This window comes from Ischnura elegans, chromosome 11, assembly GCF_921293095.1.
Source record: "Ischnura elegans chromosome 11, ioIscEleg1.1, whole genome shotgun sequence".
Taxonomy (NCBI): Eukaryota; Metazoa; Arthropoda; class Insecta; order Odonata; family Coenagrionidae; genus Ischnura; species Ischnura elegans.
This window is the reverse complement of record NC_060256.1, coordinates 43177336-43321514: the sequence shown is the minus strand read 5'-3', so window position 1 is coordinate 43321514 and position 144179 is coordinate 43177336.

Here is a 144179-nt window from a genome sequence, read left to right as displayed (position 1 = left end):
TTGAGGTTTCGATGATTGTTTCTGCTTTTAGCAATTTTGTAGCCTCATTGAGTGCCTTTGTACCAGATTTACTCTGTGATTGAAATTTTATGCCACCAAAACTGTTTAATTTGTACGGTTTCCATGGAGAAAATAGTATCTGACAGAAAAGTATTTTAAATTCAGTACATAATGTCATAATATCCTCATTGACTACCAATTTATGAAATAAAGATTGATGACCATGGGGATAACATCTAAAATATAATGGATATTAATACACTTTGGGAAGACGCGACGGTGCTCTAATAATATCGTTCAGAAATCATTTTTATAAGAAGTACCACTACATACAGGGCGTCCTTAAAATTAGAATACACGTATTTACATCCCTTGTTCTATGCAATTTTAGATATTGAAATCCTGAACGAAGCATTCATCATTGAAATAAGTGAATATCAATACATTTGCTCATAGGAACAGTATTATGGCGTAGGTATCTTTTCATTTGGAGTCTAAAAAAATATTCTTTCACGAATGCTAGAAAATTTGACATCACGAACTTTAACTTCTACATGGAGTTGTATAAAGTAAGAAAAGGGAAAAGAGATGTGAATTGGGAATGAAAAGATGGCAGAAACTCAAACATTTGGTCTCCTCTTGGTCTTTTCTGATTGGTTTGTCACAGACTCGGTGCTTCCCTTTCACGAATGAGTTGAGAACTCATCACGTGAAGCGGTGTTGGCTCACAGAGATAAACGCGACCTCGAAACAGGCATTCAAACTTAATTACATACATGCTTGTACGTATAAATATTCGTGAATGTTAGCGTACCTTTTTTGACGAGGGCAAACAAGTTCCAGTGCACAAGGAATATTCATTCGACGTTCATCAAGGTACAATCTCGTCGCACGGGTAAACGTATATATTCGTCTGTACACGTCTCTCTTCTTCACATTTTTATTTACAATTTTTTTCCGTCAAAGCCACTCTGGAAAGAGTTTCTGTATTTTGCATTACGAATGTGGAGACTGAGGGAGTTATTTTAAGGTCTGTCCATTTATTCGACCTCGAGGGCAAGGTATGCCCTTTTCCCGTCGAATCACGAATATCGTATTCACTGTTCACACATGGGCATGTGAATGGCACGCCTCACAAATACGCGAACTAACAGATAACATTAATGTAGATGTTATTTATAAATGTGAATACTTTACTCGCTTACAGCAGTTGCAAATGTACATTTTTTTCCGAGCTTCCTCCGATTTTTCTGTTTCACGAAGCGTCCCTGATTCCACGGCTTGGAGATAACTCCGCGAGCTCCCGAACCTTTATGCTTTTTTTGAGGCCAGTTTCGGTCGATTCATGAAAGCATCTCATTTGCGTCATATCTTATCAATGTGTGTAAGCACGATACGTAACGATATTCATCATTTAAAAAAATTCCATGCATATGTATGTTATATACTTAGGATGTGAGACTAACTTGCCTAACAAAAAACCATACATAACGAACCATCACCAAAGGAGAGAGCCAAACCTATCCTGTAAATGCTATAGCCACAATATACAAATTGGTATTGCGGGAGGTGCATATATAGGGGTGAAATGCTTTTGTGTGGAGCCTTTTAAAAACGCAGAAATGCTCCATAAATTAAAGATTCACATTTAAAACGACACAAAGAAACTATCAAAAAACAATAGATTCTCATTGTTAAATTAAAGAGGCTAATTTCCCAGTAGTAGGATGCTATTTGAATTACCTATTTCAGCAATAATGAACAGAATATACTTTCTCATACTTCTCAAGTCTTAACCTTGGAATATCCACAATCTGTATGAAATTAATATCAAATTTGAGGATTTCATTAATTGCAGCAATTGAAAATATTCTCGTGGAGCAACATAGGAAATTCTTATCCTTGGTTCAAATGGTATTCGGAATATCTTGAGGGAATGTTTCATTTTCCGTCGAGTTATAAATGTAAATGACTACACTTACGAATATATCCATTAGTCACTAATACACAAAAAATTTTATAATCATTAAATGGTCAATATGAATCCTTAATTATCCTGTTCCGGTAAGTTATCTCCAAGCTCGAATACATCAAAAACTGTTTTAGCTGCAGGATACGTTATTATGCATAAAAAAATAACTAGCGATGTAAAATCAGGGCGTTATAAATCAGGGTTTTGTTGAATAATAATTTTTATCCTGAAGAAGAGCCAATGAGAATAAAGGTATGCGGTTCAAGTTGACTTCGCGATGCTCAGAATTAAAATCGCAAATAGGGATAAACATTTCGCTAAATCTTTAAATTTGACACACCCGATAAATATTCGATAAAACTGGGGAACAACTTTTAACACTTTTACCGTTGACTTCAATTTATTAGGTGAATTATGCTAAATTAGGCTTGCTGATTTTAAAACTATAATTAGTTTTCTTCTATTACGTAAAATTTTTTCACTGCACTTTATAAGACTCTAACCACTCTCATCTAGAATGAGCGTCGATCAAAGGAAACATCATTGCTCTCCAATCGGCTTACAATAGGGTAGTTTCCTTCATCAAAGAAAACGAAAGGCATTGTTTGCGATTCGTTACCCACCATTAGTGTATTCATAATATACAAATTATTTGATTTAGAAGTACCGGTTTAGACGAATGGCAATGGTCAATTATTTCCTCATTTGAAAAAGGCTTGATTGGCGCCCATGCAATTCCACTCCACGTGACGTCACAGGGACCTAGTTTCTACACGAGAAGATAGGAGTTTTACATCGTCTGAGATTACCAATGCATGCATGAGGCACAGAGCTCAGGGAAACATATCTTAATAATCCCTCATTAAAACTGCCTAAAGTCGGAAAGTTTCCTTCGTCACCCATATAGCGCCGGGTGGCTGACGACGTAGACCAGCCAACAGTGGATCCAGGATTGTTTTCTGGGGAGGGGGGCCTGGCAGGCAAACGATCTACTCCTACTTGAGATTAAAAACAATTACTCCATGAAATATTCTCTTTATGTTAATATGAAAGTTATGAATATGAAATTAAATGATTGGTGCTCCGTAATATACAAAACAAAACGAACGTAATGATAACCGTATACAAAATATTGTTTAATTTTTAAGAAAGAGTCTGGGGGTGCACGGGGAAACGTGCCCTAAATTCGCCTATTACACTAGTGACAGGTGCATACCTGTCTGATTATGCATGAGACACTGTAGTGAGACACGTAGCCCTACTTTTGCTCCTGGGAGGGAGCTATATTGTCGTGCGGGTTGCATAGATGGATATTTTTATTCAACTCACCCCCATCGGTAAACCATACCTTTAATATATAATATGGTATTTCCTGGAGTATAGGTCATTTATACAAAATTTAGCAGCCAACGTTTCGATTTATTTACAAAAAAATCAATGGTAAAAAGACATCAAAATTACATCAACATTACATCAAAATTAATGGTAACCTAGGTTGTGGCAATACCTTAGAAACAAAACATCAATAAATATGTTCAAAGTTTAGAGGTATGTCAAAATTTTTTGTATATTCCATTCTGTTCTTATATATATGTTTATATATACGTATTTCTTTAAATTATATTGTATTAAAAAAAAACCAATTGTTCCTTTTTTATGTATAAATATTGTGTATCGTCTTATTCTCTGTATTTTATATTGTTTCACACTTTTTCTAACATAGCCCTGAAGATGATTTAAGAAAATAAATCGAAACGTTGGCTGCTAACTTTTGTATAAATGACCTATACTCCAGGAAATACCATATTATGTATTAAATAAGGTCAAGAAAAGAAAAAAAAATAATAATTATAATCATACCTTTAATTAGATTACCAACGAATTTTCAGTGTATTATATAACGTGAGATTATGTAACGAGAGTATATAACGTAAGATTTCCCTTTATATTCCGACACTTCCACTGCACGCTCAACAATCGTCCTTCGAATGAAATCCGCTCATCTAGTACTACTAGGTACAACATTATTCTCCAACTTTCCAATTCCTCCATTACCAGCTAAGATTTTTGCTTGGGGGTGTGCAAAAGCGAATGCATTTTAATGTTTTTAATTTTCGACAAGTTGAGAAAGCAAGGTAGAGGCCTTCGAATATGGTGCTACAGAGGAATGATGAGGATCAAATGGCTGGAACTAGTTAGTAATGAGGAAGTCCTAAGAAGAGTAGGAGAGAAGAAAAACCTAATGAATAGCTTGATAAGAAGACCTACCAAACTTATAGACCACATTTGAGACATGATGGCCCGATAAAGATAACAGTTGAGGAACAAGTAGATGGAAAGAACGGAAAAGGAAGGCCTTGAACAAAATATATGGGACAGGTCAAGAAGGGTGTAAAAGAGAAGAAATACTTAGGATTGAAAAGATTAGTTAATAGGAAAATTGTGTGCAGAGCTTCGTCAAACCAATATTAGGATTACTGAGCAGTGATAATGATGCAAAACCTCATTTAAGGATAGTTTTCATCATTCAAAATAATGTAACTGCTTTGAGAATCGATGTGTTACCGAGCTCAAACATTTATGAAACGCTAACTGCGGAGAGGTATCATGTCCAAGTTTGACGATTTTTTTTGTATAAGTTGTTGCTTGGTGCAAGGCTAAACGTTTCCTACTAAAAGGAAACATGTCGTGCTGAAAACACCGAGCAAATGTTTCTATAATATGTTTCCTTTTGTTAGGAAACGTTGAATCTTGAACCAAGCAAAGAAAAATCGCCCAACTTGCACATGATGCCTTTCTGCAGTTAGTGATTCATTTATACTTTGTTGTATATTCTTAGTTGACGAAGACGTCCAAGAGAAATAAATTTTAATATTATTCTATTGTAATATTCTAAAAGCTACATTATTCTCCAAATTTATATCCTCCATTAACTGCTTAGATTTTTACTTGGGGGTGTGCAAAAACAAATTGATTTTAATGTTTTTAATTCTCGGCAAATACAAGCGTTTTTAAAATATGCGATTCTACATCGTGATTTGGTTTATTAAAATCGCTAATACAGTGATTAATTCACGATACTCAGCCGCTTAAGTCTCCTACTCTGCATTCACCATCTCCTGCACAGGTTTTTACTGAGTGGTCCGCAAATGAAAATGGATTTTGATGCCCCGAATCCTCGAAAAATGTGTAGGAATTAAAAAAGGCATTTCTACGGCGTGGTTGAATTAAGAAAAATCGTCAGTACAGCAAAAAATTATGGATATTCAACCCTTTAACTTTTGATTTAATCTGTGTGGCCTTAGTCATCGACGACCCTCAGTTTTATTTTTCGACATCAATTATAGGTTTGCGAAATAGACAGAGCTTTTAAAATGTAAATCTAAAACTAAAAAACCCGTGATAGCCTCTTAGAAATGCACATTTAAAATTCTGCTGAGCATATGCGATGGCTTTTTATCAAAGTATCAAAATGAGGTCATATTTGGTATTGTCTTCTAGTTCTCAAATTTACAGGATGATAAAATAATCGTACACCACTCACTGAAGTTGAGAGTAATAAATAGCATAATTTAGCAGTAGAATTGGCGAAAGGATATCAATGGATGAAGAGTCGTAAATTTATATGAGAAGGCAGTCTCTCTATGAAATCCACTCTGATGAAAAATCATCACACTGCCATGGACAGTGTGTTCAAATATTATGGCTTCAATTTTCATGACACGAAGAGTACTGAATCTCACTGAATACCAAGAAATATCCACAATTATACCTCGTTTAAGCAAAATTTCATTCATTCTACTTGCACATCGAGGTAATGCGTGTTGAAAAGGAAGGTTTCAAATTACGAGTGACACATTTTTAAAAACCCCTCTCTTGCTCAATAGACTCATATTTTACTTGAGTTAAAAGCTGTATTTCATTTATCTTTCGAAGCCCTAACCTCTTCCCGTAAACATGTATCATAATATGATTCTCTGAATGTGATAGTCTTAAAATCGCAGCCATTGATGGTTTCAAAGCCATAAAAAAGTTAGTGAATCCCGCACTCGTCTACAAATAAAATCGGCGTTATTCCTTGAAAAAAAAACATTTTCTAGCGCAAATCACTTTGCATGCGTCGAAAAATGAATTACGCCACCATTTAGGCAGCGAATGGTACTGATATCTCAAAAGGATGGCCTCTACTGAAGGGAAACACGAGGAACGAGTCTCATCACATTCATAGATTCCGTAATTCGAATGATAATTCCATTCAGAGTTATTCCTGGCACTGAAGGCAGGGTTTGTTGAATATTTTCGCGTGTAAACAGCACGATACAAGGTTTTTGTTCGAGAATCTTTATGCGACCTACGCTGGTGTTAATTCCTGCAATCGCCTGGACGGGAGAATTTTCAGTTTCAACGTGAACACAAAGAAGGCTGCTCATATGAAGGCATGCATCGCACTTTATGACGATGAGATTATTGCGGTCAAATTCCGATCTCGAAGAGAGAGAGAAAACCATGTCCATTATAAATGACTCTCGCTGAAAACATTATCTCCGTTTTCAGCGCGTCGTGGAGAAAAGTCGTGAAAAGCCTAATATTAAGGGAATAGGCCGTAAATACGTTCTTTTCGAGCGAGAGAGGATGGCAAGTGGCATTCACTCTCATAATATTCTCACCGATCTCGACGCGAAAATATGTCGAAATTAAGGCCATTTTTATTAAAGCCCTCCTCCTTCAAAACATACATTCATACACATGAAGCTCCGCCACGTTTTTAAACAGCTTTATTTATGGTCATTATGAGGACGAATAATTTTGCGTTTGTTCGCTGAAAATCCAAGAAACAGAGAGATGAGGAAATTTATGTATATATAAATAAGGATGAGGGTTTCATTCCCCTTGAGCTCCATGCTATGTATAAAATATACAAGCTCAACCCTTTTCAACGCTTTATCATCTCGCCTCAAAAATGTCAAAACGACATACTTAACGGCAATAAAATAAAACGAAACGTCCCGTTTTTTTTGTGTCCTCCTCGAGGAAAAAATCAAGTGAAAACGTCGACGAGAAAGGAAATAATGTGATCTTATATTTTTAAATGCGCGCGTTTAAATGAATAAAAAAATACGAGGTGGATGGCAAAGAGGTCCCATTTGAACATATATATCCCATGAGGCGTCACCCTTCTCTCTCGCCACTTCAGCAGAACTACATTTTATTCCTCTCAATCCCTCAGTCTCTCCGTGAATGGCGTTAAAAAGTGCTCACAGCGGACACCGTTCGCATCCGAAGGGCTTCATTAAGATAAAAAAAAGTAATTTGGAGAATGCAATTGAGGCGAGCGAAATGAGACAAGTTGGGAGGGAACAGGAGTTATAAATTTTTTTTTCTCATATTTTAAGAGTGCCACGCCTGAATGTCGCCGGAGAGGGGTGGAGATGGAAAAGGGTTGTCCAAGATGGTTGCTGAGAGGGGTTAGGTGTGGTGGAGAATATGTAAAGTATGAACCCTCTTCCTTCAGAAACTTTACCGTAGCATTTAGCTTCATCTATGCCATTCCGTTCCTTCTTTGTCCCATACAAGACATTTTTTTCGTCTATTATTGTTATTTAGCCTCCTGTCTATTAAGGACTTTTTACACGATGAATTCACCCGTTAGAATAAATGTCTAAATGCTTTAACGATTTTTGCAGACCAGAACGGAACACTTACAAATGCATGAATCATATTAGACATTGTACTATTTTCAGTTCATACAATCGCACATGTTGGGTGGTTCTATTACCATTTAGCTACCTGTTTATTAAAGCCTGTTTACACGGTGAATTCACCCGTACGAATAAATGTGTAAATGTATGAACGATTTTGGCGGACCGGAACGGAATGCCTACGAATGGACGAACCATATTAGAAATTGTTCTATTTTCTGTTGATTCATCCGCACAAGTTGGGTAGCTCTATTATTATTTAGTTAACTGTCTATTAAGGCCTATTTACAAGATGCATTCACTTGTACGATTAAATGTCTAAATAATTAAACGATTTTGCAGACCGGAACAGAACACATACGAATGCATGAGCCACATTAGAAATTGTTCTATTTTCTGTTCCTGCATTCGCACAAGTTGGGTGGCTCTATTAACATTTAGCTACCTGTCTATTAAGGTCTGTTTACACGATGAATTCACCCATTCGAGTAAATGTCTAAATGCTTTGACGATTTTGCAGACCGTAACAGAACACTTATGAATGCATGAATCATATTAGAAATTACGGGTGAAGTGGCCTTTTTCAGGGATTTTTACTTTGTGTACAATTGATGTATAATAGTCAAACAAAGCATGCAAAGCATTGGAATTTGGCTTCATCTTTGTCATTTCGTTACTCCTTTGTCCTATGCACGACAATTTTCTCGCCTATTACTATTTAGATACCTGTCTATTGTGGCGTGTTTACACGATGAAATCACCCGTACCAGTAAATGTCTAAATGATTCAAAGATGTTTGCAGAATGGAACAGAACACAGACGAATACATCAACAAAATTAGAATTGATTCCATTTTCCGTTCATACATTCGCACAAGTTGGGTGGCTACACATTTAATTTTTGCGCTCATATGCCGGGTCTACACTAGTAACTTAAGTGACTACTTAAGTTGGCTCTCTATTTAAGGTGGTAGTGTAGGTTTTACCTGCTTCATTTAAGTACACCTCCACTTAAGTCATCTTAGAACCCAACTTAAATTGCGTAGGCAACTGTTTCCGCACGGTTGAAGTTCTTCAAGTGTTGTAAATGGTGCATAATACCCATATGATTATGTTCTAAGTTGTGCTGTATTCTATGATGTGGTTATTCTGAGCGTTCTATTTCGTTAATTAATATCTAGTGTTGGGGTTATTAAATCGACGAATTTATTTTGTGGAGTTTCTCATCTTATTGTTGGTTTTATTTCCGTGAAAACTAATTGCTATGCCTGTTGCTCACGGTGAAACTCAATTTACAAAACTTAGAAACGTTTTAAGGAATTTTAAGACTGACAATGAGACGACGGCAGAGGATCCGGTGAAACAGTTAATTTTCCATGGCGTCATAATCGAAAATAACGTAAACGAATGCACTCAGTAACATCCCACACACTGTTATTAAAAACATTGCATAGGGCTTCAATTTTAGTCCTAGGGATGCCGAGGGGGATAAAATATGGCGATTTCATTGGACGTGGGAGGAATTAAAGGTTGAAATTTAACATCAAAGGTTTTAATAAAGCAGTGGAATTTGACCAGCAATAAGTGTTTTCGTTTACGTTATGTCATTCCACGAAGTCACGCTTGGTAATTCTAAATTCCTCAGGCTCCATCACCTCTTGCCATATAGCGTTACCTCAGGAACTGAAATCGGTCTTTCCTTTTAACCTTCTAAATGCAAAATGGTTAATTCACGGAGTTTGGAAGTTTATTTCAAGTAACAGTCGCTTTGGATCAAAGAATCACTAATTGCTCTCCTAGACCTTCATCTGTCAACATAACTGTTTCACGATATAGAAAATCACGGTGCTGAAGTCGACTTAAAGCTCAAGTGTAGCTGCCGCATCACATTTAAGATAATACTTAAGTGAAGTCACTTAAGTTAAGTCCGTAGTGTAGACAAGGCAATACCCGCGATCATACATTTAGGCATTAACTCGTACGGTTAGACTGGCCTCTACACGACAAATCTCTCGTCTACTATCATTATTATTTAGCTGCCTGCCTATTGAGGCCTTTTTATACGATGAATTCACTCGTACGAGTAAATGCCTAAGTCATTTAACGATTTTGATTGACCGGAACGGAATATACACGAATGCATGAACCAAATTAGAACCGGTAATTTTTTCCGTTCATGCATCCACGCAAGTTGGGTGGCTACAAGGTTAATTTTTGCGTTCATATGTTTAGGCATTAACTCGTACGCGTTGGCAGACCTTTGTCCAAGGATTTTTAATTTGTGTACAATTCGTGTAAAATAGTCAAACAACGCATGCCTAACGAGGAGAGCCGCATTCTAGAACCTTCCTCAATCTCAAGTCCAAGTACGAACTTTAACTTAAACTCAAACTTAGTTTAAAGGCCTGGTTACAAGGTATATTAACATGTACATTAGCACGTCTGTTTGCGTGAATGATGTTTGTGGACCGGATCGGAACATGTGCGAATGCATGAAGGAAATTATAACAGGTTTCATTTTCCGTTCATGATTTCGCACAAGTTGTGTGGATACACGGTTCCTTTTTTGGGGTTTATTCATTGAGATATTAAATTGTTCGTGTTAATGTATCGTGTGACCAGGACTTATGTCAAGAATTCGTATTTTAAGGCCTGGTTACACGATACATTAACACGTTCGGGTTAATGTATAAATGAATGAACGCCAAAATGCACCGTGTAACCACCCAACTTGTGCGAATGCATGCACAGAAAATAGAACCTGTTCTAATTTGGTTCATGCATTCGTACATGTTCCGTTTCGGTCCACCAAAATCATTCACGCAAACGTATATTAACTTATACGTGTTAATGTACTATGTAACCAGGCCTTAGGAAATAAATTCAACTCAGCTTACTTGATTTAGACTAACTGCGGTAAAATTTACAAAATAATGCATTTAGGCAACTGAACTATTTTCCCTAATGGTCTCCTACTCATCTCACGAAACTAGTATTAATGTAGGGCAATAACCCAGGTGGAAGTATTTTTAAGAGGGATATTACGTTTTAACAACGTGAGGCGATGGCGGCCGACATCTTGGAATTTGGCGGCTCAATTTGAGTTAGGACTCGAGTGAGGTAATTTTATTTTAGTTATTTTAATAAAATAACACACATAAAGCAAGAATACCAATTCAGAGTGCACCTATAACAACTAAAAATAAATAAATAAATAAATAATTTATTACAGTTTTAAATCAACCAAAAAGATGAAACAAAGTAACAGATTACCGTTGCACAATTCTCAGTATTTAACACAGTTACAGTATATAAGATCAATTATGCGTTAAATACGATGATGTTAATTGGGTAACATTTTTAATTGACAAATAAAACGGTTCAAATATTAGACGGGAGAGAATTTATCATAAAAGAAAGTGTGAAATAGAGAGTGTTAAATTACTGTTAGCCTGGGTACATGCATGTGTATAAAGGAGGTAGAACGGGTGTGGCGCATTGGCGTAGCAAGAGACGGGGTCCGGGGGGCCCGGAAATCCCCCCAAAATATAAAAACAGAATAAATTTGCTTCGTATAAGAAAACAATATATTAAAAAATAATGAATTCACAAAATATTTTTTTTGATGAATGAATTTTTTTCGATTATGAAAAGTGATAAATAGTTTAAACCCTCAACCTAGTACCCTGTTTTTCAAAAAAATTCACCCCTGTTCTTGGGGCCTACCCCGAAGTTCCTGCCCAACCTACCGGTGTGTTGGGAAGGTACTCTGATGTTGAAGAAGGAAGGAAAAAATATCAGGAATGTCAGCGTGGCAACCTAATCGAATCGAAGTCTTGTTCAAGACTAGTGTAACGTTCAGGAATATAGCCCAGAGCACTATATTCTGGAGAATTAGTAAAAATCCATAAGCTATAACTCTCTCTATTAAATAAAATAACTTTATTAATTTCACATATTCAACTTCACACGATCAGTTTAGTCGCGGAGTAGCCTCATCTGGTTCGACAGAAACCGAACGTGTAAAATTAACAAAGTTATTTCATTTAATATTAAGCAATTTTACCAAAAATCACCAGTAACTATTGATTATTGTATATCTCTCGCTGCCATTGATTGATAGATTTGGGAAAAAGAGTTAAGAATTCAGTGAAGAGATATTTCGCGAACCCCAGCTTGGGGATCGGTGGCTCAACTTAAAAAGAAACAATCACAAGATAATTTCTGTATGGATGCTGCGAATAAAATATATGTAACACATGGTCATTACCCCAAAAAGGTGATATGGAAAATATATTTAATAGCATACATTCAAATATACAACTCAAACATATTTTTTGTATGTACATACAAGTAGTGAAGTGGGCAAAGTAACATGAGCCACAGTGGGGTTACTTTGCCCCACGTCTGATATTTCATGGTTATGATGCTTGTTTTTACTGATAGGTCAATGTTACCTCCAGGAGGAAGTTTGCTCATTTCATTACTTTTCCTTGCCTTAGAACCTTGAAAACTGTAGGGTGACTGTAGGAATCTCTTGTTAGTCCTGCCATCTAATGGTAACAGTATTCACAATTACAATATGTTGACTGAAAAACAGTTTGAAAATATTAATCCTTTCTAACCCAGAGCTTATTCTGAGAGGATTAAATTTCAAGACACATTATTTTTAAAAAGTGAACATTTTCTACTGAAATTGTGCCAATCACCTATTTCGCCATTGAACTTTACATCATAAAAGAACAAGTAGTTTATATAGTTCCTGAATAGAGCTGAAAACGTATACATTTTTGAGGTAGCTTAGAAGCAAAATTGGGTTATAATGGATTAAATCTCTCTTTGGAGTGTGGGACAAAATTACCCTGATGGGCCAAAGTAACCCCAGCTAACGGTGCATACTTCGAATTTTCGGGCGTTATAGCTTACATCCGCCATCAAAGCACAGCATTTATTTAGAAATAATATGTATTTTTAGTTCCACGGTGGATCGTATTTATGAAGTTTTCTCGGGATTCACATAAAATAATTGACCTCATTGATTTAAACCTTACTGTGGCTAAGTCTGCCACCACATTCAGGGCACAAACAGCATTTTTTAACTCGTGAGTTAGTTGCTAACAAAAGATTGGGCTGACATAGCCCCTATTTTTCCAGGCTTTCAGGCAAGTGGCGTTTCCAGCTATTTTTGTGTGCACGGCCGTTCATAAGCATTTTGAGAGTTCCGCAGCCCTACCTTCAAGATTGCCTGCTGATCTATGATCGAGCTACATGATGTTTTGCGAGATCTAAACCCAAAAACCAACCCAAATCTACCACCAAGAGACTCTTGGTAATAGATTTGGGTTTTTGACACTCTAAATTATCATTTTTACTTAAAAAAACGTTTTATGACTGGGTCGAAAGCATCAATATTAAAAATAACTGCATTTAGGTCTTCAGGGTCCTTTAAGCGCCTCAGGTACGGTTATCCGTCGCCGTAGTAACTTTGCTTTTTTAAAATAATTTTTTCTCTTCAATTTGCGCATTTTGAGACCACGAACTCTCAAACCAGATTATTTTTGAAATACAAGCGCCGGGCTAATCAAGGGCCAACTCCTTTCATTGCACTTATAGTGACTACGATTGACCCTGGCGATGTAACCTGGGGAAGATTTCTGCCGAGAAGATATCCTCAGGCGAGAAATGGTCCACAGATTCAAAATTTTGAGGTTCTCACTAAAAAGGGGAACTATGAACCAAAAAAATTCTTCATTTCCTCAACTCTCAGCCCCTTGAGCTCACTGCTTGAACTTGAAATACTTTAGAAGAAATTTGAAATTCTGTAATGGCAGTTCTGAGGGAACAAAATTCACTAACTCTTGATTTGCTTCGTGGTATTCTATTATAAGTTTTCCCAGATATCAAACAATTACTTATACCACTTATTTTTTTATCAGAGTGCGACCCGGGTTTCAATGAATTATCATCATCTTCAGGCGCAAATTATGATTTGTTTATCTTGTTATTGTTACTTAGTTACTTGACGAATTTTAAACCGGACGCCAGAATAGGGGAAAAGGATGGGTAGAGATATTCATTTATAAGAGTACTGTCCTGACTTTCAATAATTTTTAAAATTTCTAACTGCTCCCTACAGTTCAGTTCACGGCGGTCATTGCAAAATTTTAAAATTTCAAAATTTAAAAATTTCATTTTGAAATCGCTCCTATGGCAGTTGCATATTAAGTGTTTAGCAAAATTACTTTTTTCATCTTTGTTATATTTGTAAGCATATAAATGTTCTGTCTTCCTGATTTCAAAACTTCTTCCTGTCTATCCTACGTATACACCATTGTAATCGCTGTATTTCAATGAATATACTCCACATCTATCCAATGAGTCTATCTGAGCCTTACATTTAACGATCAGTCTCCTTAGAGTGGCATAAGGCTTAAAAGCCATGCGGAATTTGTCCTTGGGTAAATGATGAGCCATTTTCAGAAAAGGTCGCGCTCTGATAAAAAATAAGTGGTATAAGTAATTGTTTGCTATCCAGGAAAACTTGTTCTGAAGGAGCTTTGAAAAATTTCTGTCGTTTTTTTCAAAGCTCCTTCAATCTCTTGAGCCGACCCGATCGTAGACGTCGGCGCAAGACCTTGCCAATCGCAACGGTAGGGGTTGGCGTTTCAAGCAATTTTGACGTGCGCGGCGATGAGATGTCTCGAGAGGATATGGACCGGAGTGGTGGGGTGGTCGGGTCAGCTGGGCTGTGTCAATTGAATCCATTGTCCGTCGCTAACTGGGCGGAATGCATTGTTGTCCCGTCTGTGCAACGGCCGATGCACTCTCGACCTCATCCACGGTGCAGGGAGCGGAAGTTGAGAGGGTGAGGGGACCGATCAACGATCGACTGCAGGTCTCCCAACAGGCTTATCTATCGGTTTAAGATGGAACCTCCACTTAGATTTGCTTGGAAAGTAAGATACAAATGTGTGGGTGGATCATTGTGTAATGCCAAACAATTTATTTATAATGGGAATTTTAAGTCAGGATATGTATGTCTTCTTCTTCCTTCCAGGATTAGGCTACTAAGCCTGTTCCGGCTCCACATTACCATCTTTTCCTTGGTCTTCCTATACTTCTCTTGCCAAATGGTTGATATTCCATTGCTTGATTTGGAATTCTTTCATTTGGCATTCAAAGTAAATGTTCTTTCCATCTATGCTTGTAGTCTTGTAGTTTGTCAGTGACTGCCTGGACACCCAGTTCATCTCTTGTTTGGGTGTTTCTTATTTTATCCAATCTTGTGCAGCATTTTACTGATCTTAAAAATTTCATTTGTTATGTATGTATAAACTATATGCTTAGGATGAGAGACTGGAAAAAATCCGGAATGTATTTTCGTATCGTGCTTACACATACAGGTAAGTTATATCGCAAATGAGATATGTTCATGAGTCGACCGAAATTGGCCCAATAAATATGAAGGATCGGGAGCCCAAATGAGTTACATACGACATGTCATTAAGGATGTAAAAGATAAGAAAAAATAACCACAGGGAAAAAGATATCAGATTGGAAAGCGGAATGGAGTGGTGCGTTAAACCAATCGTAAGGCCTGTTTACACGGTAAATAAATGCGTACGGGTTAATGTCTAAATGTATGAGTTCGAGAATGAACACGAAAATGAACTGTGCAACCACCCAACTTGTGCGAATGTGTGAACGAAAAATAGAACCTGTTCTAATTTGTTCCATGCATTCGTATATATATTCCGTTCCGGTCCTCAAAAATACTAACAGACATTAACTCCTACGTGTTAATGTACCGTGTAAACAGACCCATACGAGTGTTCACATATGATGACGATAAACTGATAGGAAAATGGTAGAATTAGGAAGATATTTTTACAGGATGTACGGCGAAGGGTTTTTGAAAAGAGGTGAGAGGAGGAGAAATCCCCTAGGAATTTCTCTCATCATTCCAGTTCAACCGTCGAATTCTATTTTTCAATTGCAGTATTTGGTATGAAAAAACAACCCCATTCATATATATCTAAGAGGTACCGTGCAAGCCATCGCCAGGGTATGCGGAACAGGGTGATTCGACATCAAGTATGCAGCACTCATCCTATAATTAATAGAAATAATAAGAAACGCGCTCGCTTGCCAGACACAGGCCAATCACACATGACTGCGAGATGCGGTCAGACCAGAAACTAGGAGAGTGTTAAGAACAAGAACATACTACCATGCTAATAAAACTATTACTTAGTTGTAGAAAACGAAAAGTTAGCGTAGAAAGTGATTCATGCACGAGTTATAATATGATAAGAAATGCATACAGATAGCTATTATTCGAGACACGCCACCGATGGAGGCGCTGAAAGCGCTGAATTGAATTTCCATCGACGCTTCGACTCGACGTATCGAAGATAGTGTTGTGAAGTTAACATTGGTATAATAGGAGGAATCGTTGAGTAACTGCGAAATATAAAGTAGAAAATGTCAAGGAAGTTTTTTCTGGGTTTTTAGCATATACTTCGATACCTATAAGCAACAAAAATAACGATTAAGATTCAGGGAGTAATAAATTAGAGCCGAAATATCCGCTACTAGCTCACGGCGATTACGCAGATGGCTTCTAACGATAATAATAAATGAGTGACCACAACAAACTATATTCTTTGCAGGTAGAAAAGATAAAGTGCAATGCGTTGATTACCTTAAACGCCTTCAAAATACAAACCACCGTCCCAGTAAATGATGAATTGCAGCAATGAATGGCAACTGAAAGGCATTTTACATCAATTATTATTAAAGTATTCTACCGATTAAGGCATGTTTCCATGGAGTATCAATGAAGAGTTCTGGTAGCCTCCCTTTCCATCAATCACTGCCCTCTTCACTTCACAATAAATCCTACTATCTTTCATTCTCTCTCAAAATCCTATTCTTTTCCTTACACATCTCTTCCTCGTTTACCTAACATCCTACCCTCTTACACTGTTTTCAACATCCCCTCCCCGCTAAGTACTCGCTCGATCCATACCTTCTGTCTCCTCCGTATCTCACCCAAAAGGTGTCTCTCCTCACCCACCATATCCAGCACATCGTCGTTTTTCTTCCTCTCCGTTCATTTCACCTTCTCCATTCTTCTCCATACCCACATCTCGAACGTCTTCTCTCGTCCTCCTTCCTTAATGTTCACTTTTCCGCACCGTAAAGCGCTACACTCCAGACCAGACCGTTCACTAACCTTTTCTCTAAACTCTTACATAATGATCCTCTAACAAGCTCCTTCCTGTTATTGAACGCCTCTTTCGCTAGTGCAATTCTCTTCCTGACGTCCTCACTACTGTAACCGTTTTCCTCTAATGTGTTGCCTAAATAGTTGAACTGCTCTACCTGCCTAAGTTTTTCCCCACTCACCTTTATCTTTAGTCTCACATTCCTCGCTCGCGATGGTTTACAAAACCGCATAACCTTGGTCTTCTTGTGATTGATGCTCATCTCATACTTCTCGCAAAGCTCGTTTAATGCATCCGCTAGAGCCTGAAGTCCCCTGACTGGCTAACAAACGCCTGATTTTCCGCGAATCTCACTGATTTGAACATCATTCCTCCCACTTTTTCTCCAGCTTCCAACTCATTACACGCTTCTCTGTCCATCCCCTCAGCGTATACGTCAAAAAGCAGCGGCGATAGACGACTACCTTGCCTCACACCTCGGCCAATACTTGCCCATCTTTATTCTCCGTCCGCTACCCTCACTTGCGCAGTGTGGGCAATATACAGATTACGAATCAGTCGCCTATCCCTCCAATCTACACCTATTTTCTTGAGAATCTAAAGATAATTGCATAACGCATATTGCTAACGACGTTATGATAGCTAGCAGCTAAGTAACAAGATAAATCAGGAAATACCCAACAATACCATTAATTTGTCAACATGGTTTCCAAAGGTAATTGCTAGGTAACCTAGGAGCTCTACTTCCGAATTAGGCAGATAGTTGGCGTTTCACTAATCCGGATTCTAGGATTGGCAACTACAGTAAGTTATTAATTATAGATGAAGAGCCTATTTTACCCAGTCCGAGTCAGGCTCTCACAGTCCCGTAATCTCAGGATTGAATGATTCCTCCATGACTACAATCTCATCTCCCCCATATCTCTTGATCGTTCATTTCCCATTTTCCTCCCCATTCCAAACACAACCCCTCCTTGCGGTTGTGGGTGAGTTTGGAATCAAACATGATGGCCGCGTCACATGCAGGCGGAGCGAACGACGGGAGAAGACGGTCTTTGTTATGTAAAAATCGATTTAGATAAAAATCGAAAATCGAATTTTTATAGTAAAGGATCGAGGTAATCGATGTCCATGATCTTTCTGTTTCGATCTAAATTCGATTTTTCAACTTCGATTTTGATCATTTCGTTTATCTCAGCAGCTAAAAGGTTATGGCAATGTCATTCATCCCATGTGAAAGTCTTTTCTCAAAGGCCAGTAAAATTGGAAAGGAATGCCCTCAATTATCACAGTGGCGTAACCACGTGGGTTTCCGGGTTACAACCCTTCCTTGAGTCTTTGAAAGAGGCGTCAGAAACGAGTAAGATGGCCTTAATAAATAAATTTCAATAAAAACTTGTTTTAATACAAAATTACTGTTTTCGAGTGCTAAAATCACGTTTTCAACATTAAAAATCCCAAAAATCACCCGACCCTTTTGCCCTGAGGTGTTTTCCATACGACGTAAGGGCCCCGAAATCTTCGGTAAACCACCCCCATTTCAAAATCTTGGCTTTTATGTGTAAATATGGAAAAAACATTTTTTTCTATATTTATTTCGGATGAAATTATATGTTTACTTTGAGAAAATTGTTTTGTTGCTGTGACAATAAACATATATTTAACTTTTCGAATTTAAGCCGACATGTACTTGTGGAAGTTCATAAATCACTCTCTAATACCACAATATAACATAATATAAACATTAATTTTTGGGTTTTAGATCCTAAAATTTTTATAATTAGAATAATTCACACATTCACACCTAAATTTAAAACAAGAAAAAGCAAAAATGGCCGCCCACTTTTTGTGAGTAAGTGACGTAGTCGGAGTTTGGGTATATTGAATCAACGGAAAAGAACCTTTCATTGAGGGATAGATGCTCGCAAGAGTGTAAAAAAAACCACGAAACACTAGTGTACATCGACACTAAGGAAGGGCACTAATCTATATTAAGGGGGCTGCATAGAGGAGGCCCAATTGCATTTCATAGTAGGCTGGTTTCTGTTGCCACGAACGGCTTACTTCGCTACTTAACCTTTCTTTACCTAATCATCAGTTGGTCTCATGCGTAGCCATCACCACATAGTTGTACTGATGGTATTGAAATTCTACCCTTTAAAGCCGTTTGATGGAAAGAGTGGGACAACGTTTAATTCTAACGAAATTGTTGCTTAAATAAGACGCCTTACGGACTATTAGCCGAAAATTTTGTGATATACACGGCGATATCACTTATTATGGATATAAAGTAATCCTGTTTATAATAAAATCGAACCATGATATCCTGAAATCCGCTATAAGCGAGTTTTACTGTATATCACCGTCATAATGTATTTTATTATGTCCCATGTAATTTACAACTTTAAAAATGGGAAGTTGAAGGGTCTGATAAAAGGAGTAGCTTAGGGTTCTTTTCATCTAAATGCGGCCCTTATAATGGTGTATCCTTATATTGTCCCATCAGTACATCCTTACTCCGTGACCAATACTTAAGGTAACGAATATTTTGCTTAAAGAAAGACAATTTACGGAATATTAGTCAACAATCCTGTGATGAATTGGGCGAAATCATTTATCATGGATATATCGAAATCCCGTTTATAACAAAATAGAACTATTATCTCCTGAAACCCGTTATAAGCGAGTTTTACTGTATATCACCGTCATCATGTATTTTATTATGCCCCATGTAATTTGCAGCCTTAAAAATGGGAGGTTAAAGGGCCAAGTGGAGATCTTAGGATCCTTTTCATTGAAATGGATGAGAAGCCAACAGTTACAAGTGATTTTTTTTCCTATAGAGAGTTCGGTAAAGAAACATGGGCGTACCCAGCAGGGGGTAGGCAGGGGGAAGATGCCCCCCCTAGAAGCAAAAGTAAATTTAGTTTGAAACGAAAGTTTTGAACAAATTTTCTTTAAATCCAAGAAAAGTGATATTAGTATAAAACATGTAATTAAAATTAAAAATATTTTATTTTCGAGCAAATAATTTTAAAAACTAATAAAGAGATGTTTTAATTTTCTTGAAATTTAGTTTTCATAACCTTTTATGTGCTACAACTTGAACAACCACTGCTTGCCTCCCTCTAGTTTTGATCCTGGGTACGGCCTTGTACAGAAATTAGGAATAGAAAAAAAACGAGATCAGTTAGATATTTGGTAGTGCATTGGATTTTTCACTCAATGTCAACACAGAGAAGAAACTCACTCGTATCCTTTGGCAACCAAGTTTTTGTGTATTTCCTCTAACAATTAACTTAACCTAAATCTGTTGAGAAAAAAAATCACTTTTACCCCTTGGCTTCTCACTTCCTCATTTAAATCCGGCTCCAATAATGGTGTCTCCTCATGGTGTCCCATCAGTATATCTCTACTCCGTGACCAATGCTTATGGCAACGAATCTTGCTTATACTGTTCATTGCAGTGCCACCTCACAGCACATAAGACAGAGCACATCCGCAACTCCTCTTCGACGGCGTATTAAGACACTATCCTTCTTTCTTCACTTCACCCACGACCCTCCATACGCTATGAAACCGCTACGAACACGCGAGCACGAAATCTTCTTTTCGCTCATTCAAGACTCCCATATCCGCGGGGGCGGCACGCAGACGCTCACATTGTTCGGTATCGGACGAACGGACTTAATGAGAGGAGCGGCGGAGTGACGGATGGATGCGATGGAAAGGGTTGGCTTGCGATGACAGACGGAGAAGTCAACCTAACCATACCGCGGGGGAGTTGTCGTGTGTTCGAAGGAGAGGACTTGGGAGGGGAGTTATCATTATCATTATTATTATTTTATTTTTTTGTTTCGAAAAAGAGCAATGCACAGTGAGAGAGAGAGAGACGATGGAAAGAAAAGAGTCACGGTGGAAAAGAAAGGGAAAGACCCCCGCGAAGGGAGGGAGCAAGAGATACAGAATAAGAGAGGTGGGGAGAGTATAGTCCTTTCATATTCTTTGTAAGCTCAGCTCGCTCTCATCTTTATTTTTTTTATTATTTCTTCCCTTCTGAAAACCCTCAATGGGATCGGGAATCGAAGCGGGGGTTGTTTGGAGCGAACCCCCTGAGGAGACACTGCGACCAAGAAAAGAATCCCGTTGTCAAGTCTCACGGGGCACATTGGAGATATATACGCGGTGGCTGGGGAGTTGGGAGGAGGAAGGTATTCCAAAGAAGGAGAAGTGGGGGTTTGGTAAAATGGCGTGTGGTCGGGGACTGTGTATATATATGTGTGTGTGCGTATGAGTCTGCGCTAAGGGGAGTCGCAGGGGGATGATGGGTAGGATGGTTCCAAGGAGGGAAGCTGGAATGGGAGGAAAATGCAGAAGGGAATCACAATGGATGCGGTATGGAAAAATACGTGGGAGGTGTGGTGGCTTGTTTTGGTTCGGGTTTCGGTCGGGAAATCGGTAAAAACGTTGGTTTGCAAGGAATTGCACGGGAAAATGGGGGTGGTTGAGGTTCATTCCAAAACCCTCCTGCTTCATTTTGTCCTTTGAAGAAGAGTAAGCTGATGAAATTCAAAAGGGGACGAAGAGAGAGGAAGGATAGAAGGATAAGGAAACAAGGGTCTGAAGGAATCAATGAGGTGCAGTATTTCTTAGGCTAGATCGGGCAAGCTTGAGCATGCTGGCCTCGGTGGCGGCGGGGTGAAGTTCTCGCCTGCCAAACAGGAGGTCGCGGGTTCGAGACCCACCTGGGAAAGGGAAAATAATTATAGTATCTTTTACATTTCAAGCGAATATAGGACTTTTCAGTAATTTCTTAAAATGCACTTGTTTCATTAATTACATACATCCATACCTTACCCACCCCAGGCGGGATTCGAACCCGCTACCTCTACATTGACAGTCAGGGGCGTTACCCCGTCGCCACCGAGACCTGCATTGATGCATAAGAGGGAGGAAGAAATGTATATGTGTAATTAGGGAATTATTAAAAGTGTTCTCGAGAGATTTACCTCTAAATTATTATCTCTATTTATTAGATCTCTAAATTTTTAGAGTGAACACTGCCATTCATAATTTTACCACTTAATATGGTATCTATCTATTCCCTGAGAAAAAACTCGTTTTCCAAAGAGTGCTCAACGTTTTTTTTGAGACTTTGGACGTGTGTCCACTCCCCCTCGTATAGATCCTTCTTTTTCTTCATAAAGAGTCGAAACAAAGCACGCGTGTGGATTTAAAAAAATGGCGCGTCTCATCAGTCCCAATGGTATGATGTGCGAATCGCGAGTCTGTGAGCATATGGGGCAATGATAATGAAAGGGGGTATTATTTTGGGAGCATACACGGAGGTACGGTTCTTAGTGCTAGTAAAATATGATAGGAACGTGTCCCTGCATTTTTTTTCAGCGCGAAGAGTACTTGTGGGAAGTGAACAAAACGTGGTGGGGTGGTGAAGTAAAAAGCATGGAAAGGATCGAAATGGGTTGAGTTGATATGAATGATGGGTATAAAAGGCATTTAAAGATTATGCGAGTGGGGGTGTATTACGGGAAATAAAGTATTAGAGAAGGCAATGATATTGAGCGTAAGTATATCAGGTTCAGTACACAATTTTCGAATCCAAAGTCCTTGACTTCATCCTGAATTTTTCTTGACAAGACGTTGGGATGGAAAATTATAAGTATATTTTTTCACGGTGGAACTAGATTTCGGAATCTAACTAGGTGATCACAATGAAAGGAAATCGACATTCAGTGCCGCTGAATTTCGTGATGGCAGCATTAGTCCATTTGTTTCACCGCGACTAATAAACCATACCTCGTGGGTAAACTGCATGAGTGTAGGAATAGGAAGGGAGAAACAGGGCCTTGTTAACCCAGGGGAAGAGGATATTGCGCGAGTGTAATCGTGTGTCATGAATTCTGGAGTCCCTGGTGAAAGAGAGGAAGGCATTCAGCATAAAAGATCGACTGTGATACATTACTCCTCTAATAATATATTTATTATTATTATTAAAGATAAGTGTACGTAAGAAGCATTCTAGCAGACTCCCTTCCCTTCATGTACTTCCTTCTTCAATTCACCATAGGACCCACTTGCCTTCATTCTATCAAAAATTCCAATTCTCTTCCTTCCTCTCCCTCGTTTACCCAACATTCTACCCTATAACACTGTTTTCAACATCCCTTCCCCTAAATACTCACTTTATCCATACCTTCCGTCTCATCCGGTATCAAGAGGATGCCTCTCATCACCCACCATGTCCTGCAGTTCGTAGTTCCACCTCCTCTTCGTCTAATGCACCATCTCCATTCTCCTCCAGACCCACATCTCGAACGCCTCCAGTCCTCTCTTGTCCTCCTTCCCAAGTGTCCATGTTTCCGCACTGTAGAGCGCTACACTCCACTCACCTAATAAAATACAGATTACCTAGAAGAAAGGCGGCATTTTTCAGGATTATAATTTCACTTCCACCCCAAAGTTTTCCCATGAAAGCAAATATTTTGAATCCCCCTTCGTCCTTCCTCATTTTTCTTACAGGCCCGCAAATCCATCCCAACAGAAACACGGAATTATCAAGGCCTGTTAGGCAAGCTAGCGTACCCCTTGCTTAAAGATGACGCATGACTCGCTTATAAAATATTCTAGCATCCTGAAATTTTACAGGACATATTTCAAACTCCCTGATCATTATTTTTATATACTTACCTCAAATTTGAATTTTTTTCTTGGAATCGTTAGGCAGTAGTCTTTACCCTATAACCTATCTTCGGTAAAGCTGTAATTCTGTCATTAAACTCACTTATATAACAACGTCATTCCGACAGATGGTTCATAATCCTTCCGGAGACATTTAACATTTTTCAGAATATACGTTTCCCCATGCTAATCCATAATGAGGAATATACTTTCTTTTTTACCAATTGGAATTTTAACCCTCTCTAAGGACTATATAAAAAAGGTGATCTTATGATGATCATTGTTTACCAGCGTATTTGATATTTAGTGATGATAAAATATGCTTTGTTTTTATAGCTTACATGCAAACGTAAATAACGGTGTGTCATTTTCTGGGATGAAATTCTGCGAATTAGAGAACTGTACAGCTACTTTCCCTGATTAAAGAATTCCTATTTGCCTTATTTTAGTAAAATATTTTCCGAAACAATAATGAATATTATCATAAGGTGCTTCTAATCAGAAAATATTAAAAAATATAGCAGCTGTTCCATATTGCAACACAAATATCAATATGTGAAAATAAAAGTGACTTGGAAGTGTAACTCGGTTCTGGAAAGAGGGAGAAAATAAATGCTCACTAGTTGTCAATCACCAATTCAAACAGCCATAACGGGAGAAGTGCCATTTTTTTGAAAACGAATCCAAAAAACAAATATTTTATTTAACTTCGCGCTGACTGCGATGAGAATGAATCTATTGTGACGGTTTGAATCCATTGTTGACGGTTTCGAAAGCCATCGACGAATGAACGAACGAATTCTCACATATTCTGTCATTTTCATGAGTGCCGTGACGCTTTGAGCGTTTGTTTGCTCTCGTGTCACACGCGTTACTTGGCCCCTCATTCACAGAGAATGTCTCTCTCACACACGCGATCTGCCTTCCGCATAATTGCGCTTTTTCCCGCTTCATTAACTGCAATTTTGATATGCTTCCCGCGAAATCGGTCCCGTGAGGAGGCATTCTCCCGCCATTTCTGCACCGTACATAATGTTCTCGCGCCATTTTTGTCCCATACATAACGCTTTCGCGCCATTTTTGTTCCGAATACATAACGCTCATCATCGCGTTGCAATTTTGGAAGCGTTCGCACGCCCGCTATTCAAAAAAAGGTTTTCCCTCCAATAACACCCTCAATAACACTCTTTCATCCTTCAACTCTCGTTGTTATCACTATTTTTCTTTCGTTATGTTTTTATTGGAGTATGCCAAAGTCAACAGCTCATCGGTGCGGAACATTTGCTTCCTCTCTCTTCCTCGTGCATATTAGCAGTCAGTAATTACGGGTGCGGGAAAGGAGAAGTTGGACAAAGGAATATGACGTTGTGGGTGTGTGAAGCGTTTTCAATTGAGCCACAGAGCGTCGATCAACCGTGTGTGAATGGACGACTCGCCTCCACTTGGAACAGAGGAATGCAGCTATACGGTTGCACTTGGCTAAAATCCTCTACACCTACACATAACCCTCGGTAATAAAAGTTCTCATTTCTCTCGCGCTATTATCAAAAATACTCCCGCTGTAGCCGCAAGGGACAATTTACTGTCGCGATGAAACAAACGGACTGACAGGTGCGTCGCGAAATTAAGCAGAGAATTATTATTGTGGAGGGAAAATCAATTTGCTTTTTTTAGGATCGCGGTGTCCATTCCGAATTCGAGGTACATCTCTTTTCTCATATCTGAGTGCAGTACGAACATTGCGATTTGTCGCACAAATTAATGGTTTACTTACGTTGGTTTCCGTGGAAATACCTCGGGGTGGCAGTTATAAAATATCATCCCGGAAAATGCTCCAATATAACTCTATAATAATTTAATTTGGCGATTTGCCCATCTGCATGCTTGATCCGGGGAGCAAAATGCATTCACCGATTTATTTTGAATAGTAGTCTCACCCATTCCCGGGACGTGAGAATGGAACTCACAGAGCACTCCACCAGGTTGAAACACTCATAATAGGAACGGATTCTAAAGTAACGTAACGAAACTTCACAACGAAGTGTAAAAGAAAAATACTTTGTATTTTCAGCACAATAAAATTAATCTATGCACCGAGTTTCGCGTACTCCGTAGAAATTTTAAAGATACCAATACTTTGTTAGGGAAGGTGAGGTAGAGGTAATTTCAAAGCGAAATTCGAAAAGGAGGACAGTGAAATTACTTCGTAGAAATTATTAAAGAACATTTTCAAAGTATTTGATTGAATTTGAGATACAGAAAAAGAAGAACCAGAATCTAATCAATGCACCCTGAGAATTTCAATGTACTAGCTTAAATTTGAAACGATTACTACGTTAACAAAAATGATCGTTCGAACGTGAGAGAACCGGTTTTGCGATATAATTTATGCAACACCCTTATTACTTTTTATGCTCTAAACAAAATCCAAAGAAAACTATTACACCGCTTCCTAGAAATATATGAATTGAGCGAACTTAGTTGATGAGCAAATACTCTTCTTCTTCTTCTTCTAGGTAAAATATAAACGGACAAATTTAGTGTTTGGTATTCACAAATTGACGAGATTTTGGTGGGGAATCCTCATATATTCCTCCAAGTATTTGATCAAAGATTCATAAATGTTTTGATGACAAAACTTCTTAAATTAACCGTGAATGAATCAGTGATGTCATGGAAAAATTAGCAATGCCGAAGTGCACTTCCTTAACTTTTTTTAGAAGTGAAATATTTTTCTGAATGTTTTTTACTACCAGTTATTACTAACATTTTATTACAAAAATTTTTGTTTTGGCAATGAATGCTTGTATTAGAAACTTTGAGGCAACAAAATTGATGAAAGTGTTATTTGATGTCTTTTTGTTAACCAGTGCCGGAACGGCGTTCCGGCGCGTTCCGGCACCACGACGCCACTAGTATCAATTCAAAAGTTCCACATCTATTTACTTCCCATATCAGCTCTGTTGTCTCTACTTGGCATACATATTATAAGTTCTTACTTCACTTCAAAGAAATGAATTATTTACTGTCACTCAAGTAGTTGCTTAGTAATTTTATCTTCAGAAGAGTGTGTCTGATTACGTATATACCCATTGATAATTCAGGTATGAATAATATAATTGGCATTATTTCTGTGTTCTATCATATTTGAACATTAGAAGCTGACCTTAAGTTTCATTTTGCGATAGCTTTTCCTTTCCTTTTATATTACCTTCCTAAGTTATTTTAAATCAGAATTTGTCGTTCCCTTCTCAATGTTGAGGCATTAACCATCTTGTCAAAGAATACTCAGGGATTTATACTTCAGGAAACTCTAATATTTTAAAATTTAATCTACTTAACTAAAGCTACATGAATAGATAAATAGGAAGACATATGACCTTACCCTATGGACTCTCGGTACATTTGTTATACTTCGATTGAAGTCCTTATTATTTTCTTCTACACGTCTAATGATTTAACATCTGTTTAAAAATAAATTCGAGGATAATATTTTAAGCTAATAGGGTGGTCACCTATTATTTTTTTATTGCCTAAATCGAAAGATTATTACTCCTGGAGTACGCATTTCACGCTTTTAGATTTTTAAATGACGATATCTATTTTTCGCGATTAAACGAAAAGTGCAAATTTTCAAGCCCGCGAAAACGCGACGGCTAAGTAGGCATGATGGGAAAAAGTCCGTGTGACGCATTTTTGGTTCCCGCTGCCGCCAAGTGAGGTGACCTTGGGGCGAGGCTTTGAGCGCTGATACGATGCAGGCTGCTAGCAGGTAGCAGAGTACCCTGCTTGCGGGTAGCGCTTGGCTTAAATAAGGATTATTAATACCCTATCAAACGAAGAAAACTTTCCCAACTTAGGTATTTTTAATGTGTGATTATTGAGAGATGTTTCCCTGAGCTCTGTGCCTCAAGCATGCATTAGTAATCTCAGAATATGTAAAACACCTATCTACTCGTAGAGAAACTATGTCCCTGTGACGTCACGTGGAGTGGCATCGCATGGGCGCCAATCTTGTCTTTTTCAAATGCGGTTAAAATTGACCATTGCAATTCGTATAAACTGGGATTTTTAAAACCAAATAATTTTTTATATTATGAATACACTAATGGTGGGTAACGAATCACTATCAATGCCTTTCGTTTTCTTTGATGAGGGAAACTACCCTAACATAACTACTGTCTACTCAAACTCTGGGGATCGGGTTGGAGTGGTGGCTATAGTGTTGGCTTCCCACCCGGCGGGCTCGGGTTCAAATCCCGGGAGTGGCAGAGAATTTTCAGAGACTGAACGATCCCTGCTTGAATGTTGTGTGGAGGACATTTCAAGTGCAGCACTCCGTCCGTCGGATGGGACGATAAGCCGTGATCCCCTTGGCGCCTTTCGTTAAGAGCAGGCTAATGCCGACGCCGGGTTTCTCTCCACCCTTCCTCACCTACCCTTCCCTCATGGCGCAAATGGCCTCAGCTGTCGGTCGCCTCCTCCAAATACCATACCACCATACCATACCTCAAACTCCCAAACATATGCACGAATTTCATACCATCTATTTGTGGCCAAAGTACAATTAGGTAGCACCTAAATATACATATTCTTGCATCGTCATTGGAAATGAAGATAGTTATTGTCAAATGAAATTTGAATAAGGAGCAAAAATGTATTTTTAGATTTAACTGTTTAAAAATATTCTTTCAGGAAGTTTTTTATTTATTTATACACCATAATCGCCGGAAGAAAACAAAGTACAATAAAATTCACACATCTTCACAAAATTCTGCATCTTGGATTCTTCATCTGTATTTTTTAGTCACGAAGTGATGGATTTATTGAAATCGTATAGAATTAAATTATTTGGCTAACCTGGTTTATTTAACTAACTAACGTCTGAGGTGTTATTTCACATTACATCACCATTATTGTATTTCATATTACAGTTAGGCTGGAAATACAGTGAATGAAACCCGAAATCACTAAATTGTGGCAATTCAAATTCGAGATTTTGTGTTTCTCATGGGATGGGAAAAGGAGAATTAATCGTAGCGTACCTCCCATATGTACAATGCTTGATACCCATGGAAGATTCGTAATTAATAATTTTCCCCATAGGGGGAAGCATTATTACCTCATCGCTTAAACATTCGTGGGAAGCATTTAGCGACAAAGAATAGCCCCCACAAAAAAAACACACACACGTATAGGCATCTACGTGAAAAGTGAAATCAAAGCGTATTGTAATACCACCAGGTCCCAGGAGTGATTTTACTCATACTCGCGTGTAATGATCATCGAAGGCACTTATTTTTGCGATAATCAGTGGGTAAAAATTCCGAATGATAAAAAGCAAATCCATTCCTCATTCTGATTAAGCCATTTAATCAGGGAATTCCCGCATTTAAGATCTTACCATCATTTTCATTAATGTATCAAAATAATTTCAATCAACTTTCTCACTCTTCACTGAGGCGTAATTATCAAAACTTATCATTGTAATCCAAAACTGTATGGAAATATTTTTATACCTTGGGGAAAAAACTTTATGTAAATCTTAGAATGAGGCTCATTACTCAATATAATGCTACTGATTTTGATCTCGATTAAAAATGCCTGCATATCATCTGGTTGGTTCTTTATTTCTTTTCAAATCTATACCCAAGGGAATCTAAAAGCGATTCTGGGCCGTAATGAGCCCAAGGACTGATTTACTGTCATTGCTCCGAGGGCATCTGCTTTACTTTTTGTACAATAAATTGAGCCACATACAGCTTTCAACCAACCACAGGGGGAAATGCGGAAATTCAAATTAGGGAATGGAACGTTTTCTTTTATAAGTTGTCCTTATGATTCAAGTCATGTTTTCATTTTAAAATGAATAGCTGGACTTTTATATGCCACATTGATGACGAGTTTGCATAAATATTAAGGTGAAGTATCAACGCAGAGATTAAACAATACATGCATGGCGTTGAGTGTGCTGAAATGATCACTAGTTCTCAAATTGCAATACATACATTTGAAGGACAATACCTTTCCGCCGTGTTTGTGCTCGCTTTTTTCGTGCACCCCAATGACTCCTACTTAAAAAGGTCCATAAATCTATCATTTGTAAGCTCATGCATAGAATATCTATTTCTTTGGATACTTTATACGTGAAAATCAAACCGAATTCCACGTTATCATGGTAAAATATGACATTATATTTCCTAGCTATTAAACTTTAAAACTAAAAAAGTGGAAATGAAGAAAAATTCTGTTGATTTGAAAATTTTAAAAGAAAGGTCAACAACAATCAATAAACGTGCTAGGAATTTCGGATAGAATCAATGGTTTCACAAATTTATGCCTGATTAGAGTTTTTGTTACAAATTTTATGAACGATCTAAAATTGGGTCCACTTATTTATTTTGGTGAACTATAAAATACTCACTGAATTAATAATCAGTCTTCATTTTATCCCTTACACTACCAACGGGACATGTATGGCTACGCAAGGCTAATCGAACAAACTGGTGCCGAGTCAAAAACTAACCACGAAGTACCTAAATGTAAATTTTATGACATTTCTACATATACTCCTCTAGCTATACTTTATCGACTGACGCGTCTGATTTGATTCTAAATATTTATCTGATACATGTTTAAATATTGTTCAAGCATTTAACTTGTTAATATTAGAATTTATTTTGAATGTGGGTGTTATCTGTATTAAGGAGTGATTAATTTAAGAATATGACTCGTAGATGGTAAATATTTTTATTACATTGGTGTAAAATTCTAAGTGTCTATGCACTATACCAGGGGTCTCCAATTTACTAGGCCACGAGGGCCACATTCGAAGTTCCGAAACGCCCCGCGGGCCGGATAGCAAACTGGCCGATGACTGAAGTATTCGATACCAACGTCTACTGAAGAGTAAGGTGGCGTATTTCTGATTTACGAACAGTTGAAGGCGACTTTGACGTGCAGTACAACGCTGCAAAGCTCCTAGCCGCGTCTCACATAGTTAAACCAGCGAGAATCGCGCGCTACTTGAAACGAGTGCGCGGGCCAGATCCGGCCCGCGGTCCGTATTTTGGAGACCCCTGCACTATACTATTTCCATATATATTTCTACACTATACTATTTATTACTTTTCTGGTGTAGTGAGTGAAAATATTATCAGACGGTATTCATTAATTAATAGAGTAAAACATTAAAGTCTAATAAATAAATAAAATTATTGGAACTTTTAAGATTTAATAAGAGGCGGCGAGTTTATATGCAGATGGGTTAAAGAAGCTGGTGCAGCGGTACGGAAACAGCTTAGAAGTGAGCGGCGTTTGTGTAGAGAAGTGAAGTAGGTTTCTAGCTAACTAAAAGTGCCAATTGGGTTATGTATGTGAATGTATTTTCCTGTGACCATACGGTCCTTACGTTACGAATATGCCTCGTTTGACAGTGTCGCCAACCGCCTCTATGCCGCTACTTTTTGGGGGTAAAGAGTATGAGGGTTCAAGGGGAACGCTTCAAGGATACAACAAACCGGGGCCGGGAACCAAGCCCGTGGCTTATACGCCCGATCACCCGGGGAGGGGCTGGAGAGGAAGGGAAAAGGAAAGAGGCGCCGCCGCGATAGGATCCCGTCGACGCCTCTGGGATAGGATAGGTTCGGAAGGGACGGGACGAGGGAAAGCCACCTCAACGCTATAGAAGCGAAGAAGGCCCACTAAATAGCGAAACCAAGCAAAGCTATTAATATTTTAACAATTTTGGAGGATCATTCTATGAGGAAGAATAATCCAACGATCAAATCGTTAGATGGCATTTGGGGGCAGTAAAAATCGATTTTTCATAAATGTCATCTTTCGTGATAAGTCGAGAAAAAAATTTTCATACCAGTCGGAGCACTTGTAATTTTGACCAAATCGCGCGATTTCACTACTTAGTGAATCATTACCTCAACAACGGATTGAGATGTGGCATTGCGTCATAGGTTTCAACAAAAATTTAAGGTCTGGCACAGTGACCAGAAAAGGCGTGGGGGGTCTGAGAGGGTAAAAAGAAGGCAGATCCCTCCCAGCGAGCGAAACCGAATTAGCTACGTTTACAGGGTGTCCCATTTATCTTGACCACCTGATATAACTTTTTGTCCAGATCATCATCATCATCATCATCATCATCATCACTGGTCAACAATCCTAGGATTGGTTTGACGTAGCTCTCCGCTCAGTTCTCCTATCAGCTAATCTTTTCACTCCTACGTATTTCTTCTCTTTCACATCTCTCTTTACTTGTTACATATATTTTGTTCGGGGTCTTCCTTTTCCATTTTTGCCTTCCACTTGTTCTTCGACGATTGTCTTCATCAGGCCATCATGTCTCAAGATGTGGCCTATAGGGTTGTTCCGTCTTTTTATTAAGGTTTTCATGAGGCTTCTCTTCTCTCCTACCCTTCCTAGGACTTCCTCGGTACTAACACGGTCGATCCATTTGATTTTCATCATTCTTCTGTAGCACCACATTTCAAAGGCCTCTATCCGTCCTTTCTCCGCTGCGGTCATTGTCCATGCCTCACTTCCGTATAGGAGCATACTCCAGATGTAGGTTCTAATAAATTATTTCCTTACTTCCATATTTAAGTTTCCCGCTGTAAGCAGGTCTCTCTTTTGGTGGAATGCTCTCTTCGCCTGGGCTATTCTGCTGATAATTTCTTTCTTGCTTCTCCCGTCACTTGTTATCTTGCTTCCCAAATAACAGAATTCATCCACCTCTATCAGTTTTTGCCTCCCTATTTTAATGTTATTCTTGACTTCTTCTCTTCTGCTGCATACTAAGATCTTGGTTTTCTTCGTTCTTATTTTCAGTTTTGTGTCCAGATGTAAATTCAAAAATGTGTCAAGCAAATGTTTATTAGCCGTCAGGGGGACATTAATCAGCATGATTGCCTTCCTTGTAGCTTTGTTATTTACAAAGATATGAACAGCGGTATGTCTTTTTTAAATGGCACCCTCTAATTTTTATTCGGCAATTCATTTCCTCTCCTATTACTCTTCCTGTTCATATCTTTGTAAATAACAAAGCTACAAGGAAGGCAATCATGCTTATTAATGTCCCCCTGACGGCTAATGAACATTTGCTTGACACATTTTTGAATTTGCATCTGGACAAAAAGTTATTTCGAGTGGTCAAGATAAATGGGACACCCTGTATATGGCTCTACGGTTTGCTCAAGCCGAAGAATTTACTCATTGGGTGCTTTCCATTCATCGACACACGTAGACACAAGTCGACTTGCGTCACGGTTTTCTTGTTACATTATATGTGTGTCACCGAATTTTGTGACACAAGTCAACAAACGATTACGCACTGGAATTGGAGAGTTATAAACAGTTTCCGTGAGTCGACATTGTCAGTGAAATATATACAGATTCAATAAACCCTATTCCATGCGCCATAATTTTGATTTTTTACCACCATGGTTGTCACCTATGATAAACAAACTATTTTACCATTGTATAGCCGAAGAGAGTGCTCGGTGAATGATGTAAGGATGGAATTATACCCATTCTCTACACCATGATTTTGGTCTTCTACCTCCATGGTTGTCGTCTATGATGGTTAGAAAATTGTCCGATAGCATACCCGTAAAGCATATTTTTTTTTGGAATTGACCCTACTTCCTGAATCTACTTCCAGATCAAGGATATAGTTCTCCACGCCCAGCGTCCAAACCTTGCAAGGTGCGAAGTAGGCACCAATAGGGTAGTTTCCTTCATCAAAGAAAACGAAATGTATTGATTGCGATTCGTTACCCACCATTAGTGTATTTATAATATACAAATTACTTGGTTTTAGAAATACCGGTTTAGACAAGGCAAGGGTCAATTTTATCCTCATTTGAAAAAGGCCACATTGGCGCCCATGCGATTCCATTCCACGTGACGTCACAGGGACCTAGTTTCTATACGAGTAGATAGTAGTTTTTCATTGTCTGAGATTACCAATGCATGCATGAGGCATAGAGGTCAGGGAAACATCTCTTAATAATCACCTATTAAAACTACCTAAGGTGGGAAAGTTTTCTTCGTTTGATAGGGTATTAATAATCCTAATTTAAGCCAAGTGCTACTAGCTAGCAGCCTGCGTCGTATCAGCGCTCAAGCCTCGCCCCAAAGTCACCTCACAAGACGGGAGGGGGAACCATAATGACGTCACACGGGCTTTTCCCAGCAGTCATTCTTAGCCGTCCCGTTTTCGCGCGCTTGAAAATTTTCACTTTTCGTTTTATCGCGAAAAATAGATATCGTCATTTAAAAATCTAAAAGCGTGAAATACGTACTCCAGGAGTAATAATCTTTCGATTTAGGCAATTAAAAAATAATCGGAAACCACCCTATTATACCCATTCTATACACCATGATTTTGGTCTTCTACCTCCATGGTTGTCGTCAATGATGGTTAGAAAATTGTCCGATAGCATACCCGAAAAGCATTTTTTTTTTGGAATTGTACACACCCGAACCTACTTCCATATCAAGGATATAGTTCTCCACGCCCTGCGTCCAAAGCTTGTCTTGCAAGGTGCGAAGTAGGCACCAATTATGCGTGGAAGTCGGAGAGAAGGTGAGAGGTGTGAGGAATCTATTAAGGGAAGCAGCCGGATGGAAATGAAGCTAAGGAGATCGAGGAGACGAGAGAGAAGAAACAGACGGTGTGTGGGTACCAATCTACTAGAAAACTCCTTCCGCCCACCCCCAAACCTTCCCCTACTTTGCTAATCTGCGTAAGAGCAACTTCTTTCGGCCACCAGGAGGAGGAAGGTATAAGCAAAGAGAGACAAGATGATGTACTTAGAGGGTGAAGAGTTTGACCAGGAAAGGGACTCAGGGTTTTACCCGCAAATTGGGGCCAGGACGAGTGATTGGAGTGGCGAAGAAACCCTTTACCCCCCCCGCCCCCCCAAAACCTTCCACACACATAAAAAACGAGTGAAAAATAATCCTACTCCCCCGCATTGCCCGAGAGAAATATACCCACACTCCTACCCCAATTCGCACGCTTCGCTGCGGAGTGACGGTGATAGCTTAAAAAGGGAACGGGCTGGCGAGAAATGAAGGGAAGAAAAGAAGGGTCCTCTCAACTCAACGTTCTTTCGTCCTCGTGAAAACGCACACAGACATTCATTTGTTTTTTTTTTTTACTTCTCGCGCGCGAAACATTAAGAATAGGAACGCGGACAGGGTCTTTACTGGGAACAGTGGATGGGACACTGGACCTTTCTGGATCCTTCCGCGTTCTTATTTTTGCGAAGAATGATACACTCGTTTGCCGTGCTTAAAACTTCACAAAAATGACAAAGAGCCCGTGTTGGGTACACGCTGAAGACTTTTGTCCACGTGGTAAAATAGTAGAGGACCTTACATCTTCGGATTGTTTTTCTAAACCAAAAGACCGTATCGTAACAAAGGGATTTTTAATTGTTATGCTACTATTTCTAAGCTATACGGTATGATTCACCATTGGTATTTACGAAGAGGGGACTAAGCATTGAAAATAGAAGATATCTAAGAAAATAAGGGGCATTAAGAGCCTCCTGTTTGAGCAAAACTCATTATTCAGTTTGAGAGAATAATTTGTACAGTCCAATTTGATATAAAACCATTATTTTATTCAAGAATGCGGCAGATTTATACTTAGGTAGAGTTGCAGTAGTAAACAAATATTTTGCGCCTTACGAATTAAAAACACAAATCCGCGAATATACGCTAAAAAGAAAATTCAAAACAAGCATATGCTCAACAGCACCAAAGAATAGATATCAATAGTCGAGTTTTTATATTTATGCAAAAGTTTCGTTGGGATTTTCTCATTAATCGATAGGGGTGAGATAAGATTAAAGATTATTGAATTTACTACGCATAAAGAGAGTACCACTTTCCCAACTCTTTTTAGAATTCGTCATACCGGAAAAATATTAAATTAACATCGAGACGAAGTGGATAGTATCTGTAAGTGAAACGAAAAATTTAGAAATGGAATGACTAATGGCGCTGTAAAAATTACAAGAAGTTGTAAAAATAATTTCTCGTGACTGAATGACAGTAATTTTATCCCGTTTAATCCATATCGCAAATTTCTGCAATCAAGTCATACTGGCTGAAGTATTGCTTCAGGTAACCTTTGCATAAATGTAGCATAAAGCATTTAGATAATAATGGAAATTAAAAATATTTCCGGGAATGATTTTTCGTCATAGAAGGTATGACAAATATTACAACAGTATAGAGAATTTAGTACATTAATAGACTTTGATTAAAAGCCTATTCTACGTATTCCTTTTATGAGGGTTGAGTCGAAACAGGGAAGTAAAGTGCAATCACAAATTAAATATTTACTAAATACGAATTAAAAATAGTTCCTAAAATTTACCTTAGTTATAGTATGATCATATGAAAAAATATGTTATGAAGGTTTTGGCAAATTAAAAGATTAAGCAGCCGAGAAAACCTAATGATAAACTGATATGATGTGGCACATTTCGCTTGGCGATTATTAATCAAATAGGGATGGAAGCAGAATACCTTGATTCACTCCTTACAGAAAGCACGTCTTCCTTCCGAGGGGTTGACTCCGTGCTCTCTGATCATGATGAATCCTCCGGCCACGAGGTAATGAGCGGAAGAAGCCGACCCCTCGTCTATATCATTCTGTCATCGGCGAAGACGCGGGGCCCTCCCTAAGAACGGTAATAATGGATATCCTTCCCCGTCGCAATAATGCTGATTACACTGACACAGTCTCGGGGCATTGCGCGCAATCTGGATATTATCCAAATACGCTGTTACGCTCGCGGAGTGGGTGGAAATGCGGAGGTCGAGTTGATAAAACGCAAGGAGGCATTAGTGGACCTCAAGGAGAGAGGGGGATGTCTTAAAGTATGCGTATTGGAGTGCGGGAGGAAGGAGAGTAATTTGAAGCCGGATTGAGATGATGGAGAGGCGGGTGATGAGGTTGAGACCCACGGGATGGGCATGAACATCGGTCATATGAAGTAATGACTACGGAACGCCAGCGAAACCTTGATGGAAAACGCCACCAAATAACTAATAACATAGGAAAGAGTTTGATAATGAACAGAAATCAGTCTAATCCACATCTACATCTACATTATACTCTGCGAGCCGACTCTAGGGTGTTTGGCAGGGGGTGATCAATCACCAGCATGCATCATGCAATTGGACTCCCACATGCACACCACACAGTATAAAATAACGTCACCAATACTAACAAATTATACTAGCATATGCTTTTAGAAATAATAATAAAAGTAAGAAACATACATTAAGTTTTACATAGGTTAGTAGGCTACACTACAAGTCATATAATATATTTATGAGTTTTATGGCTGCCGTTATAATCTCTTATTTATCGTGAAAAAAGACATTCTGAATCTGTCTGTTCTACAGTCTATCTCTTATTTTATTTATATGATCTTCCGTAGTATGTTGGCGTCCATAAGATATGGCTAACTTCATTAGAAAAGACACTGCTCTTGAATTTATCTAAAAGGTTTAGTCTATTTTTCAATCTACGGTCTGACAGAGATTCCCATCTGAGTTTATCTGAGAGGTCAGTTACACTAACAAGACTATCGTAACGACTTTTCGAGTACCTGGCAGCTCTTCATTGCACGCATTCTTATTTTGTTATTAAGCCTTTTTCATGAGGGCCCCAAACACTGGCAGCGTATTCTAAATGGGATCTAACTACGGAAAAGTAGCTAATTTCTCTCACTTTTTCGTCGCACTTTCCTATTATTCTTTTAACAAAACCCATTTTACGATTAGCTTGACCGGTTATTTCCCGAATATGTTTATTCCACGATAGATCATTATTGAGTCTAACTCCTAGATATTTTATGGATTCAACTGCCTTTAATAGGGTGCCCCGAATGATATAGCTACGTATAGCTAATGTATACATGATGCAATATTCTCTCTAGATTTAGTGATGTCTTACCTATTTTTTATTAGGAATACATGTAACACGTTATCTTTCCACCCGTTTATTTTCACAATAATCACCCTACATATTTTCCTAAAGTTTTCTTAGTGACCACTTAAGACAATTTAAGGCTGGATGGCGATACTTGGTGGAACTTGGTGACAGGTAACATAATATAAGAAACACTTTTGTATGTTCTGCGGAAAATACAACAGTGTATCTTTCATTATGTTTACTTAGGAGAAGCTTGCAAGTCCGAAAGAGTAACCTAAAATAACTTTCAGAGCGCTTTATTCTATGCAAATAACAAAGGGAAATTTACTGAGCAAAGAAATTTTTTTTCTCTAATCGAAAATAATGAACAAAGCTTTACTTGTTTCTTTTGTTGAGAAAAAGAGTATCTATTGTTTTAAGCATCAATATATCAACTCACTTCCGTTCGCTCACTGAATCACCCATACAAATGTTTGAAGTGAACGAGACGTTATACGTCAAGGAATCGACCCTCTCTAAAATAGCCTGAAACCCTAGGAAGAGTTGTCGAAATACTAAATTCTCCATCTAATACAGGGATGCTAACATCCTCTGTGCGACTAATGTTTGGGGATATTTGGGGATAAAAAATCGATACTTTAAAAATGTCAATTATCGAATCTATACCACGTGATACGTCGGGAAACTTAAGTTTTAGACCGATAGGAGCACTTTTGATTTTGGCCAAATCGCGCAATTTCACTAGTTCGTGAATTATTATCTCAATAACATAGGGAAATACGGTGTTGCGTCATAGAGTTACAACGGAGGGATACGCAGTGTTGCGCCACAGAGAGTAATTGGAAAAGAGCCCCGTAGTGAGTGAAAGTTAGTACTCCTCGTATATACTTCAAATGTTACATTCTATAACCCAACAATGCACTAATATTTCCTTTTTTGCACCAATTTCCTTCATACCATTAGGGGAGAGAGGAAGTTATGGCATATTTCAGGATTTAATCTAAGTTGATGCACGCTTTAATGATTATGGTGTGATGCTAATTTTGGGAAAAAGATGATTTTACGCAGCATTTCAATTATAATCTCTGGTAGTAATTACTCGCTGTTCCAATATTTTTGTAGGAAAATATCAATCCCTATCGTTTAAGCCACCCTTCCGTAGCTTTTCACCATAAAAGGGTTATGTCTTTATCTTCTTCCCAGGCTTTATGTTCGTAGGTTAGGATTCCTCGGAGGTGGCCACACTGCGACGTGAGTTGGGCACAAAAATTAATCACTTTAAAGATACCACATTCGCCCATTAAATGCGCAAGAATTCCCCCCTCCTCCCTCCTCCACAACGAAATATATATATGAAAATGTGAACCGTTCCCACCACTTACTTTTTCTCATTGAGCCTCGCACACTTAAAACGATGGGGACAATATTTCCACTCCATCCACTTCCTCATCTTTTCTCTCTTCCCCGTTTTGTTGTGCCATACATCCCTGCAGAGTCCAAGCTATGTATACGAATGAATACAGGAGAAGACTCTTCGCGGAAATGTCCGCACAGCAAGTATAAATTCTAAAAAAAAAAAATCAACGGTGTACGTGTGTGTATGTATATTGTATGTTCATGTGCCTCTTTTCAAACAGAAGACGACCGTGGCCGTATAGCACAAACGAAGACTCGAAAAAGAACATGTCGGAAGGAAGAAAAAAAACAAAACACATGCATGAATGCGTGCGCATAGTGTATCAGTCCGCTTTTAACTTTAGTTGGGAGCGAAGAGTGGAATGGAGAAATGAACACGGACTGGTATGTATATATTTAGAGAGAGGAGCTGTTTCAATTTGTTTTTCGCCCAAACGGCAGAAAACATTCGGGGCGGGAACAATGAGCCGTGCGGGGATTTGAAACAATCGATGAGAAAGCATGGAACGAGGAATTTAGGCGAAAGCGTGCGCAAGAGTGAGGGGAGCTTTTGAGGCTAGCGGAACAAGAAACGATGAGGAACGAGGAAAAAAAACGAGTGATACAAATGATGAATTCGTCGAGGATTCCATTGCGTGATGCTTCACATTTCCTCCTCTCGAATAAGAGAGAGAGAGAAAATGTAGGATTTGTTCCCATTTTATTTTCTCTACACCTCCTCTTTTCATGGAACGAGAGCTCGAACGTTGTGAGGACGTTGTGGGGACGTTGTGAGAACGTTGTGAGGACGTTGTGAGCACTGTGCGTGAACGCTGAATGGACTTCCGAGTCCGCTCCTTTCCGAAAGGAATCGTGGCCCCTTTCAACTTCGTGGTTCGATTCTTGCGATTAAGGCGGCGTTGTTGTCAGTGAGAAAGTCATATGACGATCCGTCTTTGCAATGGAGGCAATGTTGAGGTTGCTGAGTTGAAAGTAACTGGGATGGCGAACCTATGGCAAGTGAAATGGTGGTAATAAAAGCAGCTTCTGGGCTATGTCACCACGTCAATGTTGGGTGGATCCGGACGTTTCCCGACTGAAGCTGTTCTCTTCACCGATGGAAATGACTTGGAAGGTTTATTTCGTAAATGTATACGTACTCATCATCACTGACCAAGAATCCCAAGATTGGTTTGATATAGCTCTTAATTCAGCTCTCCTCTGAGCTAATATTTTCACACCTAGGTATATATTCTCTTTCACATTATTATTTACCTGTTCCATATATTTTATCCAAGGTCTTCCTTTTTCGTTCTTGTCATCTACTACTGTCAACTACAGGAGATAATTCATTCATTAGTCCCATTAAATCCTGAGGACCTGCAACCAACCAACCTCAATTAAATCCTTAGATTGGTTGATTGTAGCTTTTTGTCCCACCCTGTCTAATGGTAGTTGGCTTACTTCCTCGTATTTCTTCCATTATATTCACTTCTTTATTTGTCCCTGGGCCTTCCTCTTGGGGATTTTCCTTCAATTATATTCTTAACCATTTTATCGTGCGTAAGGGTGTGATCAATTCACCTGGTTCTGCTTTTCTCAGTAGAGTTTCTTAAGTTTATATCTTAATCTACTCTTCTGTATAACTCTTGGTTTCTTATTTTACCAAACCATTTTATCTCCAGCATCTTTCTCTGTCACCAGGTTTCGGAAGCACTACAGGCCTTTTATGGTCTAATTTTCCGATGGTCCAAGCTTCTGATCCATAGTGTCGTGCTCCATAAATATGTTTATATGTACTGTTTTCTCACCCGTAATTCAATTGTCTTTACAGAGCAGTTGTGTTTTCATCATAAATGATTTCTAACCTTTGGCCATTCTTCGCTCGTTATCCATAGTTCTTCGCGCCATAAAATAATAAAATCTTCGCCGCGCTTCGTAAAATATGCGCCATCACCTATTCAGTACCTAATCCAGTGGGTTTAATTTATCTTTTGGCTCATGCATTACGTTATTGCTTATTCCAATCTATCATTTAAAGCATGTAAGGTGAATCATAAATGTGAAATTCGTGTGATTTGAATAGTTAGGGAGCGTAGAAAACTCATTTGAGATGAAAGTTCAGCGAGAGAGCGTTGAGAAACGCCCTCGCGCGCCGATATCAAAACGATCTCAACCTGAAAACAACGCTTGAATTCGAATTGAGCGACGAATCCCGCATAAACGCATTGTCCTCATAAAGCGCGCGTGTTTGAGCGTTCCTCATTCACATCAGTCTGGTGGACGTTTGCGTCCGTGTGTATAGGTATATTATGCGAACGAGGCGTGAATGATTCTGCGAGGCCTGTCGGTTGTGCATTACAGATGGCGACAAAGGACATTTCGAAGTGTTTCGAGAATGAGAAGTGCGTGGGGAAGGGTATGTGTGTCTGTTTATAAGCGTACATATGTATCCACGCGACAGAGAGAGATAGGGAGATGAGCAAAAAGAAGGGTACGGAGATTGAATGTTTCCCTGCTGTGTTCCATTCGGACTTGGCTCGAAACTCATGACGCGCACTGTTGATGATTAGAATGGTGGGGTGACGAGCTGGAAATAAAAGGGGAAGCGAGAATGGGGATTTTTCCTCATAGAAGTCACGGCAGGAAATGTCCGAAACGTTGAGACAGAGAGAGAGGGAACGTGTGGAGGACAGTGGAGCGGTGGAGCATTCCGTGGTGCGGCGGAAGGACAGGAGAACAGCAGCGCCGCGTGGGACCGTGCGGGGAACTACGAAGAGGAGGGAAAAAAAATGACGCCAATCGGCGCGCAGCGTTAAAAGCTCCCAACGCCTCCCTTGTCTCTATCGCTCCTGCTCGTCGCACGGGAAAATATGAAGATCCAACGCCTTTTGTCCCGATTCCATGCTCTAAATCCTTCTTCTTACACCCGTCTTAGTTGTTTTTGTCAACATTATCATTATTATTTCTTTCCACGCCCGGTTCTCTTGTCTCGCTCGCCTTCCCTTGTAATGTGCATGCATTTTTGTCAGGTACGTATATTATTCTCTTCCTCTCTCGGAGAGTAATGTTTCCTGTTCCCATTGAATTTCTCTCTCTCCCAACAGTCACGTATACGAGAGGATTCCGACGATGCGAAATTCTCGGGAATTTGGGTCGGATACCCGGGGTCAACAAAGCGTCTCGTCGGAATATTCGCGCCCACGTGCGGAAAGAAGAAAGCTGCATTGTCATCGTGATGTGCGAAACCATTTTTGTCTCACTATAGCCGTCGCGTCACCTTTAATTCCCATGCCGAAAGTTGTTGGCGAAAATCGAACCTCTGGAAAATATTCGAAAAGAGTTAGCTTTTTTGGGAATCAATTCTTCATAGGAATTCAAAACATGTTAAGCTGTTTATTTGGGCAATTCCGTTAATGACGGAATTACCTTTAGAGAAAACTATACAATAAGATATTTCGATAAAATTTTAAAATACATAACAATTGCAAAACTTTTAACTGTACATGATCAAAAAAACTTTTATGAAGGTGGTGCTTGTATACAGAAACAAAATTAATTATCGAAATACCTTCTAAATATGCCCAAAATTAACATGTGATGGAATTACTTCCAGGTCAACCTCCTAAGCGTAATGTTTTCAAACATCTTCAAAGGTCTGTGAATCGAAGTATAATTTGAAATCTTTTCATAAGGCCCTGAATAATGTTTCAAATACTGATTTCATAAAATTCAATCATTTAGCTGTTGATTAATCAAGATAAAATATTTCCAGCCTAAATTTTAATTCGACAGAAAAAGTTGACATTTTCATGGAATCGCCCATTTAGTTATTCACAACTAGAGACCAATCACACTGTTTGCCAAGAAAAAATATATAATTCTTAAAAACCAGGAATTTTAACCTCGGATCATTAACTTTCCCAGCCAATTAGAAGATTTTACGCTATCCAGGGACCTTACTAGCCATAAAAAAATCCAAGGTACCCATATACACCAAGGATGATGTTCGCCACGAAAAAAGATTTGACTTAGCCGGGACTCGAATCCGGATCTCCCCATTGTAAATCAGGCGTGTTAGCCAATTACACCGACGAAGAAATATCCCAAGTCCTCAGAAATTGATTTCAAGATTGATGTGAAGTTAGTGCCGCGGTTGAAGCTATTCTTATGTCGTTAATTAATGCGATCCATTATTACTCAAGCTACGCCAAGGTAAGTATTTGTGAACAGAGAAGTTCTCACGGATTATGGATACACTCGCCACGAATTAATTTATAAATGAGAAACGGCTTTACGGTCTTTTACTTCAGAGAGTAGTGATTTCACAGGGAACTGGGCAGCAAAAGAGAGTTATTTCCTATGCAATAGAGGAAAAAAGTATCAATAAAGTAAGGTGAATTCAAAGAAGAAAAAAAATATACCGTGCTTGTACAAAGAAAGTCAAATAAAGTTTTACTGAACCTTAAATTTTCAACGATACACAGAAAAACATAAAAAATCACATGTCTCTGACAACATCAAAATCAGAATCCAGGCAAAAATAATCAACAAACGATGGAGCGTTATACTAGATAGATATTAAAAATCTGCAACCAGCGTAAAGTGATATAAAAGAAGCCAAAAGGCGTTCTCACGATGAGGAAGAATAAAAAAATACTGTCACCGACATCACTACCGCAAAAACGTGGGATTGTTTAAAAAAAATGAACCAAGAGAGACAAGCATCGCAAAAAATCTCGATAGGCAATATTTGGATAATTACTCGCTAGCAATTTCGTCGTCGGACGAGAAAAACATATCTTTTGTGGCTTTCCTGAAGACCACAGATGCCGAAGCAATCAAAAAGGACATCATAAAAAGAATGTGAAAAAATGCTCTCTGATCAGAATGTCGGAATTGCGATACTTTCAAGACGATGAAAAATCTGAACGCTCCCCCATCGCAAACGATCAATTTGATGTCAACCCTCCAGAGCTGCATCGTTCAGCTCACTACCTTACATCTTTCACGAAGGTTTTCCCATAAAATTTTACAAAGGTAGTTGGGATGGAGCGTATAAAAAAAAACTCATGCTTCACTGAGCAAGTTGAATGCACAAAGAAGAAGCAGTACTCCCTTTTACCACGGAGTTTCCCTGGAATCGAGGCAAGGGATCATCGGGATTTATTTGCAGCGTCACTTAAGATGGCAACAATAGGAAGACCTTTTATCTTGATCCTTTTATCTTGAAGATCCTTTAATCTTGGGTGATTTCTCTCATTTACTCCCCTCGCTCAGAAATATTAAAAAAAGAGGGTCACAACATTCCCGATGAGCAAAGTCATCGTTGAGTCGAAACGTTTTCGAAACTTATCGGTGATCTTTGTCTCGTAAGATGATGATGAAAGTACGAGTATATTTCTTGTGTGTGCGGAATGGCGGTGAAATTATACAAGCTAGCGCCCTCTATTCGTCATTTGTTTCTCGGGAACATTTCGGCCGTGTCTGAAGGGGTGCACAGGTAGCCTCAACTTCGCTACTGCGGTGCAGAATACTTTGAAACGATCGGGCCAAGAAAGTGTACGGCTTCTTTGTTGTTCTGGAAAAAAGGGAAAAATAATCACAGAGAGAGATACCGATTTAAAAGTTTTTGAACCTTGCCGTCCAAAATGTTGGATCTCAAGCAAACGGCTCAGATGTAACGCTAAATGCTCAATGCAGTTCATTGTGCCGAAATGTCAAGTCCCAGACATCTTCAAGCTTCAGACATCAATTTTGTTGCCGACGAATCCTTTGCGATAGGCAGTAATTGCAGAAAAAAGCAGTTCAATGAGTCTTACTGGTTAGCGCCTCATATTAAAACTGGTTTCCAATAAAACCGTGGAAGCGATCGCGAATATTATTCATAAAGATGTGTATTTCATTTGAAATATTTATACTCAAGTCACGTTTTAAACCACGAATATAAACTGGCAAAGAATTTCTTGTTCAGTTCCAAAGGCTATCCTTCTCCCGAATATAAGAAATGAAGGTGCTATGTTTAGTTGCTCATAACTTCATTGGTCATAATTACACCGCGCACAAATTTCCGATAAATGTGCATAATGCTCTTCTAGTATTGGACAATAGCCTTTCAAAATAATTCAAAGCATAATAGTAAGGCGTATTTCATATAGATAAAAGTATATACACTACAATTCAGAATCAAATATTACTTACCGTCTCGATACCTTTCAATAAGGCCAAAGTTCCCAATACTGAATATGTGGATATCATCGCCAAGGCTTTTTCCCGGAATTTGCAACATTTCAGATTTTAAAAATTTTCAGCTACTTAATTTTATATAATACATCTAGATTTTTTCCGAAGAGCGCCAGCCTATAAGAGCTTCACGAGCTGTTGTTATGTTGTTGTTGTTGTTAAAATTTAATGTACCTGTTAACATTTGCTCGTGAAATAAACAATTTTTGAACTTGAACTCCCAGTACTTAAGATATATTTATGTCGTACAACAATAGATAGATTGATTATAATGTCGTCTTTATTTCACAAACGAAATTAGGACTAGATAGTCCTCTCTTACAATTAACTTGTATGCGAATCACATACATCCATGCCCTGGATGGTGGTCAAACCACCCAGACGGGATTCGAACCCGCGACCTCTAGTTTAGCAGTCGGGGACTTAACCCCGGCGCCACCGAGGCCGAGATTATGGGGTTTACTTAAATTACCGCCGTTGAAAAGGCCACAATCACGAAAAAAAGTCAAATAATCGGGCCGATAAATCGGCCACTGGCAGTTTTCGGTCATCCAGTCACGGCCGATATATCGGCCCGGTGGCAGTAAACGGGTTAAAAACTACGAGCAATTTTCCACAAATTCTGGATATAGTATATGTGTGGTAATTGCAGTAACTTATGCCTTCCTGATCGACCATCACGATGGCCTCAAGAGGTCGACCTCAGACAATCGCCGAGGGACAAGTGGATAGTAAGAACCGGAAAGGAAATGCAAGAACAATATACATGGAATAGCTAAGGAAGGATGTGAAAGAGAAGAAATAAGTAGGTGTGAGAATATTAGCTGAGTGGAGAATTGAATGGAGATTTGCACCAAACAAATGTAAAGGCCTGGTTACACGATACATTTACACGTGCAAGTTAATGTCTAAACGTATGAACGCGTGAATGAACACGAAAAATGCACCGTGTAACCACCCAACTTGTGCGAACGCATGAACGGAAAATAGAACCTGTTCTAATTTGTATGATCTTAGGTTTTCCCGGCGTATCAGTTGCAGAAAAGTTTCTCGGGTTTTCCACCGGTTGATGACGTCCATGTCTCCCGACGTTTCGTTCCGCAACTTGCTGATCATCCTCAGGGGATCTTCCGAATGAAGGAAGGTCTTCGGTAGATCCCCTGAGGATGATCAGCAAGTTGCGGATCGAAACGTCGGGAGACATGGACGTCATCAACCGGTGGAAAACCCGAGAAACTTTTCTGCAACTGTTCTAATTTGGTTCATGCATTCGTACATGTTCTGTTCCGGCCCACAAAAGTCATTCATGTGAACAGACATTAACTCGTGCGTGTTTATGTATCGTGTAACCAGGGTTTCGAGCTCCTTAGGGCTGATGAGCCTTGAAGTGGATCTAGAAATTTTGGCTAGTATGAATTATTTAACCCGGTGGAAATCCCGAGAAGATATTTTACTCCCAGTTTTCGCTCAGAAAGCATCAAATCAAATTTGGCCTCTAAAATTGTCGACCATTGATGATGATGAATTATTCACAAGCTTTGCACCCTAATTCCGCTTTATAATCTGGATGAATCTCATCTATGATGGAAGAAAATTATTTCACGACATATTCGAAGAGGATTTGTTTTGAATCAAGCTGTCGCGATCCTATCTTCTCAATCCTCCCGCCGAGAATGCGTACAAAGGCAAGGGATTCTCCCAGCCGCGACAACCCGGTCGCATTGTATACGCGCCTGGAGAGGAGAAATCCTCCGTTGTCGAGGAATATATACAGAAAGAACGAGCTCCCGCAGGAGGAAGTCTAGTACCAAAGAAAGGAAAGCATGGGGTGGAGGGTACAGAGAATGCAGAAGGAGAGGGAGCTTAGAGAGGAAAGAATAAAATACGTGCAGAGAATATAAATAAAGGGTGAAGACAAAAGAGAATTGCGGCGAAGAGAAATACGTGCTGTAAAATTCTTTTATGTTCCAAACTCCCCGGTTCGACAATACCAAGAGAGACGAGATGAATTTACGTGTTCTAAGCGCAACAGAGATGATACGGTTGTGCAGAACCAATATCATTGATGGAGAGACCAAAGCTCGAAGACATTAAGTAGAAGAAATGTTTTTACTCGCCGTGTTATAAAAATATGAATCTTCCAAAATTATCGAAAGAGGATTTTAATATTTTATAATTTATCCCTGTAAATGATCAGAGGTCTATGGAAGAAGGCACAAGTTAGAATGATGAGTATAGTAATAGAAATTTCAATAAAACAAAAAAATTGACTGGATGAAGATTTTAGAGGGAAAAATGGAGAACAATGAGTATTAAGAGGTGGTTAAAAATCTTCAGCTGATTGAAAGATTACTTCGCCGATGAAAATTGAACATTGATAATATCAGGGAAGTATGGGAATTGCATTGCGTAAATATAGGATTTTGCACGTACTCGTACGTTATACACGTGCATCAAAATTTAAATTCTGGATGAAAAACATTTTTCGACTTTACCAGTATGCGGGTTCGAATCTTAGTCGCCTGAAATGATTGATTCATTGTGTTGACTTCAATCTTTGGTGTTAATTCTCAGAGTAAACGCGCGCGCTGGTAGTAAAAATTCGATGGCAGCGGCAAAGTAAAATTAGGCTATATAGAATACGGAGAATTCCATTCCATATATTTTTCAACCGAAACTTTCCAGCTCTTTCAACTGACCGCAGCGCTGTTTTCACGTAAATAACGTTATTTTATTTCAATTTCAGCATTCATTTGCTGATAACTTAATGAGCCGTCCGATAGTGATGGTAAGATTCATTTTTAACATAATGCTTAAGTCTATGACGAATACTCAACTATTTCTTTTTGGAAAATCAAATACATATTTTAGCATTAATAAACCATTAATTCCCATGCTCAGTCAAGAAACATGAACCTGTATAGTGATGGAAAATTAGATTACGATGGAGATCGAAAATCGAGTTTTAATACTCAAAGGTCGATGAAATCGAGATCGAACCATGTTCTTAGAGTTTTGATTCCAAATCCAAATTTCTCAACTTCGATCTTGACCATTTAGTTTGATCTCGGGTGCGTCCATACCGGCCTATGATAGCGTCATTCGTTCCACCAGAAATAATTTTCTATGGGGCCGATAAAATTGGAAAGGCACGCTATCAATCATCAAGAAAGCATCTCATTTCGTTGATATCCTTAATTGTTAAGGAAGCCGATTGGTTCCCAGCTGTGATCCCAAAACTTAGTGTGCGTGCATTTTTAAATATTTACTGCGAATAATCAAGCATGCTTCTCAATCGATTTATCGACCGTTCAGACGTGTATTTTGAGTGCTTTTCGATAAATAATAAACATGTTTTTGTACAAATAGTTTTTAAAAGAATCGTCATTTTTTTTCGATTTATCAGCCTTTTGGTCCAATATCGATTTTGTTGGAAAGTCGAGCCTTTTATTTCGATTAAAAGTCTATTTCAATCGCAATTTTTCCATCACTAAACTAAGCTAAAAATGATAATTTTCAAATGTAATTTCAATAAATATAGGATGAAAAGCCTAGTTTAATGCACCATTCACTCAATGAAGTACAGTTGTAAGGGTAAATGTTGAAATTTTCACCAAAATAACACATGTTTCGTTTCTCTGCCCAGCATGCTGAACGTTATTGGTTATTCAAAGATAATGGTTATTATGCCAGCGAAAAGGTAGATGCTGAATGTTATTGGTTATTCAGAGATAATGGTGGTTATGGCAGCGAAAAGGCAGAGATCGGAAAAATGGTAGCGATTAATAATTTTCCTTTAATTATTTATCAAGAATATACCTCAAGGAAGAATGCGGCAAAAGGCTTTATTTTCCACAAAAAAACAACAAAAAACCATCTTTCGGAAAGCAGGTTTTGTTACAGGCAATACTTATTAATAACTACGGAGATATTTTGGTAGCGAATCTTTTATCAAAGCTTTCTGCATTTTCACCGGAGCTTTGTTTCTGGAAACAATCGCGACATTATTTCTCGTTAACTTTGACGAATCCACTGTGCAAAAAAAACCTTCCGTATTCAGAGAATGGAGAGAAAAAAATCCATGAGAGAAGAGCACAGTCGGTAGCTTCCTTCGTAGGAAGTTGTGGATATCTTTTCATTTCGTTGTTATGCCTTTCAGGAAAAAAAGGTATTGCCGTATTCTCAAATAAAAAATATGTGAAAAGTTAGGAATGAGTATGAAGATCACGGAACAATGCTTTTTCTTGTCAGCATCCGCAAGCCTGCGATGTTTTCCCATCTCTCTCATTTGTCTGAGGATTTTTAATTTTCATTTCTGGAAAAGTGTAAGGCTGGAAGGGAAAATGAAAAGGGCGATGGATAAAGTATCATTACCGAGTAATTGGATCGTGAGGATATCTTCGAAGGATAAGACACCTATTTTTTTCGAGATGGAATTCGCTTTGGTTCCCAGAAGATTCCACCTTTTGTCCCATCTCAATCCATCATTTAAAAGGTACCTTTTTTGTGCGCCAAAAAGGAAACGATTCCACTTATACCTGTCGTATGGTTATTAAATTACCTTTGATGGAAAATACTCCTGAGATTCATTCGTATTTGAGCGAGTTCTAGTGAGCTTAAATCATATTTCTTTCCGTAAAAAACTGCATTTACCTCATACTTCTTTACTAATTTAATTCTTATTCAAGTCGCTTCACCACAATAGTTTAATATATCTTAGTTTATTGAATATACTTATTGCATAAAATGGAATGTTAGCCCAAATGTCTTTTCTGCATGTCTTCAAATCCAATAAAAATATGTCGCAGCATCAAACTCAACTGAAATTTTGGAGGCAATAATTCAGTGTTACTAGAAATTCAACATATGAATTTCCTTTAGTGAAAGAAAAAGATTTGCGGAAATATCCAAAGGATTCAATTTCAATTCAGTTTTTCCATGAAAAAAAAAATAGTTCATCCAGAGATTTCTTTCTTAGTTCACTTAATTATATCGTGGAATAATTATTGAGGCTTCCTAAATTTTATGAAAGAGAGAGTACATTTTTCTTGTTAATGCTTTTGATTGCGGCACATGTATTTTATTTACTTGGTACTAGCATTTTTAAACCCATTGTCAAACTTTGAAATACATTCTCTCTCCTCGATTGAGAGGTTCTACCAATGCAAAAATAGCTGGTATTACACAAAAATGAGAAATTCAAAAGCCGATTGGTCTATTGACGATTACATTGTTGAGTACTATGCACGACCTAACGATTTTATGGCAGAAGAAAAATGATGAACAGACTTTTGATTGTAAAAAACGGGAAAGTGATTAATAAAAGACGATCATCATTTCTTTCATGCGTATTTAATATTGTTTGGAATGCCCAAATATGTCTCAGTGGCTAATGTCTCCACTGCCAGAGCTCCTTTTTATCGCATGAAAATTTCCATTTCAGTGTTACTCAGGTTTACGTCGTGTGGGTATGATCAGGAGGAGATCCAGGATTTTTTTCAGGGGTGAGGGCACAAGGGTCTGACAGGCAAAACGGTCTTCTCATATTTGAGATTGAAAACGGCACATAACGATTACTTTATGGAATTATCTCTTTCTTTTACTATGAAAGTTATCAATATGAAATCGAATGATTGAGGCTCCGTAATACACATAACAAAACGAACGTAATGATAACAGTATTAAAAATCTTGTCTATATTTTAGTCATCTAGAGGTGGGGGGGGGGGGGGCACGTGTCCCCTCCCCACCTAAATCCGACTATAGTATGGTCAATGGTCATCCCTATGATATATAATATGGTCATATAGATATATCGATGGCTAAGTTCTAACAACAGGTATCTCAAATTCGGCCGGTTTGAGACAGGTATCTTAAACAAAGTGTAATAAAATTAAAAAAAATTAAATACAGGCAAAATAAACTCTTTGTTTGCATATTAATGCTTCCTCTTCAGTAGTATTAACTTTTGATTTTTAATTTCAGTGTATAAGTAAAAAAAAGAGTTTTGTTGCTCTCCTGAAAAGTTGCTATTTTTGAGATACGTGTTGTTAGAACTTAGCCATCGATATAATATGTAATATGGCAATAAATATACATATATTATATACTACGGCATGCATAAATTTCCCTCGTTGGAAAGAACGCATTGGGAGTAATATGCCATCTTATATGAAATCGAAGAGAGTGATAACAAAACAATCAAAAAGAGTAATAACTTATATATACGTGGTATAATATATGATATGGTCATCCCTATAATACATCCTGAAAATTGCTTCTTTCATGATATAAATGAGCTATGTATTTAAAATTAAAAGATGAAGAAGGTCAATAAGATCTGAGTCAGAACAGATGATGGTGACTGAATGATGGCAATCAAGGAGTAAGGAATCAGAAAATAAGAAAGGCCTTGATTCATTGGGGAAATACAGTAATATCCCTAAAGACCGTTTCAAAGGAAATGCAACAAACATACTAGAGACCAAGAGTTACTACTTAGACACATCTTTTTTTACGAAATCCTCTTGCCTCTCTTCAAACAAAGTTAAAAAAAAATTAATCGGATTTTTTTTTCTGGTCTGATAATAACTCTTATCCTGGAAAGAGAGCTATGAAAAATCTCACATTTTTTCTACGATAAATACATTTTTTCAATCACTGGGACGGGGAAATAATGCCGGGACAGTTTGCATCACCACTACTGGTCAACAATAAAATCGGCTAATGATAATAATATTATTTATTCCTCCTAAGACATTAAAATAAACATAGAGATAAAACCAAATTGGACATTTGAATGACCCCAAAGTCATTTGCCTGTTCGTGGGATCACTTTCAGGAAACAATCTTAGTTTTATGTTTATTATTGGATAGCAAAAATGTCCTCTATATGAACTATTGATACATAAAAATATTGAGTAATGAATCAGTAAAGAAAAAAGGGGAATTGAAATTGAAAATTAACAAAATAAAAAAGTGTACGGTTTGAAAATATTTCCACGAAATATCCCCGATAATATTTTCGTTGGTAATTAATTAGATTATCACCTGATTTAGGACGATATATAAGTCATTACTCTATTCGGTTTCATATAAGATGGCATATTTTTCCCAATGCGTTCTTTCCAACGAGGGAAATTTAAACATGTTTTTTCGTAAAACGTAGTCTTTTCACTTTGCAAAATCGGAGTTAGAGCATTGACAGTGTGTCTTTCCCTAAGGAAATTGGCACTGGTCCCCTTGATGGTAATAAGGTAATGTTTTTTTGGTGCTTATTTGTTACCTTTGATCGGTTTTCTTTGACTCTTACCGAAACTACCCTTCATTTTTCCTTTATCCCCTGTTTTCATTCATTATGAACGCATTCTTTTGCTCTGGAATAAGGTACAATGATTCACTCGAGTTCACCTCTAATTGAAATGAATGGTGAAGGCTAATACAACGTGGAAATCCATTGAAGGATATGAAGTAATGATATTTTGCACTCTCCCATATAAATATTTTTTTCGAGGGAGTCACCAAGAAGTTTCCCCACCATTCTGTCCTAGGAATAGGAAAATATTCTCCTCTCACCCTCCTCACGTGACAATTTCATCTGGCATGTTAAACTTGTTCATGCTGAAGTGTAGTGAAATATTTTAATTCCTTTAAAATAAATTTTTAGAAAAAGGAACCTTTATAGAAACCTAATCTCTGAAAGAGGGATTTTTTTTGGTGAAAAATAAACTTTGCTGAACTGTGCTAAACTGAACCTTGTGCTGCATCCATCCTTTAGGTATATCCTTGATAAATAATCCAACAAAAAATATTGATCGCCATCGTTTTTTAGATGATTCTGAGTGGTACTCTACCTTTTCGCTATCATAATAACTATTATCTTTGAGTAACCAATAGCGACCAGGAGACTGGGACGAGAAACCAAATATGTAAAAAGTGCAAAGTAACATTACTTAATATAATTAATAGTGATTAGTACAGAGACTATGAGGGTTCTAGGTGAACCCTCTTAAGGGTACAACGAACCGGGGCCGGGAACCAAGCCCGTGGCTTATACGCCCGATCACCCGCCTCGCCTCGCCGGAATTTCTGTTTATTTATGAGTCACTAGCCCCAGCCTTTTGGCTGTCTCCAGTGGGTTTCTTCAGGGTTCACGTCTACTGTTTATATTATCATTGATATTTCAGTGTTTCTACTTATTTTTGTTCATGGGGAGGGGATGTGGTCAGGGATTAGGGCAGAGAGAGGCGTGCGATGTCTAAAGTGATGATCTGGGGTATATTCCCAGAGATCAATTATTTTTTCGTTTCCTGTGCGTATGAGAGACCTTTTGAATATGGGAAGGTTTGCTTTCAATTCAGTTAATAGCGGAGTTATTTTGAGGTCTTTCCTCAGATCTTTGTTCCGTATGTACCATGGGGCACCCACGATCTTCCGTAGTAGTACATTTTCTGTTTTTTGTAGTCTTGATAGGTGGGTTTTGGAAGCCATTAGCCAGACTGGGGAAGCATAAGATAAGAGTGGTTTTAGCATGGTTTTGTACAGAAGGCATTTAGTTTTTAGCGATAGTTTCGACCTTTTTTGGAGCAGTGGCCCAAGCGCTGCTGCAGCGGCTTTGGTTTTTCCGATGGCATTGTTGATTTGGTGGTTCCAGATCAGCTTTCTGTCGAGGGTTACACCTAGGAATTTAGATGTTTCTTGCCGTCTGATTTCTTTGGTCCCGTAATATATGGGATTTCCGGTGCCCGCTTTTGGGCGCCTGCTAAAGGTCATATGGATACATTTGGTAGGATTTGCCGTCAGCTTCCACGAGTCTGCCCAGTCTTCGTATGCGTCTATTTGTCTTTGAAGCAAGTCAGATGTTGTTCGCGGGTTTGAACCTTGAGCTATGAAGGTGGTGTCGTCTGCGTAAAGAAAAGCCTCGTTGCCGGGAATTAAGGGAAGGTCATTAACATACATGTTGAATAGGGTGGGGGATAGGATGGCGCCTTGCGGGACGCCGGAGGTAATAGGAAGGGTAATAGATGAGGCTGTATTGAATTTAACGTAGAAGGTTCTGTCTGTGGTGAAGGATTTGATTATTTTTTGCAGGTACATTGGGATGGGGAAGGATGAGATTTTTAAGATGAGGCCCAAGGTCCAAACCCGGTCGAACGCAGCTTCTAGATCAAGAAAAACTGCCTGAGTGATGAGTCGGGCGTTGAAACCATTTGCAATCTTCTCAGTGAGTCGCAGGATCTGGTGTGTTGTGGATGTTCTTGGTTGGAAGCCTGTTTGCTCTGGCCTGATGCTATGTTCTAGGGATAGGTGGTGTTTGAGGCGGTTGTGGATTAGAGTTTCAAACAGTTTGGAAAGAGTGCAGAGGAGAGAAATAGGTCTGTAGGAGGAAGGATTCGTTGCAGGTTTTTGAGGTTTAGGCAGCATGATAACTTTAGCGCGTTTCCATGCTGTTGGGAAATAGGAGATGTGAAATAGGAAGTTGTAGAATGTGGCAAGAAATGAAAAGGCAGAGGCTGGGAGGTTTTTTAGTAGCTTATTCGATATAGCATCAGGGCCAGGCGCAGATTTCCTTTTGAGTCCTTTGACTACTTCGATGATCTCGTGGTCGCAGGTGAGAGCTGGTTGGTCGTTTGGACAGTAGCTTAGGCTCATCCAATGTGCTTCTGCTTCTTCTTCAAGCTCGGATTCTAGGGTGTTTGTGAATCGCGCCTCGAGCATGTCCGAGAAGAGATTAGCTTTTCCGTAGTCTGTTGAGGCAGTTGTGTCTCCGGATTTAAGAGGTGGAGTCTGGTTGAGGGGATTTTTTAAGGCTCTGGCCATCTTCCAGATTGAGTTGTCCTCCGTGGAAAGGGAGGCGACTTTTTTATCCCAACGGTTTTGGCGGTGGTTTTTCAGGAGGCGATTGACTCTGTTTCGCTGTATCTTGAAATGGTCGTGGTTTTCCTTTGTTCTAATTGCTTGCCACAGTTTCCTGGCTTTGTTTCTGTTTTTAATGGCTTGGAGGATTTCTAGTGGAAGAGCATCCGGATTTTTGTCTTCTGGGATGGAAAATTTGGAAGCGTCGGCGCAGTCGCGGATTGTTGCCGTGAGCTGTTCAACGCAGGCGTCGGCATCAGTGCGGGTGGAGAGCGGAAGTTTTTCGAGCTTGTAGATATTATCAGCAACCAGACGGTTGAATTTATTAAGGTTGATGCCAGTTCTCGGGATTGGAATACGGGCGGATGCGGAGCAGTTTATACAGTAGAGGAGTGGAAGGTGATCGGAGGCAGATGAGTCCAGAGTGATAGGGTTTTCTATTGCAGGGAGGTTGGTTGTGAGAGCTAGGTCGAGGATGTCAGCGGAGCCATGGACGGAATAGTGGGTAAAGGTAGATGGGGTGAGAACTTTGGCATTTCTTTCTTCGGCAATGAAATGAATTTTTCTACCAGCGGCGTTGGTGGTTGAAGCTCCCCAGCTGGTATGCTTCGCGTTTAAGTCGCCACCGGCGAAGGTTCTTCCTGTTAATGTTTCTGTTATAAATTTGAGGTCATTCATATTGATCTTTTTGGGGGGATAGTAGAAGCTCCAGAAGTTTATGTTACCAATGTTGGTTCCGACGGTTACGCCGACTGCTTCCAAGGATTCCAATTCTGGGAATGGAATTTGGCTGAAGATAAGGCAGGTTTTGATTAAAATTAATACGCCACCGCCTTGTTTTTCTTCGCGGTCGCGACGAAGTTGGTGGTACCCGGGGGTGTAGATTCTTTTCTTGTTATTTAGCCATGTTTCTTGGATGATTGCTATATCAATTACGTGTTCCCGTAGAATGTTCATAAGTTCCTCTGTTTTTGATCCAATTCCATTCATATTCCATTGCAGTGCTCTTAGTTGAATGGCCTTGCGCTTATCCATCATTGATGAATAACAGCGCTGCCTGGATGATTTCTTCAAGTAGTATGTCTGTCTTAGATTTTTCCGATGGAGTTATTAATTTTTTGACAAGGTTAGTTAGCCAGGAGAACAGTTTCGTTTTGATGGAAGGAGTGAAAAAGGAGGCAATTGTTTCTTGAAGAGAAGGTTGAGAGGTCGGTTGTGGTGGAGCAGGGGGTTGTGGTTGTGGCTGAATGGGAGCAGGAGACGGAAGAGAAGGGAAGGTTGTTGTGGAGTTGACGTCAGGCGTTTCTGGGGTGGAGGATTGCTTTTTGGCGGATTGCAGTCTTTCGGCATACGACTTGTACGCTGGACATTGCCGGTAATTTGCAGGATGCTCCCCTCCGCAGTTGGCACATTTGGCCGGTTCCGGTTTTGCAACTGTACATTCTCTGTGGGAATGCGGGCCGCCACAGCGTACGCATCTAGTTTGAAGGCCGCAGGAATTAGCTGTGTGCCCAATTCGCTGGCATTTCTTGCACTGGGGCGGACCTGGTGATGATTTAAAATCTTCTATAGTTACCGAAAGGCCACAAAGATAAGAGACGTTTTTTATGCGTTCTACGTCGTTTGGGTGTATTAGTTTAATCTGAAACAGCGGAAGGTTCCGTGGTGGGTATTGTTGCTGTCGGTAAGCAGGATCGTCGGTTGGAGTGGCTTCCAGTTCTTTCTGTTGTTTTTGAGTGGGCCGGGTGGTTTTTAGCTGCCGGATTTCCTGAACTTGGATGTTCCTTTCTGATAGGGAATCTTTGATTTCACTGATTTGCGTGTCTATTCGGAGTCCGCGAATCACCAGGAATGTTTTTTTGTCTTCCGGTAGTTGGTAGGTAAAATACGCCCACTGTTTTTCAGTAAAAAGGCGCACGAGAGCGCGGAAATCTGATGATGATGAAGTTTGTATCTTTACCGAGGAGCCGGTGGAGTGGCACACTGGTGGGTATGCACAGGCGGCTTTAATGGCTCGGTATTTGTCGGACCAGCCCGTGGGCTCCTTCAAAAAGATGGGCGGGACTGATGATTTCTTTTGTGGGATTGTTTTCTGAAGTCTTGGTTGCGCGGGTGGCGTTGTTTCTTTTGCAGGGGTTGCAGTATCGTCTGATGATAGAGGTGCGAACTGGTTCTGTAGCAAAATGGGAGCCGGAGACGGTGGCGAAGGCGTGTTTCTAACCCGCCTACGCTTAGACGGAGTTGAAAAAGGCCCTAAAGGGGGCCGTTCAGAATCTAAGGTAATTTCAGGCATTGCCTCTGCAGGTAGGTTGAGAAAATTGCGAAAACGGGGATCGTGGGTGAGTTTTTCAGGAACTGTAATGGTTATAAGCTTTCTATGTGGTGCAGAAGTGGCTGAAAATGGTGGTGCGGGGGTTGAAATGTTAGTTGAGGTTTGTGGAGTAGGGCTTGATTGGCGGCTTTTTCCGTTTTCTAGTTGGTCCGTATGAGGCTTTTGCGCTGCTTCTGAGAATAAGTAGTCGACCTCTTCATCAGTATACGTCATGTCTTCATCTTCTCTGCTGACGGATTCTTCATTTCCATCGTTGGCGGCAGAGGCCGCCATGGAGTCCATGGCGGCCAATTTCAAGTGGTGGAGGGCAGGGAGGGCAGTTTGGGGTCCCTAAGAAGTGGACCCGGCCGCTTTCTCCGGGGGTGCTATGGGCGATACTGACGGCCCAGAAGCCCGGGTACTAACGGCCGAGAAGACCAAGGGAAATGTCGCTTGTAAAGTATGGCGCCACCCGAAGGTGAGAACCGCAGTGACTACGCCTGATGGTAGGTACAGACGCAGCCAACCGCAGCCCCTCGGGCGCCCTCTTTGCGACTAGGGAATGGCGTTTTCTTCTTTTTTGTTGAAAAGGTCCTCTTAATGGCCTCGGAGGCCTGCGTCCGTGAGGGCGCTCGACTTCCCTTGGTGTCTGGAAGGTTTTGGCGTAGAATGTGGAAAATTTTTGACGTCTTCAAAAATGGTCCTTTTAAGGACCTACTGCCGGTGGCAGTATGGGAATAGCGCTTTCTTCTAGCCGCGATCGGCGTTCTCTTGCTGCGGAGCGATGGCAGGAGATGATGGCGTGTCAAGGCTCGATGAAAGGCGTGTGACCAGTACTACCAGCGTAAATCAGTTTGGACAGACCCAACCGATGATGATCGATGTGATGTCAGATGTCGCCCGATCACCCGGGGAGGGGCTGGAGAGGAAGGAAAAAGGATAGAGGCGCCGCCGCGATGGGAGCCCGCCGACGCCTCTGGGATAGGATAGGAGCGGAAGGGAGGGGACGAGGGAAAAAAACCCCAACGCTATAGAAGCGAAGGAGGCCCTACTAATTAGCGAAACCAAGCGTGAGCTATTAATGTTCTACCAATCCTAGTGGAATTTCCTATGAGGAAGAAAAATCCATGGATTTTTCAGTAGTGATTAGTACAATCACCTCTAAATGTTTTAAATTCCCTCGTCGAATTTGGCCTAAGAATCACCGAATATCGGGAAGGAAACATTCCCTCTCATAGGCCAATAGTGGTGGAACTACTTTTACGGGAAAATCATTTACCCATACACTAAAAAAAGCAGTATATAAATAATATAGGTTTATTCCTATTTCTACCTCTGCGTATCAATTAATTTTTTAAGCTACCTTTCCGTCCTAAATTACCAGGAACTCGGGTATTTTATCTTCCTTAGTTCCCATTGACATCGCCGAACCTCTTTTATAAGATGCAAGTCATTCCTTAGAGTAGGTCTCAACATTTTATTTCGAGGAAGAAACGAACTTAAGAAGAATAAGCATGGAAATTATGGTGAGGAGTATTTTTGAAAAGGTGTTGATTTATACGTGAAATGAATTTAATTATCGTTCCAGCGTGAAAATATGACATCAAAGTCGATCGCAGAAGAGGGTAATTGAGTTTGTATTCCAAGAATTTAAAAGATACGATTTAGCGACATCAGAAGAACGGTCATAAATAGCTTGATATTGGAATTAAAAACAACGCCGTTTAAATATTATTTAGCCAAAATATTAAAAACTCACGAGGAACATTTATATATTATATTTTATTGAAGACGTTGGATCGCGATTACTTGTCTTTTATTTAATCATTTTTCCAGCTTTTTGAGCCAATAAAGCACCATTTCCCTGTAACTGATGTTATAGGGCTAAAATTATGGGCTACCTTTGGTAAAAATTGAAAAAAAGTAAGTTAACAGGCTTAATTTTTTATCACGTTCCTTATAACATAGCGAGCAATACACCAATTTTTTTTATCAAAATCACATTAATATTTAGCATTGATTACACTTGACGTACGCTTTGATTCTTACCACCATGAGAAATTAAAAAAAAAAGTTGAATGCCTTATATAGTTCCCAGAAATAAAGCACGGAAAGCCTATAGAGAGAGATTGGTGCAAAAAATAAATGAAATTCGGCACCATAATATAACGAATAAATGATAGAATAATGGGTGAATTGAGCTTTCAAGCAATATTGACGAATATTTTCGAAGTCCATTTCGATCAATATGGTTTACTTCTGAATTATGGAAATTTTCATTTCACAAAATGCAGCTTAAGTGAACTACCTAATTTGAGGAAAGAAAATTACATACGTGGGATAAATAGAACAATTGACATCCATCAATGTTGAATTTGGGCGACTCTCATCGTTAAAATCTAAATTTAAATTTAAGAAAAAGTGTAAGAAATTTTATATGCTTGAAATTTTTTCAATTGAAAGCAGAACAGGTTTTATAAATCATTGCCAGCGGTTTGGCTAGTGAAGTCAATTAAAAAAATTTGTAGTTTTACTTTTTTGTTAACCTGCTGAAATTTTGGGATTATCTGACGTCTTTGAGTTAAAAACCTCGTAAATAAAATAAATTAGACAAAGTTACCTATTCTTTGGACCGAAAATTTTCTGTGAGTTACCAAAATACATAACTGACGAAAAGAATATATACAGATATTGCAAAAGGGTAAAGATGTGGTTGTTTGCTCATAATGATGTTTCACATTTGCTTAAGTGAATGAGGTACTGTGATGAATGGAATGAGATGCAATTATTGTTTTATGTTAGTTAGTGAATTCATATTCTATATGTTTATTTATATATGCTATGTTTACATACTATATATACAACGTACAAAAGCACTCTAACTGAAGAACGAGTCGGTAACCCCAAAGCGGAGTATTAACTCCAAAGGGGTATCTATGTTCCTGTAGCCATGTATATCTTAAAATTTATATTTGTGTGGAACAATAAACATTATTATTATTGTTAAATACACCTTTACACCCGTTCAATGACACCCGGTATTTGCTATTGACTCCATCCTTCCTGCTTCATATACTTAGTTGGCTAAGTGAGAAGACCTCCACGTTTGTCCAATTTATTAGAGCTTATTGGTTGGTCATTGTGTCGAGTAGGGAGATAATTATAAATGGGTGGCGAAAGGATCTCATAAGTGGAATCGTTTATGGACTCTTTTCACCTAAATCCGGCCCTCGTACCAACAAATCCTCTTGCCATTACAGCGCTAAAGAAATTTATCTAAATATATTTTCTAAAAAAACCCTTAAGTTCCAATATTTTATGATTTACATGAGCATTCCGTCATTCGACCCACACCGAAAGCCTAGGAAGCGACATGGACCAAGATGAAACGCGTCTCCTTGCTGAAAAAGCAACGCCATAATGTTCTTCCTCAAAAAACTTCCTTTTTTAAGAATCCACATCCCTCACCGCGACTCGAACAGACAAAAGATTTGCGTGGATACGCTGGCACTGAAGCTCCTCTGTGCGCCTGTTCCTTGCCTCTTGTTGTTCCACCCCCTAACGGCCCGGCCTTATACTATAGGCTCCTGCGCGCTGTACTGTGTGTGTAGTCAGCTTGCCCAAACGTGTACGTGTATAGGTTTGCCAGCGTTTTTCTGTGGCTTCCAAAAAAGCAAATCCAATTCTACCCGTACCCTACCATCCCTGCTCCTCCATTGTACGCATTTTTTCTCTTTTCTCCCGAGAATACCTTTCATCTCCTGTTATAAGAGGGAGGAGAGAAAAAATAAATAAAATGGAAACCTTTTCTTGTCACTTTTTTGTCCTTTTCTCAAACCACCCACCCATCTCATCCCTTCCAATTCGGTTTCCAAGAGGGACGTACCCCTCCTTGATTTTCTCCAATGGCAAGCCTCCTTTCGTTTCCTCCACTCCCCGATACACAAAACCCTTAACAACACTACCAACCCGCAACAAAAGAGACCCTCTCCTCCTCCTCCTCCCCCGTAATTCCCCTTTTCCACCGATAGATGGCACGTTTGAGACGCTTCGATGCGCTCGACTGAGCCGTTAATTAAAAAAGACTGGGATCGATTATTCGATATCTCGCTGCCTTCCTTTAACCTTACTTCCACCAACAAAAAAAACAACACTCGCACGCCTGAAACGTATTTCTTTTCTCATTCTTTCCGCATTTTTCATCGATCCTGGCTATGAAAATGGAATTATCGAACAAAAAAAAAAATAAGACGAACGAAATCCGAAAATGCCCTCATCCTCACGCGAGTCTTCCGTATAATCACATCTCGCAAATTCCTTCCACTTTCGATCCACGTGACGTGCACACAATCCCCATTCGTTCACATTGCTTTATTTATGCCGAGCTGCTTTATTTATCAGAGTTAAGAATCTTCAGAGAACTTTTCATAAGAGCCCATCATTATGCGCATAAAACTGATACTAATTGACCAGGATAGAATGGGTCGTTCACTTAGACTCGAAATCGTATTCCATAAATTGTACAAGAATTCGATTGGAGGAAGGGAAAGATAAGCTAAGATTCGTCTTCCCCCCACCACAAAAATCTCAATAACACCACCTGAAGAAGGTCTCTATAATTCGGCTCATCTTCCATCATCTGAAAATAAATAAAGAAAAAACGCGAAACTTGCCACCCACTTCTTACGAGTTGGTGACGTCTTAGAGTTCTACTAAATAATTAAAATTACACGTGCATTATTTTATAAATATCCGCATCATGTATGAAGGTCGTTTTAGACGGAGCATGTCATTGCGCAGGTTAGCACTGAAAAAGTTTTTGAAATGGCGATAAAGCGGCTCGAAATCAGATCAGGGGCTATTTTGCCATCTCGCATACATGCATTCTCGCATGAGTTCTAGCAATTCACCGCTTTACACGACGAAATTTTGACTGCGCCTTCCTTCGTGTATTGCTCAGATCGCGTAATGACTTGTCCCATGCTCAACGTGGAAGTTCCCACCCATTTCTCAAGAGTCAGTGACGTCATTAGAGTTCCAATTTATTTACTAGAAAGAGTAAATAAAATGGTTTATCCAATAAATTCACGCTCATTTAGGGAAGGAATCACTAAAATCAAGAAACGACGGCCTTAAGGGTTGTTTCTAGGGGGACAATGGGATTGAATATTCAATTCGATTCATTTAACATCGCCGCTACGTTTAACCCGAGATGTAATTAAAGAAAGAAAAGAAGGTGGGTAATAAGGTAAAGGGCTGATGAGACGCCAGAGATGTGGAGACGTCGAATGTGGCGGCTCCTGCAGTTAGAGAAAGGGACCAACCCAAATAGGACTGTTGAAGCGAGAGAGGGGCAGGAAATTGGTCCAGGAAAGGCCTTTCAAGCAAGAGAGCAAATGCGGAAGAGGTCTGGTTTGATAGATTTACGGTCGAATGGGGCTTCTCATCTCACTCCTTGTTTAAGGCTTCGTCTCCCTAGCGACTAGAACCTGTTTTCAAGAGATCAAATGGGGCATTCTCCAAAGGCAAGAAGAATCCTAATCTAAGCGCCAATATCACGCCATTGTCGCGAGATTGGTTGCTTTACGCGTTTTTTTCTTAGCGTTTTCAATCCCGTAGTTTCTTGAAAGCATAAGGCTTTCTGACCCGCCCAATAATTGCCAATTACAAGAGATTTTCATTCCCATTATAGGGTTTCCTATTGATTTGTACAATTTCGATTATTATCTCCGAGGGAGGAAAGTGAGACTTAAGATAAAGGTGGGTGCGGAAAAATGTGAGCAGGTTGAGCAGTTCAACTATTCAGGCAGCGCATTAGAGGAAAACGGATACAGTAATAAGGACATCAGGAAGGGAATTGCGATACCTAAGGAGGTGTTCATGAACAGGAAGGAGCTTATGAGATGTTCACTATGTAAGAATTTAAAGGAAAGGTTACTGAAGGGTCTGATATGGAGTGCAGATCTTTACGGTGCGGAAACGAGGACAGTGTACAGTTGGACACCAAGAAAGGAGGACGAGAGAAAGCTGGAGGCGTTCGAGATGTGGGTGTGGCGAAGAATGGAGAAGGTGAAGTGGACGGAGAGGAAGATGAACGACGAAGTGCTGGATTCGGTGGAAGAGGAGAGGCAGCTTTTAGGTGAGATACGGAGGAGACAGAAGGTATGGATGGAGGGAGTACTTAGCGGGGAGCAGTGGCGCAGAGAGGGGGGGTTTTGGGGGATAACCCCCCCCTCTGCGCCTCTGCGGAAGAGAATTGCATTATCAAAGGAGGCGTTCATGAACAGGAAGGAGCTTGTGAGAGGATCATTATGTAAGAGTATAGAGAAAAGGTTAGTGAAGAGTTTGATCTGGAATGTAGCGCTCTACGGTGCGGAAACGTGGACACTGAGAAAAGAAGACGAGAGAAGATTGGAGGCATTCGAGATGTGGGTATGGAGAAGAATGGAGAGGGTGAAATGGACGGAGAGGAAGAGGAGCGACGATGTGCTGGATATGGTGGGTGAGCAGAGGCACCTTTTAGATGAGATACGGAGGAGACAAGATATGGATAAAGCGAGTACTTAGCGGGGATGGTATATTTAAAACAGTGTTAGAGGGTAAAATGTTGGGTAAACGAGGGAGAGGAAGGGAAAGAATAGGACTATTTAGATAAAATGGAATGTAGTTGGCCTTATTGTGAATTGATGGAAGGGGAGGCTCCCAGATTTCTTTTTAAGTACTCCATGGAAACCTACCTCGGTAGAATACTTTAATAATAATAATTTACTATCTCGAATCTCTCGTTCAACGAGATTGTCACCACGCAATGCAGGGAATCCGTATGATGAATTCTAAATAATATTTGCGAAGGAAAGAGTCTAATCACTTAGGTCGGTGATGTTAAGTCTCAGGCCTAACTCAAGTAAAAATTGATTTAGGCAATCAGCTAGGGCATTTGAATGTAAGGGTCTCGCATCACACCGAGCAAAACGGCTTGAGGATAAATTTCATTTTTCGTGGGCTCAAATTTGAAGTAGTTATTGGTTGGATTGGTTCTATTATTTTTAAAGTATAAAATATGAGGTTCAACTTAGTTCTCTTGATCGTCCTTCATAATATAGACCACACTATCACACACTTAGGCTCTCAGGGACTGCCTCGAAAAGTTACCATAACTATCCCTCTTGAAAATAATGCTATACTTTAAATGAAACATTATTTTCAATAAATGCTCGAGTTATCTTAGCAAGGCAATCTTATTTTTTTAATCACGACAATAACTCTATACCAATGCCAATGCCGACAATAACATCAATGCAAGTAACAAATGTAGGAAAGATTTGCGAAGAAAATATTATTCTGGTTGCACTACATGAAAGTTCTCGAAATAAGTATTTCCTAGAACTTTTTTACTTTCCCTTTACTTTACTTTTTTAGAGTCCCAAATAGTTTGAGTAATGAATAAATATAGTATTTAAAGACTTTCTAAGAGTGTGCTCCATTTACTTACATTAGCGGAGAAGAAGGAAAATTTTCTAAAGAATTAGTTTTTCCTTTGAACCGATCACTTCATGTTAAAAAATATTGTTTAAAGGAATGCGGATGCCATACCGATATCCACTATAGCGCAGACTATTTAAAGAATTAGCGGAAAAGCAATTATGGATCACTCAATCATTCGCTATCTTTAAAGCCAAAGTGTCATGTCAGTGTAATGTCTTTAATTTTAATGACAATAAGGCAAGAACTATAAAAAACCATCCTTAATTGTGATAAACAATTGTAGCTGTAACATTGTGGTTGTTAGCAGAGCCAATTAACTCACATTTATGTTGATAATATAAAAAAGATATGAATCAGACCAACTCTTCTCCATGGAGATACAGCGAGATTGAAATTGTAGCTAGCGAACGAATGGTGGCTTTGTAGATAGCGACTGTTATAATAAGCCATAACTTTTTTCTCCTAATTCTTGCGATAGCGTGCGATATCGTGTACACCGGTGGGGCATAATTATTACTTTAAGCACTAATAGTATCGTCGGAAATGAAACGATAAAATCTAAAAAAAACAAGTATCGTTTGCAATACTCTTTCGCAGAGGAACCATTATTGACAAACCAGCTTTTCTTCGGTTTACGCGTAAACTTCTCTTGAAAGCGAGAAGAAGAGATAGAAACAAGACAGTGAAATAATACATACATAATTCTTCTAAAAAGTAATCGTTTCTTCAGCTATGGTACAATAGAAAATCTAAAAAAGAGCAAGTACCCTATGGTATATCCTTTCGTAGTAAAACCATGATTGACAAACCAGCTTTTGTTCGGTTTACGCGTTAACTTCTTCTAAAACCGATGGAAATAAGGTAAATACACTCCACCCTTATAGAAATGGCATATACATTCCTTTAAACAATAATTTTTTTGGAAGATATGGTTCGATAGAAACTTAAAAAAAGAACTAGTATCGCAACCTCTATCCTTTCGTAGGAGAACCGTAATTGAAAATTATTTGACAGAGAAATACTACCCATTTAATTCCTTCACGCTATAATCATTTTGTCCGCAATGTTACGATAGAAACTTCAAAAAACAGCACGCATAGTACACTATGTCCTTTAGTAGGAGAACCATAATTGACAAACCAGCATTTGTTCGGTTTACGCGTTAACTTCTCCTGAATTCAAGAAGAAGCGATGTAAATAAGAAAGAGAAAAATGAGGAGTGTTGTGTTAACGGTGTAAGCGTCGAGGGTGGATAAAATAGATTGAAGTGGATTGGTAGTGCAGTGTTCCAGCGAGCATTTGGAGGGGAGAAGGGTTCCAATTCTTTTCTACCCAACATCCCTTGCATCCACTCACCCGGTTCCCCGTTAATGGAGTGTTCTGATAATTAAAGGAGGGCCAACCAAGGGGTTAGCGGGAAGGGGCTAGGAAGTGTAAGGCAAGCTAAGTGGTCCGAGATGCTGGGTACGTAAAAAATTGACCTCGATATCGCTCTCATTCTCCATTCCAAGTGTTTTAGCAGAGAAAAAAAAATGATTTGGATTCAATCCATACCTTTTATTTTAATATGTCGAACGTCTACTTTATCACGCCTGAATTGACTGTAAGATTTGAAGTATAATTTACTTCGTACAGACTAAGGTTTCTACTCGGTGAAGCAATTATATGGGTTCCCAGAACCCTAAGTTGGTCCAAAAAAGAACTTTCATATGTATGTAACAATTGCAGTGTATATTAATGGATGTATAGTCCTGTTATGTATTCTACATTTCATAATAGACCTCAAAATGACTCTCATTCTCCATTCCGAGTGTTTTAGCAAAGAAAAAAACGATTTGGTTTCAATCCATACGTTTTATTCTAATAGTATGTCGAACTTCTACTATATCACGCCTGAATGGATAGAATTTATTCAGAATGCTAACATTATTATCTTAGTGCAGACCTGGATTCTAACTTGGTAAAGCCAATGTATATATTCCCAGAAACCTAAAGCGGTACTAAATAAAGCAATTTCTGTATATATGTAACAATTATAGCGTATGTTAATGGAGGTAAGGTCCAGTTATTTATTTTACGTTTCAAAATTGACCTCGACATCGCTCTAATTTTCCATTCCAAGTGTTTTAGCAAAGAAAAAAATATTTGGTGTTAATCAAAATGTTTCATTTTAATGCCGAACTTCTACTTTGCCACGCCTGAATCGGTTGAATTTATTCGGAATGCTAGCATAATTTACTTTGTACAGACCCATGTTTCAACGACACAAAACAATTATATGAATTTCCAAAAACCTAAGTCGGTCCAAAAAAGCGTTGTGTCATGTGTGTGTAACGACTAATGACAGCCGCGCAGAAATCAAGAGAAGAGATCTTCGAAATGTGGTGCTACAGAAGAATGATGAGGATCAAATAGATCAGCCGGAAAGTTACGAGGAATTCCTAAGAAGAGTAGGAGAGAAGAGAAGCCACATGAAAACCTTGAGAAGAAGACGGAAAAACTTTAGAGGCCATATATTGAGACATGATGGCCTGATGAAGAAAATAGTCGAGGGACAAGTCGATGGCAAGAACGGAAAAGTAGAATATAATTGAAGGAAATAGTGAAGAATATAACTGAAGGTAAACTAGGATGAAAAGCCCCAAGAGGAAGGCCCAGGGACAAATAAAGAAGTGAGTATAACGGAAGAAATACGAGGAAGTAAGCCAACTACCATTATACAGGGTGGGACAGAGAGCTGCAATCAACCAATCTAAGGATTTAACGACCAATGAATTAATTATCTACTGCAGTTGGCGTTGATGACTAGGACGGGAAAGGAAGACATCCTATAATCCAGGTGAAAGAGTAACAGCCGATGAACAGCTCCATCCAATGAAATCAGGTACCCTTTTCTGCAGACTATGCCAAATAAATAGGAAAAAATTGGAATAAAGCACTGGGTTTTGGCATTATGCGAAATCAAAGTACAGCTTAATCAGGTAATTCTTAAAGGAGTAGGAGAGTAGAGAAGCCTCGTGGAAACCTTAAGAAGAAGATGGAATAATCTAACAGGCCACAGAGAGTTTTTTTCAAGCTTAATCTGGGGTAAATCTAACACATTTTTATTTTAAAAACTATGAGCAATTTTCCACAAACTCTGCATATAGTGTAGGTATATGCTAATAGCCGGTAACTTATGATTTCCGGATAGACCAAACCTTGCATGATGACCTCAAGAGGTCGACCTTAGACAATCAGCGAGGGACAAGTGGATAGCAAGAACCGGAAAGGAAAGCCTAGAACAATACACATGGAACATACCGTTAAGGAAGGATGTGAAAGAGAATAAATACGTAGGTGAGAAAAGATTAGCTGTTAGGAGAATTGAGTGGAGAGCTGCGTCAAACCAATCTTAGGATTGCGGGTAAACTCTTTTCGGGATTCCCACCGGGTTAATTTATCGATATTACCCAACGTGTCAAGCTCGGACTCGGGGCTCATCCACAGCAGCCCCTGCGGCGTAACTCGGGGAGTGGGTGATGAGGGGATAGATCATCGCCCAAAGCCTCTGAGAAATAAAAAAGTTATTTAGGTCAAACTACTTCGTAGTTTTGAACTTAAATAACTGCATCTGCTTAAAGTTAAAATTTTTGTGAAAAAATGATGAAAAATGTATATCAAGGCATGTTATTTTTTTTAAATTTTCCCAAAAAAGTTGCCTGGTGGGGAGAGGGGGTAGTCGCCACCCCAGGCAATACCATTCCCCCAAAGCATATTCCCAGTTACTCCACTGTGCAGCTCTATCTATATTTTTCTATTAGAAAGCATCAAACCATATTTCAAAAATCTTAAGATTGTTGACCGATGATGATGGGTAAAAATTATTGTGTATCTTATTGGAGGTATGGTCGAGGTATACCATACCATGAAGTCTATGTATCAATCGAGACCAACCTTTTGAAACGTGTATTTGCTAGTATCAAGACTTTCTCTGTTCTTATCAGCGCAATGGACTGGTACGCTTACCCTGGAGGTATTATATTCACACGCCTTTGGCTTAGTCTGGGGTGAGCTCTATACTTTAACTGATTCGACCCAGCTTAGGGATTAAATCTCTGAGTAAGTTTAATACCTACTAAAATGTTTAAAGCCTAGTTACGCATTGAGTGAAAGCTATTGTTGCTATATGGAAGGCCCAATTTATTTTCTTTTGAATGTAAAATTTCAGCTGTAGTTCTTCAAAATTTATTATTTTTATCGTTTTCTAACTGTATAGGCAAGCTGAATTTTTATTTCTGTAAATTATTTTGGACCTTGTGGGTCCACGATAATGAAAAATTATCATTATTATTACGATTATAATAATTATGCAAAGATAAAAACGAAAATGATAGCATCCTGTTATGAACACTCGCCAAAAGTAACAGGGATCAAATAAAACTGCGCCATTAGTCATGTATCGGGCACATCAGGGTGGTTTCCTATTATTTTTTTACCTAAATCGAAAGATTATTACTCCTGGAGTACGTATTTCACGCTTTTAGATTTTTAAATGACGATATCTATTTTTCGTGATTAAATGAAAAGTGAAAATTTTCAAGCGCGCGAAAACGCGACGGCTAAGTATGAATGCTGGGAAAGGCCGTGTGACGTCATTCTGGTTCCGGCTGCCGCCGTGTGAGACCACCTTGGTGCGAGACTATGAGCGCCGCTACGATGCAGGCTGCTGGCAGGTAGCAGAGTACCCTGCTAGAAGGTAGCCCTTGGCTTAAATAAGGATTATTAATACCCTATCAAACGAAGGAAACTTTCCGACCATAGGCAATTTTAATAGGTTATTTATATAATATTTAATAGGTTATTTTAATATTAAGAGATATTTCCCTGAGCTCTGTGCCGCATGCATGCATTGGTAATCTCAGACGATGTAAAACTAACTACTCGCATAGCATCTAGGTCCCTGACACGTCAGGTGGAGTGACACCGCATGGGCGCCAATCTGGCCTTTTTCAAATGAGTTTAAAATTGACCATTAGCATTAGTCTAAACTGGTATTTATAAAACCAAATTATTTGTATATTATGAATACACTCGCACGAATCGTAATCAAGGCTTTTTTTTGATGAAGGAAACTACCCTATTCCTGCGAGACAACTGCCCATCAGAATACGAATAATGTTTAATGGAAAAATATAAGTATACTGGGACTAGCCACGGTGATAACTTTACGGAGTCACCCTCAATGGACAAATTGTAATAACTGTCACTTGACGCTTTGATAGATTCGATAGATAGGTTCAAATAACCTGAGATAGGTTCGAATCCCGGTTGAGGTGAATAATTATTTCTCTTTGGATTTTTCGCACAAGGTTTAATATGTTTTTCTATTAAATCCTGGATTGAAATTTTTAATTTTGGACTACGATAGTCAATATTACAATAAATTACGGTGAAAATCGGGTCTCATCATCAGATGGAATGTGAAAATTAAGGATGGATGGCAATAATCCTCTGGGCTTAAGTTTAGGTCCTTATAAAGCAATTAAACGATGAAAGCATATCAAAAGACAGTGAACACTCAAATAAAACAACAAAAAGAAAATATATGAATTTAATGCCATAGTTATGGCATAAATGAGTGTAAAATACGAAGGCGAATCAGCTGGAGACTAATATACGAAAGAAAATTTCCAAATTCAGGCTAAAATTATGATTATAACATTAAGGCTAAAATTATGCTTGAAGCGACAAAAAATGTGATTTACGGCATTCATTATGACTTCAAAAAATTCTAAATGCAACACAGGTAACTTTTGCCAGCCACAAATGAAGCTTTCCCCAGAAATCCTGCATATTGTTTTTATATTCAAAGCAAAATTATTTACGTACGACTTCCTAACAGTTGCTTTGGGTCCATAAAAATGTCCTCCAAAGTTGATGCTTAGTAACGAAAATTTCTAGATAATATCTAATTGTTTTTTTTTCGTGCTTTGAAGGCTGAGAATTTCTTGAAATGCAATCCAAAGGAAAACATCCATAGCAATTCAAATTGCACCATACATCATTATTTATCAACAAAATTAAACAGAGGAAAAACGAAAATTTCTAGATTTTATCTAATTGTTCTTTTTTTCGTGCTTTGAAGGCTGAGAATTTCTTGAAATGCAATCCAGAGGAAAACATCCATAGCAATTCAAATTGCACCATACATCATTATTTAGCAGCAAAATTAAACAGAGGAAAACGTAATTCCTATTCAGAACCTGGCTATTTCTATCTCAAAAGCAATCCAAAGCAATGCATTCCGATCTCGAGTAGAATTCAGTCATGAATGCCTTGCAAATGTTGATGTTCTGTTTATTTCAAAACCGAACGCAACGAGAGTTAATTCTGGAACTCATTATGCATTCTAAAAAAAAAAATCAATGGTCAGACGATAACCAACTCTTTGGAATTTTACTAATGATCCTATCTCTATTGTGAGCGAACGCAGTTCATTAAGCGAAGCTCGAAACGAAATTTTGAAATGAATTAACAGCGTTTACCTGCAACCGACTTTGTATCGCAGAGAATCACATTGGACGCAGATCTTTTGCGTCCTTTGTGGGATATTCCCTCTCTCAATTGGAACGGTAAAAAGAGCTCGGGGATAAAAAGAAATGAGCTAACATTTTCAGGCCGCGTTGGATCCGCTTGGAATGACGGGACACAAACGCGGAGATAGGGACAGAAAAGGCCTCGACAAAAGACCAGGAACGGCCTCGGTTCCACAATCGCCAATGGAGTCTCTCACACAAAGCCGTTAATTATTCGGTGGAATTAATTTCGTCCGAATCAACGGATGACGCAAATAGTCTCGCATTGCATCCCGGGTAGGACAAGTAATGAACAATTGTCGAGGATGTATTACTTCCGAGTGCGAGAGTATTATATATGGAGCATATACAGTGTACATTGTACAATTTTGTGTTACGAGCCGAATGCATTTATTACTCAAAGATTTCTTTGGCTTACTTAGTCCCTATCTGGAGAATTTCTGTTCCATAATCTCCACCGCAGGAAAAAGACTTTCGAAACTGAGACGGGCAGCAATAAGGAAGATTTGCAATAAAGGTGGAAATGACTGATAGCAATGAGCGTAAGTCGGTGAACGTAGGGTAAAATGAAGGATTTGGAAGAAAAAGGCACTGATTTCCTCTTTATTCTTTGAAGTGCAAGTTGCATAAACAGGTGTATAGTTAATTGGTAACAATCGAAACAGATACTATTAGAGTTAATTGGTAACAATTGGAACATATAGGGTTAGATGTGACCAACATGGGAAGTTTTTTCCTTATTTTATTTATTTTACTTATTATTTGTTTCCATGCCATCGAAAAAACTCTAGACGGCCTTTTACATCAGGGTTATAAACATATTAACAGTTTTAACTTACACAAATAACCATGCCCCGGATAGGGGTAACTTTCCCAGGCGGGACTCGAACCCGCGACCACCTGTTTGGAAGGCGAGACAGAAGTATGTGTTTAGTCCCTATAGTGGGATTATTTTTTAAAGTTTCTAATATAATCACAGAAGTTGTTTAGTTTGTTTCCAACTTTGGGGTAATATTTTACCAAAGGGTGGATTAGAAAGGGAAAATTGTTGTAAGCGTACATTATTTGCCCAAAGGTCCGTATTTCACAGTAAAATATTTTATAAAAGATTTTTTAAAAAAGCTTCCTACAAAAATCTTTGATAGTGTAATAACTCATTTTTTATAACAAATTCTCATTAAACTCCTCACATACAATAATGTGTAGGGGTATACTGAATATGAGGTTATTACTGACAAAATGGCTGCAAAGTACACTTGCACTGTAGAATTTTTGCTCCGTAATATCCACAGCAATAAAAAAAGCAATAAAAACCATATTTATTTAAAAATGACGCAAATGGTCTGCCATTGCAACCGGGGAGGACAAGCAATGAGCAATCGTCCAGGATGTTTTACTTCCGAGTGCGAGAGTATTATATATGGAGCATATACCTACAGTGTATATTTTACAATTTTGTGTAACGAGCCGAATGCATTTATTACTCAAAGATTTCTTTGGCTTACTTAGTCCCTATCTGGAGAATTTCTGCTCCATAGTCTCCACCGCAGGAAAAAGACTTTCGAAATTGAGACGGGAACCAAAAAGGAAGAAATGTAATAAAGGAGGAAATGAGTGATAGCAATGAGCGTAAGTCTGTGATCGTAGGGTAAAATGAAGGAAATGGAAGAAATAGGTACTGATTTCCTCTATATTTTTTTAGTACAAGTTGCAGAAACAGATGAATACTTAATTGGTAACAATGGCAACAGATACTTTTACAGTCAATTGGTAAAAATGGTAACAGATACTATTAGACGTGACTAAAATGGGCACTGTCCGTTTAGTTCCTACTGTAGGGTTATTTTAGGATTTTTCAAATATTATCTTAGAGGATGATCAGCGTTGTTGTTTTGAATTTTGGAGTTGAATTTTGCCTAAGGTTGTGTCAGAAAGGGAAATTTGTTCTAGACGAGAATTTACATAATTCCTTTAAACAATCGTTGTTTCGTCAGCTATGGTGCGATGGAAACTTCAAAAAAGAAAAAGTATCGTACGCTATCCTCTTTCGCAGAAGAACCTTTATGTCCGTATTACACTGTAAAATATGTTATGAAAGATCTTTTATATGAATTTTTGACAATGATCTTTGATAGTGTAATAGGGCATTGTTTATGATATATGTATTTCATAAAATTTCTTATTTAAAGCTTACTAGGTTGGTATTACCTTTTACGAAAGTAGTTGATGCTGAATTTTTAATAAATAATGAAGGTGAGATGATTTATTGAGAAAAATGATTTTTTCAGCAATGATAACGTACCTCCTTTGACATAGGCCTAGTACGTAGTGTAGTACTAGTCCAAAATCATTGGTAAAATATTTGTCCTTCAAATCTTTTTAAATATATCTCTTATAAAATAATTCACGGTGTAATACGGGCCTAACAATCATCCCTTTTGCCGTACTTTGCTGATTACGCATACATTGAACGGAGCATGCACACTATTGTGTGACAAACTGAATGCATTTACAGCTCAACAATTCTTTGACTCAGTTTCTATCTGGTGAGTTAATACACTAAATGCCACAAAAATAAACAAAATCGATTTAAAAAATACGAGAAGTCGTGACTAAAATGTGTAATGTTTATTCATCAGTGAAGTATTATTTTTTTTACACATATGACCATCTCAGAAGATGATATGTGCGTTGTTTTGAAAGTTGGAGTTCAACTTCGTTCATGGAAGTAGCGGATATTCATTGCTAAGTATGTGTACTTGGGAAAGGTAAATAGTTATTTCGTAGCAGTGGTATTGGTTGCAAGAAATTACCAACATGGCTATTGTCTTTTAAGTCTAATATACTAACGCTATTGTAGGATTATTTTTCGACACATGAGTCATTACCTAAGAAGTTGATGCTCACTCGCGTTTTGAGATTCAGAGTGGAGAATTTACCCAAGGGTGGAGAAGAAAGACGATTTTTTGACGCATGTACGTATGTTCCAAATGATATAGAAAACCCTCAATAACTTTGAGTTACAAAGTTGCCATGGAGGAAAAAATAGTGAGTGGTTGTTGACTTTGACGGGGAAGAAAATAATACGGAAGTTCATTATATCTGTACGTCAAATATTATGAGGAAAAATAAAGAAATAAACATAATAAAGTGTAAGTATTGGTCAGAAAATTAATTCAATCGCCGCACAATGATATTTTATAGGCGTACATAGACAGGTACGTGTAAAAAAATATGGAGCAACAATATATTTCGTCAAAAATAAGGGAATATATGAGAATTAGAATAATACATTCGCCACATTAATCTAGATTTAAGCACTAAAATCATTTACACGAATCGGCGAAAACAGTGGTAACCTATTGTAATATGAGCACGCTCTCTTCCACAGTTCCCATTGGTATATAAATTATTATACAACCAATAAAAACAATATTTATTTAAAGCTTGACTGGTGATTACACGTAGATAACTGAGCCAAACGTGACTCGCTTCGCAGGAATTTCTGGTTTTATTGTGTTCACTAGTCCCAGCCTATTGGCTGTCTCCAGTGTGTTTCAGGAAAATTCGTTTCTGGTGTGGTTTTCCGTTGTGTCATTTTAGTATTTCTGGTCGTGTGATTATTTCGGGGGAGGGGATATGATTTGGGAGGAATGCAGAGTTAGGAGTTCGGTGTTTTAAAGTTGAATTTGGTGTATAGTTCCAGAGGTTGGCAATTTTTTCATTTTCTGTACGGCTGAGGGATTTCTTGAATTGTGTTAGATTTTCTTTTAAATCGATGAGGATAGGTGTTATGTGAAGGCCCTTGCGTAAGTCCTTATTTCTGATAAACATGGAGCGCCAACTATTTTCCTTAGGAGGACGTATTCAGTTTTCTGGATATATTGTGAGGTGTGTCTTCGAAGCCATCAGCCAGACCGGAGATGCATATGTCAGAAGTGGTTTCAGCACGGTTTTATAACAAACGTGACTCAGGCGTTTACCGATATATATAGCTATGGCAATTCAAACTTCATTATGGAAATTTCCTTGCCTTTTTCGACAGCATTCGATACCTTAAGAATTAAATAACATACTACCTATTAAATTCTACCCAAAAGGAGAGGGCGTGCTTTTCTGATAGGGGAAAGGAAGTTGATTCGGAAAAATCGGAGTAATTTACTGATCACCACGTGAAAACAGCAAAATGGCGGCTTCCGATGCCTCAAGAATTTAATAACCAACAATTTTATTCCTCCTAAAAGGAAGGTGCTTTAGTTTTAGGCAAAGAATAGGAGAATAATCAGCGATTTAAATTTTTCCTGGTGAATAACATTCATGAATTCTTCTCGGATCATCAGCCAATTTGATGACACTTGAGACACATTGTTGTACTCGCGAGTGGTCAATTCGGTTAAGCGAATTTTGGACATCAGATTTGGCCTTGAGATAGGAAGACAAGTCCTTTTCCCAAGCGTCGGCAAATACGACTGAATTAACCTGGTGTAGAGCCCGAGAAGAATTCCTGAATAGGAGGTCAATTCGACAATATAGGAGTAAATTACCGATCACCACGTGAAAACAGTTACTTAGCAAGCTTTCAGCAACATGGTGGCTAACGATGCCTTAAGAATTTAATTATCATCATTATTCAACAATCCTTAGATTGGTTTAACGCAGCTCTCCCCTTCTCTCTCCTTTCCGCTAGCCTTTTCATAGCGACGTATTTCTTCTCTATTACATCCTTTATAACCTGTCCTATGTAACTCATTCGGGGCCGTCCCTTAGTCTTCCTCCCTTCCACCTGTCCTTCTACGATAGTCTTTGTGGCACCATTCAACTGGCGCTCGGCTTCGCTGTTCTTCCCTCGATTCTCGCCGGCACCTTCGAAAGGACGGAGGTTCTCGAAGGTCCCCCCGTCCTCTCGAAGGTTCCGTCGTTTCGAGTTTTCGCCTGAGAGAAGGAGGTTGATGTGATGCCTGGTTCTTTCCCGGCGGACAAGAGCAGTGATGATTTTTTGGGTCTTAAACCAGGTAAGATCCTCCATATCTCCTCCCAACGTTTCGTCAAGCAACTTCCCCATTTTCTTCAGGGAATCAGAAAGCCATTCTTCTCACTTTGAATCTCTGAGTTGAATCACTTTGGATTCCTGAATTCCTGAAGACGATGGGAGAGTTGCTATTCGCAACCTTGGAAGGAGATATGGAAGAACTGTCCCGTTGCACACACGAGAAATTTTCATTGTAAAAGGAAGTCGTTTCGCAGTGCTGTAGTTGAGAAAAAATTTAGGTGGTACTCACCAAAATTTTCCAGCAGCTGAACATGTATTATACGTCTGGTCGCGATAGAAATTTCAAACTGCAACCCTCAAATTAGTTCCAAGTTGTGCCACGAGATGACTCTGAACAAATAAATAATCATTTCCGATTTTCTTTCTGAAATCCATTGGAAAATTTACAGCAGGCCTATTTTTACATATGTAAAAAGGTAGCTTAACCGGTACGCTTAAAATGAGTTTGGATTTTAGGGAGTACGCCGTACCGGCCCAACTACAGCACTGTTGTTTCCGCAAAATAGGAGTGAGAGACTAAAGGATTACCACGTAAAAACTGCAACAGGGAAAGCTTTCAACAACATGGCGGCTTCCGATCTCTTAAGAATTTAATAATCAACAATTTAATAGGGTGGTTTCCTATTATTTTTTTATTGCCTAATTCGAAAAATTATTACTCCTGGAGTACGAATTTCACACTTTTAGATTTTTAAATGACGATATCTATTTTTCGCGATTATTCGAAAAGTGAAAAATTTCAAGCGCGCGAAAACGCGACGACTAAGTAGGAATGATGGGAAAAAGTCCGTGTGACGTATTTCTGGTTCCCCCTGCCGCCTTGTGAGGTGACCTTGGGGCGAGGTTTGAGCGCTGATACGACACAGGCTGCTAGCAGGTAGCTGAGTACCTTGATAGCTGGTAGCGCTTGGCTTAAATAAGGATTATTATTCCCCTATCAAACGAAGGAAGCTTTCCGAACTTAGGTATTTTTAATGTGTGATTATTAAGAGATGTTTCCCTGAGCTCTGTGCCTCATGCATGCATTAGTGATTTCAGACGAGGTAAAACTCCTATCTACTCGTATAGAAACTAGGTCCCTGTGACGTCACGCGGAGCGGAATCGCATTGGCGCCAATCTGGCCTTTTTCAAATGAGGTTAAAATTGACCGTTGCCATTCGTCTAAACTGGGATTTCTAAAACAAAATAATTTGTATATTATGAATACACTAATGGTGGATAACGAATCGCAATCATTGCATTTCGTTTTCTTTGATGAAGGAAACTACCCCATTCTGCCTAAAAGGTTGGGGGTGTGAGTTTTCGGCAAAAAATGAGGTTGAATCGACAAAACAGGAGTAATTTACCGATCACCACGTGAAAACGTCAGAAAAAGCAATGGAATACAGTCTCGGCTCATGAGTGTGACGTGCGCACTGCCGAGTGTATAAGGGTCAAGGGGAGTTGAGGGGTTGTATTTCCAGCGGAGGGGTGTGCGGGGTGGGGGAAATTGAGATGAAGAGCAAATGGAGGGTGGGAGGGGGTGTCCCCGGGGTTGATGACAAAAGCAAGGGAGCGCCGCGCACTCAGAGCGAAGCGCAATCTGGCGGACGACAATGGAACGAATGGATTCGCTGGGATTTGAGAGTCTTGTCTGTGGGGTGGGGAGTTCAGTTAGGGCGTGGTGGGCCAGGACAGCAGTAGGTGGAGTAGGGATAGATAAAAGGATAGGGAGAGAGAAACGGTAGGACAGGAGACAACTCTTCGATCGTTCGATTAATCGAAACACTCTCAGTAGTCATGATACAATAAATGGAAAATTCGTCGGTCAACCTTACTAGTTCAACCAATCAGTTGCCTACAGTTAACCTTAAGAAGAATTCCACTTGGTCGCTTTTATATGCGAATGATAACTCTTTCAAAGTTGGTTCGAAGGTTTCCATGATGTTATGTATTAGATGGGAAAATCTTCTGGGGTTACCAAACGTGCTCGTTCTTCCTGAAAAAAAATTCGTTGTATAGAAGAGGCTGTTTTAACCCGCCAGCCAATCAGGATGGAAGACATCTGGCGGCAAACTGAACCAAGACGACGAGCTTATATAAGGCGGACCTTCCGGATCATCACCACTTCTTAAGGCCGTTTTACACGGGGCACGTACTTGCACAATCTGACGTGTGTACGAAGGCGCATTCAAAATTGCATCGTGTAAAGCGGTGAATTGCTAGAACAAATGCGAGAATTCGTGGACGTGAGATGGCAAAATAGCCCTTGTTCTAATTTCGTTCATGCATTCGCGCAATTCCACGCTATTTTAGAAATTAATGCAGCTCAAATCTGCGCAATTTCGTGCCCCGTGTAAAACGGCCTTAGCAAAAATTCACACATGGACACGCAATCGGAAAATTCAGATAAACGCAGCAAAAAGCCGTCACTTGCACTTTGAAAGAACCCGGAAACTCGAAGTACGTCAACCTATAATCATGCAAAATTAACGAATTCCCAGGGTGTATAGTCATCGATTTCTTGGCGTCATTTTCGATCCCAGGTTATCATTCAAACCGCATACCACCACCGCAATAGCCAATGCCCGGCAGGCACGATTCGCACTCAACTGACTTATAGCTAAAGACTCGCCACTGACCAAAGACAACAAATTACGGCTATACAAAGGTATTGTTCGTCCTATCCTGCTATTCGGAGCAGAGATTTTTGCATATTCATCCCAAATTCATTCCAAAGAAGTCCCTCCGTAAAATCCTGCAAATTCCGCAGAGAACAAGCTGCATGCCCTCCGTGCTCACAAACTTCCGTCAGTTCAAGAATTCATCTCTAGACAGGTAAAATGCATGGGCGCTCGAATTACATTCACTCAAAATCCATGACTCGTCAATATCTGGAATTTCGAAGAAAATTTACCGACTACACATCCACTGCCTGAACATATCACTCGTCTATTAGTCTTTCCTTCTAGCGTTCTTTTTTATGAATATATCCCATTTAAAAGCCTTTGAAAAAAGAAAAGGTACGTTGTTAAAACTACAGGAAAATTTCAAAAAGCTTTGAAAAACTCGCAAAAAATTGAAAAAATGGAAAGGATTATAATATAAATAAATAAAAAATTAAAAAAGGCTATTGTGGCAATTAAAACACCAAACGAATAGCTACGCGATTCTTTAGTTTTATTGTTCCGGTTATTTTTAAAATTTTAGTTCTTAGAATAAGTTGTTCAAATTACGAACAGTCAATTAGTTATTAAGCTTCCTTTTCTCATAAAAAACATTACACTAGCCACGAAAACAAACGTCCTTTTTATTCTAATTATTTTTCAACGTTATTGGTAGTGATGGCTTAATTGCCTACCGGGACAATTTTTCAAGCGCCTTTGGAGAATCATTCAGTCTGCTCGGATCATCACCACTTCGACCTGAAGACACTTGCTGGAACGCTGGCGTAACCTTTGTCACTATAAACAACGAACACGATAGGAAACCGTAGAAGACGCTACCATTCACAACTAGTTTAAAACTGAAATTTTTGGGGGGACAGAGTGAGGTCACTTGCCTTTGTCTTAAATGAGAAAGCTCTACCTCAATATTGAGAGCTTCAATCTTAAGATCCGACTCTGACGCCGCAATCAAGAACCTAAGGATGAATAAAGCATCTGAAATTGACAATATTCCTTCAGCCGATATTAACCCAGATCTAAAAAACCATCTGCGACATGTGGGTACACGACATCAAGGGACTCCAAGAAGAACATCATTATACCTATTATCAAAGAGAAGAGGGCGGAGAAATATGAAGATGTTCGGACCACTAGATACGGGAATTCGTTTGTCCCCAGGAGAATAAAGTATTTTAATTAATTCTAGGCGGAGCATTTCCTTTTTATTTGCCAATGGTTGGTCTCCTAAAACCCTACGCTACCCGCCTATTGAGACGGCTTGCGGGGCAGTGTGTAGAAGTGGCCTAATACGCCGAAGATGTAGGCAAGAATTATCAATAGGTGAATATAACGGAAAGCAGAAGAAGCAAAGGTCTCCAAAACCTAAAAGTAAGCTACATAATTTTTCGGGTAGTCTTGAGTCAACTGAGTTCATCTCATTCATGTCGCTGCGTCTGAAGTATCATGCGGGCGTAGTCATTCGTTCTTTTTTCATTGGACGTAGGTACGTGCATGAGTTTTCAGTCGGACGCCTTGTTCTTCACCGTGTTGCACGTGGCAAGACGGTGGAACTTAAAATATAACCTTAATTTTTTTAGAGGACTCATCAGAAATTCCACTGCACTTTTTTACTTACTTTTAATATTTCCGTTGCTGGAATTCGTATTTTTTATCATTTTTATGGCTATAATATTATCCATTATTTTTAATTCATTTTTCCCTTTTCTGATTTTCTTTTCTAATTTTTAATTGTTGGTCCTTGTTTTCCTTTTTGACATCTTCACTAGTTTTATGCAGCTGCGTGTGTCTTTACCAACATAATAATTCCGTATATTTAGCATCGTTGATGTCAATTTCATTAATCAGTGCATGATGTTGAGAGCTCACACCGCCTGCTGGGATATGCATGTGTTATGGCCTTATTTTAATGACCACGAAGATGTAGCGCATTGCATGCTACATGTTGGTCGGGTGGCTGCCAAACATCCTCGAAGTGGCTCGCAGGGTATTTGACGCTGAAGTTTTCAATAAGCGTCAGCGAACTTGTTAAGGATCGATTCAGAAAAACCTTGAAGTTGTATCTCCTGACTTCTGTAGAGAAGTGCTTAAAAAAGACCAAAAAGTAGTCCACCATCCGAAAGATAAAAAATATACCCAGAAGGCTCGCCATAAAACAATCAGAAAAAAATCAGCATTTACGATTTAAAAAAATTATTAATCTTTTCCACAAACTCAAGATGGGATCGTATTATACTTATGGAATCAACAACAGGCGTAAAGGTTAATTCGAGGTGATGAATATAAGTAAATAAATGAATAAATAAAAATAAATATATTACCTGTTGCGAGTTCACGCTACTGTAGTTTGTACTCATTTTAAATTCAATTGCTTGTTGTTCTGCCAATATATAAAAACTTTCCTCAAAATCATATTATATCGTATAATACTCTTATGTTAGTAATAACCTGGAAAGGCCGAAATCAGTTGAGTTTTTCTAACAAGCTGGTGGAATAAACTACCTGTTTCATTAAAAGTTATACCACACAAACCCCCTTAGCAGGAGATCAAGAGGTAAAATGCCTAATTTATGCATTATAGTAATATATTTCGTGCGTTCACAAAAACTTGCGGAAAAATTAGCAAATACGTAATTAAACGTTATCGAGGATGCTAACTATTTTTAAGAATTTTCCTGGAGTTCGGTAAAACAAGCAAGACCATGGACTCATCAAATCTATGAGATCCCTACGGAACGCTGTTCAAGCAAGATTGATGTCCCACAACCGGGATGATAATGGAGCAAGATTATACTGGAATACTGTAGTATTCGCGTGCATTTGAAGGGAAAGGCTGCAACAATGCTTAGAGCTCTGGCAGTCTTTGGGGGAGTACATGCAGCTCTCTTTCACCATGGAAACGTGCGCGGAACTAACAAAAGAAGCAATACCAACGCTGCTCTATCTTCCTCCATGTCAGAAAAGTTCCGTTTCGGATACGCATTGAAAAGAAATAATACTCAGAGTGGATCCAAGCCTACGTTCGGTTAAACTACGACAGCGATACGTAAGCATTGAAGCTTCGCTGCCTCCTCCATGTCATTCAAGTCATACATCAAGATAGGTTGCTCGCTCCTGTTCGAAAACAATTGATGCAAACGAAGCCAATAAAGCCTCGATGGACACAAACAAATACTTTCTATGCTCTCAAGATATGCTTGCACAAACAAACGTCAACTCCTGTTGTCTTCCATACTTCGACGTAAAATTTTACGGATGCTGTCTTATTTTTATGCGCGGATCCAATCTTTGTAGAATTTTCAAAACGTACCATTGAAAAACAGTATGTTCTTGGAAACTCAAACGACTAGATCCAGCGATCAATTATTTGGACACGAACCAAAACAGAAGATATACGATTTCACGATTGACTACTTTGTCTCAAACTCCGGAGAAACGTTCTTGATCATATTTTAGTTACATCAGTAGAGAGTAAATATATGGTAATGTTTAGGATCACAATGGTTTTTCGTCAGTGAAGCTTTTGGATACAACTCCGCATTATCAACGAGAGTATTTTAAGTGAGGTGCATCATTGGCGTAACTATATGGAGGGGGGGGGGGGGTGAGGGGGATAGATCCCCCTCAAAGCCTCAGAGAAATAAAAAAATATTTATAACCATTGTCTGGTTTGTACTCATAATGACCGAATCTACTCAAAGTTAATTTTTTTGTGCCAAAATTATGTAAAATATATATCCAGGCATGTTATTCTTTTTTTATTTCCCGAAACCCCCGTTGCCTTGGGGGAGGGGGGGTCGCACCCTCACGACAACTCATCCCCCCGAAAGCATATTCCTAGTTACGCCACTGAGCAATTCATCAGATGCTACATATGGAGTATGTTTCTCTATGGAAGCGAGGCTTGGACGCTGACAGCAGCAGAGAAGTCAAGAGTGGAAGCATTCGAAATGTGGTGCTACCGAAGAATGATGAAGATAAAATGGATTGACCGTGTGAGTAACCATGAAGTGCTAAGGAGAGTAGGAGAAAAGAGAAGCCTCCTAAAAACATTAAGCAGAAGAAGGGACAACTTAGTTGGCCACATTTTGAGGCACGATGGTCTGATGAAGACAATCGTTGAATGACAAGTGGAAGGGAAAAAGGGCAAGGGACGGCCCCGAATGAGTTATATCGGACAGGTTATAAAGGATGTAAAAGAGAATAAATATGTAGCTATGAAGATATTAGCGGATAGGAGAGAGAAATGGAGAGCTGCGTCAAACCAATCTTAGGATTGTTGACTAATGATGATGACGCCACTGAGATGCATGATATCTTCAAACCATATATTTAGTCAGTCAGAAAGTCATACGATAGTTGGGCGAGGAGATACACGTATATATGTGAAACATTAATCTTTGAGCTTATTAAACGAGAGGTTTAAGCTAGTATCAACAATACGATTGCGAAATCTTGCCCATTTTGAGATTAATTGTTTCAGACAGTTATAATCGATATTTTCCTCCAACTTTAATTATTTCATGCCGTTAAAAATACAGGGAGTTAAATAAAATATCGATAAGGCTGGATACCCGATAAATACCATTTTAATGGTTACTTGAAAATGCATCCAAAAATGTTTTTGAGGTGCATTAATTTAGAAACTAAGGAGATTGCGAACCCATTTTTATGGATAAAAAAATACTTAACATTGTCCCCCCTAATACCTCCTGAAGTATTGCAGATTCCTCCTCCACAAAGAAAGTAAATTGAAACATATATTATTTTTTAATTTACTTTCACTCAACTTGTTGACATCATGACGTTCTGGCAGGGACTTTTTTTCCACAATGTGGTTGGACGTCTGTGCTCGAGATAGCACAGCCCTTAATATCGCTTCCAAATGGCACAATCAAAAATATTGTACAACAGTGGCGCAGCGAGGGGGGATTTTGGGGGATAAACCCCCCCCCCCCCCCCCAGAGCTCAGATAAATTTTTAAGTTTAATCCATTTTACTTATTTGGATCAGTATTACATATAGAATAGTGTTAGGATTGATCTAATATCCCTTAGAAAGCCGTAAAACTTGCCATTTTGAACTTTTATTCTTAAGATTTTTCTGGAGGAGGGGTAACGCCTACTTACCCTGGTGGGTATGCAATACCCCAAAACACGTAAGTATTAGTTACCCAAAAACTCCCCCTAGCCTTAATTCCTAGCTGCGCCCTTGTTGTACAATAATATTGACGGAATAGGAGCCGACATTAAAATACTGAAACACCTACATTGCACAATAATATTGAATGCCTATTGGCCGCTTTGCATCAACATGTTTCTAAGCCCTCCACATATTCATCAATTCAATCTTCATCGCAACAATGGACGAATCGCCACTTCCATACCCATTGCACAGAGGGACAGTGCAATCGATCCAATCGGCAAGCACAGCATTCTGGCCGAATCCGTTCGATCCATCCACCTCACCGTACATGTAAGCTTCAACTGTCCCTTCGAACCAATCTCATCTTTCTCCTGACCTCGCTAACCCACCATAGCGCTTCCGAATACCCCTACGCGACCCCATTCTCCGCTCATTTTTTCGCTTTTCAAAAAAAGAAAAAGAAAATCACCATCTTCCTCGCTTCCAATTGGGTGAAAAGGCATGGCGTACACAACGGTGGCTTTCTGCTTTTATCTCCATGGGATCCGGGTCCATGCACAGTTGAATGAAAGGAAGGGGTCGAGAAGAAACACAACAAAGGGATAGGGACAGCGGAGATTCCTTATTTGCGTTCCATATAAATTAGTTTTCTATATTTACTCAGCCCAGCTCCAAACTTTGTCCTTCTCCTTGTCGTTCTCTTTTCAGATAGATTATCCTCTCCTGACAATCCTCGAGTAGAAGCATTGCTCCGAAAGGATTTCGGACTCGCTGGAAATTGGAAGTAGACGTTAATGCGCACACGTAAAGTAGGACTGTTGAGAGAGTGATTTTTGATTAGAGTTTACGTGGATAGAAGTAATCGTTGGGTTTTTATGTCATTTGTGGGCATTAATAACTCCATATTGCCGGCCTCGGTGGCGGCGGGGTAAAGTCCTCGCCTGCCAAACAAGAGGTCGCGGGTTCGAGTCCCGCCTGGGTAGGTTTCCCCTGCCCAGGGCATGGTCGTTGGTGTACGTTTAATTGTTAAATTTGTTGAACACCCCGACGTAAAATGGCCGATGTGAGCTGTATTCGGTGGTTCGAAAATAAAAAAAATAAAATAAAAATATGTGAAAGATCCTTCTACGCGGATGAGGCATGTAATATGTCAATGTCTCATCCGCATGTAATAGTCTCATAGGAGAGGGATTTGGAGAATTGAAATCATACGCCTACCTCAGAAGAACCATTGCATGGAAGAAGCTTAACAGACAAAGCCATGGGCGTACCCAGCGAGGGGCAGGTGGGGGCAGCTGCCCCCCCCCTAGAAGCAAAATTCGCAAAAGTCTTTAAAGAAAATAATATTTTTTCAAGCAAACAATTTTAAAAACTAATATAGAGCTGTTACAGTTTCCTTAAAAATTTGGTTTCATTCACCTTTTCCATGCTTAAATCTTACCTATAACTTGAACAACCATGGCTTGCCCACCCCCCTAGTTTTGATCCTGCGCATATACTGAAAATCGTAGAAATTTCCTTCCTCATAGGGAATTTTTTCTTTTCTGTAGAAACATTAAATTATGGTTTCGATAGTAGTAGGGCCCGACCCCCTCTGTGACGGTTCGGGATTCCTAATCCCTTCCCTTCCAATCCTATCCTATCCCATGAAGCGTCGTCGGGCTCCTATCGCGGTAGCGCCTTCAGACTTTTTTCCTTCCTTGTCCTCCCCCTTCCGTGGTGCAGAGGTGATAAGCGAAGACCTATAGAGCCGGCCCTGGGAGTGTAGCCCCGCGAGCCCATTTTACGTGTGATTTGATTATTTTTTATTACGATAAAATTAGAGGTGACTCAATGATGGAAGAACACAATTGGTAATTTCCACACACTTGAATTCCAAAACTCAACAACCGACCATGGTTTCAACACATTGTGTTAAGGCTTGTGGTTCATTTGTGTTCTTTCATCATGGATATATCGAACTTCCACCAAATCAATCCTGAACGATTTTATACGAAGGTAACTCAAGATATATTTGAGCCCCCCTTGAGTTTTTTCTTTATCCTCTACTGGGGGCAGTGGCGCAGCGAGGGACGGGCTTTGGGGGATAAAACCCCCCCAGAGCTCAGAGAAATATTTAAGTTTAATTCATTTTACTTAATGGATTAGTATTACTTATAGAACAGTGTTAGGATTGATCAAATATCCCTCAGAAAGCCGTACATCTCGCAATTTTGAACCGTTAATCTTGAAAATGTTCTGGAAGAGGGCCCCCGCAACTCCCACTTACCCAGGCGGATATGCAATACCCCCCACACCCGTAAGTATTAGTTGCGCCTAAACCCCCCCCCCCTAGCCTTAATTCTTAGCATAAAATTTGAGGAATCAAGCGAGATGGAATGGAATTGATTCATAATGAAAGATGATTGGCAATTTTCCACAAAAATAAATTTAATCCGAACCGAGTTTCGATGTTACTACATCATTCTCAAGGTCGAAATTGATCACCTTGAAAATGATGTAGTGACATCAAAACTCGGGTCGGATTAAATTTATTTTTGTGGAAAATTGCCAATCATCTTTCATTATTTTAACTCTTAGCTGCGCCCCTGCTGGGGGTACATACATGCACCTCTTTTTCACCATTGAAATGTAAACGGGAATAATAGAAAAAGCAATACCGACTCCGCTTTATCATCCCTTATTAAGAAAAGTTCCGTTTCTGATACGCATCGGAAAGAAATAATACTTGGAATGGATGCGAGCGTTCGTTAGATCGAACTGTGACAGCGATACCTAAGGATAAAATCTTCATTGCCTCCTCCGTATTATTCAAATCATGCGTCAAGATGGGTTGCTGATAGATGAAGGGAGCAAATAAAGCCATGACGGAGACAGACAAATCTCTCTATGCTCCAATAGAAGTTATTTGTTTGTATCAATACCACCCATAGCATTAGAATGGAGACATGGAAAAAATTATAGGTGACAATATTCGCGTGGGGAGAGGCAATGTACGGATAGTAAACATGAACCATTGGATGAACTGACTAGAAAAGACTCGAAGTCTTCGAGCCATGAAGAGATTACCTACAGCAAGTAATTACAAGCACAGATTTAAGGAAACAATTATTCTAATTAATGTAGGCTGCACTTTCCGGGTTTCACCGCGTCGTGGTTGTGTAAAAAATATTCTAATATTCAAATTCGACCTGAAGACGCCTGCTGGAATGCAGGAGAAACTGTTGTCTGCAACACTACCACGACGCGGTGAAATCCGGTAAATGAAGCCTACATTACCACCGCACCGCGGAAGCCTTCCCGCCAATAGGGTGGTTTCCTATTATTTTTTATTGCCTAAATCGAAAGATTATTACTCCTGGAGTTCGCATTTCACGCTTTTATATTTTTTAATGCATATATCTATTTTTCGCAAATAAATGAAAAGTGAAAATTTTCAAGCGCCTGAAAACATGACGGCTAAGAATGAATGCTAGAAAAACTCCGTGTGACCTCATTCTGGTTCCCGCTGTCGCGTATGAGGTGCCCTCGGGGCGAGGCTTTGAGCGCTGATACGATGCAGGCTGCTAGCAGGTAGCAGAGTACCCTGCTAGCTGGTAGCGCTTGGCTTAAATAAGGATTATTATTACCATATCAAACGAAGAAAACTTTCCGACCTTGGGCAGTTTTAGTAGGTGATTATTAAGACATGTTTCCCCGAGCTCTTTGCCTCATGCATGCATTGGTAATCTCAGACGATGTAAAACTCCTATCTACTCGTATAGAAACTAGGTCCCTATGACGTCACGTGGAGTGGTATCTCATGGGCGCCAATGTGGACTTTTTCAGATGAGGCTAAAATTGACCATTTCCATTCGTCTAAACTGGGATATCAAAAACAAAATAATCTTGTATATTATGAATACACTAATGGTGGATAATGAATCGCAATCAATACCTTTCGTTTTATTTGATGAAGGAAACTACCCTATTACTAAATTTTGTATTATCTCGATCTAATTACTAGAGATTTAGATCTCCTCACCATGACCTCAATTTATATAGTTATTTATATAGTCTTGGAGCATAGGTCAGTGAAATGAAATATTATTCGATATTATATAATATCGAAACGTCGGGAAACATTTTGCATTTCATTGCACTGACCTACTGCACTCCAAGACTCTATTAATTACTACAAGAGATATGATAAAATATACAAAAATGCCAAGGATTTGTCGACGTGGTTTCCTAAGATAATTGGGTGATTTCCTATTATTTTTTTATTGCCCAAATAGAAAAATTATTAATCCTGGAGTACGCATTTCACGCTCTTAGATTTTCGAATGACGATATCTATTTTTCGCGATTAAACGAAAAGTGAAAATTTTCAAGCGTTCAAAAACGCGACGGCTAAATAGGAATGATGGGAAAAGTCCGTGTGACGTATTTCTGGTTCCCGCTGCCGCCATGTGAGGTGACCTCGAGGCGACGCTTGAGCGCTGATACGACGCAGGATGCTAGCAGGTAGCAGAGTACCCTGCTATCAGGTAGCGCTTGGCTTAAATAAGGATTATTACTACCTTATTAAACGAAGGAAAATTTCCGACCTTAGGCAATTTTAATAAGTGATTATTAAAAGATTTTTACCTGAGCTCTGTGACTCTTGTATGCATTGGTGATCTCAGACGATGTAAAACTCCTATCCTCTCGTGCAGAAACTAGGTCGCTGTGACGTATGCATTGGTGATCTCAGACGATGTAAAACTCCTATCCTCTCGTGCAGAAACTAGGTCGCTGTGACGTCACGTGGAGTGGAATCGCATGGGCGCCAATCTGGCCTTTTTCAAATGAGGTTAAAATTGACCATTGCCATTCGTCTAAACTGGGATTTCTAATACCAAATAATTTGTATATTATGAAAACCCTAATGGTGGGTTACGAATAGCAATCAATGCATTTCGTTTTCTTTGATGAAGGAAACTACCCTATTGGCTGGTATCCTTGGAGCGCTACTTCCGAATTCGGCCGATAGCTGGCGTCTAACTTGCCTGGAATCTCGAGTCGTGGAACGGACATACTGGTCCATAGCAGAAAGCGGATTGAAGAGGGAAACAGGCTTGAGAGATGAAATGTGATTGATCGATGATTGCCGGGAATGGATTCGGGGGAGCCATGAGAATGCTTGGCCCGGCTTGAGGGATTCACTTCCATAAATCTCGGACCATCCCATTGTCATTTGCGAACCCTTCCACCTCCTGGCAAGGGTACTCCTATTCACTCATCACGGATATTAATGAACGCGAGGTTGGAGATTCTATGGGAGGCGAACGATTTCTCCGCGTAAAAACCCCCAAAGCATGCCGCCGTATCTACACCTACGCTCTCCTTTTATATACGCCCAAGGGAGCACCCAATGAAACGGACCTATCCACAATGACACCTCTCTTCTCTCGAAGAAACTCAAGAGCCTTGCCGAGACTGTTTTCCAAAGACTGAAAGAGAGTGATCGATTGACTGAGAAGTCCGGATATGGAATGGAAAGAGTGACCTCTCCTGTCACTTAAGCTCCATTAGCAAACACTGCTTGTTCGGCGATATTTTCATCATTCCATCAGATTTTCCAAGTGTATGAATCAATGATAACGGAGGGATATGTTAGAATATAATATAATGAATCGATAAGGAAGATTAAACTTAAAATATACATCTGCATAATTCCCTACGAGCCACCTCTTAGGCGCATAAAAGTTTCTCGGGTTTTCCACCGGTTGATGTCGTCAATTTCTCCCGACGTTTCGATCCGCGACTTGCTGATCATCCTCAGGGGATCTTCCGAATGCCGTTCTTCGAAAATTTTCCAGTATATATACACTCCATCCGAGGTCGGGTGTAACCTGATTGGTTCAGGCGTGTTGTGGTTTTCCCGCCATTTTTGCTATATATAATGGACTTCAATATTGGTCTCCAAACGATTGTCAAAACAAGATCCCCTGAGGATGATCAGCAAGTCGCGGATCGAAACGTCGGGAGACAAGGACGGCATCAACCGGTGGAAAACCCGAGAAACATTTCTGCAACTGATACGCCGGGAAAGCCTAAGATCATACATCACCTCTTGGGTGTTTGGCAGGGGGTGCTCAATCCTCATCATCCAGTATGCTCACATAAAAAATACTAGCCAAAAAATTGACAAGAACCAAGAATTGACAATAGAAATAAAAAGAATGTGGAATATAGAACACATTTTTATAGCGCCCATAAGTATACCTTTTAGACCTAAATCAAAAATATAACCGCTTATAAATATAAAGGGTCTCCACATGCTCAACAAACGGTCATAAAAATATTACGGATAATAACAAAAAATACGTGCACATTCATGAAAGGCAAAAAATGTACTTAAGGAACTGTAATGATCAGCAGGTTAATTTACTATTTTTCTTACTGTCACAAAATCATTTGAAAGTATTTAAAGGCCCACATTTCCCCTATTTGTAAAATGTATAAATTCCTGATTTTTGAGTGAATTACTTTCTGGTTTCATCCCACATCAGATGGTCTGCGTTGGACGACGACTCGCTAGAGTTCAATTCTAGCATCCTTAGGGCTGATTAAATATTTTAGCTGAAGGTCCTGGCAATCCCAGAATAGAAAATAGCAATGGTGTAATAGAAATACGCTTTGGGTACGCAATTAAAGCGGCTAACGGAAAAAAAACTTCTTAATTTTGATATACTTTGAGAAGCAGTTTACCCTTACTACTCAGATGGGTGATACGTACGGGCGTCTAGTAAGGCCAATTTCTTTTGTGATCCCCCCAGAGCTATGGTGCTAATTATTCCTTACGCGTATAGGTTATCACTATTCTTATCTTAAAACTGGTCTAAAGGGAGGAGAATATTTGCTTGGGTCTAAACTATTAGAAAAAAGCCTTTTATATTTTTATGCGGTTATATTTTTGATTTTTGGTCTAAAAGTTATACTTATAGCAGTGAGCGCTATAAAAATATGTTCTATATTCCACATTCTTTTTATTTCTATTGTCAATTCTTGGTACTTTTTAACTTTTTTGGCTAGTGTCTTTTAGAGGTAATATGATAGTTGCACTGCAATGTCAACAAAAAAGGTCTATTTTTCTTGTTAATTATCTTAATATTTGATTATTATTATTAGTTCCTGAAACGAACAAGTAATGAAGAATTTGTATGCTCTTAGTTATCTTATCATTGTATATACATCTCTTAACATGATATGTTTTGGCACTTGTAATATACATAAAATGATAAAGTTTATAAAAAAATATTTTTTGTGGTGACTAGCTTTGCATTAAATTTTAGGATGGTATCTTCCACATTGGTGTTTTAACCACTGAAAGTACCTAAAGCTCCTTCATTTTTTGTCATAGAATTTTAAATTAAAGAAATTCGGAATTATAAATTTAAACATAAATTTAAATATAAATTTAAATTATAGCTTATTGAACGGTTCCTGCATTGGTTGTTCCAAAAGACGTGCGATTTTTAAAGTTTAATGGTGTTAAGTTATAGGCATTATATACAAAAGAATTGTTATGATTCAACTACAGAATTCCTTTTTTTCTTACCAGTTCCTGATCTATGATTCTGGTCATCTTTGTCGCGTTTATTATTATTATTATTGTTTTATTTTTAAATATTCTCTATTTTCCACTGAGTATTTTGTGAAGGGTGCGAGTTCTCAGAAAATTGATAAATTTTCTCGTGATATGGCAGGTTGAAATTATTACAGTTTTTTTGCAATTTGATGTATGTATTTGGATCAAGGTTGAGTATTTTGAAACTATTTTGTATATGTTTTGGCATGATACCGGTAGCAGAGATGACAATTGGAGCTGTATAAACCTGCTTCGTATTCTTTATATTTCTATTGCCAATTCTTGGTACTCATTTATTTTTCCGGCTATTGTCTTTTAGATGTTATGCGACAGTGGCACAGAAATATCAGCTATGTAACAAGTTCCATATTTATTGTTAATCAACATTTTATTATTATTATAAATTAGGAAAGAGTGACAATGACATGTCGCGACCATTACCTTATTCCCTTCGCCCTACTCTAATGTCAACACAACTCAGCGGGGAAGAGAAGCACAAGGTGGGATGGAGAATAGGGTGAAAGAAAACGCTTGACGGGCCTGTTTAAACTTCGTCTGCACTTGACAGATATTAAAAAAGGTGATGGGGGCACGATCGGCAGGGATTTTATTCTTCCATTGTTGTTGAGCGTGGCTTAGGGGGTGGATTTCAAAGACGGTGGGCCGGGACATACGAAAGGTTGAATCAGCGACCTTATCTTGAGGAAAAAAGAGGCAGAAAAATAATGTGGTTTTAGAGAAAGGCCAGAACCAGAAGAGTATTGTACCAGTTCGGGGCTGTACTGGATTAGAGATGGCACTCAGGTCACGAACATAGATGTGGACAATTATTTGGCTGAAACATCTTAGCTACTGAGCTATGACTACGTGAAAATGTTTTTGAATGCACTTTGTAGTTGCCACAAAACTATTTTTGTCAGGTAACCAGCATTTTTGACATTTTATCTAACATTATGGATTTTTAAGTACATTAAATAATCAAGATTAGAGGAAAATGCGCTATTATAATCACCCGATCATAATCGCACCTGGGAAATACGAATATAATGGTGGCCTGGGACATGCGAAAGGTTGAATCAGAGGCCTTATCTTGAGGAAGAAAGAGGGAGAAAAATAATGCGGTGTTACAGAAAGGCCATAACTATAAGAATCTTGTACCTACGCAGGGCAGTGCTGGATAAGAGATGTACTCAAGTCATGAACAAGGAGATGTACAATTATTAGGCCATTTATACTTTAGTCTTCCACGCCTAGTATCAGCGTCCATCTTCTGTCAATACGTCACGTCAGTTGACTTTTTATGACCTCAGTTTCGTCCTCATCTCAATATGGGCGAGATGGCACAATCTCACCCCCATTGAGATCAATTAGGCTCAAATATCAATTGTTTCAGACAATTCAAATCGCACATTTTCGTCCAAAATTATTTAACTTAAAAATCCAGAGTATTGAAAAAATTTCGAAAAGGCTGGATGTCAAAAAAATACCATTTTCATGGTAACTGCTAAGTGCGTTAAAAATTGTGTTGCCTTAGCTCAGTAACTAAGGAGTTGCAAGGGGCCATGTTTTCGGACAAAAAATGTTTTAAATTGTCTCCCAAACCACTTCCTGAAGTATTGCCGAATCCTCCTGAAGCACTTTTTCCACGTCTCGTTTGCGAAGACAGAAATCAAACACACTATTACGCGTGAGGGTTCTGATTGGTCTCATGCAATCTGGATAACTGACTTAATAAACTCACATAAGATGGAGCTATTTGTTTGCCACCAAAATACTTTCTCCAGATTAATTCTTATCATTCCACTATGGGTTTTCGATAACTTTTTTACGTAGCAAGGTAACATAGTAACCAAGGGCGGTCTGGGGTGATTAGGTACCCTCAGCTGGGGCTCATGATGGGGTCCTTCCCCAGAAAATTTTAGGAAAATGCATGCCCGAAAATGGATTTTGATGCAGTTATGGCTTTTAAAAAGTAGACAATAGTTATTAAAAATAGCAATTTCGAGATGAAAAATAATTACGAAAAGTGAGAATTTCACAATTTATAAAATGTAAAAAATTTATAATGATTATTATATCTATTTGGTGAATTTGTTCCTTTAAACTGCACCGAAAAAAAAACCACTTAAATGAGAATTTTGACTATCCGTTTAAAAAAAAAACCATCGGGTTCTCTATCCTCTGACACCATTATTCTATTTACTTTATATACCATTTTTTACATTGACTATGTTGTGTATATAAAGCAATTAATTAAAACGTAGAATGTCAAAATAGCAAAAAAAATTGGTTCAAGTAATCTGAGTCTTTTTTTATTACACCTTTCATAAACGCTTCACGTTAGGCGCGAGCGATGTGGGGGCCATTTTCGATACGTGTTCTCGGGTTTTCCACCTGTTTAAAGCGTTGTCACGAAGATGGACAAGTCGTCGGTTAAAACGTTGGCGATATAGAACGATTTCAACCGGTGAAAACCCCGAGAAGGATATAAGCATATTTGTTTATTGTTCGCTCAATGCATCGGTTGTTGAGAGTGTATTATTTCGTGTTTTGTTGATGTAGGCTTCCGCGGAGTGGTGCAGTAGGCACAGCAAGTTTACCGGGTTGTCCTCCGAGTAGATTTATCTTCGTGACGATAATTTCATCGGCTTTGCAGCAGGCTTCTTCAGGTTTGATAAATATAGGCCTTGGTTTTGGCCATGTGCGTTCTGATCGGTTTGGTATGGTATTTGGAGGAGGCGACCGACAGCTGGGTCATTTGCGCCATGAGGGAAGGGTATAGAAGGAAGGGTGGAGAGAAACTCGGCGTCGGCATTAGCCTGCTCTTGTCGAAAGGCACCAAGGAGACCATGGCTTAGCGTCCCATTCGACGGACGGAATGTTGCGCTGGAAATGTCCTCCACATTGCACTAAAGCAGGGATAAGGCAGTCTTTGAAAATTCTCTGCCACCACCGGGATTTGAACCCAAGCCCACGGGGTGGGAAGCCAACACTCTAGCCACAACACCAACCCGATCCCCGATTGGTTTGGTTTGTGGAAGAGTCTCTTCTAGGCGTCGGAGAGCGAATAGCTCTCCTCCCTGTTTGTAACACCTCTGCACGACACCACAAACCTGAATATGCCTAGTGCAACGCCGACGAAACAGTCGTCAAGAAGATGAATCGACGAGGAGGATAACCCGGAAACCTTGCTGCGCTTATTTAATACCTTATTTAAGGTTTATTTTTAACTAGCTTTTCCTTTAGCCGTGGATGTCAGTGATCTCGTTTAAGAGCATTATTAAGAACATTATAGCGCTAAAATTTCGATTTTCTTTGGCAATGTCTGGACAAGAATACAGCAATAGAGGAAACCAAAATTCATCCTCAAGCATATGTGGTCCCGCCTCTCCATTTGTAGGGAAACGTTTTGACAGTTAAGCTCTAGATGTTTTTCCTTGATATATTTTTAACATAATATAAATTAATTTTTACTCATTGGCATCTATTTTGCGTGAAATCATGAGAATTCAAATGCAAAATGACTAAATTTGCGGTAAAACAGAAGGAATCAACTTCAAACGAAGTCAAGAAATTTAAATATCAAATTCTGAATACATCGGCATCGCTCATAATTTCCCATATATTTTAAGAGTTTGAAAATTCCACTCGGCCATGTTCAGTGTAGTATCCTTGAAAAATCAGGACAATTTTATATCTTTGAATAGCAGAAATAAGGGTTACTTAATGATGACAGTGCTGATAAAAATTATTAATCAAATTTCTTAATCGGAAAGAAATATGATGCTCAAGAACTCATTAAAGAAATATATCATGAAATAAGTCATGTTATATAAACTGAAATTAAGTCAAGTTTAAAATTATATTCGCAAATGAACGGAAAATACGCTTAAACTTTGCAAGTAGGCTATAGGGAGAGAGTATGATTCGCTGTTCATACTTAATAGATTTTAAATTAATTACATAGTATTGCGCGAATTTGAATCAAAAAATCCTCAAAATTATCGCGTGTCTTTAGATTTACTGCAGAATAGTGAAATAATAATTTCATAATTCAATTTAATACCTGATGTGACTCTATAAGTTATGAATACTTTCTCCCTTTGTAAGGAGGTTGCAGGGAAATAGTAGGATTCGCTGCTCGTCCATAATAGATTTGAAACTAATTTCATGGCGTGAAAAGTCCGCGAATTTGAATCAACGACTCCTCAAAACGATCGCGTGTCTTAAGATTGACTACAAAATAGTGAAATAATGATGACATAATTTGATCATATACCTGATGTAACTCTGTAAGTTATGAATGTTACACCATTACCGTTATGAATCTTACACCGTTTGTAATGAGATTGTGGAGAAAGAGTTGTAGAGTAAGATTCGTTGCCTATTCTCAATAGATTTGATATAATTACGTAGCATGAATATTTCGCGAAATTGAATCAACATCTCCTCAAAATGATCGCGTTACTTAAGATTGACTTCAGAATGTTGAAATAATAATAATAGTATAATTCGATCTAATACCTGATGTAACTCTGTTATTAAATCATTAATTTACCACCCACTATCTCCGAAACACTTCCGTGCACGTCCAAACTCAAGAGGCATCACACGAAACAGCCTCGCAGCTTAATGATCATTTCCAGGTCAAAGAAAATTGAATCAATAGCCCGACGAGACGAGGCTTTGACATTGTTGCCAGGAGGAGTGGGAGAAGAGAAGTTGCCACCTCTACTCTATTCCACTTCTCTCGAACGCTAATTGGGCTCCCTGTACTCGAGTCCCGACCCTTTCCAGCAAATAGTCCCTTTATACCATTAGTACTCGTCCACCCACTCCACAACGCCGGGAGAGGGAAGCACTGAAGTGATCAGAAATCTCAGTCTGTCTCCATTATTCCTCGCTTCCGTCATTATCAACGCCATCTATAAGCGCTGGATTCACTCAGACGTTTGAGGTCGCGACACTAGATGTCTCTAGCGCGGTATCCAGCAGTCCAAAAGTCCCATTTTCCGCGCAGGATCGTTCCCGTTTTAGAAGCCTCCCACATGACTACCAAGTTCCAGGAATGTTTGTAATGGAGGAGAGGTATAAGAGCCTCATTACAAAAACTAACGCGCAAGAGTATAATGTAGATGTGCCTTTGCCGTTGTTCGAAAGACCCACGTCGTCTAACTCTTAAGTAATTTGTTCCATTTCTCTGAAATTTGAGAAGTGGCAGTTATTCCAAGCGGATGCCGTAATATTTCATCTTCTCCAAAGCGAAAACTTTAATTTGAATAAAGAAAAATCTCTTCTCAATGTTTCCGTTTTCAAGATTGGACGCATTAATGTCGTAGGTCACCTATACCTAGGTTAAGATCTTATGCCTTGCTTTGATGCTCTTACAGACAAGTCGAAAGCCAGTGAAGTAAAGTTAAATCTAAGTATGCACGTTAGGCTTCACACTGTGGAAGTTGCTTACATTCACAGTTTGCACGATTTTTTTATATCCACAATTTGAATTCTAAACCGAAGGTAGAAACTCTGTGATGAAACTGGTGGCGTACCGCTTAGAAAGCCCCTGACGCTGCGCTGGCTAAAATCCTTTTCAATGTCACAGACAAGTTCTACATCTACATCTATATAATACCCCGTAAGCCGGCTTAAAGGCGTGGGGCAGGGTGTGTTAGGACACCTGCCATATACACATAAAAAATGAAGTGCTCTAACGAGGTTGGGACTAGCGTTTATTAAAGTCCTTTATGGTTCGGGGAAAAAACGAATATCTATCCGTTCGACAAAACATCTCTCTTAATTCATCGCTTCTATCGGACCTGGAAATAAAATGTGGCTGTAATATTATGTTTTCTGTGTCGCTCTTAAAGATATCCATTCTCAATTGTTTAAGCAATCTAAGCCAAGCGCGCAGCCTCTGAGTCTCAAGTGGCTCTCAGCCTAATTCGCTTAACATCTGGGTAACACTGTCTGTACGCCCGTAGCGGTTTTTGACGAGCTGCAGCGGTTTTTGATGAATGCGCAGCCTTCCTTTGTATTTTGTTCAGTTCGCGGATTAATTTCTTTCGCGGAATAATAAATTAAATTTTGTTCAGTTTGTGGAGGGGTAGCATAAACGAGAGGCTGTTACAAAATTATGTGAAGGAGTGTTGGAAATATGCGGGTCTCATTTTCACATTTTATTTAGCCTGCATCAAATTTTGTGATTTTTCATAACAACTAAAATGTTTTACCTAGTTTTAAATTAGTATGCTTACACCAATGGATATGGGAGGCTGAGCTGGTAGATTGTACATGACGTAACTCAATATTTATTCTTTTATCATTCTCTAAAATTCTTCTGCCAACAGTGAGCTTGAGTATGATAAGATGTTTCTTATTCAGATGAATAATAAATAAATAAAATATTGTGATACAAGAAAAAAGTAATTTTCCGGAGAGCAAGAAGTTATACAGCTGCTACAGTTATAGCGTATGACAGGAAGTAATACGCTGCTTTGGCAGATGCAGAGACCCTAGAAGCATTGATATAGACATACTTCCTCTAATTAATTGAAAATGGAACTTCTATTTATTTTATGTAATTTCTTTGCATGTAATTTCATGAGCAACTTGACAATGTATTTAACTGCATATATTTCATGTTTGACGAGGGGTTAGGTGGAAGATGGGACTCTCTAGTCCCAATCTCGCCCAATAAAGACGTTTATTATTATTATTATTATTAATCGCGACTAATTTGACAAACAATTAACCTTTACTTCATTCATGCTATTCTTTAGAAAACGTAAATATATATGGTAAATAAAAATTGCGCACATTAAAAATATTTATGGGTAATTTTTTCGAAATACTAAAGCTAACACGTTTCTTAATTGATATATTGATTGCTTTAGGGCCTAACGGTCATTCACAGCACCGATAAAGCAATATACTTATGCATCCCACTAGAGGCATAAAATTCTTGATCTCATTGCTTCTACGAATCCTCCTTTTCAACGTAATCCATTACCTCTCTTTTAACTACCCACTGCCAGGAAACAACATTATTCAGCAAACTGCAGAATTTTTATTCGATTCATGAGATCCTTTCTGTACTTAAGATCTGATCCTTTGTCACCAAACACAATGGTCATTGAATGGAAAATATCAGTTCATTGATCACCGAGAAAAACACTCGATTGAAAAGATAAAAATAGTTCAGAAAAACGAATTCCTATTCCTTGAAATCTCCAAGACATTTTACGAATTCCAATTTGTAGTGAATAGCAATACCGAATTCATTCACTCAACGTTGAAAGGATTGGTTATTATCATTATTTTCCAGCACGAGGAAAAGTTCCACGTAGTCATGACGTGAATTGAAAAAAAAACAATGAGACAAGATTGGTTTGCACACGAGAATGTGAGAACTTGTGAGAGATTTTTTTTGCCTCAGGTGCAATTCACGTTTGAAAATTGAAAACGCTAATTCACACGAAGCCCTCCCGACACATTCCGATGATGTACTGTTATCGCGGACGGTTAGAACGAAAAAAAAAACAAAAAATTAAAATCTCCTGTCAAGCATATGGCTAGATTGTTCAAGACGTCCGAGGACACTAGATTATTTTTTTAAAAAAGGATGGAGTCGGGGGTATGAAGAGAGAGAAGTAATTACGACAGATCGAAAAATATGAGAGAATGGAGAAATGATAGAGCTCTCACGATCGTAACAATGGCAGAATGCCTGCTATTGTTACGATCGGACAACTCATTGTCAGCTGTTTTTGCTCAGCGACAGGGGTATGAGTGGAAGAGAGTTGGTGCATGTTATTTTTTAAAGGAGGAGAGAAATTATTTAAGGCTTACATTCCTCTCGATTGTCGTGAGAAAAAATAACGACCGCTTCACTGAACAGAATCGTGTCTCTCTTCCCCTTGCCATGCAGCATTCATACGCCATTATACGGACACATCTATTTAAGAAACAGGGATAGTTGGAAACAGGGTGAGGTTACCCAAAATAAAAACAAAAACAATAAATGAAGCGAAAGAAATACGAATGAATGGGAAGAATTCGAACAAAGACGAATCGCACAATGACGTTTTCAACTGTTTATTCGAATGACAATGTCGCACGGGGGTTGTAATATTTTTTCTTCTAGTTTTGCTTGCACTTCGGCACAGACCACCCCAGAATAGTTCTCAACGATCCCTTTGCATTGCTCCCCACCATTATTTGTTCTCCGTTTGTTTGGTTTTCAAATGGACACAATTCAAGATAAAGCCTTGGATAAATTGAAGTTTAGGAAACGCCTCACGTGGAAGTTCCCACGAGTTTACCTTCGATGATAAAACAAAATTAAACAATAATAAATGCCTTTAATTCTAATGGAAGGAGTTATCCTAAAAACAAAAAAAATATTCACCTTCAAAAAGAGTTCGTACGTATGAATCAAGCCTTAAAATCAATTTTCCGCAATAAAAATGCAACTACAGCAAAGGAAACCACGAAATTACCAAATGCTATTTAGGTAACTGGGTGATTTGGTACAAAAGTAAGTTTCATCTACACCCAAATACCAACCCGTCATCCACCATCTACTTAATACCCCTTCAAGGGTAATTGGCAAAGGGCATGATCAATCACCAGCATATAGCATGAAAGAGAACCCTAACACAACATGGTCATTAAAATACTGTATTATTATATATATATGGACAAAAGGTGCGTCCGAAATTCGTGAAAAAGTACAACTTTCAGGTGAAAATATATGTGTAACTATATACGTATATATGTAGGTGTGTATATATGTAAAAATTCATTCACGACTGACAAGAAGATTTTGCGACCAAAAATAAATTGATACGAATCGCAAAGATGAGTTTTTCTTGATGATATTTTTAGTAGCTGTTGATGCGATATCCAGAGAAGATCTTCATTGAAGTGAAGAATCTTGCACTGTAGAGCATTGGCTCCAAGGGCAGAAACGTGAGACGTGGGGACAGAAAAAAATATGCTAGAAAAAGAGTGAGAGAGAGATGAAGACATAACGTATACGTTCAGACTCGGCGAGTGTTTCTTCATGACTGCCCCCTCAGAGGGAGACCACCGGGGTGTGAACAAGTGCGGACAATTTTCGAATCCAGAGGGGTATCAGTGAGAGAGGAAAGTTTTCATTGGGGAAGGGGGCTTTCAGCAGGGTTAGTTGCGGAGAGGAAACTTTTAAGGGGAAGGGAATGGAGGGGGTGAGGAATCCAAAGGGTACAAGGGTTTGTAGGAAGGGTTTGGGGAATGGAAATTCCTACCACAGAGGGACTTTGCCCCATAAGGACAACAATAGTTGTCACGCGCGTATCTACCGACGATTACACAACATTGGATCGGGTGGTTTGCTATTTTCTAAAATTATCTAAATCGAAAGATTATTACTCCTGGAGTAAGTATTACATACTTTTAGATTTATAAATGACGATATCTATTTTTCGCGATTAAATGAAAAGTGAAAATTTTCAAGCGCGCGAAAACGCGACGGCTTAGTATGAATACTGGGAAAAGCCCGTGTGACGTCCTTCTGGTTCCCCCTCCCGCCATGCGAGGTGACCTTTGGGCGAGGATATTTGCGCCGCTGCGATGCAGGCTGCTAGCAGGTAGCAGAGTACCCTGCTAGCAGCTTACCTTAAATAAAGATTATTAATATCTTATCAAACGAAGGAAACTTTCCGACCATAGGCAATTTTGATAGGTGATTATTACGAGATGATTCCCTGAGCTCTGTGCCACATGCATGCATTGGTAATCTCAGACGATAAAACTCCTATCTACTCGTATAGAAACTAGGTCCCTGTGACGTTACGTGGAGTGGCATCGTATGGGTGCCAATCTGGCCTTTCTCAAATGCGGTTAAAAGTGACCATTAATATTCGTTTAAACTGGGATGTCTAAAACCAAATAATTTGTACATTATGAATAAACTAATGGTGGATAACGAATCGCAATCAATGCCTTTCCTTTTCTTTGACGAAGGAAACTACCCTATTACGTTAGTAACAACAAGTTGCCCCCAACCGGTCCTTAAATAATCCGGTAATCTATCTTTCGTCTTTTTGCTGTCGTGAAGTAGGCTAATTAGCTCTCAGTGCGTCACGATAGCGCTCTGCGTGTCGCCTGAAAAAACAATGTAACTTTATTTCCGCAGTATTCTAAACGAAATCCCTTCATGGTCTCATGGCACTGGTCACTTACCTGCAAGCTCTTCACTTCAATGTTAAAACCATTACCCTTACCCATTTTTTACGCATTTTGGAACCTTATTTTTCATTATTAATATTAACAACAGATGAAATTGAACAATTTCAGACATTTTAGGATAAAAAAACGCTTATATCAATAGAAATTTAAATTTTTTGATAAAATTTGCGGGGGATTCATGACCCCTGTGACCCCTTAAATCTGCCAATGGGTGTGTCTTGGTGGATATCCATTAACGAAAGAGGTGAAGGATTACAAAATTTGTTGTCTCCACATGATTTTTTATTCTTTTCCAATTATTTCGTGACAGAGTACATTGTTAATGTATTATTTCTCTGTAAACAAACCAAGGCAGGAAAGAATAAAGCACCAAGTGAAACTGGTGTTTTAATTCTTTCAACTCCTAGGACGAGGTAAAACGCGGAAAAATGAAGAAATTTCCACTTTAAAGTTCTCACATTCAAATTTGACCGATTTTACTACTTAAATGTACGGTAGTCGGCCATCTTGATAGATAACGTACTGGCCTTAGCCGATTGGATCGTCATTTAATTGCATTGATCTCATGCTGGGACGGCTCCATGATTAAAACGGGAGCTTCGCAAACTATTCGTGCTTCTCTTGTCGCTTCCTCTTCCGAATTCGCAGCGCCAAACCATCGTGAATTGGTACTGTTCGGAACTAGGTGTACTGCTGTCCGGACTTGCCACCACTATAATCTGTTCAATTTATGTTTGCGAGTGAGATTTAGTGAAAGCCCGGACACTCTCGGAGGACTTCCCTAATGGGGGAGGGGTACTACCGAGAGAGAGCAGGGGCGAACTCAACGTTGCCAAATGTACATAGTCGCCCTAGTTGTAACTGAAAACGTGTGATACATGGGCGGCCACAGATATTTGAACCTGGCGCCGAGGCAATATACCTCCTCTTTTGGAAAGTATGAAGGATAATCTCTTCGTAGAAGCCCATGTCATTGCCAGCTACCACGCTGAATACGGCACCCTTGGTGAAAAGTATGCGCATATATATACAAGGAGACACTGCTCCACGATGTTAACATGACTATGAGCGACTGGATTTCCAAAGCGCTAAGCCACGCATGTTATTTTCTGATTAGCAGAGGAAAGTCACGTGTCGAGAAACTTTCCCTTACCTAACCCCCACTCGCTTTAGCCACACCCGCTCACCCACAAAGATAAAATGAACCGAGTATAGTTCTTCCAAGGTGGTTGTAAATATCGGGAGGGGGCACCGCTGGTCTCGAGGGTGGAGTGAAGTGTGGCCGGAATGGGGGTGCTTGAGTAGGACAAGCCACGCCCACTTTGACCAAAACATATAGAATCTCATAAGGATCGATGCTTACTATTTGGTGAAATTTTCGGTCATAACTCATTAATACATTAAAATAACTTAGGGAACGCACAATGTTAACCTGTTTTTTCTTACTTCATTGGTAGGCTTCGCGAAGTTAAGACTCAAACATCTTTTCCCACAGAAAAATTATTATCAATCACCATGGTTACTTTCTACAACCAGCTCAGCTGAAAATAAAATTTTAAGAGAGTAAACTAGTCATTTACCTGCAATTATACTGGTATTTAATTTTATTACAGCTAACGGATATCTAACAATTACAATAATAAAGTATATTTTCAAGGATATCCCTGCCAATAAAGTGGCTAATAGACAAAGTGTCAGTAAACATTAATAAAAGTGTCGCGAATGATGGGGAAAATCCGATGACAATCACCGGCGAAATACTAATGATTATGGTAGAATTTTTCACTTAATGTAGTTCATTTCTAGAACAAAACTTAGTCACCTAAAATTTTATCAGTCGGAGACTAAGTCCAAAAATGGTCAAACCAAGATGGCGGAACTTTGACTACGCTAAAAACTCGGACACAGCGCCTCCAGATATTTAGAACCTCCTTGAGTTCCTCCGACTATCGTTGGGACTATCGCTGGCACGTTAGTAGTGTGAACGAGGCATCGGTGACATCAGGGTGCAAGTGCCGTGAGGGGTTGTTCGCAAGGGGTTTTTCAAGGGGCATGCCGTCTACGCAGGGATTTAAAAGCGTGTCCCGAGCCTTGGAAAAAGGGGAGGGTAAGGCTTTTAAATGGACAGGGTTCGCGGGGATAGGGGGTGAAGAAACCCTAAGAGATGATGCGGAAATTTTATTAGTTCCCCTCCCCCAGAGATGAGTACTCCTTGTTTTTCTTCTCGGATGACTGTCTCCTTAACGCGCGCTTTTGCACCACGGGCTGCTAGAATGGGCGTCGAATAATAAATCCCCCACACCAAAAAACTGGAACGTCCATTTGGTAGAGTGAAGTTCATTGTCCTCGCGACACAATGCGTGGAGAATGAGAAGGTTTTGTGCATTCATCATCGGGGGGGACGCTTAGTGAGTGACAATAATGTCACGGATGGCTGAAAACCATACGGGAGGTGTACGTCTCACTACCAATTAAATTCCAATGCAGCCAAGTCTCGCGTGAGGCAGCCAGGTTGGCGTGAATAATCCGCATGGGCTGAGTGGCTTGCTGCTAAACGGTTCGTAAAAGATATTTCCACGAGAAATCCCAACGTCGCGTAGTGATAGCCAGGGGAATTTTTATTTACGTTGCTAAGTGGTCAGAGATGCAGAAATGGTTGGCTACAATTTAGAATGATTTGGTGTTTAAGATGGAAAATTTGCTCGTGTACTCGCGAATGGCAGGTAATTATCTTGCCAAACGTAACGTTAGTAACCATTATATGAGAAATCCTAATCTCGCACAGCGATTTGCAAGGGAAAATTTTTAAGGCGTTTACAGCGGTTATGGATACAAAAATGCTTGAATAAAGACCAGAGTGTATTTTTTTCTCAGTTGGAAACTTTTCATATATACTAACAGAAAATGGTTTTAAGAATAAGGGATTTTTTCCATGTGATCTGGTCGTTTCTAGCGCTCTCGGGCCTGATTTTTGTAAAATTATTCGTCTTTAAGAAAAAGAAACCGCAGAGTTTCACCAGCGTACGCAGTTTGGTTTACAATTTAAGAATCAAAAAGGTCTTGTAAATAAAATAAATTTTTCTTACTGTAAACCTCCTTTCATATTGATAAATTTAGAGGGTTGGGATTAATTTACGTTCTAAGTTAAGAATTAGTTTTCTTGACTTCCGTATGTGCGTTTTTATACAAAGCCAAATAAATAGAATTATTAATGCGTTGAAGAATGGTCTTTGAATCGCAAAAATATGCTTTTTATCCTCAATTAACTTATTAATAATGAAATAAATAAAGAATTACACTTAAAAATTGATTTCCAATCCCAATTTCATTTCAACCACTTTATTCGTTATAGGAATACGTAAGTGAAAATGGAATGTGTCGACTTTTAGTGAACAACTCATATATTCCTAAGTAAAGACCCACATATTTTGATCTCACATTAAATATCCATAATGGCCGCTTTTCATTGCTATTATACGCAATAAAAGCTATGATTCATGCTCGAGAACTTTCGTTCAATAAGGAGAAGGAATTAACGTCATAATTTTTGCTACTTTAATAAATAACTTGCTCCTCAGCATTCCAATATATCTTTCTCGTTCACTCCATTGGAAAGAACAGGAAATGACCCAGGACAAAAGTTTGTTCACACTGGATAATCAATTACCGGTAGCAAAATGGGCTCCATTTCTCAAAATGCATTAATATTCCAAACCATTAAATCAAAAGAATCCATAATTACACGGATAAAATATCTCAATAGTAATCTGTACAAGAAAATTATGGGCTAAATTCACGATATAAATACAGTTAAGTAAATTATACGACGTGAGACAAAAGATAAACGCATTATTGGTATAGGTGGAGGACTCGAAGAAGGACAGCATGGAACTAAATTAAATGGTTATAATAAAGGGGAATGGAAGGATGGAATGCACTTATTCCAGGATTACAAAACTACGAAAAAACGATAAAAATTTAGAGCACGTTGGTGACTTTCACAGGGACTTTTATGGTTAGCCTCTACTCAACGCTTTCCGACGGATGATCGTGAACTACATCCGGTCTGCGTGAGCCTTAGCATTGGACCCCATGACAAGCAATTGTTTGCTTATACTTACCAATTTATTAGGGAAGATTTGGTATTGTTACCAATAAATTGGAAAAAATGAGGTTGAAGCAATTCTTATATCGTTCCAGAGAGACCAAAATATAAAATTACCTTTCTTTTCAGTCCACTTGTAAATTGAGGGCAGCGATCTCAAATGATATTTTCTAACTTGGTACCTCTAACGGAAGAGAAGTCAAGGGATCACCTTCTTCAAAGAACATCAAAATGCTTGGAGAATATTAGCCTATTAATCCATGGATATAAATTCGAGAGAATCCACATGTACTGGAGTCTGCCATGTCTATGGCCAATGCGGGTTAACCCATTCTTACCCAAAGCCACTTTTGGGAGAATCCAAATTTCAAGATTTTTAATTATGAAAACTTGAAAATTTTTCAATCAATCATAATTATCGTGGCAGCTGAATATTTTGTCATTACAATTAGCAACACAAAACAATGCGTAGTTTAGATATTTAATTAACAGACCACATAACATATACATTTTTGATGTTAATTAGAAGCAACATTGGGTTGTAATGGGCTAATCGTGCATTCTTGGCTACAACAATAATTTAAAAAAAAAAAAAATTTGTTGCTAGAAATCCAGTAGAAGTTGACGCGATGGCTTAGTAAATATTTTGGGAGTTTGTTGAACAACAATTCTTTCTTAATACCCACCGCATTGAATTTTGATGCGCTTCAATTCTATTTTCATTTTTCTTTATTTTTCCATTGCAGTATATACTACTTTCTGACGACAGGCATTTGGATACTGGATGCAAACAAAGCTAACGTTATTAAACCAATCAGCTTATTTCAATCCATTGTAAATCACAAGACCTAAAGTCTACCATTGTACGCCAAACACTGCGTAGATCAACGGCTGACTGTATTTAAGAAAATTATCCCACCTGGGCTTCCTGCTGTCCGCACTGTGCACAACTCCTTCACAAAGTGCGAGCCGTGAAACTAACCACTCGAGGCTAACTTCAATGCTTCCTTTCATCCTTCCTCTTGCAAAAAAAGGCGTCGGAATCTGCGGAAATAGCATCTCGAGAGGCTTGACCTCCGTCAAGAACAACCCTTCTCATACCTTCACTCAAAGGGCGGACAATTACCGGGCATGAAAAGGAACGGATATCAAAAGAAAAAAAATGTTTATCGACGAGTGTGGTTATTGGAAAGAGAGGAGGAAAAGGATATGAAGGCTTCGCCAGAGAGCTTAAGCATTGGTAAAGGGGTCCGGTCTGGCCAAACCCTTATACTGCCACGCCCCTTGTGTAGAACGTATCTTCAAGAGGAAGAAGTCAAATAAAAAAAAAAGATCAGGAGGAGAACGACTCCTGATTGCTTTCAAGAGGTGTGTCAAGTAGGCCGCCACGACTGCTCCACGCGTCGAGTGGTCTTTGAAGTTCTGTTTTAAAAAAAAGGGAGTCCCGCAAGGGAGCGGTATGGGCCCGGTGGATTTCCAAAACCACGAGGGGAGGTGCACTGGTGTGGAATATTAAGGGGTGAGTTGTTCGACCACAGACACCGTGGGAGACTTCGGACCCCCGCGGACACACGCGTCCCCAGCTCTCCGCGGGGCGCCTTCGCGGCCCACTCTGATCTGCCCAACCCCTTCGCATATGGCCACTTCATTTGGCCGCACTGATTGCTTCCGCTCCAGCTGTTACGTATTGAGCGGCAGAAATGAGGATGCCGCGCGGACGAATTAGTGCAAAAACTGCACCACCATCATAATCTTAAGAGGACGTATCACTCACGCTCGACCGGTCGTATAATGTCTTTCTTCATGAAGCATTACTCATTTTAGTCTCATGCCAGTATCTTAAAAGTTTCGGGGTGTTGAATTGAATTGAGGAAAACCCTATCTCACATATGTACATTTTACCATTGATGCAGTATTTGAATATTTTAAATATAACATCCGCATTTTCTTCGGGTTCTTACCGCGTCCGTTGGATTTCGTTGATAACAGCTTCGCTGACTGTAATGCCAGAAAAACTGTTGTCAACATAACCAAACGGACGCGGGGATAACCCGAAGAAAATGCTAATATCACCTGATAAACGCCGCAAAATCTTTGAACCTACATTTAAAATACAGGCAAATGGCGACAGGGTATTCGATATTCATAAATGAAAGAGTTATTGCAGGTTTCACTTAAAAACTTTCTTCAGAGCACCATACAACGAGTTCTCATGTGAAAGTTTCCAATTATTTTAAAGTATTTTCATTTGAAAGCATCGAAATGCATCATGTATCCAGTGAATAAAGTTTTGAAATAGAACCTGAAAAATCTCTTTTAATGATGATGGAGTGGTTCCCATCCATGTCCGCTGAAATAATTAGTTTTATTCAGTTAAATATTATGAAAACATTCACATGATAGAGTGGATTCCAGATTCATTTCCTGATACTGATGTTTTCTACATCGCTCCATGTATTCTGAAAACCTAAAGATGATGGCATGATTTTTAAATAAGTTACATGCCACGTAAGAATACCGGTTGGCGGGAGTGATGGTTCCCTCTCATTCTGTGCCGCCCGCTACATTCTCAACCGCGGGAAGTGCATAATTTTCATGTCCTCACAGTAAATTATCAAATATAATTCAAATTCTTTCCTTCGTGATGTTTGAGTCCAATTTTAAATGAAAATAAAGAAATAAATACCTCTCATTAAAAAAAACAGACGATAAAGTTTACGCGGCCGCTTTTACTTTTGAGTACGTAGGGAATGCTACAGTGACGGGTGATCATCCCCTGTTGAAAGAAGTGGAACTAAATGTACTAACTCATTACTGACTGTGGTATTCCATTATAAGTTTTCTTGGAAATTACGCTATTATTATTATGCAATGACCGCCGTGATTTGGACTCGAGAGAGTGGTTAGAAATTTTAAAAATTATTGAAAGCCAAGACAGCACTCTGATAATTGAATATCTTTACCCATCCTTTTCCCCTATTCTGGCGTCCGTATTAAAATTCATCAGGTAAATAGATAACAATAATAAGATAAACAGATCATAATTTGCGCCTGAAGATGATGATAATTCATCAAAACCCGGGTCGCACTTTTTAAAAAAGAAGTGGTATAAGTAATAGTGTAATTTCCAAGAAAACTTAGAAGTGGAACTATCTACTTTGGGTTCAAAAACTTAATCGATATATTTTGGGATCCTCAACGTGATAGCGTGAGCTTGAAACGAGCAATCATCATAATCTGTAAACAAAACAAAGATAAGTTCGAGGCAGCTCTCCAAGCAGATAATCTTTTAACACTTTTTTACATCCTTCATGGCCTACTCTATGTATCGCATCCGCTGTCTGCCTCTGACGTTCTCCATTTGTCTTGCAACGTTGATTTCTATTAGACCATCATGTCCCATGAATTGACCAATAAAATTGATCCGTCTTCATCCAACGGCTTTCAAAAGACTTCTTTATCCTCCAACTCTTAGAATTTTGGAATTACTCCCCCAATCTATCGGTTTTATCTTCACCATTCTTATGGAACATTCGCATTTCGAAAGCTTCCAACCGCTTTCAAGTAACACGTACAAAAAAAGACGAAATAGTACCAGTAAAAACAAAGTGTTGTGCCCTCTTAACTACGTAACAACAGATAAAAACCAAGCTCACCATCACTACATAGCAGTGGTGTAACTATGGGGGTGTTAAAACCTCCCAAAAAGCTCAGAAAAATAAAAAAAGTGTTTAAAACAATTTTATAATTTTGACATATTTTTATCTACATCCGTTTAAAGTTAAAGATCATTTATTAATGATGTAAAATGTATTTCCAGGTATGAAATTTTTCAAAACTTTCCCCCGGATAAAAGACGTTGATTGGGGGAGGGTTGCCCCTCCAGGCCCTCTCTCCCCCCCAAAGCATATTCCTAGTGACGCCACTGCTACGTAGAATGTTTAAGACTATGTCAGTTAAAACAATTCAAACACCTTACAACACACATACTATTGCTGTGCGGTGTATTCTAACCTTACATACGAACTAAATCTATAACTCCAGAGAATTCAGATCTCCTGTGTAAGTTATATATTTGACATCACAAATAATGAACATGTGACACTATATTTTGAAAAATTAAGATAGCTAAAAATACAAAAGAGGAGCTTATTTAACAAGGCAACATTTACAAGTTGATGACGACAGAACTTCCCACATATTTACACCGAAATGTACAAATATAATGCTAGAACCAGTAAACCAATAAACCAGTCCAACACGGCGCATGGAAGAATTTTATTTGCCGCACTATCGAACACCTGTTTACGATAGGTCTTTAAAAGTCGCCTCTTGCAAAAGATGGAATCAATGGTCAGACGACGCCAAAAAATCTGAAAATGCCAGCCAATTTAAAAAGAAATACGATGAAATATTACTACAAGTAAGATAAATATTGTGCTATACTGTTCAAAATCAGATGTTTTTAAATGTATTAACACATTTGCCATCCTGTCAAACATTATGTTGTATTCTGTGATACTGATGCATCATGCAAAACTTCCTATTGTATGATAAAGGCGATTTCTACTTTCCACACTATTTAATAATCGGCAACTGGTTTCGACGTATTCTACGTCATTATCAGGCGCAACTGCCATCTTGATAATGACGTACAATCATCACTATCTTGATCTCGTATCATCTTGAATGGTATCATCATCTTGATCATGATGTAGAATACGTCGAAACCGGTTGCCGATTATTGAATGAGTGAGGTAAGTTCAAAGAGCCTTTATTATTACCATGCATAACTTCCACAAAGTAAATCTCTCTGATAACCCAAATGCATTCATCATTATCATTCTCTTGAAAACGCTCCCAGTAGGAGGAGTAAAACGTTGAGCAGAAAATGTTACCAACGCAAAAAAATTTCCCGAAAGCAACCAGCAAGATTGATAAAAGAAGCTGCGAAAATCTTCAAACAAAAATTCTACAAAGTAAATTCACCCACTATCAACTTCATTCCTATTGTATGTACCACTTTTTGACTCTACAATACGTGTAATCACGTATGTTCTTATCGCAGGAGGGGGCGCGTGACGAAATGTAACATTAGACGTGGCGTGGGGTGTCATCGACACCACAGAGAAAATATTTTTTTTCTTTCTCGATAGAATAATATAGTTATGCTGTGTTCTTTTTCAAATAGGTCTAGAGAATTAAATTGATGGTTATGATTATTCCTATGAAATGAAGAAGAACCACGGGGTGATGTACACTCCACGCGCCCTTTCCCGGGTTAAGGGACATACTTATAACTTAAATTTCACACGGAAAAAATAAATTTCATTTTCTGAGCTCCTTGACGTGCTGTTGATAGCAGGGCCGCATTTAAAATGTGGGTGGTTCGGATCCCATTATGGTGGGAGGAAGTGGCGTAGCCATAGTGGTTTTCAGGGTTACAATCGCCCCCTTGAGCCTTTAAAATATAAATCCTCGTACTCGAATAATAAATACTCGCACAAAATTACTGGTTTTGAGCCTTTAAAAGAGGCACCAGAAACGAGTAATATAAAAAACGTTCAATAAATACTCGTACAAAATTACTGTTTTTGAGTCCAACAAATCACGTTTCCAACACCAAAAATGCCAACCTTTTCCGGGGGAGGACCCTCATTTTCCGTGGGATGTTTTCCATGCGGAAGGGCCCTAATATGTCCGGTAAACCAAACCCCCCTCATTTCAAAATCCTGGCTACGCCACCGTTGGGAGGCCCCCTGTTTCAAACTGTTACAATTTGCAACTTATTAACAGGAAATATAAGCAACACAATTTTCAGCATTTTTATTAGCAATAAATATGCATCTTATTAACGGATTAAGTGTTTTTTATCAGTGTCGTTAAACATTTATTAACGCCAATGTTTACGACTACATGTTAATAAAAAAAACCAGCCTCACCTCAAATCCCCTCGCACATGAATGTTTTTCCTATTTTTCCAATTTTGTGAGATTCATCTCTATGTTGGTGGAAGGCTGATGCTTGGTGAGTGACCCAGAGCCCGTGCCCCTTGGGCCCCCCTTAGATCCGGCCCTGGTTGATGATTTGATTTTATCCACAACCCACATGTCAAAACGGAAGGAACGTGAGAACTAACAGGAAACCCTTTAGCTTGAACTACGGATACAGCCCCTTACCATTCGATCAGGAATGAGCCGACGACTAACGAAATGATACGATATCCACCACTCTTTTCCCCATGCTCATTTCCGCCGGTTGGGGTAGCAAGAACCCCCCCCCCCCCCCAATACTTGACTCTTGGACCCCCCTAACGCAGCCTCCCGCCAGAAACTCACCGCACACCAATTTGGTCTCTCACACCCAAATTAATCGCGGTCCAGCGGGCAGAGATAGTGCAGCGATGAGGAATAACGATCTTGCTGGGCCCGTGAAAAGGGGGAGGCGATAGGTTTAACTCCGGTCTCGGATGAGAAGATCCTGACAGGCTCCCTAGTCATGAACCCCTCCCTGCTGGGAGGAGGAGCCGGTCCTCCAGATGAGGGCCTTGAGGTTTTGAGAAGGGCCCTCGAGAAGTCCTTGCGGCGGCGCTCCGCAAAATCTTTTCGCTTTAGCGGGCCCTCTCGACTTCCGGGAAAAGGGGTCCCATTAGACTGTGGCGTGACGAGAACGGTATGGGGGAGAGAGGTAGGGCTATTAAATAAGAGGAGGGGGTTTGGGAGGAGTTGAATGGGGCAGGGACTTCTAATCTAGCGAGTCAACTCGCTTTCCAGCTGCAAATGAGCCACTGAGACTCCGTTTTTCTGCATTTATTCGGGACTCGAACCTTGTTCGGGAAGCCTTCCTATGTTCCACTTCCCAAGCCTTATCTAAACATCATTCAGAGGACTTTTATTTAATATTCCACGTACATTTGACAAAAAAACTTACAAGCAGCAGACGATATCCATCAGATATCTAAACGAAACAACATCAGAAATCGTCTGGTACAAGATTGAGCAGGAACGCCTCACATTAAAATATTGTGCATTAGCGCAGCCGTCTTTCACTTCAACATGTCGAACTTCCACTACATAGCGACTGAATCAGGGAGGCTGACTTACAAAAAATATTGGGGGGGGGCAGACCGGGGATCTTGCCCCGGAAATTTTTATAAGTAGTGAGTTTTAAGTTTTTTAAGCATTTTAGAAGAGTCATATGATCAACATCAGAACCCTGATAACTCGAATCTCGATATCTGGACACTCCGGGGAAAATGGAAAAGCCTGACACATTTTTTCCTCACACCCATAACGAATTTTTGAGGGGGCTCGGGCCCCCCCAGGCCCCATGGAGTCGGCGCCACTGGACTGAATCATTTTAAATTATCTATATAACGTTGATATATTCAAAACGCGTTATTTCATGATGGATATTTTGACAACGTAGAATTGATGTCCTCTTCGTAGCATCCACGATGAGTTGTAAAAATAATGTTGCATGGATATCACATTTGTAATATCTGTGATATTTAAAACATGTTATTCCAAGCAGTAAGAAGACTTCTCAAGCAGCAGATGATATCTATCTATCAGATATCTACATAATGTTGATACGAGGTGTGTTAGATAAGTAATGAGACTGATTTTGTACTAACTGAAGATTTTATTTTTTTTTCAAACAAAACTGTTATCCAAATCTAACAAAATAATGGAAGAGAAATTGTTTTGTTAGTATGTCTGGGGATAAAGCCGCAATAACTTCGCCCATTTTCTATTCATTAGATTTTGCGAAGATATCTGAGAGATACTGTAATATGGACCTCCATGTCCACCGTTGGACATCGCTGCAACGTTGGTTGGCGGGTCATTTGTATATTTGACAAATATCCATACAGTTTTAATTGGATTAACGCGGATATTGCGCGGATGTCATATGCTAATGCCAACAATGTTGTCTGGATGCTGCTGGGATATTGACTGCTTCTTGGGTTACGTACCCCATAAATTCAACAGAATGAGGGCTAAGGTACTAGTATGTAGGGAAACAGAGGAGGCTAGAGCAAACATTAAAGAAGTAAAACATAAGCTTGAATAGGTGAAAGAGTTTTGTAGGCCAGGGAGCTGATTTAAGAATAATGGACGAAGCAAGAAAGAAATAGTCAATAGAATAGCGCAGGCGAAGAGGGCTTTCTACAAAAAGAAGAATCTTCTTACAGTTAAGAATATAAGCATAGAATCAAGGAAACAATTCATCAGATGCTCCACATGGAACATGATTCGTTTCCCTTTGGAAGTGAGGCTTGGATATTGACAACAGCTTCGAAATGTGGTGCTACCCCAGGGCGTACCCAGGATCAAAACTAGGGCAAGCCAAGTTTGTTCGAATTATAGGTAAGATTTAAGCATGGAAAATGTGAATGAAACCATTATTTTAAGGAAACTGTAACAGCTCTTTATTAGTTTTTAAAATTATTTCCTTGAAAAAATATTATTTTCCTTAAAGACATTTGCGATTTTTGGTTCTGGAGGGGGGGGGGTTTGGTTCTGCCCTCTCCTGCCCTTCGCTCGGTACGCCCATGGTGCTACCGAAGAATGGTGAAGATAAAATGGATCGACCAAGTAAGAATGACGAAGTATTTAGGAGAGTCGGGCAAATGAGAAGTCTTTTAAAAGTCTAAGGAGATGACGGGAAAACTTAGTTGGACACATTGTAAGGCATGATAGTCTGATGAAAGCAATCGCAGAGGAACAGGTGGAAGGGAAGAAGTGCAAGGGACGGCCCCGAAGGAGTTACATAAGGCAGGTAATAAAGGATTTAAAGGAGATGGAGAAATACGTGACTATGAAAAGGCTAGCAAATAGGAGAGCTGAATGACAATATACGCCAAATCAATCTTAGGATTGTTGACTTATGCTGATGGAAGCAAGTAAAATTTGGAAAAAAATATCAAATGTTATAAAATAGAAAATAAAACAATGGCTATTCGTTCAAGAAAATGTGGAAATATGGTTTGATAATGTCTGTAAAACCATTTTTTTAGAGTAAATAATTAACTATTAATGTGTGGTGCAGGCCATTTGTGTAAAAAGCGATTATTTTACGCAAAATGTTTACCATGTGCCATACAGTACTGAGTTTAGAGTACGTAATATGCACAATATATTATTTGATGGAAAAGTTATAGTTTGCATGGATTTTATGGGGACCGCCACTCAGTTAGTCGTTCCCTACTTTGGGGTAACCTAAGGCTTTTAAAATTTTATTTTCTCGTTTTGTACCGAAAGAAGAATAAATGTCCGATTCCATTCTTGTATTCGTTATCTCTTCAAAAATTAACTATGACTACTCTACATCGCACAGTGGGCTGAAATCGAAAAATGCTGGCCAAATATTATTGTTTTCACATTTAACTTTGCAATTTACATTTTATAATTATAGATTACATTTTATAATTACGATTCTAATCACGATTACGTTTTCTAATTATAGAATAATCAGTGAACACATAACTGAAATAATTTTATATTTAAGTAATTTTTATAGAGCGGGATACATCTGTCAAATTAATATATAACGATCTCAAGTTTTTTTTCCTATTTTTAGGGAAAATTGGCTGAAACATTTGGCTGCAGTTGCATTTTTTAAATGCCGAAATTAAAAGCATGCCAGTGCACCGCTCGTGAAATGGACCAACACGGAGTCAAGCCAGGAAGACCTCTAGCTTCACAAACCTTTTATTTTCTGTATCAGGGCTGTTCCCTCACTTCTCTGGGTTCCTTTTCTTTACATCCCAGTTAATTTTCTGATGATTTTCTAGGGCTGTCTCCAAATGGGCCAATGTTATCTTCTCTAATGAAACAGAATACTGGGCCAAAATAGGGTGGTTTCCTATTATTTTTTTATTGCCTAGATCGAAAGATTATTACTCCTGGAGTACGCATTACACGCTTTTAGATTTTTAAATGACGATATCTATTTTTCGCGACTAAACGAAAAGTGAAAAATTTCAAGCGCGCGAAAACGCGACGACTAAGTAGGAATGATGGGAAAAAGTCCGTGTGACGTATTTCTGGTTCCCCCTGCCGCCTTGTGAGGTGACCTTGGGGCGAGGTTTGAGCGCTGATACGACACAGGCTGCTAGCAGGTAGCTGAGTACCTTGATAGCTGGTAGCGCTTGGCTTAAATAAGGATTATTATTCCCCTATCAAACGAAGGATACTTTCCGAACTTAAGTACTTTTAATTTGTGATTATTAAGAGATGTTTCCCTGAGCTCTGTGCCTCATGCATGCATTGGTAACCTCAGACGATGTATAACTCCTATCTTCTCGTATAGAAACTAGGTCCCTGTGACGTCACGTGGAGTGGCATCGCATGGGCGCCAATCTGGCCCTTTTCAAATGAGGATAAAAATGGACCATAGCCATTGGTCTAAACCAGTATTTCTAAAACGAAATAATTTGTATATTATGAATATAGTAATGGTGGGTAACGAGTCGCAATCAATGCCTTTCATTTTCTTTGATGACGGAAACTACCCTATTACGTCATCAATAGTTACTTCAGAGTTTGATCAGACTTCGCAATGATCAATCCCTAACTAAATAGCTTCCCAACTGAAAATAAGCCACCGGGGACCCTCTATCTTTCTACGAGATTATAACCTTAATGCGAAATACTTATAAGAAAAATCTTCAGGATTACTTTTTTTCGTGTTTCAATCCTCGTCTTGGTTTGAAGAGCCTTCCATTTTTCCTAATATACGGCTTATACTTTATAAATCTTATGGTTCTTTGCTTCTATGCCTAGTAGAAAATCTCTCAATCATTGACGTGCAATTCTTGTTGCACTACCAGTGACGTGTGGTTTGGGAGACCGCAATAAAACAAAAATTCATGAAACGTTGCAAAGTCATCTTTATTGCTTAGTTTAATGTCTCCTTGACTTATCAACTATTATTAAACTTATATTTAATATTTGAATTCCCAATACGAACCAACTTTTTCAGTAAAAAATGTTATTCGAAAGAGGATCAGAAAACTGATATCGAAAACACTTGAGTTGTTATTAATATCGTACTTTTCGCAATTAAATACTTAATTATCCACGTTATGAAATTAAAAATTCTTCCTTGCAAAATTATTATTTTTATTACTATTCTTGAAAAATCACTAGGAATTGTTTTTAACAACTTTTTGTATCATTTCCACCTGCAAAACGTTCATTGGTTCCTCCAATCTAATGACTTGAGGTCTCACAGACCGCTACTAAAATTCAGTCAAATTTTCAGAAATAAATAATAAGAACGTTGAATATAAAGACTTTATTTACAAAATTAAGACGCTCACGAGGATAATAGATATTTGGAAATAGCAATTTTGGAAATATTCATAATTTTAGAAACGCAGTGGTCTCACAGACCGCACGTCACCGGTTAAGTTCTAAATATTTCGGACCATCTCCGAATGAGCGAACGATGATATCCTCCCTAGGAAAAAAGAATATCATGCCAAAGTTGACCAAACTTGATTAAAACTCTGCATTAGAAAAATTGTAGTTTTGATCAGGTGTTAAGAAAAAATGGATATTGGGTGCAGAGTAGTTTCAAGTATTGCATTCCATTTTTAGTCAGGCACAATTTTCCACTGAATTGTTCGATCTTTCAAAAATAGGATTCTAAAACTCAAAATTACTAAAAGATTATTCACTCCACTCTAACAGATACGTCATGTAAAATTAAATCCATCGGATTTCGCAATATTTTTTGGAAAATTTTCACAGGGAAGCTAAGAAAACATATTTTTCCTTAGGCCCTTTGTTCATAATTAATAAGACATATTAGGTAACGGAAGAGAAAATTCAGCGTTATTTGCAGGAATTTTTGAGCCTGAATCACACAATCTTTTTTTTTCTTCTCTTTCGAGGGACAGTTACAGCGGTTGCTACAATAATAGCGGGATCACTCGATCATTTACCGCGATGGCTCGAGGGATGCAAATCCCATCTTCTATATTCATCACTAGGCACGTCCCTTTTTTCGTCATTAAAAGCACCGCTAACATCGTCTTTCAGCCAATTAGAACGGACGGCCGCTAACAGCAAATATAACGTCTCATTTGACTTTAAGTGAATGACAGTTGTAAATACGGAAATTGACGAAATAAGCGATGGAAAAAGGGACAGTAGGAATGACCATGTGATTCAGAAAATGATGGGTCGAGCTATCATTCTTTTGGTCCCTGAAAACCTATCACTGGAGCTATCATTCTGAGGGGTGGAAAAAATGGTCGCCTGATTCAGGCATTAGAGAATCAGGAAGAAGATCATAGAGGTAGGTAAAACAATTGTTCCTCCTAGAGTTAACAAACTGTATTATGAAGTTGTTGTAAATGAGAAGTTGAAGTACTGCATCTCATTCATTTGAAATAGGAGTTATCGTGATTTGGTGTTCATTGAAATTACGAATTTCATGTTTTTATTATAGAAAATACAAATGGAACGGAAGCATCAGCCGGTACAACCTGTATACGACGAGACAAGATGTTTTTTTTTACATCAAATCGGTGACAAATGCAATTCAATCAAGTTCGCAATTTTTCCTTTGATCGTTTAGGATATCACGTTTATTAGCCAATAAATCTGCTATAACATGAAATGTGAGATCAGATGAATAGGCACTGGTCTCAGAAAAACCTTCGTGAGCCAGGGTATCCATTGTTCCGCAGGGTGTAAACAAGTTCGAGTTTTCCATGCACCATTAAATTACCACCCACTCGTGCAAGAGGGTTCACAGCTCCATCGATGGAGGTGCAAGTTGAAGCTTCCCACGACCATGCTCAATGCGAATGGATTGATAAAAAATGTTTTCTTTGTGAAAGATATCGACGAGCATAGCTCGAAAACGAATCATAGTATTTCTAGTAGCAAAGCCATACTGGGGATCTTGAAGATTTTTAGCGTTATACTGAAAGCGACGCAGTCTAAAACGGCTCTGGAAATACATACAAAATCTCCGCTTAATCGCGCAATTTACTCTAGGGCACTCTAAATAGCTTGTGGACCAGTTCAGAAACACGGTTCCATCGCGGAGCTAATCGTCGAGTTGGAGTGTAGGCATTCTCAGCACAGCGTGGCAACGGAAAAAAACCTATTCAGATCAGGGGGCAGCTTAGCGAAGTCGTCATGACACTCAGCCAGAATTTAAAAAGCAACAAAACAACCAATTATCGAAGAATTGAGGCGTAAAAAAAGTCCTCCAGCCACCAAATCCAATCCAGAGCCTTTTTTTTAGAGAAGGGTTTTGTGTTTTGTTTTACTCCGGTGATTTCTCTCCCTTTCAGAGAGTTTTGAATCCATTTTTGTCCACGACTGGTATGAAAGATGAGAAGCAATTGCCTCGTTGGACTAAATCGCCAGGTTTAAAAGGAGGGTGAGGAAAGTGAGCGAAAGAATTTTTCTCTCTCTCTCTGCTTCTGAAAAAGCACTCGATCCATCGTTACTTAGCCAACGGAAAAGCATTCCGTCGCGCATTGGAGGTGAATCAACGGACCCAGGAATCAAATCCACGGGCCCGTATCGGGCGGGAACTCGATGAAGCGGGCGTAATTCACGTAGAACAGGGACGGACAATGACGGTGATGGCAGGAAAAAAGAAGGAAGGGTTCCGCTTTTTTGTCGAAGCATGAGGGAGTCCTGGATGTGAAATCCTGAACGCAGCTGCTGAAGAAAAATTATTTTTACCCTCCATACTCTCTCCCATACGCCAAAAACGTCGAAATTTTTTTCACCCCACCCAAAAACTTCATCTGCTCTGCACACAAGGGGAAGAGACAAGAGACTTCGGAGCTGTATATTTTTGATCGCAAAAAACAAATGCAGGGGAAGATTGATTGATAGTTTTTTTTTCTTCTCTTTTCAGCGCGCTCAGCGAATCGACGGCGGATAACGAGACGTGTTTATCACGTTTCAAAGACTACACCGAAGGGTGAAGAAAAAGATACACGGAGCGTGATTATTTCTGGACGGAGACACGAGTAAAAAAAACTCGTGCACGACTCTAACGAGACTCGTTCTGGGGAGTTCTTTATCTGTTACCTTGTGTCTCCATCAGTGTCGTGAACAGTTTTCCGTGCCCCGCTGAGCGAAACACTTCATGGTGACTAAAGAAGACAGCAGGGTTTTGCTCGGATTGGTAATCCGATTAGTCCTTGTTTGGACCAGATAATGAAAGGGATAAACTCATCTACAGTTGGAGATATGTGGCATTGTTACGACTTCGCATGAAAAACGGTATCCACGTTAGCGAACATACCCACCAATATACCACCCTGAGAGACCTAAAGGCATGAAGACTGTGTTTGAGAATCAAGGCGGGAGGGCAGTACATCATTTAAGGTTTTCATTAAACTATGGGCTCTAACTAACTGTAACTAACTTACTAGCGCTAACTGCAACTATATACTTTAACATTGATCTATAGTACTCTATTATTCAGATTTTTTAAAGTCATAAAATTCACTACTCGGAAATTGAAATATCTATCTTTCAGCCAATAAAAAAATTAAAGAATGGATAAAGTTTTGTTAAAAAAAGCTATTTGTAATTCGAAGATGTTGTTCTCTCTATGAAAAATCAATGAAGTGCACCAATCAAGTAATTTGCCCGTGACGAGGTGCAGAAAACCACTGTTTCGCCGTTTTCATGGCGTTTCGCGTATTCTTCTTCACTCTTTCGACGGTAGAGGCCAAAAGTTTACGTTTAAACACTGTATAATGATTCATCGTAGTATTCGAATGAACAATGAGTAATACGATACATTGCACGACCTTATGGAACTTCGGCAGAATATCATACTAATGCTTTTGTTCAGCGTTCTACATTTTTTCCGCCATATTTAACCGTGTGTTATTCCATTACTTACAATACACCAGTAATACTTATGATGAGGTATAAGTAATAGTTCTCCAACCAAGAAACCTATTTAAGGTCACTTATCTACATCTACATACTACCCCGCAAGCCGCCTAAAAAGTTGTGTGGCAGGGGGTGTTAGGACTCCCACCGTTTACGCGTAAAAAGGAAATGCACAAACGAAGTTACGATATAAATCCTTTATGGTTCGGGGGGAAAAATTCCCATATCTATCCGTTCGGATAAATATCTTCCTTAATTTGTCGCTTCTATCGGAACTGGAAATTAGTGGGGCTCTAATATTATGTTTTCAGTATCGCTTTTTAAGATATCCATTCTTAATTGTTCAAGCGAGCGTAGCTTTCGAGTCTCCAGCGGCTCCCACTGGGAGCCGCTGGAGACTCGAAATGCTAAATGGGGGTACGAGGAAAGAGCTTGTTCAACTGAAACCTGGTTTTGTTGAATAATTTTCTCAGAAGGCTAACAAATTCATAACGATTTTCCAAAATAAGGATAAGATTGATTATTACCATACGTGCCGACATGATTTGGTCTACGAAAGGAGTTCAAAATCAGAGTTTGAGAGAGAGACAGAGTCACTGAAGCATGCGAACATGGCGGGCGACGGCAGGTGAGGAGGAGGGGTGTGGGAGGGGAGGGGGACCGCCTCAGCCGTCAGTTGCGCCGCGTCGCGCGAGCCGCATCGCTTAGCGCCACTCTTGGCGCCAGGCTGCGCGGGCCGCAAAGCCTAAACGGTGAAAGATACGCAAAAACCGACGAAATTTTAGCCCATTGGGCCACAACTTACCCTGATTACCCTTAATTTGACATTTTTTGGGAAATCGTATGATAAATTAAGGGTGTTGGTATTTAGGCGCCCCTCGCTACCTAATTATTTAAACTTTTTCGAAAATCTTTTTTTGCCTATCCTTGTATACCCGAGGGTCATCGAAATCCGAGTGACGATTTTGGAATTTCCAAAAAAGTGTTTTTTTGGGACAGCCTCCGCTCCCAGCCTTATTAAAAAAAAAATATTTTGTGAACTTTCCCGATTTTATTTTTATTAAATTCCATTCTGCTCCAGATTAACACTGTTTATTATTCAAGGTCTAGTTATGTATTGAGTGGAAGTTGTTGTTGTAATATAAAATACACTACTTATCTATTTTCTGTTGAATTTAATATGTTTGCGGAAGTTCTTAGAAATTTATTATTATTTCTTATAGCTTTCTTATCGCAAAAGCAAACTAAATAATCATACCTGTAAAGTCTTTAGTACCATAAGGGTCCACGGCAATAAAAGTTTATTTTAATTATAATCGTCCTCCTGTAGGTAGAATAGGTACATATGATATAGGTAGTGAATCAACTGCATTTGAGGAAAATATATTGTGAAGAGAGTAAAATTTGAGATCGTGCAAAAAATTCCAGAAATCCTTCCGTGTATATAGTATGAATAAGATTCTGACTTTATATAACAAGCTAAACACCAAAAAGATGTTGATTTAAGCAACCAGATTTTCCCTCACATTTCTAAGAAATGAAGCTCGACTTAAGTATTGAAGAATAACTTACAAAGGCAATTTATAACTCATTCCTGGAATTATTCAGGAAATGTGTTTCAATCTCCTCCTTGAATTTGCAGCTATAATTTAATCGAATGGAAGGAAGCAGTCGCTGCTTACGCTTTATGTGCAATGGTTCATAAAATTCTCAGCTGTTTTCTTATAGTTTGTAGTTTGTTGATTGAACCTCGCCTGGGTAGAGTCCTTTTAAGACACTTGAAGTGTTGTTGAGGAAATAAATAGGAATCATCTTGTCCGAAAAAGTTGTTTAATTTTAAACATTTTAACTGGCAAAAGTTGGCTTAACTTTGTTAACTAATCTCAGGCTTAACTTTGTTGAAGACGTAAGACCGTACGCTTTTCTGGAACTATCAAGTTCTGCGCTTTTGCGATACTAATACTGCTAGTAAAAATAGTACTTGGTGTTAATCCACGCTTATTTATAATAAAGTGATTCTATTTTTAACAAAACTGTGCCATAATTTGGGCTGATGTTACCCACCCACCAAGATGATGGTATTTTTGTGTTGAAATGCGGGATGTTCCAAAGAAAGGGTGAATTGAAACCAAACAACTTTCCATCGTACAAAACTCAACAGATTTGACGCTGATATCCTGATTTTACTTGCCAAGAGCCTACCTTGAGCTTGACAAATGAACAAATACAGGGATAGTTACAGATGTACCATCAATGTAATTAACCTCACTTGCTTGGTCGATTGTATTTGTTTTCTTTCTTTTCCGTTCATTTTCTGGTCAGAATTTGTTAATCTTTGTTTTCCTTATCGGCATTTGACTAGTTTTATGCATCTGCATGGATTTTTATTCTCTTACTTTTTTGTATTTATTGAATTGTTGTAGTAATCTTGTATGGAGCATGCATGACCGGTGAGAGCTCACTCCACACACAGACATGTTTTACGGCTAATTTTTTCGTCGACTAGTGAGACTTGATTCAGATACCCCTGCCAAATACCATTTAGGTGCATAAAGTTTCTCGGGTTTTCCACCAGTTGCTGTTCTCGATGTCTCCCGACGTTTCGAGCAGCGACTTGCTGTCATCCTCAGGGGATCTTCTGAATTCTGAGGATGTACAGAAAGTCCCTTCTCGAAATTTCTGGAGACATGGAGAACACCAACCGGTGGAAAACCAGAGAAACTTTTCTGCACCTGATACGCCGGGAAAACTTAATATCATACACAATTTAGGTGTCTCGCAGAATATTTTTTAGATGTACTTGATTTATACGAATAATTCAAAACACAAAAAAGAACAATGGTGATATGTATTATATTTGAATTTTATATTGAATGAAATTCTGATGGAAACAAAAAAACGTGGACATAGAAAATGCCCCTATGGCCAATAGGGACATCGCTCAATAATTCTAGAGTGATCCAAGAAAGCCAGTAACTAGCGTAGGCGGAGAGGGACAGTAAACTGCGTTTCAAACGCTTCTATAATCTCATAGAAAATGTGACCATGAGGGATTATCCGTTACTACGCAAGGAACTAAGATTGAAATGATAAATCGAGGATCATAGGATGCATCTGATGGGCTGACTACGATAATAGCGTTTTTATTCTTGTTGTATATTTCGTGATTTTAATAGTCATTCATTTTAAATTAAGCCTAATTTTTCCTTTTCCCAATATGATAGTGTAGTTATGGCTTCAATTATTTCTTGTCTTTATTCCAGTTGACTTTTAGATTCCCAGAACATCTCTTTCATTAAATAGGTACTAATCCTATCTATGATACCTGCCCCAGAGAACTAACTTATTTGCGTCGGTACCACTGGCAGAAAATTACTCTAGAAAATTTCATCTTTATAATATCATAAATTTATTTATGATTGCAATAAAATATTTTTGGTGTGAAAGGGAGTAATTTTTCATAATATCATTTCAATAAATAAAAACGAACAAACTTTGTATTAATCCACCAATTTATTTTCGTGGTACGACTAGTTACACCAGTACCCGAGGATGACGCCGCTGCGTTGAAACTTACTTAGATTAATACAAAGTTTGTTCGTTTTTATTTATTGAAGTCAACTTCCATATAGTTGAATAGACGTTAATAACCACCAACATAGAACCTCTCATATCAATAAATCTCTTTATGGTAACAGCTGTCAGAATATAAATTTCACTGCCAAAAGGAATAAGAAACTTGCCATCAATGTGAGTGTTTAAGACTGAAGTGTACACATCGCTTTTTAATAATTGATGTCAATTCCGTGTATAACTAACCATGATGGCATGATAATATACTAATGTTACGTGGAAAAAAATATATTTTCGTTTTTTAAATACAGTTTTGATATATTTTATTCTAATATTACGTTTTTCTGTTAATCTTAAATTATTTTTTAAATATATAATAGGAATGTTTGCAATATGTTTCATGTGTGTGGAAGTTTAAGACAGACAAAGTCCCAAGTATCCACATTCGGGATACAAATGAGTATATGTATTTATATAGGTAAGTGTATATTTGTTCTCATTGTTTTTTCCTATTTTTGCATTTCTACTTATAGAACCTTTTTATTAAATTTTTTACTTCCATTAATTAATTTTCCTGCAGTGAAATAGTATTGTAAAATATCTCATGGGTCAGAGAGGTCCGCGTTAATAATGAATGCAGAACTTCATGCATATTAATGTTCTAAGATAATCTGTAAGAGCAAAGAATAGAATTTTCATACCGTGTCTTGTTTGGAGGCAAATATTATTTTAACAAAATATTCCATATCACTGATAAAAAAATATTTTTTTAGGCTTTAACCCTTTCACTGCTGTTCAATCTCCGGAAACCTTCTCCTCACATGCGGCGAAAATGTTAAAATGCGTCTCCTGGGCCCATGGAGCAGGTACTTCCAGAATGGGTGTGGTACACCCTCCGAAGGGTCACTAATCCCCGACCCTATCCTCGACGAACTCACCCTCGCAGGACCGTCTCATCGGCCCTACCAGCGGGGGCCCTACCTCCGGAAAAGTGACCGCTCTGACTGCAATTTGAAAATCAATCAATCAATCCGATCATCGAAATATGATAGTTTTCATCGCACTCCTGCCAATCAAGCAATAAAGTACGTCTTTGAACCGTGTCTCTGCGATAAAAAATAACGATTTTGTTAACTTTGCAACAAAACGTGGCTGCGGACCACCGGAAAATGGGCATTATATCAAAGTTAACAAAATCATTATTTTTCATCGCAGAAACACGGTTCAAAGACGTACTTTATTGCTTGATTGGCAGGAGTGCGATGAAAACAACCATATTGTGATGATCGGATTGATTGATTGATTTTAAAATTGCAGTCAGAGCGGTCACTTTTCCGGAGGTAGGGCCCCCGCTGGTAGGGCCTATGAGACGGTCCTGCGAGGGTGAGTTCGTCGAGGAAAGGGTCGCGGATTAGTGGGTCCCTTCGAAGTGCTTCGTGGAAGAGCTGACCGTATGGCAGGGAGGAAGAAAAAGTACGTCCACCGCAGTCTGTCGTGCGGACGTACTAGGTACGTCCACAGCAGTGAAAGGGTTAAAGAAATCATAACGTGCAATCAAAAAATAAAATGTATTGACGAAAACACTGCAAATAAATTCAATATCAGCAATGCAAAAAACATAATATAAATATATCCATGAGTTTTCTTTCGTCATCCAACTGAGTCGAAATCAAGTTAACTTGATTATTAGCACATTCGACAACACCTCGAGCTAGAGTCTAAACACGTTCGCAAGCAGCACAACAAGGGACATGAGTCGCCCCTTTGTCCATTCACAGCATCAGCCGGACAGACACCTCGCTCCGCAACAGAGCCCACCACGCGGCGCAGAGGACTCAATGGCTCACGCCAGCTCGCACAATGGCTCACACAACTTCCTCCCCTACGTTCTCCGCGCCACACGCGGAACCTGAGCTCACGCGAACACCCCTATTCCTTCTTCGGCGTCATCCCGGAGCTGCGGGGTGAGGGTTGCTTTGCAAAGCAATATAGGCGACGCATCAGGCGTCACTGTCCAGTGGCACTCTCGCGTTCCAGTGGCGTATCGTCCGCCAGTCAACAAGCACCTGCCACAGAACCTATCCATTTCCTGATCCCCTTCACTAGTGACGCAATAGTGTAGTTTCCTTCATCAAAGAAAACGAAAGGCATTGATTGCGATTCGTTACCCACCATTCGTGTATACATAATATACAAATTATTTGGTTTTAGAAATCCCAGTTTAGACGAATGGCAATGCTTAATTTTAACCGCATTTGAAAAAGGCCAGGTTAGCGCCCCTGCTATGCCACTCCATGTGACGTCACAGGGACCTAGTTTCTATACGAGTAGATAGGAGTTTTACATCGTCTGAGATTACCAATGCATGCATGAGGCACAGAGCTCAGGGACACATGTCTTAATAATCACTTATTAAAACTGCCTATGGTCGGAAAGTTTCCTGCGTTTGATAAGGTATTTATAATCCTGTTTTTAAGACAAGCTCTACCTGCTAGCAGGGTACTCAGCTACCTGCTAGCAGCCTGTGTCGTATCAGCGCTCAAACCTCACCCCAAGAACACCTACTTACCGGCAGCGGGAACCAGAATGATGTCACACAGGCTTTTCCCATTATTCATACTTAGTCGTCGCGTTTTCGCGCGCTTGAAATTTTTCACTTTTCATTTAATCGCGAAAAATAGATATCGTCATTTAAAAATCTAAAAGCGTGAAATACGTACTCCAGGAGTAATAATCTTTCGATGTAGGCAATAAAAAAATAATAGGAAACCAACCAATTTTTTTCTCGCTCGAAGCGGACATGTTAGGGAGCGTCGAATAATTTCGTGAGGTGATTTTGGCGATCTTTGGACCCCCATTGCCCCTTAGTGAGATATCGTGAGATTTGGCTCGACCCCCATCCCTCTAATCTTACTTGAGATTGTTCAAAATAACAACTCGAAAAGGGTCTAGCAGGTTAAGATGGTGAAAAGTACCCCCTGATATTTTGAGAAATAATAATTATATACTTAAGTGCATCCAAAATTATGTTTCCCCAAAGTTTCAGGTCTCAACAATGGAAAATAATCCCAAAAAAAATTGAAACACGATTTTTAGTTTTTAACCATATCTCCAGTTTTTATTTTTGTAAAATCGTTTTATTGATTTTAAAGTGTATATACTATTTTTTTTTTCAAAAATATTCAGCCAAAAACTAAACTTATCCATAACTTTGAAAATTTCAAAATTAAATTAAAAATTTTAGGAAACACTAAACACGCCGAAAAAATACAATATTAAAAAAATACAAAAAATTTCCTGCTTCACCCTTTGTAGTCAACAAAAAATTTGTTAAACATTGGTCCCCAGTGTCACCAACTACTCCAGGTAAAAATATACAATCCGGTGTAATTAGGTGGAAATCTTAGATAGTTATAACAGCGTTAGCACTTGTATATTTCCACACTTTTATTTATACTGACCCAGGCACATAATTCCACTTTCACGTATAACGAAATTAAATAAATGACAATACGTGCAAAATATTGGTCGGTAGAAATAAAGAATTGAGGAAACTGACAAGTGCTTTCATCATGTGAAATATCATAGATCCGTACAATTTTAAAAACTAAATTGCCAATTTGGTTTAATTTTTATGATGCAGGTTATGATAAAATGTCGAAATATATGAGAATATTAAAAGTATTTTGCCTCAGAGTTCGTTGTGATTTGAATAGGGTAGTTTCCTTCATCAAAGAAAACGAAATGCATTGATTGCGATTCCTTACCCACCATTAGTGCATTCATAACATACAAATTATTTGATTTCAGAAATCCCAGTTTAGACGAATGGCCACGGTAAATTTTAACCTCATTTGAAAAAGACCAGATTGGCGCCTATGCGATTCCTCTCCACGTGACGTCACAGGGACCTAGTTTCAATACGAGTAGAGAGGAGTTTTACATGATCTGAGATTACCAATGCATGCATGAGGCACAGAGCTCAGGGAAACATCTCATAATAATCACACATTAAAAATACCTAAGTTCGGAAAGTTTCCTTCGTTTGATAGGGGAATAATAATCCTTATTTAAGCCAAGCGCTACCTGCTAGCAGGGTACTCAGCTACCTGCTAGCATCCTGCGTCGTATCAGCGCTCAAGCCTCGCCCCAAGGTCACCTCGCACGCCGACAGCTGGAACCAGAAACACGTCACACGGACTTTTCCCATCATTCATACTTAGCCGTCGCGTTTTCGCGCGCTTGAAAATTTTCACTTTTCATTTAATCGCGAAAAATAGATATCGTCATTCGAAAATCTAAGAGCGTGAAATGCGCACTCCAGGAGTAATAATCTTTCGATTTAGGCAATAAAAAAATAATAGGAAACCACCCTAGTCTTGTCCCCTCTGCCGGATTCGTTGCTTCTAGTTCCTCTAAGAGATTGCCACCCTATCGAACGAATCCCTGCATTGCGACCCATCATCTTATGACAGTTTTTGGTTGCCCCTGAAGAGGTGGTGTACACAGCAATATAGGCGTCCAGATGCATTCGCTACGAAGGCGTGAAGCCTCGTTGCAGATCGGGGGGGTCGGTCTTGCGTCGACAACATCAAGGTTTTATTCCCGTGTCAACGGCGCGTTATAAGGTCTGCGGCGGAGGGTTATAGTTTGAGCGATGGAGGGGTCAAAACTTTTCACTTCGTCACCTCCCCACTGATTTGGCTCTTGTTTTTGACGTGGTCTCCACGGTTTGGATTTGCGGGGGTTTGTTGATGCCCTTGTCTTCCTTGAGTGAGGGGGAGATTTGACCCTGAGATGTCAGCCAAGGGGCGTTATGCCCTCTCGCCTGGAGAAAAGGTTGTATTCAATATATTCCGCTCCGTAGTGTGAAATCCACTTAGTAATGATTAAATCGATGTATTTAAATGTTTATTTAACCCTTTCTAACCCAGAGCTACTTTTGGGAGAACTGAAATTTCAAGATTTTTCATTTCGAAAACTTAAAAATTTTGCACTCAATCATAATTATCGTGGCAGCTGAATATTTCGTCATTACAATTAACAACACAAAATGAACCGTAGTTTACATATTTCCTAAACAGAGCATATAATATGTACATTTTTGATGTTGCTTAGAGGCAACATTGGGTTATAATGGGTTAAGGGAATTGAAAGAATGGGCTTTTTTCGTTGTCACACGAAATATCGCTTCTTGTTTACGCAACAAGCATACTATGGTGTCCGGCGCAGAAAGTTTAAAACACACAGTACATAGAATAAAAAAATTAGCGGTGCGAATCGTAAAAACATTTATTTACTCGCGCCCTGAGAGCGTTACGCACGTTCTACACATGCTTTGCTGGGTGTCACTGTAGTTTCCGAGGCTAAGTATTTCTCTAAGATTCCTTGAAAACTTAATTAAAGATCATCATTCTTCTGAAGTAACACATTTTGAAGGCCTCCATCCTTACTTTCTCCCCTGCTCCCATTGACCATGCCTCACTTCCATAGAGAAGTATGCTTCCAAATGTATGTCCTGATAAATTGTTTCCTTACATCTATGATTCAATTTCCCGATGTAAGTAGGTATTTCTTTTGGTGGAATGTTCTATTCTTTTGGGCAATTCTGCTAATAATTTCTTCTGATAATTTCTTTCTTGCTTCTATCATCGCTAGTTATAATTAACATATCTAACGGTTACTATCATTTAATAGAATAAATATCTTTGAAACATTCAAATTTATATCCACCTAGGGTGAAGTTCTCCATGGAAAAATATTTGGCTTAGCCGGGTTTTACCCGTTCGCATAACTGTGTTGTAATTCCTGATATATTATTTTTAATTCTACGCTTTAATTTCCATCTTTAAATCGTTAAAAAACATTCACCAATCTCTCCTTTCTTACTAACACCTTCCCAACCAGAGCTAATAATAATAATAATAATAATAATAATGTCGTCTTTATTTCACGAAGCAAAGCGACAGAGCTAGGCCGTATTTCAAATACAAGTATTCTAAAATATGTATTTGAAATCATTTGTGATTGATATTTGGTATTTTAAATGCACAAATTATCTTGTATATTTTATTTCAAATACACATTTTTGGTACTTTTACCATTCTATAATGAACAATACATTTATATATAACTTTTGAAAATACTTTTTACTCGGATAACACTTCAGTAACATTACGCTTCAGAGATTATTCCATTTTCGTTAGAATCGTTTTCTTCGTGTTTGAAACTATCCATAACGTGGCAAGGCATGTTTTATTTTTTTAAGGTCTCTTAGTTTACATACAAAAGTATTTTGTATTTTAAAACGTATTTAGAATACTATTTTGTAGTTTTTTTTTCAAATACTCATGTCAAAGGTATTTTGTATTTCAAATACTTATGGAGTGGTGTTTTGTATTTCAAATGCTCCTTGGCCCAGTCCTGTTTCCAACCTGTTCCCTGCAGCTAACGCCCTGAGGGGAGCAGAGGAGACTTCTATTACGTGGTTTGACGCGGTCTAATCCTGACACGCCCCCTTCTAAAATGTTTTCGGCGGCTCAGTCGGGTGCAGGGGGGAGGGCGTGAACCGCCAAAACCACATATCCTTCAGATACACTACTCCCATGCAGCAGTGGAATAACCCCCTTTCACCCACACCGATATAGAATCCGACCGCAAAAGTGGTTGCCTTCGAAACGACAGCTACAAGCAGCTTCCACCCTCATCATCTTTAACTACCCTTTCAGCTGTATCTCAGTCCCCTCCCCTTTTGGCCCTGACTCCATTTTTCACAACGGGTGCTCGCCTCATTTAAGTCGCTTTTAGTATTTCTCACCCTGCCGCGTGCACGGCGGTGAAATATACAAGAATTGCCATGAGAAAAATTCCCCTGGACCGGGAATCGAATCACGGACCTTTGGCTTTCCGGGCCAACGCGCAGACCACTACGCTATCCAAGTTCTTGTTCTAACACCTTGTACCATGAGCCTGGGTATAATTGCCATGGGAATTAAAGAACCTGGATAGCGTAGTGGTCTGCGCAGTGGCCCGGAAAGCCAAAGGTCCGTGGTTCCATTCCCGGTCCGGGGGAATTTTTTCTCATGGTGATTCTTGTATAAGTCACTTTTCGTCTTAAAGATTCACGGGCAAAGATTTGTATCTACACAAATCCCTATGTGATTTTCGCCAACCAAGAAGACGAAGAAAGATTTCTTGCTTTCCCGCCGAATGGAATGAGTAAAAAGTTCTCGGGATCGCCACCGGGTCATGAACTGCATTAATTCCAAGTCCGACTCGGCCATCGTCCTCCGGGCTATGAATTCAGAGAGCCCTGAGCATCGAAACGTCGGCATTAATGCAGTTCCTGACCCGGTGGCGATCCCGAAAACTCTTTACGCATTAATGAGACGCATCACTCCCGCTGAAACGGCTGTGTAACATATAGTATGATGCAGAAAGTTTTCACAGGTCTTCCAGTGGGTAATTTTCTCCGTGTGTCCCGACGTTTCAATATGAGTTCGACATGTCTCCCGCATGAATCCCTATAACATCAAGCGAGAATCCGCATTCCATATCAGCAATTCTTGGAGACCGATCATGACCTCCTTTATAATAACAAAAAAGGAGGGAAAAGCAGTGCGCGCCGGAACCAATCAGGTTACACCTGACCCATGGACCCATGTCTGTGTACATACGAAACAAACTTGGGATACAGCCAAAAAAACTCCACCCACCATATCTTCCCTGAACCCATTTCTAAACAGAAGGAGCAAGATGCGTTTAGAGACTAAAAGGACCTTATACCTATCAATGACACCTGATACAAGTAAATGTTGACAAAGGCCTACTCAATATATCCTGGAAAATTCAAAGTGATACCTTACCTTATAGCAAGTACTACGACATACCCTATGTTATTAATTTTATGAATGTCCTATTTATTTATTATGTATAAATGCAAACCTGGATTTCCAGTGCGCAGTAAAAATACATTATGTATGTAGTACATCTTACTGTGTATCACACTTCAGCCACTTTTTCATTTATATTTTTTGAACTTCACATACTTACTTTACTTTTCTTAAATTTCATTCAGTTGCCGATGCCTTGTTTGAGGGGTATGCCTCCAGGTCTAGGTTCTATGTCTTGTGTAGAAGTTATTGCTGCAATATGTGTTATTTTTTGTTGTATATTTTTGGGTTTATTTATTGAGTGGAAGATATTGTTGCATAGCAATATACTATTTATATTATGTTAACTTTATTGTGTCTATTGAACGTCTTAGGAAAAATTATTATTATTTCTTACTGCTTCCCAATTTATAACAACAAGTAAAATTTATATTTCTGTAAATTCTGTAGGACCCTAAAGATCGTTTTACACGGGGCATGGAATTGCGCAGGTTAGAGCTGCATTAATTTCTAAAATGGCGTGGAATTGCGCGAATGCATGAACGAAATTAGAACATGGGCTATTTTGCCATCACACGTCCACGCATTCTCGCATGTGTTCTAGCAATCCACCGCTTTACCAATTTTGACTGCGCCTTCGTACACACGTCAGATTGTGCAAGTATGTGCCCCGTGTAAAACGGCCTCAAGGGTCTACGATAATAAACGCTTACTATTGGAATTATGATAAAAAATACTGGTCGAGTAAGTATGATGCGTTCCCGAAACCCTTCCACAAAAGATTTCCCCCTGCTTCCCGCAGCTTTCGAAAGTAAAGCATGCAAGTCAACATTCCATTTTGTTAAGAGGAAAGCAAGAGTCCTTTTGACGGCTGAGAGGGCATGTGTCACAATCCAATAACACATGAGACAACCCGTCGCGCTGGCAACCCTCTCAAGGGTGTGAGGGAAAAAAGGAATGCCACTGGGCGCCTTTAACATAATGTGTGCACACATTCGTGTGAAATCCATACTTTGTACACTCTCTAAAAAGCATGCAGATGGTCTTCCTGCTAAGAGAAACCTAGAGATCATCGCCACAGGAAAAAGAGCGTCCGAAAAAATACGTGCCTGCTATGAGAAGTTGAGAAATATATTTTCACGGCTGACTGAATTAGATACATGGCACAGGGATGATAACATAGGGTAGAGGGGAAATCTTGAATGTATATTCCGCTGGGTGGTATTTGAATGATACCAGGAGAAGTCGAAAGGGAAGCGCTATGCATTCAAAACCTATCTAGCATACATATCTCCTAGATCTCTTCATGGAAATGATATTTGATATGTATGCTGGATATTTATACTAAATGGTGGAGTAAGAAAAAACTATCCTTTTGGACCGATTCACACCGTTAGAAGGATATGATGAGAGAAATTTATCTCTAGTCTAATGTTGTTACTGGAGAGAAACGCAACTATTTTCATATATCCGATTGTCGGTACACAACTTTTCAAAAATCATTTAACGTTGCCGCCTCATAAACATGGAAAAACACTTCTAATTCAATCACAGATTCTTTGTCCCTGCATCATCTGAAAAAATACTTTATCCTAACTAGCCCAACATAATCGACCTTTTCCACGCTGCATATTCATGTATGTACTTCGTAAATTGTGTTGCATAGTTTCATTTGTTAACGATTTCAACTTATTACTATACTGAGACATTAAACTGTAATTAATTTAATAATTTAGTTCCAAGGATGAGGCTGGATCTGAAATAAAATGGTTAAAATTTTTTCTAAAAATGGAAGAAACATGATAATTTCTTTGTTGCATATTTCTATTTGTTAACGATTTAAATTTATTACCATACTAAGACTGAATGCTGAGCTGTAAACTGCTTATAAACAATGCTCAAATCGGATTTAAAAATCTGGGGAAAATAAATCGTATTACTATTAGCCTAGTTGTGAAAGAAAGCTCTCCTCATAGATTTCCTGGATATTTACACTAGAAAAATGGATGGATATTATTATTATTACTATGAAATGCCATAGTGTAACCACCGCTAGCAAAAGAGGGCATTCTATCATAAATGAACTCTTCGTTAAAATTAAGAAAAGTACTACGCTTGACTCAAAGCAACAGATAAATTAATTGTGACAAGGGTTGAGTCTCCAGTTTAAGATTTGGAAAAATATTTTAATATTATTTTCTAAATAACTGCATCCCTGTAGCATTTTTATGCATTTTATGGATATGTAGGGATGCATTTTCCTAGTATTAAGAAATTCCACCACATCGTGCCGCACATCATACAAAATATAATTTAACATGTTATGGATATACTTACGATTATTTCGATAAAAAATTATCATTTTCTTCTTACTCGGCAAAATGTAGAATCTACAGCTATCGGAAGGTAAAACAAAAATGAGATTAAAGGATTTGCACAGACCTGCGGATAAAAGAATCGCCATAAATGGCATCGAGGTCCATAATTGACAAAACGACTTCGTTTTCTTCCACGGATTTACTTATTTTTTCGGTGCGACACGTTTCAACCTCAAGAGGTCATTTTATAGTACCGTACTTGAAACGTGTCGTACCGAGAAAATAAGTAAATCCGTGGAAGAAAACGAAGTTGTTCTGTCATTTGTGAACTTCAACTTCCACAAACTTGAAACGGAAACCATTGAATGAATCGAGGTCCATATTACAACATCTCTTAAATATCTTCAAAGCATCTTAAAATTGATGGTTTGAGGCGTGACTTGATGAAATTTCTTCGCGTTAAATAAAAAACTTTGTAAATATCATATGAATGATTTAAGTAAAAACCAGATTCATCGCTGTGCGACATCGTCACGTTCAAATTTGACAAATTAAAAAGTTCTCTATTTAATATTTACAACATCTATTGAGAAGTTTCGCACCCATTAATGAATCAATATGGTTGGTAAATAATGATATAGTTTTCGCAGTATGGTTTTTGGTAGTCCCCAGACATATAAAAAAAATATCTTTGCTCTTCAATTCCATGCGAAACATATGCTTTTCTATTTAATATTCACAACATCTATTGTGAAGTTTCGCACCCATTAACTACTCAATATGGTTGGTAAATAATGCCATAGCCCTCGAGCGGGCGCGCTGGCGTATAAAGTACGTCAATCTTCGAAAACCAAGGATTTCAACATTGTACGTAAACTCTGGTCTAGAATGGCTTCGTGCATTCTTACAATGTACTTTGACGGTCTGTAGTGCGATTTATCAAAGCTCGACGAAGTATTGTAGCTAATTTTTCTTTAGATCGGCTAAAGGAACCGACACCCGTGGCGTACAAAGTACGCCGCGCGACCAAGAAAAGCAAAGTACATCGTGCTTTGCTTTTCTTAAATGACCTCGGCTATTCTTAAAATGTCATTTTGAATGTCTATTAGTGTGAGTTTTTAAAGCACAAGTTATTTGAGCAAATATTTTTAGATCGCCAAGAGGAACCCGACACCCGTATAAATTACGCTGCGCGACCGGCTTTACCAGTGTACCTTTATATCTGTATCACCTATAAATGTACAAGCGTGAACTAATTTCTACAAATAATGATAAATACTAACGAAAATTGAGTGTTATCATATAAACACATATATTGTGGACAAAGTACGCCACGCGCCCGGTCGTACAAAAATATTACTCAAGGGATAGTTTCTGTTTGGAATAACATTTTTTTAATATCACTGGTTTTACAACTTGGATATAGGTATTAATATCGTAATTTTTACTACACGTCGTGGATATTACAAAGTGGATATCTACGTTACGTTGTCAAAATATCCATCGTGGAATAACAACGTGTTTCGGAGATAACAACCTTATTTAGTTGATAACTTCAGGCTTGACTATGCGAAACCTCTCCATATTGGAAATAAAAGAAAATAACTATGTAAGGTTCACTTGTATACTTAAATAGGCACGACCCGGGTTTCGTAACGTAGTTACATCTTCAACCTGAAACCCGGGTCGTGCCTATTTAATTAATCAAGTGAATGTTACAAAGGTTTATTCTTTTATTTCCAACCTTATTTAGATAGGTATCCGATGGATATCGTATGCTGCTTGAGTATAATATCAAAATTAAGTAATGAAAGTGTATACAAAACGGGTAAGTATATTCTTAACCCTTAGCTACTCGCGCCTGCTGGTTATCCTAAATATAAATTAAAATTTTAGGGTATTTTAACGCATTTGGATAATTTCTAATAATTAATAGCACTTTAAATATTTTTCTCTTCCAATTATAAACAAAAATAAAGCGTATTAATATGCTAATTTCTTTATAAATACTTTGAATAATTTTCCTTAAGGAATTGCAGGCGATAATGTTCTTGGTCGAGGAAAAATCACAGAACAAGAATTCCAAAATGTGACACCCAATGATCCATACGCAGTAAACGCGCTATTTCGAATTTACGAAAAATGCGGCAAAATCCCCGCTTAGCGTGTATCTAAGGGTTAAAGTTAAGGCACTGAGTGAGTACGTGAAATCGACCGACACTGCGGTAGCCGCTAGTAAACTTTATTAAACTTTACAAAAACAAGGTTACAGACACAATCGAGCTTAATTTCGTTGGGCGAAAATGCGGCCGTCCCCCCGTTCTCCTGTCAGTTATGCTACATTTAACCCCCAGTTTGTCCACCCCATTTCGGCTTCAATTCCATTCCCAAAACTCTCCTTCTCACCCACCACTCTTTATAGACTTATCCTCCAACCCTCCCCTCTTCAAAAATAAAAAGGATTTCCTCCCGATTTTGAAAGCACCCACCATCTCCAAAGCCTCCTTCACCTACTGTCAGTTCTCCCATCCCTTTTGTAAAGAATTCCATCCTCCTATCTTCTCTACTTTTTGTCCTCGTAGATCCACTTGATGTTGGACCTTTTATTATGACGGTAAATTTAGAAACTCTAAATGGTGTGATATTGAAACATAGTGAAAGATGCACTGAGTTGCATGTTCTACAAAAGTTTAATAGACCGACCTAGGTTTCGACATGTACACTATGTCATTTTCAAGGTAACTTTATACAATTTACGATCTTATTTATACCTTAGACAGGGAGGGGGGGGTTAAGGGCAGGGAGGAGGTAGTTTGATGGTGGGAGGGGAAGGGCTAAGGATGAAATAGAATCCTCAAGGTCAGTGGTTTGACATGTAGTGGCGGTGAGAATTGATAGTAAAGGGGAGTAGTGGGAGGGGTACAAAAGGTCGTTGACCACACGTACATCTTTATTACGAATCGCTTTTAAAATTTCTAATTGTTTTAGGAAGTCCAGCAGTGATTTTAATGTTAAGGTTCTCCACAAACTATGTAAAGGAAAAAAGTCGGACAAACCCACCCCTCCTACTATCTACTCCATCTACCACAGCACCGGTTTCCTCGTCCTTTTTCTACTATGTCCTCCTATTCCCTTATTTCCTATACTTTGAATTCATTTGTACATACGAATGAAATAAAGCACATAAAATGAACACTCACGTAGGAAAAAATTAATAATTAATCTGTGGTCTTCGAAGCTAATGGCTTCTTTCTCAATGCACTGCAGAAACAAGTGATATTGTACGCAGTCACGCGCACGGGTGCAAAGTTTAATACATCAAAGGATGAAGTTTACCATGAAAAAATATTTAATTTAACCGGCATTCGTACCCGGATCTCTCGATAGCCGGTCAGGTGTGTTAGCCAGTTACACCACCAAGCCATTTTATCAGAGCGAAGTTCAGGATGATTTTTACCGAACAAGATGTTGAACAAGTCCACTCTGTGGCACATGTGGTGAGGGTCGTGCTTACTAAGCCACTGTCGGAGTGAAAAACCCTTATTTTGTCGCTGGTCAGCGACGACGAATTTCAAAGCACTGCAGAAACAAGTGACTTTGTACGCAGTCACTCGCATGGGTGCAAAGTTAAATACACCAAAGGATGAAGTTTGCCATGAAAAAATATTTGACTTAGCCGGGATTCGAACCTCCCGGATCTCCCCGGATTTCACAATCGTGAGATCTGGGTTCGAATCCCGGTTAATTGCACGTCAAATATTTTTTCATGTCGAACTTCATCCTTTGGTGTATTTAATTCTTTCTCAATGACTAGGAGAGGACTTCCATTAAGGTAAATATATATATATTGAATATACATATATATTCAATATATACATATTTCATGCATATATATATATGTATATACGCATTGAAATAAAAAAATTCCCTTCTACTTTCCAAGCCACCCACCGTCTCCAACGCCTTCATTTCATACTCCCTCTCTCTCTCTCCATCCAGCATCCCTCGCCTTTTGTGAAGCCCTCTGTCCTCCATCTTCTGTGCTCTTTGTGCTCACAGCTCTCTCCTGTTTGTGAATGTGATTGTGTGTACGTGTGCTGCCGGGGATGGCTTTGGGGAAGGCGGGGCGAGGCTTTCAGTCCCCGCCATCTGCATGTGAAAGGAAAGGGTAAGGGTATGAGAGGGGAATTGTCGGGGGGTGAGGAGTCGGGGGGGTCCCCTGTGTCGTATGCAGGGAAGCAGAGGGGTTTGAGGGGGGTGAGGAAGAACTGGAAGGAGTTGGAGATTTTAGGGGGGGGGGGGCGCGAGGGAGAAAGGGGGTATTATCGCTCAATGGATTTGGATATAGGGCGTCTGGAAATTTTTTTTTATTTTCCTCCATCCCCTCTATGCACTCAAAGGAGTAGAAGGTTGCGGATAGGGAGTGGGTAGAGGAAGGTGGATAGCGAAGGGGCTTCTGGGATATAGAGGGAGGAAGCAGATAGAGTGGGGGGAAAAGCGAATTTTATCTCAATTGAAAAGTTCCCATTGACTTGTAGCGGTGTAGGAATGTGTAGATACTTGTGTAATTGAATACATATATAAGTCTATCGGAATAAAGGCCGACTGTGACTTGGACTGTGTTTCGATCCACCTTCTCAGCTGCATGCATGTATATGTTCACTAGGGTGGTCCTTATTTTTAAAGTTTTCGAATTTCTTTTGCGACTCCCCCCCCCCCAGTTTCGTTCCATTGGTGAGAAAATAAATCATGAAAATTATTTTTGCAATGGGATACCGGGAAAACGTGCCGCATAGCACTTAAATTTAGGAAATTTTGGTACTTTTGGGTGTTTTTCGGACATAACTGAAGATGATATCACTACCGGATTCTTCTATCACTTTTTTATCTTCTACAACGACTAATTAGACATTTTCAGAGTATCATCTCAAATTTCTTTCATTTCTGCCCTTTAGTTCCCCAGACATCGCACCGAGAGTGAGCGCGCGCCACCCTAGTCAGACAATTTGGGTACATTGTACACTGTACTGTCGAATCCAAAATTATTGATACGAATTGAGCGGCGCCACTTTCGCCGCAGTTGGGAAAATGAGTTTCGGTATTTTCTATAGTACCTTTAGGAGGGAAGTTCGAACAACATTCCCATCTCCCGCAATGTTTTTGTTACTCTATCGTTAAAGGGAAATGTATACGAGATATGTGCAATGTTTAACACCACATGAATTGTGCGTCTAATGCTAGATTGTAAATACACATCAAGACCTACAATTTACTCTCTCTCGTAAATTGGGCTATCCGTCGAAGTATATTTTCTCACGATGCTCTAGCCTATTGGTGAGGGATAACGAACGTAAAATAAATGAAATATCTGCCGCAATATCAGTGCAAATAATGCCGCTGCGTATAAAAATTAAATTTGATTTTGTGACACTAGAAAACTGGTTCATTCCCGGCCATTACTGAAGAAACTCGTTACGACACACCACTGAAATCAGTGAATGACATTGGATAGTAGTAAAGGAGCGGAATTTTTCTGTACTTGTAGGAATGCGGCCGTTCAAACCTGTCAAAGGTAATGTTTAGTCATAGACTCCAAATGGCAATCAGATACTTTTATTATCAAGTAAAATGCATGTGAACCACTGCTATCATTGTGAAATTTGTACGGCAAAAATTTATTATTCTTCTTCATTATAACTTTCGCGGGTACTCGTCATGTTGAATTAAAACTTTTGGGCTATGTAGGTAAGGACAATCTTCTCTCCTCACGTGCAGATAACACATCTCTTAAAAACCGTCAAGGATAGAACTCCACTACAAGTGGAAGGGTCTTCCTAATTCCTTGACAGACCTGTGGGAAGAACTACATCGGCGAAACAGGATCAGGCAAAACACGCCTAGAGGAGCGCGAGAGAGCGATTCGACTGGGGCTGTCAACAAAGTCCGCTGTAGCCGAACACGAAGCGCTGGGCCACACAATTGACCTTAAAGAAGCAAAAATCGTTGCCAAAGTAAATGGTTTTAAACAGAGACTCTTCAGATAAGCCGTTGAAATATTTAAAGAAGAGTAAAACAATTTCAACAGGGACACCGGCATTAAAATTTGCCGTACTTGGCAATCCATAATAAGAAGAAAACAACCAATAACCCACTCCTCCAACCTCCCGCTCCCCTCCTCCCACCACCTGACACAGATTCCTATATATATGAATTTTAAGTCCCAACTCTTCAGAATCTCTTGAGAAAGCAACCAGCATTGGTCGGGAAACGTTGGGGCCACCCAAGAATTGACGCGGCGACATAGCCCAAAAGTTTTTATTCAACATCTATTATTCTTTCCGCGGAAATTGTTAATTATTTGTATCGAAATCTCATTTAACGAAGAATATGGAAAATGTTTTTGACAGGTATTCTTCTGCATCTAGTCCTTTTTCGTATTACCAGAATTTACGCCTTCTACAAAGATTACGACTGTCTTCCGCGCAGCCTGTTGCCGTAAACTATAAATAAACAGAAATCGCCTGTTTCTGATGCATCTTTACCTTATTATTGCGCAGCTAAACTTCAGTGTATTTATTCTCTGTTGGTAAATCGACTTTTTATTGATAAACTAAGAGAAAAAAACTGAATCTTCAGTTCGTCATCTCACCCAACATTCCTCTATGTATTCCAAAGAGCATTGGGACATCATTCATATTAAGCACGTTGCGTAGGAGACTTCTCTGCAGCCGTGGCGAGAATGTGGGCAAGGGAGAAGAGAGTAAGAGAGGCGGGGGATGTACTTAGGGGAGATAGGCCTAGGGGAAGGGGTGTTAGGGTAGATGGCAGTGGGTGACATGAATGAGCGAATAAGGGAGCATAATGAGAGTTGGGGTGGGGGACTGTTTGGAGTGAGGGGAAGGGAATGTTTTTAAAAGGAAATCTTCCAAATGGAGGGGTGGGGAGAGAATAGAATTGGGCTCAGTTTTGTAAGAGCGCGGGGGTTGATGGGTCATTTTTCTATCGCCCAACAATTCCGAAAGCTGTCTGCCCCACCCTGCCCACGGAACCTGTCTCTCGTTTGTGTTAATTAGTTTTCCCCCTCCCTCACCCAGCCATTGAATGCCGATCGATACGAGTCGGGACAAAACCGGGACAGTTATGTTCGGAGGGTATTTTGCCATTGAATATAATGAACAAAATAACCGCATAAACATACATAATAGGCGATCACCAGCTATTGTTTCACCATACTAAATAGTAGTCTAATTTTTGTTCGTATGAATGACCTTCACTGAGGTAATAGATGAATCGGAGAAAAACTGAAACGTTATTTCGCGGTGATTAGCGAAAGTAATAAAAAAGGAGATTTGTTTGATCAACTTATTGAATGACCTCCTTTTTTTAAAGTGTTCTTTAAGTACCCCCTTTGTGTCGAGATTTTTTTTCATGAAATTTTCGTTTTTTTAAATGTTTTTTCTGTATCCATGGATGTATATAACTTGTATTTAATTAATTAATTAATATGCCCATTTTTGTAAATACTATTTCAATTGTAATGACCTTTATATTAATTATAGTATTAAAATGATCATGCTAGCAACAATTGTATGTCAGAGATTATTGATCATATGGGTAGAACAATATTCCCATCTATTGTCAGGAAAATTTTATCCTTTAAAGGGATTAGGACTCTTTTTCACTTTCGTATCTTATGCTTCAGGAAAATGAATGCTTTGAAATTCTAATTTGAAGTATAGCTCAAGCAAAACATTAAATTACATACCATTACAAAACATAATATAGTCGTGGAGGTTTTTGAAGAAAATCAACCCATTACCCGTATAAAATAGCATTTGAAACAATTAAAATTTTAATAAAACACACATGTTTGACATACTTGGGCGCATTTTTCCTTATGACTAATTTTTTAATTGTGAATTTTTATTTATCTAAATTTAAAATGTGAATTAACTCCATTCATGATGGAAAAACCTTTTTAATCGATCCTAGAAATTGTTATGAGAAATGCATAATTAATATAGCTGATTTTTACTTGTCACAACAATTTTATTGATTCCTTTTCAACCCAAGAGTTTTTTTGTTATTTTTTCATAAACTATTCTGAATAGCCAAATGCGCAAGAAATGTTTTTCATTCTGTACAATGATTCATGAAAATAACATTCTTTGTGATACATATTCATAAATGATAGTCTCGTAAGAGTATTGATCGAAAATGAAGTTTTGGTTAGCAGTCACTGTGGTGGTAGAATTGAAGATTGTATGACAGCCATTTTTTCTCTTAGCTTGGCGAATTTTATGAATAGAACCCAATAGACAAAATTAACTACAGAATTGAGAGAAAGCAATTTATAGAAATTTAGGTCTGCATATGGGAAAAATCTATTTTTAAGCGAAGCATTTTTGACTTTATTCTTGTCCGTTAAGTAAACGTATATATATCTGTTATAGGTATTGTGAAAAAGGCTTTGACTTATTGTACTCTAAGAAGTCTTAGATTGACTCATCGCAGTGAAGCAGTTAGGTATCGATACAAATCCTAAGACTTCAATAAAAGCAGAATATCATCATAGGAACTCATTCTATATACTTCAATCATTTCCCAAAAATTACAAGTGATATATATGCAAAGAAACTAATGTAAATGAATTTACAATGGGTTCCTCAGTGCTACCCTCGGTACAAAAATGACAACAGCCATAAGCCAATGTAAACACGACAAGTCAGCAAGTAGCAAGAGTTTATACAAGAATAGCAGCTATTAGAATCGGCATTCATATTTTTTGGCGGTGCATTCTGGGTGGAGAAATATATGCAGCGTAGGATTCTCTTCCTGGTCTGTTGGGTCTTCGATTTCTATCGCTGGATTGTGACTCTACTTTAAGGGTTGAATTATGGATTCATAGCGTTTGAGGATAACAGGTAAACTCACAAAGGCAGCGATCGATTGCTACAGGGTTGGGGGATATGTGACCTTTTTTTCCTGAGGGTCCACTATTCCTGAAGGGAAATTTCCATTCCCTTGGTCACCTATCCCCACACGAGCGGGCGGGAACGCTCGTTTTCCCTTCTACATCTACATAATACCCTGCGTGCATCCTCAACGGTGTTTAGCAGGGGGTGAGCATATACTATACACAAAAATCCAGCATTCATTACGCTACTTCTTCATGGTTTTCGAAAAAATAGGCCATAATACATGCAGGTAGACGGCGTAAGTTCTCACCAATCGTGAATTTTTCCATGCAGGT